Below are 144,179 nucleotides of genomic sequence, written 5' to 3' on the forward strand. Positions count from 1 at the left end.
CTACACGGAATTGAGAGAAAATAAAACCATATATTTTGGGATTCTGAGGGTTTTTTTACTTTTATTTTTATTTTTGTAGATTTGTACCAGAAGCATGACCAGTTACATAAAGGAAAGCTCTGTGATCACAGCCATCTCTTCTGCTAATGTTACTTGTCTTCACTGCTTCAACATTTAGACATAATTCTAAGCTTGGCAAATGTGAGTGCATCTCTGGGTTTTTATGATCTCTCTGTCATTGATTCTATGGAAAAAAAAGTCTGGTTAATATTGCAATTGTTTTAGTATTCTCCAAGATTACTGCAGCTACATGGACTGTTGAATTCACTCTTAAGATCCAAAATGTCCTAACACGCCTTGCATCTACACGTAAGGATGTGCCCGTGCCAGTGCAGACATGACTGTTAGTAGCAGTCCTCAAGGTGACTTATACTGCCATAGATTTGCATCCCAGTCCTGCATTTCATTGCTCAGCATCAAGGGGAGAGCTTGTTTTTCTAGTGCTAATTAACTACTTCTCCTTCCCTCCCTATTGCCATAGAAAGTTGCTTCTGCATAGTCTTAAAAAAAAAAAAGTCAAATACTGACGAATACTTGCAAAACATTTCAAATATGTTCTAAGAAAGGAAAAAAGATCTCAAAATTGTTGCAGAAAATGGGCTCCGTTGGTGTGAAATTGTGCTGTCTGCCAGCGTTTTCACTCATTTCTTGCAACAGACTCTGAGGTGGAGGGGGCAGGCAGATTAAGGAGGAGAGGGGAGTGCTGTTCACAAGTCATTTAATTCACTGCCTTTAAGAAGAGGAATGGCAGCAACTACTGCCTGACTGACTTTCATGTAATTGGGAAAGGCTCCTACTCAGAATGCAGCTCTTGGCTGTGGACATTAATATGAGCTGAAGAGGCTCCTGCCCAGGATGTAAGCCTTGATTACTTTTTATGTCCACCTGGCATGACAAAGAATACACCAGTTGGGGCCAGCTTAGCAAAGGTGTATGATGCAAAGGAATATATACTGTATATCACTGTATGATGCAAAGGAAAATATAATACATTTGAAAACTGTAACTGAGATCAGGAGTTGTGTAATACAGCCATGTAGTCACAGTCAACTTCTTTCTGATGGAAGAAGAAAAGTATTTACACTGTCTAGTTTCCAACATGTAAATTCAGATGCTTATCTCAAAATCTTTATTCCCCTAGGCCCTCTGTAATCAGTGGAGCTAAATAGACCAGATGCTGAAATATTAATTTACTACCTAACAGCACACATGGATTGCACAGAATTCTATCCAAGGTGGAGTTCGCTCCATTTTCTCTAGGTAAAATTCCCTGATTTTGAGGTTATCACACAATCTTTCCCTTTTGTGGTCCTTCCAGCTGTGTTCTCCCTCCTTCAAAGAGCATTTGCAAGTCCCTTGGAGTAAGAATGCCATGTGCATGCCCACTTGTATCATTTGTAAAGGTAGTCCTCTCTCTTCCAGTTGCTTTAAAAATGTAAAACGTGATAGGGTAGATGTAATATTTATGGGATGAAAGGAAACTTTTAAAAGAATATTTTAGTAGATGCCTGTATACTGCCAACAAAAAATAAGGAAAATTATACCACTAAAGAAAAGAAGAAATCACACCTTTCCAAGTACAGCACTGTATCAAGGAAGAATAATTCTCTTTGTCCTACCTTGGGGTTAAATGCTCACTGCTGCTTGGGAAAGCTTGTGTTTCTTTTGTGCTGTGTATGTCCGTGAATGTTTTATGAACCCAAGCAAGCTTAGGAATCAAGTTTCTTAGACAGACACAGTTTATTCAGAAGAATAAAGATACAGCAGAAAGTTATTGATTTTTGAAGAAACTACGCCTTGTGAAAAATTAACCAGACATTCCTTCCAAATCAATACGATTACCCTTGCTGTTTCAGGACTTCTTAATCAGAGCCACAGAGTGTTCCCAGTGAAAAATACATAGGTCATTCCAGAAGTAATGCTTCCTATTTATTTCCCTGGAAACGGCAACACATACAAAGAGCACAGTAACACTATTTAATAGAGCAAATTCTCAGTTACAAAACACTATTTTTCAACATAGTTACCACCATTAACTATGCATTTTCACCAGTGACAGACAGCCTGCCTGCTGCATTTGTAAAAATCTGCACCAGTGGAGGTGACCCACTGTCGTCGCCATTGCTGAAATGCACCATCTACTGCCTCACTGTACTCACATCCACTGTTTGGTCTCCATCAACATTCAGCAAGGATAGGTGAATGTCAGTGGATGCAATTATTTCTATATGGAGGTATTCAATTCCACACCTTTGCTTCATTTGCACTTCCAGGTCAGATCCATTTTGTCAGACTGTCCCTCTGCTACCATCTATCACACAGCAACAAAATGTAACAGAATATTGGCAGGAAGGTGTGAGGAAAAATACAGATCATTGCCTGAATGGGTGACCAGCCTATGAGAAAGAGCTCTTATTAGCTTGGGAATACAAGTAAACTGCCTCTGGCTTCTGCATGTAGAAGAAATTGGTTTGTGAGAAACTGTCTGTAGCTGAAACTAAGTATCCTTCTTTTCTGTGAATGACCTTGACTATCCGGATCAGTGGCGCTTTTTTGCCTCTTCTGTTATATATGGCCACAGCACTAAAAGAGGTTTGCGGACAACTTGCCAGCCTGCTGCCACCAGTATCTGAGGGGGGTAATCCCAGGGCAGACACTATATCGGCTCTCTGCCACTGGTACTGAGAACTTAGTGAAGACTGACCTGTTCTCTGCCCCCCGTAACTTACCTCTCCATTAAACTGGTGAACGTTAACTTGTCTCTGTATACTTTCTTTGTAATCAGTAAACCTTACACAGAAGTGCTGGTGTTTTTACCTTACAGAATATTCAAACTCTACTCCTGTCCCATCAACATCTATCTCTGACATCATAGGCAGCATAATATAATAGGAGGTATTACCTTTGAAGCAGTCTACATAATCTGCACCATCATTCCTTTCGTTCAAGCTGATCTTTGTTGTCCCCTTCACAGAGATCTGTATTTCCTAGTAGTGTTTCTGTACGTACATGCATGAGTGTTTATGTATAGGAGACAGGTTCTCATGAGAATCAGAGAGACAGTTCTTAACGTGTTTGACAAACTTAGATGTGTGACAAATGCAAGAACTTTTCATAATAAAGACAAAATAACTTTTTACTGGATGAATTGAAAGCACAAAATTTATACTATTTTTTGGTGATAACTAAATGTTGATTTTAGGAAATGTTACAAGGAGATAAATAGTATGTTCACTCTCCATTCCCAGGGAATGTTTCTCTCTTGAAACCATCAGTAAAGCAGAGAGGTACAGATACCAAATTTTTGTAAGACTTTTGATATCCTAAGCAGAAACATGCTGTAGTTGCCTATCAACTGAAGAAATTTCAGTTAGTAACTGATAGCTTCCAGTCACAGAATGTAGTTGCTTTATAGTCCTAGAGCAATTATTTCCCTGCTGTCCACAAGCATTGTTCTATAACTGCTCTCCTGTTTCAAAAAGACATCTTTTAAGAATCACATTTATTTGAGTTTCTCTCACAGCCATTCAATGTTAGCTCTCCTGAACTTTCAGGAAGCCGATTGGCTTTGAAATAATTTCATCATGTTGACGAGAGTAAATTTTATGTGAAAAGGCACTGTTAATATTCCTTCATGTTTAATGTCTTCTGTGACTGTGCTGCAGTACTTTTATATATATCTTCATTTCTCATTTTGCAAAACCTACTGATGCTTTCTATTTGATAATACACATAAATTGGAAGAAAATAATAGAATTAATAGCAGCTACTGCCTAAATTTGATGTAGGACTGAACAGAAAAATGCATACATTCTGTTTAATACTTATGTTTTTCTGTTTTAATTTATTAATCATTAATGGATTTGCTACTGTGTATTAGCCATTGATGTGGCCAACTTTTCTGAGACCATGGTGGGAACTGGTCTCTTTAACAGATGTTTCATAACAGAAATTTAATCTGTGTGACCAGAGTGAACCTTCTGCAGGAGCCTACAGGACTTAGCTTGGGTAAAAACAAGCACTAAGAGTATAAAATTGTATATGTCATAGTTTAGATGCAAAGAAATAAGAATAAGTAATTATAAAATTAAATTTGAGAATTCCAAAGGAGAATAAAATAGGGCATTAGCCCCCAGTATTGAAAAAGGTAGAATGGCTACTCCAGCTCTTAATGATTTACATCAAAACTGGCAAGAAGTCAAAAATGAAGAAATAGATCTAACTTAAACAACTAATATGTGAAGAAGTCTACTAACTACTACTGCTGTCTTACTCTGTTCCTCTTCAGTCATGTGGTCAACTAGAATTTTCCTGTTTGTTGTACAACAGTTTTATATTTCTCCTAATATGACTTATCAGTATGTTTATACTTTTCCCTATCCGCATCCGCATGTCCTTGATGTCATGTTTTGCATGTTGCTCAATTGCCACTTAAACTTGTGGACGCTAACCAAAATAATTCTGTGTTACTCAGGCTTGCACAAGTATTAATCTCTGTTCTTAATGTGGATATATATATTTTTATTAGACTTTGAATAAACTGCCTGAAAAATTAAGGTAAAAATATTTACCTTCATAATAAAGAAAATATCAACAAATAGAGTAAACACTCTGTTGAAGTTTTGTGCTGTGAAGAAAAATCAGTGAAAGGTAAAGTCCAAAGACTAAAACCTTGACTCATGGTTTATTCAAAACATGTTTTCTCCACTCACCCATCCACTTTCAAAGAAATAAATATAAATACATAAAAGTATCTAATTCATAAGATTTTAGATAACAAATCTCATAAATGCATTGAGATACTTAAAAATCATCCCATAATTTTATTGGATCTGGTAGTTTGTGATCTCGATTAGCAGCTAATCTCATTTCCAGTATAAGATATTATTCTTTTAATTTTTTTCTTTCTTTTCCTAGTGATCAAAATAATTCACTCAAGGGAAAGGAAAGGGAAAAGTTCTTTAGGAAAATTAAAGCCCATAAACTCATGACTCAAACATAAAAAAGGTTTCATGATATACATGCAAGAACACGTTAACGCTTTTATACAAATTATTGCTGAAGGACGATCTCCAATAACAGACATAAAAGAATACAGCCAGAAGCATATGGACTAATTTTGGGAATAAAAGATGTGTGTTAGCTTCCCATGCCCCCAGACTTCTTTGCCTTCCCTCCATTTTCTCCAAATTAAAACTTGCTATCTCCTCCTGCAGCTGTCCATCCTCCCGACCCAAGGCTGTCTGTGCTCGCTCGGACAGAGTCTCTCTGTCACCGATGCGGTGGAAACAGATCTCTTTTATTCCTCGGGACGCTCCCAGTATTATACCCATACAGCTGACAGGCGCTGGTTTCATAACTTCTGTCCAATCACAGCCTCGGTCATGCACTGTGCGCGAGGCTCCATGTCCAATCACAGCCTTGGTCACACACTGTGAATGAGGCTCCGTGTCATAGACTCATAGAATCATAGAATTGCTCAGGTTGGAAAGGACCTCCAAGATCAGCAAGTCCAACCGCAACCTAAACATACTGCTCTAACAACCCACCACTAAATCATGTCCCCAAGCACCACATCCAAACAGTTTTTAAACACATTCAGGGAAGGTGACTCAAACACCTCCCTGGGGAGCCTGTTCCAGTGCTTAACAACCCTTTCTGTAAAGAAGTTTTTCCTGATATCCAACCTAAACCTCCCCTGGCACAACTTGAGGCCATTTCCCCTTGTCCTGTCACCTGTCACCATTGAGAATAGACTAGCCCCGCTCTCACTGCAATCACCTTTCAGGTATTTGAAGAGAGCAATGAGGTCTCCCCTCAGTCTCCTCTTCCCCAGACTGAACAGCCCCAGTTCCGTTAGTTGCTCCTCGTAGGGCATATTCTCCAAGCCCTTCACCAGCCTTGTTGCCCTTCTTTGGACCTGGCTGCATGACCCTGGTAATGGGCTGCCTGCCATCCTTCTGGTTGCTTCTTCCGTCTTCTACATCCTTCTTTGACAACATCAGTACTTTCCCGACTTTTGGAGCTTCCGGGTTCATTCAGTCGTGCGTGCAGGTGCAATAGCTATTCTTGTGTAGCGGCATCGAGTACTAATGATCTGCTATTGCTTAATAAGCAGCCGTTGCGTCCCACACCTCCCCCCTTTCCTAACACCTGCAAATAAGTCTCCGCGTCAGCCTGACAGAGAGGCTCATATCCTTCACTGTTTCTGCACCAAGTTCCTGCTATCAAATTAACCTGAATGATCTGCGCTAAAGCTTTATCTAGGAGATGCTGAACTAATTCAAGGATTATGGGGATGGTGCAAGCAGCAATTAGCAAGCCCACTACTACTAATGTGGCTCCCTCTAACAGGTTTTCTAACCATGCAGGAAAGCATAGATATTTGTCAAGCCATCCAAACCAACCCCCATTCTCCCCAGTTTTCTGTGAGGCCTTGACAGTCTCCGCAATCCTCTGTCTGGTTTTCTATATTGCAGATGTTGCATTCTTACTGAAATCCAGACAAAAGAATCCCTGTTCTTGCAATTCCTCCTCTACTTCCAGACATCCTCGCCCGTGTAGAGCGAGGAGGTTAATCAATGGGAGCAAGAAGCGTTAACAAGGCTCGGCAAGGTCTTGAGAGTAGCTCAAGCCATGGAAAGCGTGCCTAGACTGCAAGGCCCGCTGCTGGGGCTCAGGGCAATAACAGGATACACCTTGTCATCCCCGCAAGTCAAGAAAACCCCCATGGCTAGCCGAAGGGGAAGCAAGTTATTGAGAGTAAATTTTACCAGACCTATGCTTACAGTGCTTCTAAGCGTTGCATTGCAGGCAGTTAAATTATGGAGGCTGACAGTGATGGGGACACAGAAAGCGATCACCTGGAGGTGGTTAAAAACATACAAGGCTCTGTTCAACAACTCTACTGGGCTTCCTCCCCCCTTCCCTTGTCTCTCCAATTGAACCTTCAATGTATGGTAAGCCCGTTCGACAGTGGCCTGGGACTGGCTATTCCCTGCGATCCCATAGGTATGCCTAATACCCCATTTCATTTCGAACATCATCAATTTGTGGGAATGGTAGGGGGTGGCGTTGTCGGTCTTAATCTTTTTGGGGACCCCGAGGACTGCAAAGGCCAACTGAAGGTGGCGAATAACTGCCGCCACAGAGGTGTTAGTCTGGGCCCATATGGCGTGGGAGCATGTATCGATGGACACATGAAGAAAGCAAAGTTGCCCAAAAGGTGCGTACTCCATGACGTCCATCTGCCACACTTGACTGGGGGTTAGTCCCCGGGGGTTAGCTCCAGGGGTAAGGGCACCCCCTGCGTGCTGTTGGCAGGATGGACAAGACGCCATGATGGCTCAAGCGTCCTGCAGTGTGATGCCAAAATGACAACGTAAGGCCAACGCTCCCTGGTGGAAAAAGTTATGGGAGGAGCATGCCTGCTGGAAGGTATCGACTAATACCACTAGCACTGAGGGCCCTCCCAGAGCCACAGCCTGATCGGCTACCCGGTTGCCTTCTGAAAGAAATCCTGGCACCTCTTGATGGCTCTGAATGTGGTCTATGAAAAGACCTGCCTAGTGAATTTCCAAAAGGGACCAGATGCCTTGCGACATTGCAGTGCCATATGACAGACCCACCGCAACATGCCACACCATGCAAACAGCATAAGCACAGTCTGAGATGATATTCAGGGGTGCATGCGGCCTTCGTAGGGTGCATATGATAGCCACGCACTCCAATTGCTGGAGGAACCTGTCATTCTCCTGGCGGTGGACTCTCCATCCCCCGTCCTCGCGCCATGCAAGGGCAAAGGAGTGGGTCTTCCCTCCGGCATCAGTGAACACAGTGGTGCCTGTTAGAGGGGTGGCGGACAGGCAGTTTCTGGGCACCAAAGAGGAAGGCAGCAGTGAAGACAACAGTGGGTGGCCTCAGGGGGGAATAATCTGACCCAAGAAACCCGCCAGAGCCATCTGCAAAGAGGGGTCAGAGTTCAGTGTGGCCTCAAAAATGTGCTTGGGGACAGGGAGAGTGATGCTCTCCAACTCCTGGCCTGTCAATTCGAGGCATCTCTTCCAAGCTCGAACAATGATATCTGCCAAGGTTGAAGGGAGCATCAGCACAGTCAAGGCAGAGACAGCGGAGGTGTACAACCACTGGAGTAAAATCACACGGTCTTGGGGGTTTGAATCTGGAAGCCATTGGTACAGTAGGCCCGTAGTGCTGCCACCATCTAAAGTCACCAAGAGTCCGACAGGGGTCCCAGTTACATACCGTTGAAGACCTTGTGACGCGATCACGCCGAAAATCTTTTCAAGGGCAGACAGTTGCTCAGTGGTCAGTGAGCGGGGGTCGGCTGGCGATTGCCCTCCTTTTAATCCCTCCAAGAGAAGTTTCATGAGGGAGGTAGGAATCCGGGCAAACAGTCGACACCACTGGATCTCACCCAACAGTTTCTGCAGGTCACTGAGAGTCTTGACTTGATGGTGAAGAACGAGCGATTGCACTTGCACCAACTGTTGATCCATCAACATCCCAAGATATCGGAGAGGTGTCATCATCTGTACTTTATCAGGCGCCACATGGAGACTCCATTGGTCCAACTGCTGGACCAACCGGGGCAAAATCCCCTTAGGCAAGGGGTTTCCTGCGACCAGGATATCATCCATCTAGTGATAGACGATAAGGCTCGGATATCGTCAGTGGAAGTCACTTAGAGCTAGGTCAACAAACCATTGACAGGTAGTCAAGTTCTTCATGCCTTGCGGCAGGACTGTCCAGTGGTACCAAGTGGCAGGGCCCTCATTATTCACCCTCAGGACCGTTAATGCAAAACATTCCCGGTCCTCAGGGTGCAGCAGGATATTGAAAAAGCAACCTTTGAGGTCAACTGTAAACACAGACCAGTCTCAAGGAATCATGGTGGGGAAGGGCATGCCTGGCTGCAACGGTCCCATGTCTTCCATGGTATTGTTCACAGCCCGGAGATCGTGGACAAATCACCACTTCCTGGACTTCTTCTGAACTACAAATACTGTACTATTCCAGGGGCTAAAGGATGGAACTAGGTGACCGCACGTCACTTTCTCTTCGATCAGTTCTCGTAGGTGGGTCAACTTGTCAGTACTCAGGGGCCACTGGGCAACCCACATGGGGGTGTCCGACCTCCACTTTAGGTGGACCAAGGGTTTACCCCCAGCAGCCCCTCCCAAAAATCTTGCATGTCGCCCGATGACCAGTGCTGATCGAATCTGTGCCAGGACATATCTTCCCAAGAGGGTAGACAGTATACCAGGCACCACATAGGGGCGTGCCTGTGCCCACTCATTCTCCCCAGTAAGGTGCACTGTAACAGGCAGGTGGCTACGCTTAGCTACCTGTACTCCGCCCACGCCCGAAAGGCCAGCCAGACAAGTTTCCAAAGGCCAGTGAGAGGGTCACACCTCTTTCGGTACGACTGTGACATCAGATCTGGTATCTACCAATGCCCGGAGGGTCATCGAGGTCCCCCCAATCTGAAGAGCGACCCTCTGGACTGGTTGCTGACCCAGATCCCATAACGCAAAGGCCACTGGTGTCCCAGACAGTAGCCTGGTCCTGGCCATAAAGGATCATACAGCAACATGGGTAGGGACACGATCTGACACTGCAGGAATGGTTGAGATTCCCCTAGCAGGCTCATCAATGCCAGACATAGCTAATACAAGCGTGGGCGTGCCTGGGTCACAGGGGCAGTGGATGGGAATCCAGTGGGTGCCTGCATCATATCTCATCCACTTCTCCCTGGTGACTAATCGTGCTCCTGATCTGAGCCTGGCCAGGGTGCCCCCCATGCCTCCGGATTCCCCATTTGTGTCATTGTGCCGGGCCTGGTGCTCCTGGCCCCGTTTCCCTGGGGTTTCCCACTGGGACATACACGTGAGGCGTGACCCCGTCCTCCACACGTGGAGCAGGTGAGATGGGTCACTTCTTGTGCCTTGCCTGGATGCCCCCCACCCGCTCTCACTTTTACAAAAGAACAGGTCTTTCTCCAATGTCCAGATCCCCCACACTGAAAGCACATGCCCATGAGTTTGGGATTTGATGACAGGGTTGGCCCTGCCTGAACTACCGCGTCAATCGTGGAGACGAGCTCACACCCTTGCTCCATCCATTCAGCTTGCATGTCAGCCTTTAGTACCTGGGACATGGGAGCTGTGGCCGGCATCAAGGCTAGCACATTTGCAAACGGATCCGGCATTTTGAGCACACCAAATCATGCAACACCGGGTCCCTCGCCTCCCTGGGAAGTGATGAGTTATTGATGGCTGTGGAAAGACACTCCATGAATTGCTTAATGACTCCCCAGGATGCTGGTTAATCGCAGTGTAACTAGGTGAGGCCTGCATTTGGGAGGCAACCGCTGCAAGGGCCGCCCTTGCGGCCCAGGTACGGAGCTGAAGAATCTCAGGGTCATACCGGGCTTGCTGCCAAGGATTGTCATGGGGGGGTTCACCCATGTATTGAGCCATCGTGACTCCAGTAAGTGGGTGTCCCTGGGGAAGTCGGCCAACTTGCACGAGTGCAGTTTGGATGTGATCCCCCCAGGCCGTCCAGAACAGAACAGCCTGCATGGACATCACAACCAATTTAACCAGTTGCTGACAATCAAACGGGGTCAGGCGTTCCCAGAACAAGGCATTCAGCAAATTGCTAGTAAGCGGGCTATTCAAACCGTTGGTCTTTACTGACTGTCGAAGCTCCCTGACTATTCGCCAATCCCGGGGAGACCACCCAGTCGCCCCCATGTGGTCTAGATATACACGAAATGCAGACGCTTCTAGCGGTGTACCGGCCGCCGCGCACTCCCTTACAATACTTCGCCTATGACCCTCAGGCGACGGGGGAGGGGATGTCCCGGGTCGTTCGTCCAAAGAAAACCGGCTCAAGCCGAATCTCAAAGCTCGATCCCGGGTAGGATCTTCACCCCCCCCCTACTGCATCGCCCACCCGTGGAGCCCCCCAGTCCCCAGGGGCCCCTGCCATCCCCCCCTTTCCAACCCCTCCTGATGGGCAGGGGAGTGGGAAAGGGGGGGCCCCAACCCCCACCTCCGGGGCGCAAGCGGAACCCCCAGAGGGGGGGCCTTGGAGGAGCCGGTCCGCATTCCTCTCCCACGAGGTCATTTCCACGCCGCCAGGGGCTGCGCCGTCGGGGAGATAGGGGAGCAATATTCCATGACAGCGCAGTCGCCAACCCTCCCCGAGGGATCCACACCCTCGTCCCCGCAAACCGCCCGGGCCACCACCCGCCACACCTCGCGCCGTTCTTGGAGTGCCCGAAGGGCTCCCCTCACCCGCTCAAAAACAGGCAGGAGATCAGATGCAGTCCCGCTACCCGAGACCGCTCCTTTCATGAGTTCCTCCCCCGCTTTCAGCAGCGAGGGGAGATCCATTGCCAGCCCCGGGGCACCAAGCCCACATCTCTGGCACAAAGAGCTAATCAGTTTCTCCACCTTGTCCCTCGATAGGAACATCCCTCCCTCCCTCGCAAGGAGAAGGAGCACCTTGGCAGCCTGTGACACCGATGCAGTGGACATGACTGCAGGTCCCAGTCCCGTCGGACTGCCCAAGCACACTCCTGTTGTCGGGATCAAACCGTGGATGAGATCACGTCGGGGTCACCAGTTGTTGCTATCTCCTGCGGCTGTCCATCCTCCCGACCCAAGGCTGTCCCTGCTCACTTGGACGGAGTCTCTCTGTCACTGATGCGGTGGAAGCAGATCTCATTTATTCCCTGAGACGCTCCTGGTATTATACCCGTACAACCGACTGCACCCACGACACGTGCTGGTTTCGTAACTTGTGTCCAATCACAGCCTTGGTCACGCACTGTGCACGAGGCACAGTGTCACGGTCTGCCCGCCCTCCTTCTGGTCTCTTCTTCCGTCTTCTACATCCTTCTTTGACCGCATCAGTACTTTCCCGACTTTCGGAGCTTCTGGGTTCATTTGGTCACGCGTGCAGGCGCAATAGCTATTCTTGCGTAGCGGCATCAAGTACTAATGAGCGACTATTGCTTAATAAGCAGCTGTTGCGACCCACAAAAAACATAATTTCAAATCTCTGATTTTTATTTTTTCAGTATAGCAAATAAATTTATCCTGTCTACATTCTAGAATTTTTTTTTTTTTTAATGGAAAATAATGTTTTCTCTACAGGGAAGGGAAAAGAGGAAGAAAAAGGGGAAGGGGAAAAGAGAAAGAGAAAGGGAAATAAAGGAGAAAAAGAGGAAAAAGGAAACAAAGGAGGAAAAATGGGAAAGGGGGGAGAAAGGGGAAAAAAGGAAAAAAGGGGGGCGGCAGGAAAAAAATTGGGGGGAAGGGAAAAAGAAAAAAGGACAGAGAAAAGGCAGTCTATATATATATATGGCATTTGTAACTTAGGTCTCTTCTTGACAACCACTTTGTTTGAGCACACAGCTCAGAGGGAGCTGCAATTCATCACCACTCTTACAGGTAGTTAGCTTGTGAAGCACTTTGATGAGCTTTATCTAAAAATAGAATATCATTACTGTTCTTATTCCACAGTACATCTTTGTTACAGAGCTGCTTACAAGTCTGCTTTAGTTGCTTTTAAAGAAAATGTCTGCGTTGCACAGAGACCAAAAGCTATTTTGTAAAGTCAGTGAAAAAAAAATATAAGAACTTAAGAAACATTATTCGCAATGCCACACTTACATGTATACACTGATAAGCACAGACTCACATATGAAGGCCAGGAATTACTGTTAAATTTAAACATAGCAATGTTAACAAAACTGTGCAGCTAAGGAAAAACAACATAGAACCAACAACAGTAAAATAAATATTAATACATGAATGATGATTTACCAGTAGATAGTATGTAACAAACTTCTAAAAGTTACTGGGCCTACTCAATGGAAAAAGCAGAAAAAAAAAAGAAAAAAAAATTGTAACGGAGTAACTTTATTATAATTACATATTTTTAAAACATATGTTTTAAAATGCAGGAATTTTAGTTATTACATAAAAAATGATTTTCAGTCTGATGTCTCCTTACTCTAGTAAACACTGCAATTAAGTGTTTAAGATAAGCAGGAAAAATTGCATTAAAACTATAGACATATGAATACATTAATAAATGGAACAGAATGTACTTGTTCAATCACAGTATTTATAATCCTTTGCTTTTCTGTAGCACTTCCATCTTGAAATATTAGGCCAAATGTATTGCACATGTATTTAGGTGCTTAGATGAAGAAAAGACAAAATAATCATCATCTCATATTAAAGATCTGGTCAAGCCTGTTATGAATGCTACTGTCTAGTTCTACTTCAGGAAAATTCTGATGATTTTGGTGGGGATTTGGGCTACAAACAAATGATAGGCACATTAATGATAATACAAGCAAAAGAGGCATACTTTTCAGGTACCCTAGGCAGCAATTAAAAGCTTGCAGTGCTGCCAAAGATGCTAAGTAGACTAATAGAAAATGAGGCTGAAATCACATAAATTTTTAAAATTCCATGTCTTCTTGGATTTAGGTATCCAATTCAGAGTTTCTCAGATGTATCACTCTTCAGAGGAATTACAATATGAAAGATTATTCTGCCTTTCATCATTTCTTCTCTCATTCTTAACAACTTTTCTATAAAAAAAAAACAAAACGGTGCTCAACATAGAAATGAGTGACTCAGATTAACTCCTCTCCAAGAAATCCCCATCTTAAATTCACATGTATCCCATCTTCCAAATTTGCACTTTATTTTTCTGCAACAAATCCAAGTAGTGCTGTATAGAGGTATTTACAGATATCCTTTTTAATAGCATCCCTTAAATGCTGCACAAATATTAAACTACATCAATCTAAAATATACACAGAAGTGTCATATTTTGCCTGTGAATGAGGGCTGGGTGACCAGATCTGTAAATCCCTCAGGTTAGATTAAGGAGAATTGGCACTCAAGAGAAAAAAAGAGCAACTTTAAAAGGAGATATTTATGAAAGGGTTATCCTATTTGGGCTGGCACTCTCAAAATTATATCTGCACAAGCTGTGCTATTTTTTGGGAAATTCAAATAAGCCTTGCACTATTAAAAATTTTAAGAGAAAAGGAAAAAATTAAAATGAGAGAGAGAGATAACCAGTCCTGCATCCAGTGCCAAGCCTGCTGACAGGGGTGCTCCAGCTGGCATAGAATGAAGAAGGGAAGCAGCAGTAACAGGAATTGGTGGCAGCAGCAGTAAAAGAGTAGGCCACCCTCCCTCCCCCAACCCCTATTTATTGTATCAAAGCAAAAAGGGAAGGGATGGTCCCCTGCCATCTCTTATTTATAATACCAAAGGGAAAAGGGAAGGAATGACCCCCCCTCCCCCCCCCCCGGTCCTATTTGGAATTGTAGGTGGCTCCATTTCTAGGATTGGTTGAAGCACTGAACGCCAGCCAATTGAAAGGAGGTGACAAGCGACCATTTGTCAGGCATTGTTCTGTACTCTTCCAGGAATCGCTGAGACATCAGTCAAACTAAGTGAAGGGACACTCAGCTCCCCCCTTAGATTAATTGTCTTGGGGCGTGGTCCGTCTTGTCTATTACAAGACAAAACAGTGATGTTGTTATCCTTCAGGTCACAGTACTTCAGTGGGAGTGAAGATTATTAACAGTCATTGGATAATATACAAAAGCAATGCAGGGGATCATCATAGTCTTTCTGAAACTATCATGTTTTGTTTTGTTTTGTTTTCCTAGAACATGCTTCATTTTTGGTATGAATGGCCTCAACTTCCCTTCAATTTAACTTCTGCATTTGCTTTTTAATTCCTTACCAAAAGCATGAAGATAGATAATGGACTGTATCATATCTCCAGGAGTAAGTATTTATCTGCTCAAAGGACCCAATGGTCCATGAGGACAGAGTTACTTCCATGGGTTGATTCACGCAACAAAAAGAGCAAAATTTATGAAATTCAGCTATCCCCAAGCGTGCACCACCTGAGCACTAAAGCAGGAGCCTTTGGGCACCAATCTGGACCTGTACAACTCAGTTCCTGATGCTTTTCCAGAATAATCCATATCCCACTTGTCAGTCAAGAAGAATGATCTCCATGTGGCTACCTGATATATACCATCAAGAGCTCATGCACACTGCAAGAATACACAGTCTTCTAAAACATCATCTGTCATTATCTGCTGCTGAAGAGAAGCTATTGCAGCTAGTTTTGTATTCTCTACAGTACCAGGAGGCCTAGCAGTTATAAAAAGGCCAGTAGCAAACTCCTGGAAGACTTGTTTATTGCTGCTTAGATACCCATTAAGAGTTTTATTTTGATAGAACTGTAAGCAAATTAAATGCATCTATTTGCATATCGTTACAAAACTGTAAACCCTTTACAGCTTTTAATAAAGATTTACTCAATACCATAAAGTTGGTACATATCCAGTACTTGTATAATTGAGAGATGCTAGACAAACTGTGCTCACAATATCAATTTCTTTCATTATTTATGATTTTGAGTAACAACATAAGTCACAAACATATGTTGTTGTAAGACACTGAATAATATTCCCCCCTCCCACACACATCTAGATATCAATGCAATTCTGCTGGGATATCACGTAATGTTTGTCAAGGCAAACACAGGGAGAAGGATACATTTGCAAGTGGCCAGTAACCAGAGGAAATGCCCTGGATTTTCTGACCTTCTTGAGGCAATTTTGTTATTTATCATGGCTGCAAAATTGATTTCTGTAGTAATTGTAATGTCAAAATTGTACTGTAGTGAATGCTTATAACTGGAGCTGCAAATGAACCATGCAAGTACAAGTATTAAAACCTAGGGGAAGTGAAGACTGATCCTCATTTTATGTTCAATTCAATTAGGACATATATATCGATCCAGGAAAACTGGAACACCAATATTCAGAAATATAAAAGCAAAACCTGATAATTACATGTCCATCGATTTTTACATCAGCAGTGAACATAGATCTTCTTTCGCAGAAGGCAAGGGGAGAAGGGAAAGTTGCCTATATCTATAAGCAATAACAGGAAAATGGGCCTGAAAAAGAGAAAAATAGGAGAGAAAAACTGTTTGCCACTAAGTTAATGGTAACGACCAATATGACCTCCTCCAAAGTGTATAAAATTATTGTAAGGGCTACTAGCTCCAACTTTAAAGTTAACTACTACCATTTGGTATTTATAGTGCAAGTGGTGCTAAGCTGTGAAAGAATCTCTCCATGGGTGTAGCTTGGATCTTAGACTTACAGCAAAGCAGGCAGACAATACCATTTTGTTTTTAGTAGTCTTTCAGCTAGTTGTAATGTTTTCAGCCCTTGCTGTGCAACAAAAGCTTTCACTTCCTTGTGCTAGGCCTTCATATCTGTAAAATGGGATAATGATAGAGTCCTTATGACTTAGTGCTATGACACTTAATTTAGAAGGAGGCACTCAGAATGATTCGTGCTATAAAGATGCCAAATAAACAAAGACTATGATTCAGACTCACAATGACAGATTTAACTTCCCAAAATAATACTATATTTTTTGTTGTTAAATAAATTTGTCACAAACACCTGTTAAGCTTTATGCTGGCGCAATTGAAAACCTGCAAGAAAATCTATGCTCATACTTTCTGGTGATATCCCTCTGTTATGTCTGGAAAAGTGCTTGTTCACCTAACTGCAGCTGTTTGTATAATAAAATGATTTAAAATGGGCCACTTGCATTTGCTGAGAGATCTAACATTGCAGATTGGGTTCTTTCATTTGTGAGCCAAAGGGAAACCTTACAAATCCAGAACTGTGGATCTAAGCTACTTAAACAAAGTGACTGTGATCAGAAACATAAAGAAAATATAATTGCTGGATACTTCTAATTTATTCATTACTGTGGCATCAAGTCTGCAGTTAGTCAATAAGAAAATATGTCTCAAAGTATCATGGTGGCATTTTCTAAATTTTCTTTGAAGCTTTCTTAGAAGTAAAAGAAAAATCAACAGTACAAAAAGAATTGAGATGTCAATTCTATTCCTTTCTAAATTAGTGTTGTTACCACCTGCTGAATTACTACTATTCACAGAGCTACCTTAACTGCCCCCAGAGTGGTTTCAGTTACTTTGTATATTACAAATACCAAGGGAAAGAAAGAAGGGCATGCATTTTTGGACAGATTACCCTACCTCTCCTTACTGATGTAATTTTTAAGTCCAGAATTTGAGAACATACAGCTGAACTTACAAAGTTCTCCGGGAAGACTGCTTATTAGCTTTCAGGTTTCCGCTGCCTTCTTGCTTTTACAGTCCTCCGTGAATGCCATGTTATCTATGCATCTAGGAGAGGTGACTTGAATTAATTTTTAACACACATGTACTTGGTGTCATCTGGATGAAGGTAATAAGGCCAGAGTTTATGTTAGCAAAAATGGCTTAAACACGTGATTGCTTTTCAGAAACTGAAGTTGCTTGATACTGTGTTTCTTCCTTGTGGAAAATGGAGTAGAAAAGGCAAAGATTCAAATATATTCAGAATGTCGTGCCATCAAAGTTAGAAGACATACAAAGAGGTTCTATTGGCCATCAGCTGACTCAAGCATTTATGGGGTGCCATGTCTGATACTTCCCTTATTCTTCTAATGATTTTTGCAATCTTTCCTTCTTTCATGAGCTAGTTTGGCACTCTTTCTTATGTTACTACATTTAAGGTAATATAAGTGAATATAAGAGACATATTGGAGTAAATCATGGAGTATATATTTCTGTCAGTCTGAAGCTAATAGTGAAGATAATTACATATAATGTGTATACATATTAAAAATATGAGTATATATTAAAAAATTGTGGTTTTTTTCCCCAGTAAAATTGCAATCAATCTACTACTTTGTGTAATTGAATTAAAAGCTCATTAAATTCTAATCCAATTTTACCTCCAACCAGCATGCACAAAAATGAAGGTGAACTATGTTTTGACTTGACAATCCACGTTCCCTTTTTGGTGGATATAGGTTTGCATTTGCAATGCTGTAGCATTTTGAACAGCTACATTCACATTTTAATTCTACAAGAAACAACTGTTTGGAGACTTGAGTAATCCAAGGTTCGGGTTCAAAATAAAAATACAATCCTCTTTCTATCACTAGTTGTAGTTTAGCTATTATACTAGGAAGAAACTGAAAGATCAAATATTTCAAAAACACTAGCACAAGATATTTTCTCCTGAAAACATAGCAAAGCAAAGCCTACAATAAAACAACTCACAACTCTAATATTATTAAATATTTTTCTAATGTCATTTACCAATTTGAGTCTGAATCCAGATGTAAAAAAGCCTGTAAAAAATGCAGTGACTGACGAGATAGGGACAAGTTGGATGGCAGCACGTCTCCTGTGTACTAATTTCAGTTACTTAGAGTGATTTTAATTTTGAGATCTTTTAACTTCTTTGCCCTTCCATTCTCCATATCATGCCTATTCTCAAATATAAAAGTCTACATTTGAAGAACCTCAGTATTTGTGTTTACCTAAGCCAGAAGTTAAGAAACATTAGATTTAATATTTTCTAGACCATTTGCAATCATGACACAGACAGTCAGCCTATTATTTCATAATTTAATTTCTTCCTCCTGTGCTACCCTCCATGGAATATATGGCTTATGATGAGATTTCTATCTCATCATTTACTTTCATGACTGTGAAAGTAGCTGTGACATATATAGCCATGGCAGTGTGATTATGTGATTACATCTATCTGTTTCATGGATTTTTTTTATTATTATTAAGAAAAACTGGGTACCGTTTCACTTAGAGCTTTCTCTCTGGTCCTTTGTCTCTGCAGCCTTTGCCAGACATCCCTTGCATCCCAACATGCAAACCACAATGTCCAAGTCTTTTCTGTCTGTCTCAGCATATCCTTATTTTCCTCCTCCTCACGTTCCCTTCTCTCCGTGTCAAGAAGCACTTGTCTCATAGCTGTCTGTTCCAGTAGTAGGTTTATTCAGTGTAGAGGAAGCAGTCTCTTCTTGCCACCTCGTAATATTGGCAGAACCAGGTAGTGAAGGAGACCAAAGCATCCTGTTCATTCGCTGCATTCTGGGGATGGAGAGTGTGAAGTCCTGCTGGAACTTTGTCCCACAGGATCTGTATGGGGACGGAGAGCACTTGGTGAGGGTAGCTCTGCAGAGAATAATTTTTCAAGACTTCAGAAGCTCGGATTTTTTAAAAGTTGTATTTTTCCCTACTCATACAGATTATACAGGAGCAAACCCACCAGAGTGGCATGACTGTCAAAGTAGTCTGCTATCAAATACCATCAGTGCTACCTGCAGGGAACAGAAGAGTTCTTCAAAAATTATGAAGGGGTTTCCATCACACCCAAATATAATTCTTAAAACCATCCTAATTTCACCCTCTAAATTCATCAACTCTAAACAAAAATGGGGTATTAGGATGAAGAAGTATAACATCATAATTGTGTTTATAACCTGTTCAACAACAAATTTATTTCTAGTTTAAGGGATAAGCCCTTGCTTATATTAAAAAATGTAATATGGTCATGCAGTATACCAATATATCAGTATATACCTATGGCGTGTTGTGCAAAATTACATTAACAAATAGCCTAAAAAGGTTGTAATGATCTCAGATATTTTTGTTAGGGTTGATTTTAATTTATCTGTACCACCACAGCAGAATTTTATCTGAAATTTTTCAAAGAACAATGCCTCTCTTGAGACTCTATTACTACTTCAAGACTTCAGCTGTATTGGCAACACTTGGGAAGCATCACTGCCCTGAAAGTTCAGCTCTCATTAAATAAGCGAGAACAGAACATGCCTATCTAAAGACAGAATTTGACCTCTGTTCTCTCACCTATTCAGCTCTCACATCAAGTGAATACTAGAGCAGAAGCAATTTGAATAAATACACATATAAATGTATAACATATCTGTAATGGCATACAGGCATCTTCTAAACAACTCCAGTTGTTAATTCCAGCTTCAATTTTTTTTTCTTAACTTGCCTGAGCTTTTTCCATTACTTTAGCTTTATTTCTACACACACCTTTGAAACTTTAAAATGGATATTATATAATCAGCTTCTCACAGCATTCTTTTTTAACTTGTTTTGTTTAGCTGAAAAGGTGCCATTTGTCAAAGGAAAGCAACATTAAACAATTGCACAATGCTGAAATGCTAACTGATTCAAAATGAACATCTCTTTTTCCTGGAAGGAAAGAGAAAATCTATGCCAAGAACCTCCCATTAAAAAAATCTCCTAGTGTCTCTCATACTCAGCAGAAATATCTCATCTTCAAAGAGGATAATTTCTGCTTTTAAATGGCTCTTTTTATTATTTTACAATGCAAATGCATTACAAGCTTAAATCTACTGTAAGGGGTGGGGTATGCAAGAGCTCCTTGGAACCATTAGGAGAAGAAGCTGCCCATGAAGGGAGAGAGGGGTGACCACATTCTCAAATCCACCCAGGTTAGATTAAGGTGAAACAACACTCAAGAGGAAAAAAAAAAAAAATCAATTTTAGTATGAGATTTCTATCAAATAGTTATCCTATATGTGTTGACCCTCCCACAATTATATCTACCTAAGTTGTGCTGTTTTATAGGAAATTCAAGTAAACTACCCAAATATTTCTATATGTGAACTCCTATATTCCTGGTTAGTGATCAAAGATAAAATATTCACTCTAACTTTGTAAAACCTGATTTTGTTTGTACACCCTTTTTTGAACAGCAGCAACAACAAACTACTTAAGTTGTTCTCCAATTCTCTCCCTTTTTTTTATTCCCTGTACTGCTAGTTCTGAGTACCTTGGACTTGTCTATGAAACAAGGATTTATGAGGAAAAAAGATTTTTACTGAGCAGCAATTGGTAAACTTGTCCATGTTCAAGAGGATTTGTCTTAGTTTTCTTTCCTCTGCACAATGAGCAATAATTGTAAAATTCTAAACGGGAAATCGTTTATTTATTAAAACAAATCATCTCAACTAAAACAATAACTTGAAGGAGACAAATAGTGACAATTAATATATCTTCACATACAGTAAGAGAAACAAGACGACAGAAAAGAAATTGCTTAGAGTAAGATGGAAAATGCCAAAGTGATTAGAAATTTTTAGGCTGTAGAATAATAGATTAGAGAATTTTTTGCTTCTAGTTTGCTTCATGATTCATTAATAGAAAATGTTAAAGTACGAGAGTCACAACTGAAACTAAAAGAATCTCACTGATATAACATAAAGGATAAGAAAGTAACACTGGGTCAAATTGCAAAGTTTGAAGCCGAGATGTTAACTATTCTAAGAGATTAAAGCTTTTCGTGCTCACATAAAAACCTGAAAGAAAATTTCATGAAATAAAGCAATAGAGATACCACTTCTTTCACACCTTATCTCAACTTTAAAATGTTATTTCTAGTGATCAAATGAGCATAATTTTTTCTTTATTCAACTTGGACACCACACCAGAGTAGTTTTATTAAGAGGTTCATATTTTTCAGGTGTAGCGATATTTTAACAAGGTGTTTTGCAGACACTCAAAGATAGCATGGAAATAGTAAAAATTTCTCTGTCAGCTTACATGATGGGGAGTGACTATCTAGAAAGCAGCTTTGCAGAAAAGGATTTGGGGGTCTTGGTGGACACCAAGTTGAGTATGAGGAAAAAATGTACCATTGCTGTAAAAAATGTTAATAGCCTCTGGGCTGCATTAATAAGAGTGATCAAGCAGATCAAGGGAGTTTATTTCTTCCTGCCTACTTAGTACTGGAGTAAAGGGGCCACAGATGGAGTGCTGTGTCCATTTCAAGACTCTCCAGTACAGGAGATCAAAATACCAGAGAAAGCGCAAATGATGAATGGACTAGAGCACACATGCCCAACCCTCTAGTTTGATGTTTGTGTTGCCCTCTTTTGTTAATGTTTTAATAAAAAAAGAAAATAAAAAAAGAAAATAAGCTTTGTGACTCACATATATTAGCTATATTATATATTTTATATGTTGCTCAAGAGAATTCTACTTCACTAAGTGAATCATAGAATTAGCTAGATTGGAAAAGACCTACAAGATCATCCAGTCCAACTATGCACCTACCACCAATAACCCTACTAAACCATGTCTCTCAACACAACATCTAAACGTTTCTTGAACACCTCCAGGGATGGTGACTCAAACCACCTCCCTGGGCAGCCCATTCCAGCACCTGACCACTCTTTCAGAAAAGCAGTATTTCCTAACGTCCAGCCTAAATCTCCCCTGGCAAAACTTGAGGCCATTCCCCCTCATCCTGTTGCTAGTTACAGGAGAGAAGAGGCTGACTCCCAGCTCACTACAACCTCCCTTCACGTAGTTATAGGGAGCAATAGGCTACCCCCGAGCCTCTTCTCCAGGCTGAACAATCCCAGCTCCCTCAGCCGCTCCTCATAAGGCCTGTGCTCCAGACCCCTCACCAGCTTCGTCGCCCTTCTCTGAACATGCTCCAGGGCCTCAATGTCTTTCTTGCAGTGAGGGGCCCAAAACTGGACACAGTACTCGAGGTGCGGCCACACCAGTGCTGAGTACAGAGGGACAATGACTTCCCTACTCCTACTGGCAACACTGTTCCTGATACAAGCCAGGATGCCATTGGCCTTCTTGGCCACCTGGGCACACTGCTGGCTAAAGAGCCAGGAGAGACCCAGGTGAGACCCAAGCAAGTCAAAAGCTTGGACACCCATAGACACGCATCTCTCCTATAAGGAAAGGCTAAGGGCCTAGGGAAGTGAAGTCTCAAAGAGGAATATGTTACTAACTTTCTAAATACCTGAACAGAAGGTGCAAAGAGGATAGAATCAAGCTCTTTTCAGTTGTGTCCAGTGACGAAACAAGAGGCAGTGACTACAAACTGGAACACAAGAGATTCCCTCTGAACATCAGGAAAGACTGAGAATGACAGAACACTGGAACAGGTTACCAGTATTTCCATCCTTGGAAATACTCAAAGGTCACCTGGACATGTACCTAGGCAACATGCTCTAGGTGGCACTGTTTGAGCAGGAGAATTGGACAAGGTGACCTCCAGAAGTACATTTCAACCTGAAATATTCTGTGAATTTTTAATTTTTGGCAATTGTGGTACAAACAAACAAACGATTTCAATTGTATGACTCATTGAATATAGTTCACAAGTAAAAGATGAAAAGTTTCATCTAGATGTATATACTGTATGATTAGTATGTATATTAAATTTAGGACCAGGTTTTCAAAGCAAAGAGGTTTTGATACTAAATTCAGTATCATCTTTAATCTCTGTTTAGTTAATGAAACTCTTGCCTTCAAGTCTACCTAGAATCAAGAGAAAAATATATAATTAAAACACTCCGGTCACCTTAGAAGTCTTCTGCTTTTGCAGACTATTGAAACTTTTAACAAGATTTCAAGACTCTTGTTAAATTATGCTCATTATAGAAAGTACTTTAGCATTGAACAATAATCAGTAGTCAAACCATTCATCATTTTAGTACTATTAGTAAATTTTACACCATACTGACAATCATTTGGGGGAAAAAAACACCAGTTAGTGACAGGAATTTGTGGAATGAACTAAGAAGAAATTATCACTTGATAAGGCTTCAGTCTGTTAACTCAATTTCTGTTACATAGTCCCTTGTTTTTCTAGCAACATTTGAGCTCCTCAACCATTAGTACTATTTATTTATTAAAGAAAATAAAGAATGTATATTTGTAAATAGGGGCCAAGAATGGCTGAAAAAGGAGTACAGTAGAATTGCTCAGATTTTTTTTCTGAATAAAATGAAATGATTACTCTATTAATCTAACCTCCATTAGAATATATTTGATGGGTTCTAGGTAATTGTGTCTCAAAAGTTCCCAGTATCATTTTACTCCTATTATCAAGATAAAAAATAATTTAGCACACTGCACTGAGATTACTAATTGAGATGAAGATTTTGTTGCCACTGCACATTGTTTTTCTTCTTGGACTGCCATGGGGCACAAAAGGAGACTAGATTCTGTTTTCCTCTGAAGTTTCCTGTTAGTATGTCCACTAATACCACTTTTTGTTCTTGATTTTGCACAAGGAATCAATATCCTTGAGCCCACTTAAGAGGAAAGAACACAGGACAGGCACCCCAAAACATAAAAGGTCAGTAATAGAATAATTGTCCAGAAAATTAAAGAAATGCTTAATTCCTATCTCTTTCTGTAGCAATAAAAATCTAGACATTCCCACTCTCACTGGCTACTAAATTGTAAACTATCTGAGTAAATTCAGGTACAAGGCAGATGTCTGTACAGCATCCAAGAAGAGCTAAAAGGATAGGAAAAGGGGAAAAAAAAGTCCATAATGCAAAAACAAAAAAAAGTAGTAATTTTGAATGTCAACATTATTCTACCCTTGAATTGGCTTGTGGTGATTGTATGAAATCTGATTAAGAACAAGTTATGTTAACTTAAAGAATCTTTCCCTTAGGTTCTTCATTAGCATGCCTATCATCTGGGATATTGAAAGAATGGACATGTGCATTGAGAATATCTCCTAGAAAATAAGGATTTGAATTTTATTTCAAATAGAATTCAGAAAGCAACTTCTCTAAGAATAAAAACAGGGTTTTAGATGTGATTTACAAGCTTAATGCCACAGGCTGCCAATGACTCCAGACATGCTTTAAAAGAAAACAAACATTTTCCTGAGTACAAAATATTCCCTCCCACTGTACTTACATTCAGATTTTCAAGACCAGATTGCTAATGCATTATTCTTAAACCTGACCATTTGATGGAAAGAAGCTGAAATGACAGACCGAGAAAAGGAACTGCTTGGAATCATTTTGGTTGATTTCTTCTTTTCCTACTTTCAAGTTGGTCAATGAGAATTAATTTGGAGAATTATAGTACCTTTTATAAAATTAAAAAAAGTAATGATTTTTGTGGTTTATTTACGCATTTATTAATTTCAGGTCTCCAAGAATAAAAGATGTCAAATCCCCTTCTTTTCTCAAAGGACACCTTTCAAAAACTCTAGGGAAAAATTATTTGTCAGTAGCTGTCTAAGTTGTTATTTTGTAAATGAATTTTTTCCAACTCTGACTGTTCAGCATTATAAGAAGTTAGATTATCTTGATGGAGCATTAGTTATCAGACTGCAAGGGTAATAGAGTCTTCCAAAAATAAAGTAATTAATGTGAGAATCTTCTCTTTCTCTTGCTTCCTGAAAGCAAGTGTATTTGTACGTCTTCCTATACTTAACATCTGAAAAAGGACTTTTTCATTTATTTGAAGGAAAAAAAAGGGGGGGAGAGGGGAAATGGTATCATTAGTTTGATTTGCTTTTTTGAGGGGTTCTAGTTTAAAGAGGATTGGAAAGATTTTTAAAGAAGTGCATAAAACTAAAGCAGAATTTCCAGTAATTAAGATTTTTTTCCTTTGTTAGATATTGCCTCTTATGAGGCTATAATTTTTTTCTGTAAATCCTAGACATGAAGGATACCTCAAGATGACTGATCTGAAGAATCCAGTAATATTCAGAGATATGCAGTGATACATATCTTCATCTGATGCTTTGTTTTCCTATCAGTATATGTATTTCACTAGAGAAATAATAAATGATATTACTTCATTTGATATCTTTATAAACTTCCTATTTATAAATTCGATTTCAAGTTAGAGTGAAAATAATTCCTTTAAAAAATAATCAATAACATCTTAAGGGTTCCTTGAATCTAGCCACTCAGAAAAGACACGTTATCTCTCAAGACATGTCTTCTAACCATTAACAATTCTCACTGGGCCAAAGCCTGAACTGAAAAAATGTATTGCATCTTTTAATCATCCTTCTTGATTTTTTTTTTTTATTTTTTTTTTGCTAAGACTCCCATGCTATCCACTGACAAGTAGATGATGAATGAGTGTACAGACTGGTGTGACAATCAGTTTCAGATAAGTTGTTCACAGACTACCTGAATCAGTCTCAGTACTATGTGTCTCTGTTGTGTCCATGCCACATTGGGTGGAATATACATTACAAATGCTGTCACCTGAAAAAGGAGTCTGGCTGTTTGTTGCTGACATTTATTAGGGAACAGGACATAAAATTTCAGGACTCATGTCAGATCTGTGGATTGCAGGATGTAAAGCTTTGGTTTTATGGAGGCCCAAAGTGGTCTCTTCAGTCTCCTGTGTATCTGCCTACTGTAACCCTTTGAAGAAGATGGAAACAAACTCTGCCTTGAGAACAAGGGATCCCAGCCTACTCACCTATTTGCATAAATTTTGTAAAGTTAATAGGATGAATCCTGACCTTCATGAGCGAATGTGTGAATATAAGAATATATATGTTTTTTTTCATATAGGAAACAGAGAACTTTAAGCCATAATAGCATTTGACTGGTGTTGTTTCATTGCACTTGAAACCAACAGAGATGCCATGTGTGATTGTCAAAGTGTCTAATGCAAGCACAAAATTACTACAAATTCTTACTGTCCTTTTCAGAAATTACTTTCACATTTGTGGTTTTTTTTTTTTAAGAGAAAAAAAGCATTTTTGGTAATTTTCAACTATCAGAAAAAAGAAGAAAAGGAAACCCCTCATTTAAAATGGAACTTCTACTACCTCAGAAACACTAAATGAAAATGACTAATTTCTGAGACAAGCGAACAGTTTGAGTTTTAGTCCCATTCTCTCTCCAGTGGACCCACTGAGATCACTATGATACATAGGTAGGTTTGAAAGTCATACCTCCTCTTTATTTCCATGGAAACTGCAATGGATACAAAGAGCATATGAACGTTACTTGATAGAGCAAATTTGCATCTGCAAAACACTATTTTTCAACATAAAAATAGTCACCACCATTAGCTATGCATTTTCAGTGGCAATTAGGAAGAATCTGCATGGTTCACTTATAGAAGTCTTCATGACAGGAGGTGACCCACTGTTTCACACCTGCTATGACAGTCTTTGCTGAAACACAACACTCACAGTCTCACTGTGTGAACATCCACTGTTTGGTCTCTATAAACTTTGAGCAAGCTTCAATGAATGTCAATGGGTGCCATTTTTTCCTGCATGGAAGAATACAGTTCCCCACCTTTGCTCATATGTACTTTCATGTGAGACCCAATTTTGTCAGACACTTGTCACTTGTCAACAAAACCTAATGGGATACTGGTAGGAAGGTTCAAACTGTACCACCACTCCAGATAAATCTGCCTCTGACATAGTGGACAAACATAATAAAATAGGAGGCATTACTTTCAGAGCAGCCCTCATCTATACCATGCAGATATAAAACTGCATACATCTTTGACCAAAAACAAATGATTAAATGGAAGAGTACATGCAGGATGAACTGAAATAACTAGAGAAAAAGGCATTTATTCCTATGCCTCAAAGGAGAAGAATTGATTTCTGCACTAATCTAAGGACAAAAATTGCTTTCAAATATGTAAAATTATGTTTATGCTGTTTGAATATTTCTGATCTTTCATATCATATGGTAAAATAGTGAATTATTGGAGAAAATATATCTGCCTTGCCAGCTGACATCACCATAGATAGGGAAGAATAGGTATGTGGCAGTGCACTAACACCTCGTTTTTAGATAAGGATTTTAGGAAATCAAGGTTAGTGCAAATGAGTTTAAACCAGAATTCTTTATGGGTTTTACTGTATCCTCTGTCTAATACAGGGTATTGTCTCTTTCTTTATGTTTACAATTTGTTTCATGCCTAGGGTTGTGTTCCTACTGTTGAAAAGCACAAACGTGATAAATGATTACCTTACCCTGCAGTTTTCATCATATATATGTTTGTCAGGCTATTCTTTGCATATTTAACTGTTAAATATTAAACGTGGAAGTAATCTTGAAGTAATGATGATCTTCATTTCAGTTTGTTTCATATGAAGTAGGCTAGGAAAAGTACTCCTTTACAGTTTCAGCAGCGCCTGAATAAAGTGGATATCCTGCAATGCAGCACCACTACATATACATACACATAGATATGTTTGCATGGGAGAAAATTGGCATGTGAAGGAGAAGAAAGAAGATATAATACTCATCTACAATGGCGCATCATCAATGTCTCTTCACATAATGCTTACAGTGGTTGCAAAGCAAACAAGGTACTAGGAAGGTTCAAATGTGTTTGACTAGGCTCTTTGTACTGGGAGTTAGAAGAGGCACTATTCTTGGTAACGCAACCAAAGCCTGAGGCCTTGCACATAGCATGAGTAAAGGGCAACTCTTCCCAAGAACAGTTTTTAGGCAGATGTACTGTATCTTACTTGACATCATTAAATCTCATGCTGCTTTTTTGTTAGTGCTGGTCAGCAAGCGCAAGGACATTCTTTTGTGGCATAACACACATTTGCTCCATGGTTAATTTGTTGTGAATCAAGCTATAAGAGCTTTTCTGTCCTCTGGGACTTACAAGAATTGATTATCTGGAATTTCACTGAGAAAGCAAGCCCCCTTAGTAGAAAGAAACACATGTTCTTTGTCAGCTCACGGGGCGTTTGTTGGCATTCCATGAGTCTTTTGATGTAAGTAGAAAAGCTAGAGGCCTTCTGTAGTTCTCGTAGGCCTGGGAGGTTTGTCTGAAATAGAGCCAATAAGTTTGAACAACTTTGATTCCTTCCTATCCTTGATAAAGTGATTGCTGCAAGGTTCCAATAACAGTTTTAACAAGCATTTGTTGCTATGCTATACATGAAAGTTGTTTCACTGCGCCCTGTATACCTCAATGCCTCAGCCTTAGATAAGAACCTACTATTTACAGCACTTTAACCTCTCCTTTAGGCCACTGAGGCAGTGTTTCCTGAGAGTCTATTAGTATTTTTCTAGCTTTGTTTTGTTTGTTTGTTTTTCTGTTCTTATGCTGTTTTTCCCATATTGTTACTCTCATTGCCACAAACCTGCAAATCCCAGCAATGTTATGCAGAGTTTGTCTACCACTTCCATGAGAATCATCTCTTTTCCCGTCTGACCTCCACTCCCTCATATAACATAAGCCAAACTATATGGTAAGAGTTAGGCACCATGAGAGGTAATTATAAAGTTTTGTGGGTTGGCATTAATTGGCCATCATGACCAACACATTGTTTTTTGAAAGAGCAATTCTCAAGCAAGATCAGACAGAGTACATAAGAGATTTTCAAAACAGGAAGCTGAGCAGGTTATCCAGTCACTAATTCCTTAGCCTCCTGTAATTTTATGAATCATTATATTGTAGCTACAGCACAAAATTGATCCAATATAGATGCTGACTGTAGAAGAATGCTCTTATCAGTCTAAAAATTCATGACCTATCTGATTAAACCAAGCTTTTTAAAAACATATACTGTCTCTCTATTTAAGGTCTAAAGCTGCTAACACTTTGGTTTAGAGAATACATAATACTATTTCTTAAAGCACTATTTTAAGAAATATTTCAGAGTTAAAGAACAAAAATGTCTTCACTTTGAGTAAGACTAACCTGAGATTGGGGGCAGACATAAATCATTACAGTGTGAGTTATGTATGCTTCCAGTAAATCTAATGGGCTTTAGAGTGAGAATCAAGTGTTAATAAACCTTACAACAGAAATAGCTGGCTATTTAATTGCATCTGTATTTTGAAGCAAGATTAATAGCTTATTAACACATATTTCATCAAGGGCAGAAAAGCTACCTGTGTGAATGCCAAATTGTCATTTAAGCAAAATAATGAAATCCTTTGAGATTGGGCACCATTTGTGAATGATTTGTTTTTATTCTAGTGTTTTCCATGATGTTTAATATAAAGTATTATTTTAAGTATAGTTGAATCATAGTTGATGTGTCTCCTTACGTTGGGTTTTGAAAAAAGATAAGCTACAATTGTGCTAGCTGATTTCCAAGACAAGAAATCTCAAATAACAAACATGTCAAGTTGTGATATATCATTATCAAACTTACAATAGGAACCATGGTCAATTTGCACAAGAATTTTCTGACATCAGCTAAGTAAAGATGTGTTAGAAGATTCCTTAAGGATTTACAGCTTTACTGTTTAGCCTAACAAATGCTGGATATGACATTTCATTTAAATTTGTCCAATTTTTTCAAAAAAAGATCACACAATTAATGCTGTTTACATTCATGGGACTTCTGAGAGAACTTATCAGCGTATATGAAAAGGGAATGTCTGAGAAATTCAAATCACTGGATGCCTCATATTCAAATTCTAAAATCCCATTGCATAGGTAATCCACTGCCATATGTAACAGTAATGTAACAGCTATGAAAATAAGTCTCAAAAACTACAGGTGAATTCAAAGACACCAGAAGTTAGCTGGGAAATCAGTAGATGACTATGAACACATAAGAATTCCTAAACCTATTTATTCCCTAGAAAACATTTTAATAGAATGGAATAAATATTCAAATAAAATGAATTTATAAAGACTTAAATCACAATCTCTGCTAAAGAAAAATATCACCCAACTCCAACTTCATTAGCATCCAATTTTATATCTACCGGTCATGGACTCTCTCCAGGGTCCTAGCTGTGACTGTAAAGTTTCTGTATTATGGTAGTGTTTTTTTTTCCTCGGTAGTTTTTGAACTTTTGCAGACCCCTTTTCTTATTAAGAAGTAGTTCAAAACGTTATGCTCTGACCACTTGACAGCAACCTTTGAAGATAAGGCTTACGTATTCCTAATAGCTCAGTGTAATGACTGGGGAATTTGGATACAACTGAGTTGGAACATGGTGGAAAAAGTATTTTCCATGAGAAAGTTTCCATTCCAACACAGATTTCAGGTTGCTTTAGATGTAAAGATGTCAAGGTAGCTGTTAATCAGAGCATGTCATTAACTCCAGAGAAGGATTTATCTGTGAGCACTGAATCTGAGACTTCTGGATACAAAAAGACTCTGTAAGAACCATTGATATTTCACAGACTCACCACTGAAGAGAGATGAAGAAGATAAAGAAACATAACATCCTATCACAAATAAGTCTATTTGGTGTATGCAACTAAGTCAACACTTAAAAACTGATATAAATCCATCTATCCACAGTGACTTAGCATAAAGTGTTCTTGGGATTTTTCTTGTTGTAGTTGTAAATAACTTTAGTGTAAACTGTCTGGCATAGATTCTTGATCTTTAATACCTAACCTTTCCAATGCTCTCAAGTACTATTAAAGTCAACAATGCTCTCTAACTCAGTAACAGTTCTACGTTGAAGTATACACAATGAGATCTCAAAAAACAAATTAACAAATTTGAAAACAAACAATTTATGCAAACTGACCTCACATCATGTTCTATCATTTTGATTGTTTTGTAGAGGATTCTGCAATTAACTTCTGGCAACCAGTAGAGAATTCTAACCCCACTATTTGAATTTAACAGTATTGCTCAAAATCTTAAGCTTCCAATCTATGCAACATTATATTAAAAACAAACATAGAATCCTACTGGATTCATTTACTAAATTGAAGGCAACCCTGACAGGGTCATATTTTCAAGAAAACAGCCACTTGCAAGATTGAAAACTTTTCTATTGCACAGAAGTTTTTGGAGTATCTCACAGACTCTCATTCAACTGAGAAAGCATAAGCAGTGATTTTTCATCATAGAAGAAAGAGCTGAAGCAATTGAAATTCAAGGTAAGTTCACTTCATTCATTCTGAGTATTACCAGATTTCATTCTCAAATCACTTCTTGTTCAGGAATATCTTTGAGCTCTCTTCCTTTATTTTGCTAAGACTCTATTTCCTCCATGTAATCTTATAGATGGCTGCACTCAGCTGTGACAGGACTAGATAAGGACTGCAAGCCAAATTTATCAATTGGCAGAGTGTGAAAACTCAGAAGTAAATCATAACGTATCTAAATGTATGTGTACCAGTAATTAATTCTTCACTAGCTGAAGGAAACTTGGAGACTTAATATAGCTAGAACTTCTTGTATTGGAGTTAAGACTTGCAAAAATTTTTGAAGAAAATCACTTCTCAAAAAAACTCCTAACACTGCAAGGACTCTCAGGCTCTTCTCTGCAAAGCTGCTCTCCAGATGATCAGCCCCTCTATATGTACTCGTTTGAGGTCTTTATCCTTCTCAGGTGTGAAGCTTCACACTTCCCTTTGCTGAGCTTCAGGATGCTCCACTTGGCCCGTTTCTCAAATCTGTCCAGGTCCTTTTTGGCAGCACACCTCTCAGGAGTGTCAGCCATTCCTCATGGTTTTGTGTCATCAGAAAGTCTACTTTCTCTATGAAGTACTTCCAAAAAATACTTTTAGAGAGAATTACCGCGCCTACGGATACTAGTATTGGAGAGTTATTTGGAAGTATCTCTTACATCTATTGATCATATTGAAAGCCAAACGATCAACTACCAGATGTTGACTGTAAACTCAGAATGATATACATAGTTTGCTTTGAAAGTAATATCTCTTATTTATTTCCATGGAAACTACAATAGATATAAAGAGCACAGGAACGTTATGCAATAGAGCAAATTCTCAGCTAGAAAAACTATTTTTCAACATAGGCACCACCTTTCCTAGCTATGTATTTTTGCCAGCAGTGAACAAGATCCCGCATAACATGCTCAGAAAAATCTGCACCAGCGGAGGTGACTCACTTGCTGCTGACACTGCACCACACACAGCCTCACTGTGCTCACATCCACCGGTCTCTATAAATGTTCAGTGTCAATGAACTGATATTCATCGGTACCATTTTTTTTTTCCCACAGGGAAGAATTCAATTGCACAACTTTGCTTCAGATTATTTCAGATGACATGTTATCAGACTGACCTTCTGCTGCCATCTGTCGCATAACAACAAAGTGTTGTGGAATATTGGTGGGGAGGTTCAGCCTCTACTGCCATACCACCAACTTCCTCCTCTGACATTGTGGGCCAAAATAACAAAGAGGATACATAATTGTTGGAGCAGCCCTTATATTTAAGTTTGGTGATTAACTTTCCTGTGTCTTACCAATGGATCCAGTCACTTTTTCTACAAAAGTTGTCTCTTCTGTAAGCCTTGAGTTATTGGGAGTCTTTGCAAGGCCTGCATAACTGAAAGCAAAGCTAAGAGCTATGAGTTCTGAGTCATTACCTTTTTTTTAAGCTGTCTCCAAATTTCACCCGAGGACTTTAGAGTTTTATACTTATTCACATCCCTTTTCAACTAAGAACAATTCACATTTCTTTAATACTATTTACCTTGACCTTGTGTCATCAACATAATAGAAGAAAAACCTACATAATTTTCACTATAGTCTTTCATAGAAAAAATTGATCTTTTTCTGTTTCTTTTTTTTCCTCCTCATGGGGGAAATGAAGCTTATGTATTATTTTTAAGTCTTGTGTGCCTTATTCTATCTATGTATGTATTTCATAGCTTTGAATCATTTGCTCAATTCTATCATGACTGTCTCTAGTATTGTTTAAGTTTTAAGCCACTAACTTTTATAAAATCTATTTGATTAACATCTATATTTGTACAATATTTCACTTTGCTGCACACGTTCTTCCTTTCTCTTTTTAATTATTACTGTTTAAAAACCTTTAACTGTGGACAGAAAATACCATGCCATGTCCACTTCATTTCATATAATGAAACGGCTCTGAAGGAAAATTATTGAGAGTATTATCTGCTCACCTCAGAAGGAGGTGTCAAGCTCTGAAATGCTACCTAGCATAAATTCAAATATCCTATCTGTATTATTATGAGATAATTTCTGTATATGGAAGAATGCTACCAACTTTCTTCAAAAACCATTTCACACAAGCACCAAATTTAATGCCAGAAAGAGCAAGTAAGACCACGAAGGTTTGCTGTCTGCATAAGCGTTTTGGTTTAACCCGATAGGCAGCTAAGCACCATACAGTTTTTCGCTTTCTCTCCCTGAAGGGGGATGAGGGAGAAAACTGGAAGCAAAACAGAACACATGGTTTGAGGTAAAAGCAGAAAAGGATAATAAATATAATTATCAATTTTTTTTTCATCTCCACAGTTCAATTACTTGCCACTTGACACCCAGCTAACCACACAACTGCCAGCTAACTGAAACCCCACTAGCAAGGCAATGTCTTTCCATCAGTCCTGACCATGCTCCCATCACTCAGCAACAGCCAAAACATCAGTGTGCTATTAACACTGTCTCAACTGAAATGAGCACAACAGTATACTACTTTGAGTGTCACAAATTTGTGATACAAACTATAAAAAATATTTGTGATTAACCTGTGCACTCTATAGCTAAAGGGAAATAGAGCTTTAACACCTCCCTTTTTGTTTACTTGGTAGTTACTACTAAGATGAACTTTGTTATACCCTTAAAATATGGTAAATTCTCATCACAGGAGAAGCTAGGGGTTAATAATTGTATTAAGAAGGAAAAAAAATATTTAACTTACTACTGACCTAGGAAGTATGAAATGCTAAGAAAGACTTGAGAAGCTGGAGAATTGTAAAGAATAAATGGTAATGACTTGAGCCTCCTAATAGTTTAATAATAGGCTGCTTCACACTAATGCAGTTTAATTTAACATTTTCATTTTGATTATGTCAAGTACTTCCAGGTTATGTAAGTTCCAACAGTCTCCTTACAGTGGTGCCACATCATTTTGTACCCAAAGATTATGTAAAGCCTGTTAGATGAAAACAGCAGGTAAAAGCAGCTGTGCCCTTAATACCTCTCAGAGCATTTCTAAGGCATATATCACATTCAGATTTTCCTTACAAACCACACCAGAGTTTATTTATCATTAGATGGAAAATATTTATAAATGGACCTAAACCAAATATTCTCACAAAACCCTAATTATTATGGGTGGTTAATTTCCTATTCTAGACTCCATTAGGTACCTTCACAGATATTCTTTCAACAGGCCCGGGTCTCTAATTTATTTCCCCTTTTCCCTTCATTTCCAAACAGTGCTGGGTCATGCTGGGATATTCATTAGTTTTATGCTAGCAGTTCTTACAGGCAGCCTCAGAGGCATCAGCTTCACCTCAGAAATCATTAAAGTAACTGGTGCTGCAATCTAAAACTGACAAGCATAGAATAATCATTTAGGAGCTGAAACACATTCTTCTATAAACAAACATCTTCGAAAAAAAAAAAAAAAAGTGTTCCAGTCATCCTCTGGAGACAAAATGAGATCTTAATAAATCAAATCCAAAACCACTTTTGTGTATACATCTTCGCCATGTCTGAGAAACAGCATCAAGATTTTCCAGACGTGTGATTTATTTTTTTGCTGATAAAGTCCAGAAGCACTGAATCGCACATGACGGCAACAGTGTTGGATCAGATTCATAATCTGACATCAGATTCACTGAACCTGATTGCTCCATTTGTGTACTTTTCACAATAATTTTCACTTAAGATGTCTGCTGCCTCCCTTACCTGGACTATTTATGAGGAAATTTTTCCACACGAACAGGAAGAATTTACATGGTCATATATATGAAGATACTGTCATAAACATTCTTCCGACAGAACAAGTGCAGTTCTGAGGCACTTTGAATCATTAAGTACTGATGCTGATTGGATCTGTGTGTCATTTGAGTTAAGCTCCAGATAGACAAGAGTATTTGGGAACAAAAAGGAAATATATCTTACATGGCTTTGTGACTTGGTTCTTCAGCTTCCTTATTCTCTTTATGACTTACAGAGGCATCTACTATTTTCCCTTGATCACTTGCTAGAGCCACACATACCCTTTTGTAACACCTGTCTGTTTCTTACTACTTTTCCTCATAGCTCCAACTCCTTAACACTGATTTAGAATCATTCTTCATTGTCTCAGTTTGGCTGAGGGAAGTAAGAATGCAGCTACCACTCATCCATACTATCTCTTCACTAAAACATGACTATATATCTATCAGCAATGATATAAACAAAAAGGAAGGGTTCTTTGAGACCATGGAAGGGCAACACTCTGATTAACTATCATATCCAATGCTGGATTCACTGATAGCCTAACTACAATAGTCAGGTTCGATCTTGATCTTTTATTGAAAAGGAGATAGTATACCAAGAGCTTTTCAGTTAAAAAATGCCAAAGAAAACAGCACTGAATTCTGCTGATTTCAGCAGGATATTTACATATCATGAAGAACCTTGAAAACAATAAAGTGAATAAATGACTGAGTGCAAACCAGACAAAAGAAGATGAGTAGTCAGGGACTTCACTATCTGTGTCTCTATCGTGGCCCAAGCATCCAATTTAGTCAGTGAAAACCAAGTCAGGGAATTCAGCAGGACTCATACAGTAGTTTATCTCATCCTAAGGTAGATTTGTAGACTTATATATGGGTAAGTATGAATGGCATTCTAAAATTCACTAATTATACCAATTAGATATCAATGAGAGCTATGATACCTTGATCAGTTAGACACTAGCTGGGATTGTTTAGTCTGGAGAAGAGGAGGCTCAGGGAAGTTCTTATTACCCTCAACAGCTACTTGAAAGGACATTGTGGTGAGGTGGAAGTCAGCCTCTTCTCCCAGGTAACTAGCAATAGGACAAGAGAGAATGGTTTCAAGTTGCACAAGGGGAAGCTCAGATTGGGTATTAGGAAGAATTCTTTCTCAGAAGGAGTGGTTAGACATTGGAACGTGCTGGCCTGGTAAGTGGTGGAGTCACTGTCCCTGGAGATGTTTAAGGAAGGGGTAAATGTAGTTTAGTGGGCAATATTGGCGGTAGGTGGACAGCTGGATTAGATAAGGCTGGCAAAAATTTTAAGATTAATGATTCTACAACTAAGTGGTGAGCTATTGCATTAAAAGGTTAATATCCACTTTGGTGCTATGGATCCAGTCACATTCAAATGCTCTTGTACAATCAACCTTAGGCAACCTAGCCATGCCCAATGAGAACTTTTACAACAAGCTTATGGAATAGTGCTCTTTACTGGAGCAACAGATCACAGATTCTTTTGAACTGCCAGTGATAAACACATTATCTGCAGAGCACATGCGAATACCAATAATGTGAATAATGCAGTCAACCACAAACACATTCAACTATGAAATCACTCAATAAAAATCCTTAAACTTCCCAGGGAAAGGACTCAGTATAACCATGTGTATGAATCTCACCCAATAGGCATCCCTGGAAGAGGAAAGAGAAGCCCAGCACCTTGACTGGTATTAATGCAACCTGGGCACAATAACACATTACAAATAGGACTGATGACAGATTTCAAACAGCTGTGTTGTTTGTCCAAACTCTAAGCTTCCTGTGTTAAAAACTACAAGAAATTTTCTCTTTTCAAGCTTCAGATTGTCTCTCTCATTGCTTTTAATGGCACTACTTGCAGAGTAAAAAACTTCAAAGCATTAAATGTTACAGAATTTAGTCTAATAAGAAAAGAGACTCATTATGAAAGCTGATCTTTTGCTCAGGGTGGATGTCAAAGATTTATGTAAAATGTGAGAACCCTACTCAAAAATCCAACTTCCCCCCAAAAAACAATCTCCTACAGCCCAGTTCCTCTGTTTCCTTGACACACATGTACTGCTGCTGAATCACAAGCTGATGATATCATGGTTGAGGTAAACTTTAAAAACACATTATGTATTTTGTGAGGATGATTTTTGTAACCCCATAAAAATACCATGAGATAATTATTCTGTTTGGCTACAGTTTGAGAAGATGGTCATTTTATCTGTGATGCAGAAGAAAGCAGCTGGGTACATTCTGTCAAGGCAGATAAAAGGAATGTTCTTAGACAAAGAGTGACTAAGGTTTATCTGGTTCAAGCTGCCTTGTCCAGCAATACTTTTCATCCACAGATGAGTAATCTTTGATCAGAAGTGAATTAATTGTCAAGACAAATTTCTGAAAAGCAAAATACTTTTTGAATGAAAGAAAAGAGAAATTAATTTTATTTTTTTTAATGTCCAATTATTCCATTCAGGTCTATAATAGTTATAATTTATAATTCCTTAAACATAGGCCAGGTAGGTCAGGCAGTTTCTGATACAGTAAAATTCATCTGATTAGATATCTGTGTAGTAACTTCTTTCATAAGTACTATAGCTCTTTAGCTCTGCTGTTTCTCTGTTGCATGATCCTGAGTGGGAAAAATAAGTATTTCAGGTGGCTGAAGGCAGCAAAGTCTTCTTGATAATAACTCACACAGAATTGTAAGGGTTGGAAAAGACTTCTGGAGATCATCTGTCCAACCCTCTGCTAAAGCAGGCTCTCTAGAGAAGGTTGCAGAGGAAAGCATCCAGGTGGATTTTGAATATCTTCAAAGAAGGAGACTCTGCAGCCTTTCTGGGCAGCTTGTCCCAGTGCTGTCATCCTCACAGTAAAGATTTTTTTTTTCTCATGTTTGTATGAAACTTTCTATGTTCTAGTTTTTGCCCATTGCCCCTTTTTCTATTTCTGCACATCACTGAAAAGATGATAAGATCTCAGTTTTCTCTTCTCCAGGCTGAACATGCCCAGGTCTCTCAGCCTTTCCTGGCTTATTCCACCGCTGGCTGCAATGGTGTGAGCATGGCCATTCTAGAACCTGCCTCACAAATCCTTCAGTTTAAAGCCTGCCTCGCTAGGCTGGCCAGGCTACTGCCAAAGATTGTCTTGCCTTTTCTACACAGGTGGATCCCATCTGTCCCTAAAAGTCTCTAATCTTCATAAATAGTCAAATTGTCATAACAAACAAAATCCTCAGCCATCATCTCATTCCAGTCCAAAAGCATCTGCAAAGTAGTAGCTTGTCTTAACATTCTACTTACCATCATATTAAATTTAATCAACTTATTATATGACAAATATCTCAATTACTGTGTTATGCATTGTATTCATGAATTATCACAGAGAATTCACAGAATTCATTCTGAGAAAGATTAATGAAAGCAATTTGTATTCATATGAAATCCTATAGTGAACATGCAATTGTTCTCATGCTCTATTCAAGCTTTTCTGTCAATTTTGCAACTTATTCTAAGAGCACCCCATTTGTTCAGTAATTTATAGCTAAAATTAACTTTTTTAGTGTTATGCATTCAGGAATTTTGCAACAAAATACATTTTCTCAAAAAGTTGTGATACATTAAATATTCATTCTCAAATCTTTTAGCTTCTGGAAAAAAAATTCTCTAGTCTACAGAACTGTTCCAGCAGGAAAGTTGACAGGTGATCACTTCCTACCCTTGGTAAAGTACTTTTTACTTAGATACCTTGCTTGTATCTGAGCAGCACTTATCACAGAAATTAAAATGTAAGAACTAGATGTCTGAGCCATGTGAGAAGAAATAATTTCTCTAACCCCAGTTGAGTGTCTTAATCATTTCTCTAGAGCAGTTTTCTCATCTTCTTCCAGATGAAAATGATCTGAAAAATATTAGTTTTGTCCCAGATTGTAATAAAAATTCTGTTTAAAGCTCGGTTTATTTCTGTGGAACAGGAAAACCTTTAGAATACTGAATTTGTCAAGGCTCTCTTTCTGAGTATTTTTAAGGCAAAATTGATTTCAACAGTGTATTTGTCTGGGTAACACAAACTGTAAAGCTTTATAATATGAGGCAGTAATAATATCAAAAACACTTGCAGATCAGTCACAAATTCAGGCAGGTACCACAACTCCCAGTCTTTCATTTTACCACATGCGGGCCTTTTTCTAAGAAAAAGCAAGTGCTAATTTTGGAAATGAAGAGAATCCAAGTTTTGAGTTTCCCTGTAACATACAGGCACAATTACATAGTAAGATTTAATTCCTCTCCAATCCCTCACACATACATATAAGTGAAACTTAATGCTTCCCTTCAATTTCAGTAAAGGAATATGTGAACTTTACTGTGAGTTTACATTATAAAACATTGATATGTTTATTCGTATCTCACTGAGAAGAAGCAAGCACAAAACCTGAGATTTCACTGCAGTCTGTCTGAAGTGTACTCCTAGTGTCCAGACAGACTGCGTGGAGCATTTGAGGAAAGAAGACAAATGAAAAAATCCCCTAATGCAAAAATCACCTATGAGAACAGCTCTGCCATGGAATGTCCAGAGAAAGAGGTTTGATGATTTTGTTGTCCACAGGCTATAAATATGAGCAGCATCTCTTAGCCAAAGATGAGAAGACCAGTGAAGATACAGAAACAGCAGCTGAACAAGGGAATGTGTACACTTTCAAACCTGTGAGGAAAAAAAGAAAAGAAAAAAGAAAGAAAAGAAAAAAGAAAAAAAAAAGGAAAAAGAAAGAAAAAGAAAACCACTTAAGAGTAAAGACTGGTTTCCCTTTAAGAAGAAGAAAAGCTTTCCATTTACGGCACAAGTGGGCTTGCAGAGAGAACCAGCTGGCTTGAGAAAGTCTCTCTTCATCTCTGGTGAGGTTGCTGTGTGGAAAAGACTGCCCAGGTGGTAGGAGAATGAGGCTCAGATTCCTCTTTCAAAGTCTCTGTTATTGTAACTCTCTTTAGTTATGTGTGATTGTATCGAAAAGTAAAAGGTAGCCCTGCCAGAGATTTAGGGCTGGGTTGCTACTCCTCATAATTAGCAGAAACATATTGCCCTATGCATTCACTTTTGAGGAAGGCAGAAAATGTTTTACACTAACAATGCAACAGCATGTGCTTGAGTCAGTAGGAGACAGTGCAGAGTATAGTTTCTTCTCTGACGTAACCCAGGCATTTACCACAGTGCTGACTCCAATTGTAAGATATTTGAAAGATCTGTGCTTTGTGAGGGGACAATGAACACAAGAAGTATCTGTGTAAAATCTGTATCCACAGCAAAGTACACAGATTTGGAAAAGAGCTGGTATGACAGAAGTATGTGTGTAAATAAACACTATTTAAGTGTCAGAGCTATCCCCATGATGAATTGCTTTATGCCTTTCTGAGCATTGCACACCAATTCTGATAACTAATTTCTTCCTTCAATACTTCCTTTTACATTCCAAACCTCTGAGCATCATGAAGGCGAGATTTTCATTGAAAAATTGACTTGCCATAGAAATACTTCTTTTCTTCCAAAAATCTAGAGAAGAATCCAGTTATCTTGGGATTAGAATTTGCAAGGAGAGCTTCCAGTTTTCCATGGGATCATTAGTAGCAAATTATTATTCTCTTAAACAATAATTTATTTCAATTAAACTATCTCAAGATTTTTACAAAGATTTTAATGTAGTGGTTACTTCTTCATCGACACATAGGCATAACCACATTAATCAAAGTGGGTGCCTCTTGTATAGAGACTATAGTCTCCGAACAGATGTTATTTCCCAGTTAAGATGAGGCCACATAATGTCCAAAAACTTCTATACATACCCCTTACGGGCTTATCATGCAGCATTCATGGGTTCGGAAGCAATTCAAGGAGCTTATCCTTTTGCACATTGCTTTTTATTTTTCATTTATTTTTGGTGCTTCTCTAGAGGTTCTTTGTGAAAGCCCACCTCATAGCAGTATGAGAACATGGTAGGTGATCATGAGCATTTAAATCAAGAAATATAATGTACAGTTTTACATGAGAAACCTGTGTATAGCCAAAGCACCTTGCTCTTACTGGGTCAAAGATTTGCCTTTCATTACTGAGCTTTGAGAGTCCAGGTCACAGTACTGAGGGGCTTGTTCTCCCAGCAGAGGTAAAGTAAGGTGAGGACAGTAGGAAAGAGGACAAAAAGTTTTTCATTCATGCTGCCCTAGGGCCAAAACATTTCCAGTGTATGACAGAGGGTAGGAGTTCTGGATTAATACCAGGTGGTAAGAGAATTTGGCTCAGAAGAACAAAAAAAACCACAACACTTATTCCTTCAATTTGACATTGTGTACACCACACACAAGAGCAGCAGAGAGGGGTTTAACTCAGGCTGAGGATCTGATCCCTATGATCTGAAAAAATGAATAGCATATTCAAACAAAGAGAAAATAATTCTTTAGCTGTTTTCCTACAGTCATAAAGGCATATTGTTTTTTCACTACTTTCTCAGAAAGGCTTCATCTGTTTTCACTTAAAAAAATTGGGACTGCTGATGAGAACCAGAATAGTATGTGACATGAAAAAAAAACACCCTGGTTTTCTGATTTACATGAAAAGACTAATTTAACAAAGATATGATGAATATGTTAACAAGAAGCAGAAAGTAAAGTGGAAACTGGAGATATTTTGGAAAGGGTGAATACAAAACACAAATCATGATAACCAGTGTCAGATATGTCTGATATAGCTGTAGATAATTATTTAATGTCAAGTTAATGTGATTTACAGTATGTAATATGAATATACACACCACTAAACAGGCATATTGCCATAGATCCCATCTCAGATCAACAGAGGATAAAGCATTTACATGTCTAAAATTTTGCTAATAATTTCACAGGAAATAAATGTATGCAAAATAAATAAAAAAAAAGAAGGTAAACATCTCTGACTTGAAGTTTTCGATCAGTGGAAAAATATTAGAAGCATACTTTGCCTACAAGAGGAAACTCAAATACAGCTCTGAGGTTTGGACCATTTATTTTGCCACAAGCTTCCAATTCTTATATTGCCTTTTCCTTTCATCTGGTATTTATTTGAAAATCCCATCTGTTCAGATCCAGAAACAATTATAAAACATATTAACTGTTACAACTATTTAAATAATATGAACATAATTTCTGGGGTAACTTTGCTAAAATGATGTTTAAAGGTCTTTCCTTAGTATACCACGAGTTTCATCTATCATACCTGCTAAAGTTAATAATGTTGAGATTAGATGAAAAGCAGAACACTAATCAAAACAGTTAAGAAATAAGAAGGAATAATTCAATTTCTACTTTCTTCTATACTTAAATACTGATATTCCCTAAAATGTACGTATTAAGCAAATCAAGAAAAGCTTCATATATCTCCATCATCCGAAGTACCGATCAAGCCCTATTTTGCAAATACACAAAATGTTGATAGAAAGAGGAAGCTCTTTTATCAGTTAAACAAAAAAAAAGTCATTTTATTGTTTAGCATCATTTTAGACATCAATCCAAGTGAAAAAAAAGAATCTGTAATTAGCTGCAGATCAGTCATGCAGTCAATTCAGGGAGAATTAGCATCCTGTAGAAGCTATAGAATGAGTTGACTTGGTTGTTACCACCTTCAAAAAAGCTCTAGTAACCATAGTTCCACAGCGTCTACCAAAATCACATATTCATTCCCAAACACTGTTTAAGAGTTAAAAAACACACCCAAAATAGTTGAGTAGAAGAGATGAAAACCTAAAGAAACAATAAAGAGAAGAAGAGATGGACAACAAATCAACAGAAGTTTTGGGAGTTTGTGTCCACCTTTCTGGTCACAATTTAGCTAAGCTATTTTGGTGGGACATATATTCAATGGCTTGTAACTTAGAGCTGCTTGAACACTCCCAATTAATTAATTTATTAGGTGCCATAATGTGTTCCTGAGACCGTCATGAAGAATATTTGTAATTTGCTATTTGCATTATGGTATGTAAAATTACACGTTACTTTTTTAAGGCTCTGATGGGTTGACTAAAGTTGTAATGAGTGTTTAAAGAACAAATGAAGTCTTTGATTCTTTTGGGGAGAGGATTTAGCAGACAATAAGTTTATACAATTTAGGGTGTTTAAAATCTTTTCCTATTATCCTTGAACCGGCTGTAGAATTCTGTTTATTTGGCTCCACACACGGACCCTAGATTTAAAAATAACCATATTCCTTCCTGAGTGAGGCAGTCAGAAAGATAAAAGCCAGATGTACTGGCTGTCTCAGAGACTTAACATTCATTTTTTTCCTTGACACGTTCACACCAAATAATGAAAGTGTGCTGTCCTACTTGTGAAATCTGTGGTTAGAGCCTGGTTTTGGCCAGGAGGCTGAGAGATTTCTATTTCCATATTCCACAAGAAGCAGAACAACATGTTTTTTCACATACCTGGCAAGGACATGCATTGAGCTGATTTTCATGTAGTGCTATCAACAGCTACTTGTCACAGAATCACTTGTACATAGGAAGTGCTGTTGACAAAGAAAGGGACTGATTTGGGGGTCACTGGACTTTGCTTATTCATCACTTTAAGGGAGTTTCACATAGAATAAGTCATCTTCAGTTAAGTTCTTGAAATTTGACTGATTATTTGCCAGCTCACCTGCATGGCTTTTTGGCAGCTGGTCTACCAGACTAATATCCCCCTGGAAATGACAACTTCTGAGGAGCTTAGCAGTGGTCTATTCAGTTATGGAGGAAATCCAAAATGTTCAGTTTTTCATCCAGATGAATCTGAAACGAAAAGTAAGAATATAAACAAATGTTCCTGTTATGGTTTTATGATTTCCATGAGGAACCATGACAGTTCCTCATGAATAAATTAATTTGTATTGTCCCACTTTAATCCTAATCCAATGCCTACTCATTTTTTATCTGTCCACCTTACTAGTTCAGAACATTGGTCTCTGTTTCGTTTTATGAAATTATTGGACAAGTGGGAAAGAAGACATAGTACTTCACAGTGCTATTTTAAGACTTTGCATAGAAATAAGATTTTAAAATGCAAGTCCCAAAAATAAATAATATTATTTAGTTCTTAGAGGGGTCTATAATTCAGGGACCTAATGCCTGTCACAGTCATCTGGAGTTTAAAAACCTTTACAGAGATCTGGAAGCCATAGATTCAGATGCTTGTTTCAACTTAGGAAGACTACGGATAGAAAAAGCTACAATAGGTGTGTGCTTTCATCATTGACTCTCTGAGCATAATCAAGTTATCCTCCACTCCAGTCAAAGGTGTGTGACAGTGAAAAACTTAAACTGAGATCTTAGGGCTGAAAATACAAAACAGTATGAACTTGTGAGACATCCTGTTTTTCCACCTTGATGGGATACTTGCTTGGAAGTGGAGACCTGTGTTTCTCCCACAGCTCAAGACATTTATATATTTTGCCAAATGATTTTTGTTTTAAAGAAAATTTATTAACAATCCTCAGCACAGAAAACACAATCTCAGTTACCCCTCTTTTTAATGTATGCCCTAATAACAAAGTAGTGACATTTTATTCTCTTTATTTCTGGTGTCGAGTTTTGCCAGGGAATAGGGGCATGGTGTCATTAGGTAGCTTCAAAGGAACAATAATGAGTATCCTCGTGCCAAAGTAAGATAGCTAATTGTTGTTATTGTTTTCACAGAAGAGTTTCAGTCTTCTAAATCTTGATGGGACAACTGAACACAGAGCTTATATAAATTTTTGGAACCATTTCTCATGCAGATGTGAAGGGCAGTGCCAGTACCATTTGAAAAGGAAGTTAATAACTCCAGTTTTAGAAGGCTAATCTTTCAGAGTGCTTTTGACATAAGAAATGTTTCCCAAAAGTACCTGTGAGATCAAATTCCTAGGAAAGCAAATGGCTGTCTACTTCCTGTTTGAAAATATGAACTTTAAAGTGTGATTTACTGTTGTCACAATAAATCATGAAATAAAGGGTGTTTCAGAATATGGAAGTAAAAAGATGTCTTTTTTATACCTCCTGTGGTCATGGGGAACTTTGGCTCTTCAAGCATTACAGATTAAGTATGCAGAGGACCCTGGTTCACTCTCATGATATTCACCTATCCAGCTTTTGGTTGACCTTGACTTTGGAAACTTTTGAAAAATTTTTACCTACTGTGTTCAGATATTGCCACGTTATGTTCAAACACTGTTTAATTCAATACAACAAGAGTTCTTTCTGGAAAATCTGTGTTCCCCAAAATGCAAATTAATTCTTTTTATTATGGTTATTAGTACTATTAGCATTAGCATTACTGCTATGAATACTTACTATCATTTTTACTACATTCCTTCTTCCTTTAAAATCATCACACATTTGACTTTATTTTGCAACTCCTTTGAGCTGTTCTGTTTGTAAATCTCACAGGTTTATCTTAAAGAAGTGCTGTTTTTTGCCAAAGTTAGACAGCTATGTAAGTTACTGAGAGATAAGTCAACACAGTGTTTGTGGGCAGTGACAGTTTCAATATTGAAATGATCAAATCTTTTTTATCCACTCTTATATTTGATTTTACAGTCCAAATTCATCACAAATTTATTGTACATATTCACACTTTTTACTGCAAATTTTTATATACATTCTCTTTCTTCATATATATATTCTATACATCAAATAAGTGATACAATACATAGACCATACAAGAGGGAAATAAAACACACAAGTAAATGCGGTGACAAATGTACTGCATGACACTACAATGTTTGTTGTACTGAAGAATCCAGCAGTCTGGATTACAATAATAGCAAAATGCTGCAGTGCATTGTACAGTGTCAAGCAACATCATCATATTCCACTGGCACTTTATTTAGGGGTTTCCATGGTTAAAATCTTGACCCCACAGAATTCAAGAGGTTAACTCCATACAAAGCTACGATACTGCCTAGTACTAAAGGATGTGGGTTCCAGTGCTGTGACTGTTAGTTCATCTAGTCATCACCTCAGTTCCATTCATGTGGTTCTTCACATACTAATTGGAAGAGCTTCTGAAGAAGAAGTCTTTAAACCAACAGGGCTGACAAAAATTCTCATTTACATATACAGCAGTAATCCCAGTAATGGTGACAGCAAGCTATCGTACATTATGTGAAATCATAAAACAGACATGATATTGTGAAGTAGGGTATAGTAGACAAGAAAACAAGCCTGTAACAGCCAGTAAAAGGAATATTTTTTTTCATAATGTTTTCCAACTTTGGTTTTTCAGTCACTGTGCTTCTGTGCTGACTTTGCAGTAGAATTCACATCTCTGATTCCTTTCCTAGTTCTCCTTCCCAAGAGAAACACTAACTAGAACTGAAACACTTTGATCTGTTCTTAAAATAGGATCTGATTTTAACAGGAAGCAGATATGCAAAAAGTAATGGTTTAATCCAAAGTTGACATTGTTTTATGCATATATCATCAGTTCATTAAAACCTGCCTTGAGATTTTAAGATGCAGAACACTAAAATGTGAATTTTATAGATTTTTGCAAAGATAGAAAGGAAAGAACCCTGAATGCTGTAAGCATATAAGGAAGCTTGGAAGTCATGTTCCATCTCATATGGTATTTTGGCTAACTTCCACTCGCCCAGCTTAACTACATACTACATACACCATGTGCATTGCATTTGCAGTCACTTTGGAATATTCATCTTACTTTATTTAAGGTGTTAGTTGTGTAGTAACCTGAAACTTTGTGGTGTGCTGTTATCTATTTGAAATGTACACTGAAATCCAGACACTGGACAAGTCTAGCTTCTTGTTGCTGTTTGATTCTATGGTAGACAAAATAGAAAATGTTTCAATTCCGAAGTAAGAAAACAATCCTCAGTGAAAACTGGCTTTTAGCTGTTCAGGGTTTACTCCCTGCTCCTCAGGGTGCTCCTCAGATATGTATTTTCTGAGTTATAGATACAATCCTTCCAGACATGTTTATATCAAATTGCCCAAGTAATGATCAAGATGAATATCTTTTCCAATTACTTTCATAAGACACATGTATTATGAATTTTATCACATTGTGATTTTCACCTCTACATTGAAAACACAAACAAGAAAGAATCCAAATGAGATTTGAGGAAGTAAAATCTTAACAAGATCATCAGCTTCAGGAATTTTAAGCACACTTTTACATAGTAAAGTGTTTACTTAGCAGTGTAGTAGGAATATTTTATTTCTTCAGACCCAGCACTTATTTTTAAGTGCTGTTTCTGTTGCTTTTAAGACAGAGTAGCAAAGTCCGTAAGTATTCCTTCTGCTGAGCTGTGTGAGCTGTTGGCATTCTCCTGCAGTCAGTTGTGGTCTGTTATTGGACATCATTTTGGTAAACCTTAAGACGCAAAAAAAGCCCACAGTGTTCCTGCGGTTTTGGATATAAGTTCTTTTGGACATGCAATTACTTCAAATAGTTGTTGTCTACAACTAAGAAGCATTCCTTATCCGTTTTAGAATGGCTTGATAGATTGCACTACAGTACTACTGCACTACAGTACTACAAGGACTATTTCAATCACTGCAAAGATACATACTCTTACTGTTAAACCAACTCCTCATGTGCTGCTCAATCTCTTTAGCAAATCTTGGTTACCAGAAACAGTTTCTTATTAAAACTGTCATTTGACACTTTCTGAAGTATTTTTTCAGGCAGATCTTCAAACAATTCAGCTCAGTAGCAACTAAGTATTTATCACCCCAAACTCCCCAAGCAAGTACCCTTGCTCACTGATGAGCAGACTCTTGATTGTGGGCCTGCAGCAGCAGCTGTTATATAATTAATATAAGGTTCAGTTGACTTTATAATTAATAATTAAGGTCGTGTTCAGCAGTTTATTTAAAAAGTATTCAACCATTTAGCTTTGTACAAGGAATGTGGTTTCTTATTACATCTTACTTTTTATGCTTATTCTGTGAATAAATATAAAATCATGTATTTTCAACTCCCCTTACTGTTTAATTTAGGGGTAATTTAGGGGCTAGGAATGATCAAACGCATAGCTTTTAAAAAGAACTTATTCCTACATATCATTTCTCTTTAGATCCCTAATAACGAAGTCAGTTTTCTATCATTTAAGATTCCAAAACAGTTGTTATTCATCAAAACCTCATATGAAAATTCTATTTCATTCCTTTGAAGAACTATGCTTATTTTGCTAACAATATATATATGATGGTTGATGTTTGTTGTTGCTGTTCTTATGATTTTCCTTAATTCGCCCTTGAGACAGTTTATAGTGTCTCAATATGCTTGTTACTGTCAAGTGGATTGATGCTCTTTGGAATCATGAGCCTCCATTAAAGCCCAGAAGACAAGAGGAAGATAGTCTTTAGTAAAGGTAGTGGTTAGAAAAGTGAAGCATTTGATTAATGTACTTTTTTTGTTCCTAAATCAGAAGTTCTAAATTCCTTTTTTTAAAATTATTATTATTTTTCTTCATAGAGAAAGAAAGAAAGCAGTGTATTCCCTGGAGACTTTTGAAGTGAAGGCCTGAGCAACTTGATCTAGATGTGGATGCTCCTGTTCATTGCAGGGGAGTTGGACTAGATGATCTTTAAAGGTCCCTTCCAACTCTACAAATTCTATGATTATTCAATAAAGAATAGGAAACAAACTATAATAAGTATAAATTCTCACTGTTAAGACACCTGCTTGAAGTTAGATTCGTCATATAGCATATTTATTTAAAACTAAAGATGGCCAGTCCACAGAATCCCAGGTCACATTATTTTGACCTGTAAGAATAGTCCTTTATCAGTTATGCAAGGACTTTTTGCATATATTTGTCTAATCAACAACATCTGCTTGAACAAATTAATCCATGTATCTCACCTCATTTTTAAACAGGTGAGGTGGGGGTGGGAAATCTGATCTACTTTATCTGAATTCTATGTGATTTCTGACCTGTTGCTGAGGTGCCAGTATATCCCTCAAATGAGCAAATATTGGAAATCTGATCTAAACCTAAATTTTACTAGGCTGTTGTTTGTTATTAACATATTTATTTGTGTCATTCATTTCACTCAGTTTCCTGAAATCAATAGAAAAATTGCTGTTGGAGAGATCTGTATAAGGTACATACTTCCTACTGGCTCATAAACGGATATGTTGTCATTAGTCACTCATTCTTGGCAGTGTTTGTGGAGTCTGTGGTATTCTTCATTCAGTCAGTGGTACAAGCAGTCCCCTAGAGAAACATACTTTCCATTTTCACATATAAGAATGTTCCTTAAAGAGCATCCACAGAAAACTTTTATGGGGAAAGGCTATTTTCTCACTCAATATTGGTGTCAAGAATGATCTTAAGAGATGCATGCTATATTAACATACTTTTATATAAAGCAGAGCATATGTATACAGCAGTAAAAAACAGATTCAATTCAATGCAAATGACTGGATATTTATGTTATTCTATATTTTTACATCAAAAAGCTTTAAAAAAATATATCAAAATATTTTTAAAATAAAGACTCCCCAGTGTGCCAAAAAATAAAGATGTCCATCTGTACAATTTCTAGATTTTGTACTAAATCATTCTGAGTTTGCATTATGAAAGCATTACAAGCCATGGATCCCATGTTATACCTAATTATAGCGTGGATGTAGGCTGAGAAATGTCCTAGCATTATGCACATAGAATGGCTTTCTCACAGTTCCTTCTGAAATATTTGCTTTGTTTCTTACTCTGATTATTTTATGCCATCTGCTTTGAGTTCTCTCCAATCTTATTTGATAAAGGATAAGGATACAAGCAGTTCAGAAAGCAGGAAATCCTTAAAAAACAAAGACAAAAATAACAACAACAAAAAAAGACTTCTGTTAAGAAAAGAACCAAAAAAAACACACTGCGAAAACCTGATAATAATCATGGCAAGCAATCACAGTAAGGAGATTAAATAGAGCATTTTTCTTTTCTTTTCCTTTATTTATTTATTTATTTATTTTTGAATGGCTTAGTTTGTGTACATGAAAGTATGTTTCTATGCATATATATATTTATTTTTAATACCACAACAATATTGCCTGTGTTGTCTTTTGGGATTTTTTTCCAAAGTATTTGGAAGTTCCGTACTAACAGACTTCTGCTTGTGCCCACAATACATTATTTTTGTTTTCCACTATAGGTTTAAACTATATATTAGTTTAAATGTATAAACATTAGACAGTTTTATATGGAGTGTATACCATATATATTTTATAGGTGAGAAGGAAAATATCTGCTTGAATACTTAGCATTTATTACACCAATATGGATAAGGGGTGTCAAGTGTTATCATTCAGAACCTTGAAAAATCTGGTCTTAATATTGTATATTGCTGAGAATCATAGAACTTATTGTCTAAAATTTAAATTAAAATTACTGGGAAGTTAGTATTTTAGGGTTTTTTTTAGGTACTTTACAAAAATCATTGCATGTTTCTCAATTAATGATTAACACCATTCACATCATGGAAACAAGCTAGTAGTTAGAATGAAAAAAAAATGATATGCAGGCACTCCCTAGCAGTAGATCAAGAAATCTAGAAAAAAAATCAAGAGCTATTAAATGTAATTTTAACCTTAAAAAGATTTTTCTGCACTATATTCATTATGTGACTTCCTGAGAATGGTTTTTACAGGCCATAAAACACTGAATTCTAATTTTGAAATGTAATATGACTACAGTGTTCAAACATGCTCCTGATCCAGGAATGAAATGAGGATAAGTATAATATAGCTTACCCTCCATGAATGAAGAAGCATCTCCCCATCAGCCTCTATCAAGTCTACAAAGTTGGTTAAAGCTGGAAGATTCAGAGGTAGCCTCGTTTCAGACTGACTGTTGGAAAAAGTGAAGATTAAATAGTAAATGTGTGCTGATAAGCTAGTATTATGTTTGTTTGTTTGTTTATGTCATAAATCACTGTTGCTGCTGTATGTAGCAGCAACGTCTCCCTCACCCCCTTATTTTTAAGGTATTTGAATCCCAGAGTCATGTTTAATTCACATATTGCAATCTTGTTATCTCAGATGTGCCATAGGGCAGAAGTTGAATATAGCTATCAGGGAGATTTTTTACCACACATCAGCTATTCCATTAGATTGACTGTTCTTAGTGAATGCAGCATAACTCAATCTCCATTATTCTTATAATATTATTCTCCATAGAAGCAAAACGTATTTAATTGTCATTAATAAGGTAAATCTAAAAAACATTTAAACATTTAGAAAAGGCATAGATGACCTAAAACTCAGGTTTGTCTTTTACCCAGCTGAATATGTCTGTATTTGCACATTATACAACCTCAGATTATTTAAAAGATCGTTGTTTCCTGACATAATACCATTGCTGAATACTGAATGCTGTGAGATATTGCAGCCTTTTCTAAGTAAATGAAAGGTCACAAAAATTTACTGCATTATATAAATGGAATGATCTCTCCATATGCAGCTTCTCTGCAGGAAAATAAAGAATAGTGTTATATGAATTTTCTCCATTCTAGTCTTACTTTCTCTACACTGAAAATTATTGCCAATGCCAAGAGAAGCTAGTAAAGGGCTTAGGGAATATCTTAGCTTTTATTAAAAAAAAAGAAAAAAAAAACAGAAAAAAGTAAAAAGAAAAAGGGAAAAGAATAAGAAAGTAGAGCATTAATTAGTTTGTGTTATTGACATAATATTTAATGTTGATATTTAAATATCAACATCCTACAATGTAACGTGACAGAATACTGCTAGTAAAAATTTTCAGTACAGTTTGTATTTTGGTTTTGGATTTACACAAAGCATACAGAGCAATAACCTTAGTTAGTACAGACAAAACAACTTCATTTCATTTCGTTAGAAACGGAATTGTTTTCTGTTCTTTTTCTTCCTTAACTGCCCCAGTTCACATTTAGATACAGACAACATTTGTTATCTGTGGTGGGTTCAGCATCCACACAGGCAGTTGGACTCAATGATCCTTGTGGATCCCTTCCAACTCAGGATATTCCATTTCTATCCATTCCATTTTGTTCTAATTAATATAAAATTTCAAAACCCCTTTGTTTCTACAGTCAATTTTACTCATCCCCAAAGGAGTTTAACATGAATACAAGGAGGAAGCCCAGCAGATCTCAGCCAGAAGCACTGATGCACATTTAAATGTCCTTGGAAGTACAGCTTGATTCTGTGCTCAGGAATGGAAACTGCACAGATAGGAAATCCTGATACCTCATCTAAATTACCTGTAGCAATTGTTTTTCTTCAGCATATTTCCTTCTTGCTTCTATCTTTCCCTTTCTCAGTCAGATTTATTTTTTAAGCAAAAGAGAAACAAAATTTTCTGAGTGTTTGGCAGTTAATTTCAGTGCAGACATATGTTCTGCAAAGTTCTGCTATCTTCAGATTTATTCACATTTCCCAGGATATGGCACTGCTGAGCTTGGGCGTCTGTAGCAGCCTCCGTGTCTTCATGTTTGTCACTGTGCAGTGAGCAGGGCGTGGCGACACGTAGTAATTCTGCCCACTCCCGTAAGCTGGGTGCTATCCTGCTGCCAATTTATTTGGAATCATTCCCTGTGTAGGATGACAGCATTCCTGTTGCTTCACCAGGAAGTCCTCAAGGTCAATGTGGGTTGAGGACAGACTGGCCATTTTAAAACAACATGACATAACAAACCGAAGTGTCCCATTTCAGCAAGTTGGCATGAAGTTTATTCCTGCCATTGGTGTCACCAAATTAAATCTGCTCATGAAAGTCAAAGCTATCAAAGTCTTCCTTGCTGATTATTCAGGAATTATAGAGCCACCTACTGGTGCTTTTTCCACCAATAGGTATGATACTAACGTATTTGGAAAAAAATATATAAACAAGCCTTGAAACTATAAGAGACATTCATCCATGTCAAAGTGGTAAATTTTGCCCCTGTGATTGAAACGTTAAGGAGAAAAACAAGGAGGAGAAGTGGCAACCACAGTTCACCTCTTAAAATTCATAAAAATGATAAGCAAACTAAACAAAGTTTTTCTCTGTTAGGCTTAACTGTAACCATGCATCAAGGTGGCAATGTCTGTTTGGGGATAGAACTACTTAGATTTTTCAAGTTTAACATTCATGGTGACTAGCTGAAGACACATTGTGTGCTGATGTCCTCTGAACACTATGAGTAAAGCTAATGACTCCATGGCATTTCCTCATCTGGAGTATCTTTGGCATATCACTCACCCTAGGTGTGTCTGAACAGAAGATGCAGCTGGGAAAGTCAGATGTGTTTGCAAAGCCAATTCCTGGTTCTCCTTACTATAAATGCACATTAATTTGTAAAGCAGGCTGAGAAACATTTTTGTTTAAGACACAGACTGGCTCACAGCCACAGTGCTCTTTCTAAACCAAGCATTATGTGGAGCTTGGCCCTGGGCCCTCTCTGAGCCCCAAATAGAACTGCTGTAGCCCAAAGGCATTGTAAAATGTAAATATATAACAGGTCAGATGAAAATATCTGATGTATGGGCTGTACTGTAACCCATCTGAGCAAGAGTGATGTTTTTATAGCAAAATACTTGAGTATGTGATGGGTACCTGGATCTGTGTCATAAGAGCATCTGGTGGTCTCTGAGGGATCAACAATATATATATAGTATTGAACAACAGCACAGGATAAAAGAACCAAATTGTCCTGGCATTGTTCTTGCTGCTCATAGAGAATGTCCTCGGCATATGCTATGCACTAAGTAGGGCCTGTGCACTGCCTGGAAAAGTGCCAATGGGCATCATCTCAATGAGCATGAGAGCTTGGTGTTTATTAATCAGAGCCGAAGATCACAGATGAGTTTTATGCCATGCCATGGTCTTTTTCTTTCTCTACTATGGGCAGAGAGAATTGCTGGAGTAAATGTAGCATAGACATTTAGTAGCAAGGAAATAAATATTATGTAGAGAGAATGAATATTTTGGCACAGATTCAGATAAAATTTGCTATGATAGGGAAGGAAAAGGAATAAGTAGCTTTCAAATTCAAGGCAGGAAAGGAAAGAGTGAGTCAAGGGCTCAAGTGGATAGGAATGAGGAAGCCGAAGAATGACACTAAATAAGACAAGAACAGACAGAGGTAACAGAAGACTAAATTTAGGGTCTCACTGAACTCAGCGCACAGAGGTCACCACCAGTCAAGTGTGCAATCTGCAGGCATTTTCCTAATCTACTCTAATTCTTACTAGAACAGATATTTGTTTCATCTATTAGCAGAACTAAGAAGCCTTCTTCTACCTTTGGGATGCAGACTGAAATATTCTTAGAAGCAAATCACAGCACATTAACCATGTAGAAAGAAAAGGCTATGTCTTGGCTTTCTACAAAGTGCTCTTCCAGCAAAGCCCTTCGTCATTCCAATTTAGGTAATCTATCCGAATTTGGCAAAATATTTAAGTAGTCATTTAATATTTGATGCTGACTTAAAAGTTCCATGTGTTAATGGATTTCAACTTTGCTGATTTAAAGCCTGTACTTAAGTGTCTTCCTTGAACTGAGCCTTTCAGTGTGTATCTGACCAACTATAACTTAATCCCTGTACCACTGAATCCACATTATGTAACCACATTATATAACCACAGACTGTTTCACGAATCTGTCACAGCAGTACTTTGGCTAATTCTGGAAGTTACAGCCTACTTCACTCAGCTTCTACTAAAATGTGAGGGGATTGTGCCATCACCTTTTCAGAAACCATCTGTATTCAGCCAAAACTCTCAGCAAAATTGTGCTGCAAGAACTTGCAAGCAAGAGCTAAGGAGGACGTGAGATTGCTCTGGAGATATAACAGTCTTTTTTGAATAGTTTCTTTCAGCTACACTGCATTCTGTAACATTGGAAGAAACATCTACAGAGATGTGGGAGTCTTTCCCACTCAGCCTCCATTACCATGTTACCCACTACCTGACCTTTCCTAGGGAAAATATGAAGATACAGTTTCCACTTGAGTACAGTTGGTTTCAGAGGGTTCACCACTGATTTCATCTTATCTATAAATTTAGAATCTTAAATAAACTCATTGAAATATATTTAAAATAATAATTGAAAAACTGAAAAAAAAAAGAAAATAATCTTCAGGTTTTCACTCATTTATACCTCCCCAACTCTAGCCCATAACTTGGTGGATTTCAGTTGATGAATCAGTCTATAAAATTCAAGGACCAATCTGCCTGAGATTGCGAGAGATCTGCTATTGTGTGCTACTGAAGAAATTAGGAGGTTTATCTTCACTCTTTTATACATTTTAAATGTTCTGAGTATGAGTAGTTAAGTGTTATTGGATTTGCTAAATATACCTACACGTTGCTATCTGCAGCACAGCAAAAACTTGCCTGTGTACTACATTACTTTTGTCAGAGCATAATATATAATTAAAAGCTAAATAAAAGCCAGAAATGGAATAAAGCTTCATCTTAAAGTCCTTTCACAGTGAAGCAATTAGGTCTTTGTAGATGCATTTAAACAGGAGGTATTTAGTTGTCCTTATAATCTAATTCAAGTCTGTAAAACAATTGCCTTGGGTGAGATTTCAGGAATCTCTTAATACAATATTAGTTCTTACTTAGTTGTGCTACAGAAGCACTGGGAAGTATCAGCTGGGAAAAGCTTTTTGCACACTGTGAATGCACATTAAGAGACAATTCCTCCACTCCAGAATAGAGTTGGCCTTCTGCGCTGTAAGCTCATCTTGCTTTCTTTCATCAACTGACAACCCCAAATCCTTCTTGTCAGAGCTGCTTTCAAGCCATTCTCTGCCCAGCCAGTATCTGTGCTTGGGATTGCCCCGACCCAGGTGCAGGGCCTTGCACTTGCACCAAGTATCTTTTCTGCTTGTTCTGCATAATTATCACAATTGTATCAGACTTCTGCCATTATACTTCCTTTGTTCTTATCTTGAAGATATTACTATTTGCACAAATTGCTATGCTTGAGCAAATATATTACAGATCTCCATTTGCCTCTTTGCAGTTACATATCACTTTCATGCTTAGCTGAGTTACAAAATGTGTATTACTGGTCTCACTGTTGTTAATGTTATGGTATTAAAAAAATTGTATTTTTGCTTATTTTAATGCTCTTACATCTCAGTTTAAGGCAAGGAAATATTAATCATACCTTGCTTAGCCTACTTCTACTTTGTCTGTGAAAAAGTTATGGCTACATCAGACCTGTCAAGAGGAACATTTTTAGCTATGCAAGCATACTTAACAAGCAAGAGAGAAAAACTCAGAAATCTAGGTCCCTTAGAGATTTCTAGACTGAGATGGTACATAAACATGAAACTTCAGAAATGGTATTTCAGATCTGAGCACTTATGTGTTTTCAAAGTCATCTTTTACATGGATCAGGCTCTTAATGATAAGATCACCCTCTGTTAAGTAAGGGATATAATCATGTAATCTACCAATGGAGAGATAAAGGTATAAACAAGGAGATGATAATTTTTCTCATTGTGGGTTGTTTTTTTTTTTTTGTCACATATATATCCAAATGTCTAGTCTTACATGATTCTTTTATCTGCAGATATGTTACTGCTTTAACTGACTGGGTAATATAAAGCCTTTCAAATGAGGATTGCAGAGGTTTTGCTAAACAATAATGAATCACTAAAATGTAGAAGAGCACATTTTGTTATCTGGGTTTCAAAAATAATGTTTCAAAAATAATTCTAATGTTGCACTCCTAACACTCCATTTGTCCACAAATCTAGCAGTTTTTGAAGCAGGTTCAAGAGGGCAGACAAGCAGACAGCTACAAGACAATACATCTGTTAGTGGGAACTTCTTTATTGACCAAATTCCTATGAATAAACTGCTTATTACCACTGACAGAAATGGTAAATCTATAGACCAAAATGTGAGCAGCAGCAGAGAGAAAAGTAGTTTTGATTTCTTATTATTCCAAGATCAGGTGCAGTTCATACTCAACAAAGTTTGCTCAGACAACCAGATTTCATATACACGACTAATTTTCCAGTATCTAATTCTTAACATGAAGAGAAAGAGGATTGGCTGGAAATACGGGAGACAAATCACTAAGTAGGGTAACATAAAAGAGAGAACTGTGTCCAGCAGGAACTGGGGATACGTGTAACTTTCTGTGTTTATGTGGTCTATAACTGTTTTCTTAGAAATAAGCCTAAACATATTATAAAGCAGAAATGTAAAAATAGATGGCAAGAACAACTGAATTTACCTTTTCTCAAGATGAGTTTTTCAAATGACTAATTACATAAAACTTAAAGTATATAATATTATATCATTAATAATATAGAGTATATACAATGTTATAAAATACTATATACAGCATATAATAAATATCAAATTAAAAGCCTATTCTGTCACTATTCAAAATATCAATTGCTTGTTTCTTTTTTTTTCCTCCACGTGGCTAGAGGGTTGGGGCTGGTTTGATGTTAAATTTCCTTAATATCTCTTGTACGAAAGAGGTTTTGGAAACTATTTTGCCAAGAAATAGAAATGTAAAGTCTTCATGCGTTGCATTGTAAGTGAAGAAGTAGAAATGTACTAAGCACAATGTTGGGAAACAGTGCATGCCTGGTAGCGCGTAGCTGACTTTTCTCAAAGATTTACGGTATGACCTTAGATAAGAAGTAAGCTGTGTATGTGTGGAATTTACTGCTTGTAGTGCTTTAATTAACAGCTGGTGCTGTGGTCCAAAATAGCCTGAGAAATGATATCGTTTTGAGACACTTTCTTGTGAGACACTTTTGATGTTTGTGGAACACCTATCTTGTTTTGATATGTGTGGGGCACCTGGCTTGTAAACAAGTGTGCTATATAAGAGAGGGCTGCTGCCCTAATAAAATGGAGCTGTTTGAACTCATACTGAGTTGCTGCTTCCCACGCGGGCGGGCGGGGGTTTGTCTTTTCCCTTTGCCGACTGCCAGGGTGACCCTGTGTCCAAGTGTTTTCCTACAGCACAATGCATTCATTCTGCCTAGGCACCATATCTTGGAAGCAGCATAACTGCTGCTGATTGAGTACCTGCTATTGCAGCCAAAGTGATACCAAAATTTATAATACAAAAATATGTATTATAAAAAGGACTGAAAATCTGAATGTCTTCTCATTGGATGCAAGGGAACATCAAAGCAATTCATACAAGGTTTATAAAGTTATAATGGAGATTACATCAAATCCAAGAACAGCCCTAACAGATAAAGATGAAGAAACAGGCATTAATTATCTCCAAATTTAAGAAATTAGAGAAAAAATATATATGGTTTATAGATATTAAAATTCTTAGGTCACAAAGAGTAATAAAACTGTGAAATATTTTTATAGAAAGACATATTACTGTAACTCTATCAATGATGGTAGCTGTAAAAAAAAGTATTATTAAAGACAGAAGAGTTAGAAGAAAAATCCCATGCTCCTAAAATTAGAGAAACTGCCTTTTGGCTAAGATCAAGTGTAGTGTAGTGTTTCTATGCTTGTTCAAATAACTAGATTTAATGAACTTTTTGATATAGTAGGCTTCACTGTGAATTTGCTCCCAACCAGTCCCAGCCCAATCAGTAGAGGTGGCACCTGTATAAAGCAGGATTAGCACAGAACAGTTGTTGGCTTCTTGCTTCTTTTCTCTCTCTCCCTTCTTTATTAACATCACTGACAAACAAGGTCAGAACTTGTAAACAAATCTTATTAGAAACTAACAAAGCACTTCAAAATATTCTTCATTTTAACTATGTCTGTGATTCTTTATGCTTTTATCACCATCTTAATTATCCATACTGTAAATATTTAATCGTTGATCAGATTATTCAAATGAGTTATAGCCTTCGACATTTCAGAACAGCCTTTTAATTTGGGGGTATTCTTTCATGACGTATAATCTTTTACTAAAGTCATATAGTAATGCTTTTTGAGCCTGATGGATATGTTTGAACAGGTACGTAACAACAGATAACTAGTGAAAGCACAGAATATATTACTGGTATGGACCTTTCAATGACCACGTACATACTGTGGGACTTGCACTCATTTTCATGAATAAAGTAACTTGTCAGAATACAGTTAAATAATATACAATAAGATACACAGAATAACAGCATAGCATATCAGTATATATTCACAGAAATATTCATGAGGGATTTTTTGTTAGCTAACCAGCTCAGATAAGGAATGAAAAACAGCAATTAAGATGAAAATTATCAGGGCAGTCAGATACTCCATGCGTAAAATTGCCTTTAATATCTTTTTAAAAAATAAAAACAAAGTAAAACCAAAACAAACAAACAAAACATCTTCATCAATGACCTGGAAGAATGGATACAATGTACCCTGTGCAAATTTGCTGATGATAAAAGCTGGAAAGAGTGCCTGACACTTCAGAATGCTGAGAGATCTGGGACTGTTCAGCCTGGAAAAAAGAAGCCTGAAGGAGGAACTAATCAATGCTTTTAAGTATCTAATAAGTGGGAATCAAGTGGATGGGGTCAGGCTCTTCTCAGCATTGCCCAGCAACAGAACAAGGGGCAAAGGGCACAAACTGGAACATAGGAAGCTCCACAGGAACATGAGGAAAATCTTTACTGTGAGAGTGACAGAGCACTGGAGCAGGCTGCCCAGAAGTTCCTGTGTGGCCTACTCTAGGGAACCTGCTTTATCAGGGTTGTTGGACGCCAGCAGATGGGCATTATATACGGGTATGAACTGTTCACATTATGACTTGTTCGATAGACATCGTAGAAGAGCAGAGACACGTACATGTTAGTGGTGTGAAATTTGCATTTGCACAAGACTGCAGTAGTTTTACATAGCAAAGGATGCCACCAGTTGTTTTTCTTCATCTCTCATTGGACATAAGAGTGTCACTTCTTTACTCCATGACAGAATGAAATCTCTAATGATTTTTGTTTTATCTTATTCAGCCTGTATTATCACGAGCAGCAATGCAGAAGAATAACTTTTATCACATCACAGATCCTCTAGAAACTGCTTTCATCACACTGAACTAAGTGATCTATGTCCCACATCACCACATTTGTTTAGGAAGTTTCTACAAATCTTCACCTAGTTCCAAAGGAATATTCCTCACTGTCAAACAAGCATTTAGCAAAACATCACTTTTAAATTATTATATCATCTCAAATTATGGGAGATTCTTTATACTCTCACCTTTAATACATACCTCTACTAAATTACGTAGACAGACTAGGTAGAAATTTGTTCTTAACAGCCACTAGCTGAGTAGCAGAGACTAAGATATATAACTTAAGGAATTCTGTATCTATTGGCAAATAAGGTAAATAGCCACAGGAAAGCTGAGATTTGAGATCTGAGTTTGAATCCTCCTAGGTTTGTCTACCATGTGCTAGCACTAGCATTACCAATATTCTATTTGGTAACGTGAAGAATATACTTCCAAAAGGTTTAGTTACTAACGTTCATAGTAAAATGATGTTATTTAAAGCTGTGACATGTACTAATTTCATTTGCTTTGAACTTCCCTATATACACAGGAACTCATTCATACTAAAGATGAGTTTAGCCACCAAAACTGTTAATTTGATGTTGAATTTAATCTCTAGTATTTAAGTGAGTGCACAGACACATGTGTGTTCATACATTTTCTTTTTACTAAGTTAATTTAATAGAAATTTCCAAAATACCTTATGAAAACAGAAATAAATTACCTGAGAACTTGGTTATGATTTAGAAATTATTTCTCTGTAATATAAAACTCTGGGAGATAATAACTGGGAGTCCCTACAGACTACTAACAAAGGCCAGATGTGCTTAGCCACCCATGGAGATGCAAACATCTCCAAACCTCAAAAATGTGGACAGTCCAGGAATTACATAGTTCCTATTTTGATATTTTCTGCCAAACATCTTACTTGGATCGTGATCTCTTATGTTAGATGTTACTAAAAAGAAATCTTTTCCTTATACTGTGTATTAAAACTGAAGCAGGGAATGTAAGAATGATTACCTTACAATTGTATAATCTTCTCCTTCAAATATCTTGCTCCAAAAAACAACAACAAAAAACCACCTAGCAAATCATATCATATGTACTAAATATTATATTTAAAGAAGAAAAAGAAAGAAAGAAAGAAAGAAAGAAAGAAAGAAAAAGAAAAAACAACCAAAAAAAAGAAAAACACGAGGCAAAACAGACAGTTTTTATCCAACTTTTCTTGGAAAGAAACACTTTTTTGAAAACTACCTTGCTCTTCTGAACAGAGGAAAGCATTAATTTCACTACGATCTCCACAACTGGCTAGCTAAATTCCTCAACTTTATGATGTAATTTTCCCTAGGATTTTTTGGAGCATAAAGTTTTTATAGTTTCTTGGAATTCCATCAGTTTACATCTAAAAAGTCTAAATAAAACTTATTTTCAATTGCTGTTCAATATTTAAATATTGATTTTAATATTATATTTTTTGTTTATTATTATCAAACATTACGTATTTATGATGTATTTTAATATGTTCAAATCGCAACAGCTATAAGCACTTTGTTTAATGTATTTTTTGAAGTCATAAAGTCAGATATAAACATTAGCTAGTGGAATTACTCATTCACTTGCAAATGAGCAGGGAAGTGCATTTAGTATTTTATACTTCCCTCATATTATTAGAAGCTAAGACCACAGAGACTTGCTGTAGGTAAGTTAGCTTAACCAGTGACAAATCTGCTGCAATAAAATATGGGTATTTTCAGGAAATTTTAAGAGGAGATGATTTTACAGTCTGTGACTAGAAAACCTATGAGAGAAGACAAAAAATCAAATATTTTCCTGAAAGACTGCAAGTTTGACTTCTTCACATGTTTTGACACGTGATTTCCACACATTCCCTGCATTGTACTGGGAGAAACTGAATAACTTCTGGCTTTTTATTTGTTGCTGCTGAATGAGCACCCTCATCTACACCATAAATGGAGCTTCTTGTAATAGTATAAAGCTCTTGAGCTATCTTAGCCCAACTTCCAAGTGTAAGACAGCTTCAGCATCAGAGTAGGCTTCAGGAGCTTGTTCAGCTTGTAAGCTTGGCATCCTTCTCTGTTTGACAGGTACTCTGTCAGCTATAGAGAGAAAGCCAATAGATTTTTTTCACACAGTGAGGCAATAAAAACACAGCAGGGGGCATACAATTAACAGTTTACAGATTCAACCACACAAAGTGACCTATAACATCATCTGAACACTCTGCAAATCCATTGCACAAATAAATAATAATAAATGCACTTTGTATTCAAGGGAAGTAAATTAAAGGTAAGGTCTACTAGTAAATTTTGAAGGAACTGAAAATGAAACCATTTGCCCATATTTTATTGCAAGTTCATAGATAACTTTGTGTGGCAGAAAGCTCAGAGATCACTACATTATCAACATATAGGCAATGTCTGCTAATTCTAAAGTACCAGCAATCCACGTGTTTCTGAACTGTGTGTGATTGCAGACTAAGCTGAAGAATGCCAACAATTCTGAAGGCAAAATATCCCATCATGCTGTCAATTTTAAGTACATAAGTGACAATGTGAAAAGCATTAAAATGGCACCACATTTTCTTTCCTTTTAGAACAGAAGAGCAGATATCATTTTTTTCAAGTTGAAATGAAACTAAATAATAATAAATTACAAGCCTTTTTCATTGGACAAAATGAAGCTTACTTACCTGTAGAGGGGAAGGATGGTCTAAGTGCATTCTCTTCCAGCTACCAGACAAATATTCTCTCACTAGATTAAAAATATTTAGGCTGAAACATTTATGAGCACTGATGTTGCTTAATCTAGAAGCCATTAGATTTGACAACTCCCCATTTGCAGTGACCCAAATCTAAATATGTCTTGTAGGAACTCATTAGGAAAAAATGCCTCCTGGTAATAGCAGTACTTCCTGGTGCAGATGGGAGAAAGGTGACCAAAGACCATGACTTCACAAACCTGATTGTAATAGAATGATCTTCTGAAAGTTAAATAAGCATTCTTCTCTTCAGTTTAATCTTCATTTTATCTGCATTAAAGAGAAGTAAAGGCCTCTGAGATCAGCCGAAGAAACTCATTGCCTAGGGATATTTAAAAATGTTTACTTTTCTAAATGGTTTCCTACTTTGCATTGGCAATCCACACTGAAAAGGACTGACTGCAAAAATGAGATGTCATTCTCAATAATTTCCTATTTATCGTTTTCTCTTTTGGAGCTCTTCTATATTGCAGTAACTCCTTTTCACCATATTCTCTGATAGCATCTTTAACTTACAACCCTGTTCCCTTACATTAAAAAGAAAAAAGAAATCTTATACTGACACTGGTTTTGCTAATGCATATGAAGTAAAATAACTTTCTTTCAAATCATGTGGGTTTTTTCTCCACTCTTTTTTATTCTCTAAGTAGTTATTCCAAAAAAAAAAAACCATTACTTTTAGACAGATTTTTAGATGAGTGCATTCATTTAACACACCAAATAATGAAGGAATTTTCTATAAGCTGAGAGAATATTAAAAGCTTTTAGTATATCTTCCAAGAGGCTTCAAACCCTTTGGGTATACTGTTACGATCACTGCTCACTCAGCAGTCACTGTGTCTTTAGCTCATGAATAAAGTAATGCCTTGAACTACTCTCAAGAGCCTAATTGCATTTCTGGCCGTGAAGTCTACAGTACTTATATTGATGCCTCTCATATCTCATCTTTTAAGGATCATTATAAATGTCTTAGAGAATCAGGATGAGCTGGACTGTTTACTAAGGAAAGAAACATAAAAAGGGACAAAATGTAATAGCTGATATGATAGATATCAATTTCTTGATATGTTAAATGTGTTTGCATTAATAGTTCAAGGAGTTGAAGTCATGAAGTATGAAAGGCAAGCATGCTTCACTTTAGATATCAGAGACTAGTAAAGAAATATTCGTCTGGTAGTGAACTGACTGTCACAGCAAAGTGTGACACAACTTTGTCATAGGCATTTGCTAACAAAAAGAAGAAACAAACAAAAAAACCTCAAGACAAAAACACAAACAAATCAAATCTGTTAGCATATTTAAATGCTTGAAAATTAACTTGTAGCAGGATGGAAGTTCTTCATCCTCACAATGAATCCTTGAACCTAAAGCAAATTTCTAAAAAAACAAGTCTAACCTCCTGCAAAGGATATAGTGCGCAAATTCAGAACTCATTTTCATCTTTACTAATGAAACAAGATTTGTACCTATCAAGGGCAATTTAATCCCCGTAGGATCTGAAACACAATACAGAAACACATATTCCTCTCTACTGAATACAGAGGGTACCTAGATGGATGGGGAATGTCAGGTAAATGTTGCATACAGTCTGTCTGGACCTGGAAATTCGTATGTATATATGAAGGAATTTATGTCTACTCACTGCTACTCTGAACTGGATTTTATGTATAAACCCTAAAATTGAGTAAAAAAAAAAAAATAACTGGCAGAAAATACCACAGTGTACCTCTTATATCCTTCCGTCCTTCAAGCTGAAAAAAGTAACCTGTGCTTTAGGGAAAACTATTGCATTGGCACAGTACATAAGAGCAGCTGGTAGAAGCAATGTAAATTTTTCATGGATGAGGAGGTAAGAGGCAGCTCAGATCTTGTCCCACAGTGGAAGATTGATCAGCAAAAGAATAATGACACCCAATGATGAAAACTATTTTTCAATTCACATTTTTCATTCTCTCTGGATAAATTATAAAATGTTACTGTATTTTTTTTGTAAAAAAAAAAAAAAAAAACATAAAATCAGCCCACATATTTTAGAATCGTGGAATTATTTAAATTGGAAAAGACCCATAAGATCACCAAGTCCACAACACCAAGTCTACCACATCCTCAAGTGCCACATCCACATTTCTTAAATAGTTCCAGGGATGAGGAATCCCCCACTTTCCTGGGAAGTCCATTCCAGTCTAGCTACTCCATGTGAATAAATTCTTCCTGACACCTACAATGACATCTGATCCAGGTATAGCTTAAGGCTGTTTCCTCACAGCCCAGATTCATTGGAAACCTATATTCTTTGTCACACGTTGAGCAGGGGACAGTGAAATCCTACTATTATTACTCAACAGTTGAAAGCAATTTTAGAGGATATTTTCAAACAAAGCTATAATGAATGGTGTAAAAAAATAAAACACGTATTAATATCTCAATAAAACTGTGGGGTTTTTTTTACATTTTTAATGTTGATCTACTATTCTCATATCTTTTTTCCTTTTATTTATAGAGTCATATCATAGAATAACTTAAGTGGGAAAGGACCTTAAAGATATGTGTTTCAGGGTATGTTTGGATCTGAGAGACAGGATGTCTCAGGAGCAGAGGCAAGCAAACTATGCATTCAGAGCAGCACGGAGGATTGCGGGTTTTATTCAACATACACACACTCATACACACACAGGCATCCATTTTAGATAATCCCCACAAGTGGGAAGCAGAAACTCCCTAAGCAAGTGCACTATTACTTATCGACCCTTGAGAGACAGCAAACTGCTGAAAAGGAGAGAGAAGAAACATGCTGGCGATAGATTCGATAGAATCATAGAATCATAGAATGGCCTGGGTTTAAAAGGACAAGAGATCATCCAGTTTCAACCTCCCTAACGTGTGCAGGGTTGTCAACCACTAGACAGGCTGCCCAGATCCACATCCAGCCTGGCCTTGAATGCCTCCAGGGATGGGACATCCACAACCTCCTTGGGCAACCTGTTCCAGTGTGTCACTACACTCTGAGTGAAAAATTTCCTCCTAATATCTAACCTAAATCTTCTCTGTCTCAGTAGTAGGTAGGTAGTGCCAGCAGGGCATCCCCTGCTTGAAAGTGCACTTTTCCTCTCACACCACAGCCTCTCTCTCCTGCTTTTATTCTTCCCAGGGTCTGCAGGGTTTTTTCCACTTGCACACTGTACCCGTGTGGCCAATGTGTGATACAGAGCCCAAGTGGAACACCTGCTTGCAAAACAAGTCTTCGCAAAAACAAGGTAAACTACCAGGGTCAGCTCTCTCTATAAAACAAGATAATTATGGCTACAGCCACAAATATTGGTTCCTTTAAAACTGTCAGGATACTTTGTTCCATCCCACGATCATTCTTTAGTCAGGGGCCTTTAGGTCCCTGACACATTATGATCATCTAGTCCCAACCTGCTTGCCATGGGCAGGGTTACCAGCCACTAAATCAGGCTGCCCAGTATCCCATCCAACTTGGCCTCAAATGCCTCCAGAGACGGGGCAACTGCAGACTCTCTGGGCAACATGTCTGAGTGCTTCACCATCCTCTGAGTAAAAAATTTTTTCCTAACATCTAACCTAAATCTATCCTCTTTTAATTTAAAACCATTCCCCTGTCTCACTCCAATTTACAGGAGGGAGAAGGGGTTCTTTTAATATATGTATACCCGATGGCGAGATTAAGACACAACGGGTCAAATGTTTGCCCGACCAGTTCATTACAAATCCTAGTAGCTTAGGGAGATGGGGAAGGGAAGGTGGGCGATAGAAAAGAGATTTAAAAAAGCAAGGAGTCTTTGTAGAAAGCAAGAGAGATAGTCACTACCAGGGGTCCAGCGTTGTTTGTAGCGCAGACATTGATCTACTTCAGGATGGGTCATCGGGGCTTGTTGTTCGGTTGCCAACCGCTTTGGTTGACGACTGCATCCAACAGCAGTACGAACTTATAAATAAGTCCAAATTGGTCTAGTCATCTCTCTTTGGAGTGACAGTTCAAATCCAAAGTGGTTGAGTCAGCTCTCTCTGGAGTGGCAGCTTCTGGCTTTGGTATCTCAGCAGAAAACTTCTTTGTTCCCATCTTCCAGGCCTTGCCAGCAGATAAGAGGGAGCAGGGAGGTGCCCACCTGCATCCTGTTTTTCACAGGATACTATGGTATCATTCCGCAGTCTCCCATACCAAGCTGGTGCTACTTGGTCACAGGCCAGATCTTCTGCCAGTAAACACTCCTGAGCACTCTCTTCCTGGGGCACACAGCTCTGAAGGAAATGCTTTCAAATGTTCTTATGGTGATGTTGATTGCCACACGGCGACACCCACCATTTGCCTCCACGGTAAGTCAGTTAGAGTCTTATCACAAAAGTTACCTCAGAAAGCAAGCTTTGAGCCAAAAAAAAGAAGGGTTCAGACATCCCCCTTGTCCTATCACTATCAGGCCATGTAAAAATCAGTCCTCCTCCTGCTTGTAAGCTCCCTTCAAGTACTGAAAGCCTGCAATGAGGTTTTCCTGGAGCCTTCTCTTCTCGAAGTGTCACAGAGTTATCTGTGGATCCGTGTCCATGACAGGGGGACACGTGTATGTTGCATGTGTAGAGATAGGATCAGGAAAGCCAAGGCACAGATTGAGCTGAACTTGGCTAGGGATGTGAAAAATAACAACAAGGGGTTCCTCAGGTACATAGGGAGGAGGAGACAGGTCAAGGAGAGTGTTCCCCCTCTGATAAATGAGGATGGAGAAGTGGCTTCCTCAGACATGGAAAAAGCTGAGGTGCTCAATAAGTGCTTTGCCTCAGTCTTCACTGGTGGTCAGGCTCCCCATGTCTGCCAGGACCCTGAATCTCAAGGTGTGGGTGAGAGGAGTGGATTCCATCCCACTGTAACAGTGGAACAAGTCCGAGATCTCCTCATGAAATTGAATGTATGGAATTCCATGGGGCCAGATGATATCCATCCTAGGGTTCTGAGAGAGATAGCTGATGTGGTAGCCGAGCCGCTCTCCATCATATTTGAAAAATCATGGTTGTCTGGTGAAGTCCCTGGTGTCTGGAGAAACAGAAACATTACTCCCATTTTTAAGAAAGGGAGAAAGGGTGACCCAGAGAACTACAGGCCGATGAACCTCACCTCTGTGCCTGGGAAGATCATGGAGCAGATCCTCCTAGAAGACATGTCAAGGCACATACGTGACAAGGAGGTGATCCAAGACAGCCAGCATGGCTTCACCAAGGGCAGATCTTGCCTGACCAATCTGGCAGCCTTCTATGATGGAGTGACAGCAACGGGGTATGGGATAAGGGCAAGGGATGTCATCTACCTGGACTTCTCCAAAGCCTTTGAAAGGGTCCCTCACCACATCCTTCTCTCCAAATTGTAGAGGTATGTATTTGAAGGATGGACTGTTTGGTGGATTAAGAACTGGTTGGCTGGTCACAGCCAAAGGGTTGTGATTAATGCTCCTCGAGAGCAGCCCTGTGGAGAGGGACTTAGGGGTCCTGGTGGATGAGAAGCTGGGCATGAGCCAGCAGTGTGTGCTGGAAGCCCGGGAGGCCAACTATGTTCTGGGCTGCATTAAAAGAGGAGTGGCCAGCAGGGAGAGGGAGTTGGTGGTCCCCCTCTACTCGGCTCTTGTGAGGCCCCATCTGGAGTACTGCGTCCAGGCCTGGGGGCCCCAGCACAAGAAAGACGTGGAGCTCTTGGAATGAGTTCAGAGGAGGGTGACCAAGATGATGGAGCACCTCTGCTATGAGGAAAGTTTGAGGGAACTGGGCTTGTTTAGTTTGGAGAAGAGAAAGCTCCGGGGACACCCCATTGTGGCCTTCCAATACTTGAAGGGAGTGTATAAACAGGAGGGGGAACGATTGTTCACAAGGGTGGATAGCAATAGGACAAGGGGGAATGGTTTTAAACTGAGACAGGGGAAGTTTAGGTTAGATATTAGGAGGAAGTTTTTCACACAGAGGGTGGTGACGCACTGGAACAGGTTGCCCAGGGGGGTTGTGGATGCCCTGTCCCTGGAGGTGTTCAAGGCCAGGCTGGACGTGGCTCTGGGCAGCCTGGTCTAGTGGTTGGTGACCCTGCACTCAGCAGGGGGGTTGAAACTCGATAACCTTTGAGGCCCTTTTCAACCCAGGCTATTCTATGATTCTATGACAGCAGGCCAACAGGCCCACCGGCTCGGAAAAAGGGGAAAAAGGGGAAAAAAAAAAAAAGTGTCAGCAGCTTACAGGCTGGCCCAGACCGGTCCGGTGGCTAATGTGACAAGGGACCCACAGACACACGCCCTAGGAAAAAAAAAACGGAAAAGGGGGAAGGGTAGGGGAATCCTAGACGAGTCTAAAACAAAACAGTGGCAACAGTCTGAAGAGGAACATTAATTTACTAAATATTATATCGGAATTGAGGTCAACAAATCAAACAACAGTGAGAGAGAGAGTCCAAAAGCCCAAGTCTTACTCTGTAAGCTGCAGGGGGACCACGTGCTTCTCTGCGGCATACGAAGAGAGGGAACTCCCCAGTCTGCCAGGTGGTTTCACCAACACCCTCCAGGCACAAAAACCCCTGGGGAATGCAGCTCTTCTCCTCCCCCTCCAAAAACCAAGCACCTAGAAACAGCAGTCCACAGAACCAGAACATTAACTCTTCAATTGTCAGTACTTTACATGATGTTATGATGTGGAATACTGACAACAAAAGAACACAAAACCATGACACCAAGCTAAACAAGCCCAGCTCCTAAACCTTTCTTCATCTTTGTGGCCCTCCTCTGAACCCACTCCAGCAGCTCCGCATCATGTCATACAATGGCAAAAGGCTTCCACTGGAACAATAAATTCAAAAAAACACTTCAGAGATTAAGATATATTAATACGATTTTTTTTATTAAATTACCTGCCCCAGTTAGCTTTATAGTCATATCATATTTATACTCACTACAGCAAAAATTGTTCCACCTGTACTTCTGCAAATTCATGAACGTTTATGCATCAAGAAGTTTTTAGAAAATCAGATCACAGTAATAGGTAAGGCACAGTTCCTTGGTTTTGCAAGTTATGGTCTAGTTTCCCTATCAAATGTTCATAATGACCTAATTCCCTTCAGAAGAGAATATCACAGTCATTTCATCTTCCTTAATGTACGTTTTTCTCCGAGATATACTATGTTTGCCTTTCACATAAAACACATGCTTCCTAAATTACTACAATTAATGAAAATATATTTCCCATCTTAAAATAATTGAATGTAGCAAGAACTAAACTAGTGACATTGTATAAAAATAATGCATTCATATACCCATCACTATTTTCAGCTGTAATCTATATGTAAATATCTCCTTGTTTACAATGACTGCATGAGAATTACAAGCTCCTGTATTATATTTTGCTGCTATATTTGAAGCTTTATGAATAGCCTTACAATCACTATGAAATTGTCGATAGTAGAAGGACGTTTAAGTCTCATTATAAATTGGTTTACATATTACTAACTATATTTCAGTTTTATTATTAAAGTGATACTATCTATATTTAAAAAAATATGCATCAGGTTGTTATCTGAACTTCTCCAGAACACAGAATGTTATGAATGGCTCCAAAGAGAACTGGGATTGATTGAGTTTTGAGGAGGATGAGTTCATTTCAGCTAGTATAATGCATGAAATATTATCAGTTGGCACATTTTATCATCTCGTGTGTGTTTACGCTGTAGACTTAATAGCACTTCATGCTATTCTTTACAGCCTGATGTTTGTCTACTTGTTGGCCATATGACACTATTTTCATGGTTTTCTATCAGTCAAGCCCAGAAGAGGATATATACCACAAAACAACAGCAACACAGTTGCCAATTGTAAGACATTAGGCAAGTGTTTATACACCGAAGAAAAGCAGGAAAAACAACAACAAAAACCAGCTATGCTTACTTTGAATCAATTTTTCAGGAACATTGTTAGTGAGATAAAAAAAATCCATTGATTCTTTAGATATGAGGCATACATACCATCAATTAGCACCTTTGAAAAGGCATTCTGTTCCTATTTGACATAGTTTAAAACGGTACACATTTTCTTGACTACTTCCGACTTTAATTACTGTTCTGTGAAGTGCTTTGGCACATATTTTTGTGTAGCTGACATACCCAAAGAACTTCTCAGCAGGCAATATGAGTCTAAGCCGATGGTAATGGTGTGTGGAAAAGGCCAGTGGTAGAGAGACAGCTCATTACACATAGAACTACTCCAGAAATCACACCTTCACAAACGGTATGTAGAATAGATCATTTCTTATGACATTTGAGGTACAGAAAACAATTCCAGTCCCATTAATGCAACTTCAAAATCTTTAAAAGTTTGTTTAGCTATTTGGTTCAACATTAGAGGAAGTAATCCAAGTGTTTTGGTCCTCCTTAAGGCAACGAATAGGCATTCCTACATATGAGTAAAAGATATGGTACTTTTGACGTCTTTACTTCTTCAGCAGTATTTGAATCACAAAAATAGTAATCAAATAAATCCATAAAACCTTGAATCCTTTCTGTTCTTTCTCTTCATTCCATGAAAAAGATAGAGTACTGGATGAAGATAATGGGAGGCAAGTTTCAAAGGAAATCGTTCTACATTTAATAGGTTACTGAATTGCCTAGATCCTTGCTGGAAAAGGTGGTGGGTGTTAAAGATTTATTTTGATATAAGTGAAGTCTAGACAAACTTGAAAATTCTGTTAAAACAGCCTGACAGCTTGCAAGTTCATCAAGGGTTTATGGACATGATAGTCATGCCAGAGCTCAGAAATGCTCTGAATTGAAAACAGAGAATATTAAAAGGACGTAACACTCATAACTGCTGTGCTTTTATACTCTTCTATAGACATCTATTTTTATTCATTCTCAGGGGAAAGAGAGAAGGTTTTTTTTGCTTCTTTGTCTTTGCCTGGTCAAGTCTATACAGATATCGTTACAGTTGTTTTATGTTATCACCTCATTTTTTCCATGATGTGGGGGAGGGTGTGACCCATTAGCGTTTGGGCCTTTCTCTTCTGTAAAATGGCATGTAATTTAGAGCTAGTCCCATACCTAGTTATTTATGACTCAGTTTAGAGAGCTCTAAAGGAGTTTCCAAGGGAAAAACAGAAACACTGCATCTTCAGTCAACAAGTCTCTTAAAGAAGTATGCTGGACATTTTACAGAGATTCAGGAGCTAGAATTTCTCTATTTATTGGAGGTGAAAACAAGTACTTAACATTCTAGCTATTTGTTTTAGTGGTATGATTAATGATTTTGAGTAGCAGTGAGATAGAGAATTCATATCTACTGTTTAAAAATCAGTCCACTAAAATAGGCCACTGTAGATATACCTAGCAACAGAAGGGTATTTCTTTAATGAAATAAACATGTGAATTATTTTCCTCCATAATCTTAACATTTCTTTGGCCTTGCTCCTTGCAGGTCAAGGCTCTGACGCAGGACATAGCAGGATCAGGGCTTCACATGTAACATAAATAGAACTTGGAGCTTTTTTTGTTTGTTCGCTTGTACAATTATTAATATTATTAAAAGGAGAATAAACTAAGAGAAGTTTCATTGTAAAATACATTTAAGGAGAGGTAACCAAGCAGTTTGCTGATATAGCTGAACTTGTAAGAGATTCAGATCTTGTGCAGGACATCCATCCTTCAGAGTTTACCAATTATTACAATCTCTGACATGATGAAAACAAGCAGAAAACGTGAGGCAATTGGCCTGCTTCAAATTCCAATAGTCTATGTAACTCATTTCAAGTGTCAAAACTATTTAAATATCTTTTTAAAAAATGTTAAATATTCCAGTAATGACTAGAATAAACTCTCTGTAAGACTTTAATTTCTATTCAATAATTTGGAGTGATTCTGAACATATTGTTTTTAATTCTATATTTAGATAAATTTTTCCTTTAATGTGTTTTCAAAAAACTCAGAAAAGCATTCTGGTGGGAATGCTACTGGAGATAACAAATTAGAATATTGGTGTTTAGCACCAAAAAAAAAGTGGCTTTATAAACTACTTAAGATTTCATTGTTAGATAAAATCTAGGTGAAATCTAATAACTGAGGTTTACATTTAACTTATGTCTCAAAAATAGTTTCTGATTTTAATAGGCTCAATGGATTATAAAACATATTGCTTTGCTCTTATCAACCTAATCCTGAACCTCTAAGGCAAGGCTTACTTTCAGTGATTTCTCTGGTGCTGTTCACACAATTTACTTCAGCCTGCTTGCAGCCTGGTCCCCAATTTTCTGCATTGCTTAAGATAAGAAGAATGTGCTCATAAAATTCTGTGCATGCAACAGAAGTACATAGCTGGCCATAGGACTGCATATTTTTCCTCAGCTTTTTTGCGCTTTACATCATAGCCATTGCAATTACTTTAGCACATTATCTTTAAGAAAAGTGAGCATTTACAATTACACTGCATTCTGTCTTCACATTTATATTTCATCAGTGTGATGTGAAATACAAAAAGAACTCTATGTTAAATTGTGGAGCAACACTCAGACCAATACGTTAACAGCTGGTGGGAAATCCTTGTTAGACAAGAGAGGCTGTCGTTAAAACAGGGCCTGTAATCCCTGAATCCCCTATACAAGCTGATCTTTGTGATCTGAATTTGAAAAGTAACTCCTCTGTTTCACTGGAAGCTCTTTTTACCCTGTATTTTGGAGAAACAATTACAGGTAACACGGAAAATTAGTGCCTTATTTCATATATTCATCTTCTTTCATGCTACCATTTCTATGTTTCTTATGATTTATATACTTTACCCTTCACCTCATGTAGAAACAATCCAAATCCTTGTGGAAGTCTAAAGAAAAACAATTTTTTGCATAACTAAATTAAGTTCTTGTAGTTCTTCTTGTCCCAAGACTCCAGCTTATCTTACTACAGTTGTTCTTTTCTCCCAAATGGCACTGAAAACGGAAAAAAGCATGACAGAAGAAGAAACAGGGAATCAGCCTTTCTTTTTATCCCCTGTACATACTAAAAGCATCCTTATCTCTGGCCCTGGAAGTATGCTTTGGTCTTTGGAGAAGATGATTTACCAAAAAGCTACCAAATTTACTAATGAAATGAGAAAATGTTGCCAAAGAATCTTTATCAAAAACAAAAGTGTTAGCAAAATATTGCATATTCTCAAACTTTTAAAATATTTTACCTTATCTTCTACTAGTTATTTTGCAGTTGGAAAACTAACTTTTCCAAAGTGAAATGTCTTGTTTATGTACTACTGTGGATTTCACAGAGATGACTTTGAAATGTATTGTTTTTTAACTTGTTAAATCATTACTGTCTTTAAAGTACTTCTCCACTTTACTACTTTAAAAACAAAGGCACTACAAAAAAAAATTCTTTCTATACAGTGCACAAATAGAATGAATGGCATATATTTTATCAAGCAAGACATTCATCTGACAAGATACCACTAACAAGCAGCTATATTACTATACATTCGTATGGTTTCTTATCTGTTACAATTCTCATGTGTTTTTTTCCCCTTCTGACTGATTTTTTTCAACTGTTTCTTTTAATACATCTATTATCATCTAGTAGGAGAGTAGCAGAGTGATCACCTGGGTCCATCAGATTTGGCAAGAAGCTGTTGTCTGCCTTGAGGATGACAGGTGTTGTTTTTCAGCCTAATTGTAACACAGCAGTGAAAGAAAGCTGTATCTGCTTATGGACTCCTGAAGTCCTCTCTGTATTAGAAGAGGAACACTAATGCTTAAGCCAGATGTTGTTTCAGTAAACAGAATTTGAAGACATTAAAATCTCCCAGTAATGCAATATCTCCTGTCTATTCCTCCTCAGAGCTTCTTGTAAGAAAACTTCTGTGAGCTCAATCTGACAGACTTTGTTTAAATCATTGGTGGTCGATTTTAACTTATTATTTTAATTAACTATCTGAGCTGGCACTCAGTTGGCAAAAAGTGAGAAACTTCTGGAGGCATCTTCACATTCTGTATCCATATAATCTATGAATACAGTACAGATCTTCGATATCTACTGGTATAATGCAATAGCTTTAACTAGATCACTCCTACTAGAGCCAGGGATTTCTGAACATCTTTTGGAGAAGACAACTGGGAATCTCATATGGTAGTTAAGAGACTCTTTTAGAAGTGAGAAAAGTAAGCTGAATTTTCTTAGTTTTAGTAGGAAATTGCACTTGATTTTCCCTATCTCTTATGGCCTTCTTGGCTCTCAGACAACAGAGAAGTACCCCTCTGCTTCTCAGGTTCTTTAACAAAGCAAACTCATACAACAGACTGGCAGTTCTACAGAATACCTTGGGGCAGCTAACTTCTGACTGATTAGTATCGTTGTACCTACCTTTTAATTCCTATTTTCCTCTTCTAGAGTTCATGGATATTCTCAGAAAGTAATGAAATGCAGAGAAAGTATTAGGAAGGAAAGGATGCAATATATATGCACAAATAAATAAAGAGATAGCTTCTTTAGATGAAGTTGGATCCTACTGGCCATAAAAGGCATTTTCTAGTCTTAACTGATAACTCAGAACCATCTCAAATCATGACAAGCATTTATGCCTGTGCCATAAAGAGAGAGGTTTTTTAAATATTGAACAACTAAAACTCCCTTAAGCTCCATTATCACCTCGTCAGTGAAGATTTATTCACTGATTTTCTCCAGGGACTCTCGTCAGTGAACCTCCTATCCACTATCTGGGTAAAGTACAAGTTATCACTGGACTCATTCTCCTGGACAAATCTTAATTCAATTTTTCTTCGAAAACAGACATAAAATGAAATAAAGTGCAACATCTAAGAAGCTTAATCTCTGCAGACCATGATATTTTTTCAGCTTCTCAAAGGAAATGTTTTCTTCACTGAAGTATTTGAAAAGTGTCTATGTCCTGTTACTATAGTCCAAATGGCAAAAATTTCATAAAAATCTTAAAAAAAAAAAAAGCTATTAGAAAAAGATTTATTTTTGCAAGTTTAAGATATAACAATACGAAAAGACAGCTGAGGGTAAACAGATGAGACAAGAGCCCATGTAAGCTTGTACAAGTGTTATGACATCCAAGGGAAAAATCTGTTCAAAAAGGAGCAAAAATTCCTATACCTATGTCTGGCTTTACCGGCAGTTGCTTAGACCTTGCAGTCTCACTTTGTTAAAGTACAATATATATAATAGAGGATATAAAATCCCATAGGGCATATAAATATGAAGGGAATGTAAAATCATATAGATTGCTAAGATTCCTAAAATAAAAATTTCAATCTAATAACACAAATTTTCAGTCAGAGAAAACAGAAGAACTTATTTAACCTTGCAAATGTAAAGTCAAATAACCCCAGGTTCACAAACATAAAAAGATTTAAGCTTCTAGAAAGGGAATTTAGTTTCCTAAATCCAGGGTCCTGACTATCAGTTCTCACCTGCATGTGAACATGCTTTGTTTCGTGACAATAAAGGTTCCCAGAAACTTCATGCTTGGTTTCTGGCATGTGTAAGAGATGCCTCAGTTATAATATGAATGGATAGTTCTCACCTAAGCACTCTTGCCTTGTTCCCTTTTCTCTGGCCTCAGATAACTTCCTGCTGAACAGACCTGATCCATCTGAACAAGCAGAATTGCAGATGATAGAGCAAGTCAACAGCATTTACTGAACTTAACATCATCAAATTTGTTCCTACCAGCAAACTAGGCTTTCAGAGCATGTATCGTGAAGAAAAGAGAATAGATAAGAATCGAAAGAACCAAAATTTTGAATAGTGAATCTTATTTTGGCAGAGTGATATGAGCTTAAATTATTTTGACAATACAAATTAGATTGATTCTTTCCATGACATTTTCCCTGTGTGCACACATACCCAATTAAAACTGAGTATTTCCAATTCTTTATTCTCAATTCTCTGCTAATACATCAACTGAGATGGAAAAGGCAAACATTTTATCCATATGCTGTTCTTGTCTCAGATAATGTTATGGTCTATCGATTATTTTCACCCTGCAGAACATCTGATACTAGTATTGGCTGCTGGATAGTCTAAAAATCTCAAGGTACATATTTCTTCTCTCATACAGGTTTCTGAAAACAATGACTAAAGCATATTAAAACTCTTTTTGGCTCATATATGTTCACTGATAAACCAGATGTCCTCAGGGCCTAATATGCAAATGTTGATGGTGCTGATAATCACTGGACCTTGGTTTCTATAATTGTTTTTACCTTCATTATCTTCTATTATGTCTCATATGAATCAGTTTTCCGATATGAAATCTGATGCACGCAGTGCAGCACATATCAAGGGTTTAATGGCCTGCCTTTCAATAAATTGAATTTAATCTCTTTTATGATTCTTAGGAAGGACCAGATGATAATAAGACCATTGCAACAGAACCTTCAATGATCATTCTCAGCCACTGAAACCTAATATAGAGGCTAATTGGTCCCTTGAAGCCTGTCCACTTACTCTATGATGTATGCACAAGGTATCCCATCATAAATATTCTCATAGTGGTTTCGTAGCTGCAGGATTAAGAAAAGATTTGCCTTAAACATGTTGTGACAAAAAGAAGAATAGATAATATTGACAGCGAAGTTCTGTTATAACTCTGTGGAGTCCAGCTGCAAAGTGACGGTATTCAAACGCACAGGTTAATTCCCAAATGAGAAATTTGTAATAGGAAGAAAGTAAAGTATTATCATCTGCAAAGTAAATTTCTAGTGCTGTCAGAACATTCTCCCTCCTTTCAAATACTTTTGCTTCATGGTCCCTTTCTTATTTTTTCTCAGCTGCTAAAATTATGGCCTAATCCACCCATGTGTCTGCACACCCTTTTTTTTCCTGCATACTGCTCTTACAAAGATGAAATGATTAGGCACAAGCAATTGTAAAGAACTGACAGGTTCAGTTTTGGCCTCATAGTGTAGGTCTGCTGCCACCTATAGATAAATTGCAATATTTGCAAGCAGTTGTATGATTTAAAAAAAGATTGCAAGGAGAGCAGTGCCACATACTATAGTAACCTTCTTCTGAAGAAAAAGATTAGTGGCAACAGAGTATGGTATTATCAGCTACTGCATTATCAGTTCTCAAGTTGATAAATTAATCTGCCTACTATCCACAAGCTCATGTCAATGGTAAGTGCAGCTAAGCAATACTAGTGATGCTGTGTAGTATACAAAGGGTAAATAAAAACAGAGAGAAGGGAGAGGAAGTGTTATGGTTTTGTGATTTTTTGTTGTCGGTATTCCACATCATTACATCATGTAAGGTACGGGCAGTTAAAGAGTTAATTCCCCGGTTACTGTAAACTGCCTTTTTTGGTGTGGCCCTCTGAGGGGGAGGGGAGGAGGTGCACTCCCCAGGGGTCTTTGTGGGAGAGGGGGTGGTGAAGTCACGTGGGAGACGCGGGGTCTGTTCTTCCCAGCCTGGCGGAGAAAGCACGTGGTCCTCCTGCATTTTACTGTGTAAGATTTTCAGCCTGTAAACCCTCTATCATAATTCTACTAGCCTCATTTTGATATATTTAGTAAAATTAGTTGTTCCTCCTCAGATCGGTGCCGCTGTTTTTTTGTGTTAGATCCGTCTACGGGTCCCCTCTTCCCAGGTTGCGGCTCCGCGGCTTCTCTGCCGCTTTAGCCGCCGGACCGCCCGGGGGCTGGTTCTTGTCGCCGGCGATTTTTTTTTCTTTCCTTCCTCTTTTCTCGTTTTTTTTCTTTTGTGCCTGTCCCCCCTTGTCACGGACGCAGACCCTTAGACAATACCGTGACAGGAAGTCATATTTTAGGGACGTGATTTTTGTTTGTTCTATCTAACAAGCAAGTTTCCATTAAGGGTATTCACCTTACAGATATTATTAACAAGAAAGAGCTTTGGAGGACTAGGCAGAATAACAATCATGATCATAAAGGTTGTGTGCCAATCCTTGTTCATCTTCCTCTAGCCAATACTTATATTTACATCACCTTTTACCCTAGGGCCTCAAATGCATCATGGGAGTTCCATTATGAAAGATTTCTGTTTGTTTTCTTGTTATTCATTGTGCCTACTCTAGATACATTCAGAAAAAGGATGACAACTTTTTTAAAATAAACTCAACATACGTTGTTCTCAGTATTCCAGTGAGATACTCTCATCCTACTTTTAATCATCTACATCACATTTTAAGGTTATTTTAAGACTGGTAAATCATCAATGATTTAATCAAGGATCATGTGAAAAAAAAAAATGAAAACATCTAAGTTATGTTTATAATTATTGTTTTGGAAAAAAAAAAACATAGAATCAGGACAGTAAGAGCCATTATTCAGATCATAAATCCCATGCCAAGCTAAATATATGTGGATTCAGTGTGGGAGCCTGTGCCAAAATTGGTGATTGCAAATGGATTAGAACATATCAGGTACTGGGAAAAAGAAAATGTAGGCCAACAGTTCCTAGAGAAAAATTTCCTCTGATAATACATGACAATTTTTAACAAATGTTAGCTGTAAAACAATTTGGATTTAAAAAAAATGTTTCCCAGACTTGAACTGCTGATATTTTAAGAACTTTATAAGTAGATTCCTTGGAAATAGTTACTATTGCTTCAAGTGAATGCCTCTGTGCAAATTCTCTTAAAATGTCCACTGAAGCCCTCATTCTTTTCAGTCAAATGGGGTAACCTCACTAGCTAGACTAAATAGTGGCTGATACAGAAAAATAATAATGGGATATTAACACTGTGAACCCTTGTTATGGATTTTGAGACCTGGTATGTAGTAAAATAAGCTCTAAGAATTGGATGAAATTCAGTAATTCAGTAAGACAAAAATTTAAGTGAGATCATGGTTGCTGTAAGATGTTTTATTTCATTCCGTATCTACTATTCTCAGTTCTCTTTGAGCTTCTATAGTATTGAGAGCTGAGAAAAGCAGAGCACTAACCCAAATGTAAATCATTTTAGTGCTAGAGAAGATTCAGCATCCTTAATTCATTTTTATTGCATGCAAATGACTTGAAATTAACACAGTGTCTTGTCCTTTTTTGTGACAACCAATTTTCCTTTTTCAAGTCAATTATTTCCCTTGAATAATAAATATGGACTAGGGGTTAATAGCTGTATTGGAATGAAGCACCTGAGACAATTGGTTCCCATGACAACCAATCTGACTTATTAATAATTTTAAGCAATTTTTCCCCCCTCTGTTCCAAATGAATTTATTAGATATAAGAGACGCCTAAATACCTCACATGCAATTCTTGCAGCCAAGAATTTCAGATGGGACATCACGGACTTCAGATATATAATCAGCAATTACCATCATCTGAAAATTAATTTAGAGAACTGACAAACAAGGGCTAGCCACTGGTTATGGAGCCTGTTTAGGGATTGCACTTTGATACCACACTTTGGATTCTGAAGGTGTTCACAAAACAGATAAGCAAAACCTCACAAATTTTGAAAAAAATACTGAATTTTTAAGTAATCACAATGTTCTTGTGATTTTGTCTGAAAAGATAACGTGAGACAGCACACAGAACACACATCTGAGTGTCATATTTGGAGCAGCATCCTGGGAGGCACAAAATAGGTTGCTGATGTAACTGGCCTTCTTATGGTCTTTGAAAATTCATGTAATTTCTAAACTGTGATAATTAAGTAGTCACCCCAGTAGACACAGACATCTTAAAATTTTAAGGCACTGAGATCACATGGCCTGTTGCAGAATTTGTGATTCCAGTACAACAAACTAGTTAGTATAGTCTGTGATGAGTGTTTCTAGAAAAAGTACTTGACAAATCTTTGTGTGAAACCATGCCTTTTACCTTGGTTTTCTGTGTGTGCATTTCTTCGTTCTCATTCATATAAAATAAATGAGCCCAGTATCCCAGCAGTTTCAGCAAATACCAGTTTCAGCAGTATACATTCTATGTACTATGCTACTCCTGTCCTGATGTATAAACTAATACTTTAAATGGCAATGTCTTACGTTTAAACTAAGTGGTTTCTATGTAAATACACACAACAAAAAGATATGAATGACAATTTCTCTTGCCCCCTCTTGCAATAAATCCTTGTAAGAAATAAGACTATGTGTCCTGTTTTCTTTTAAAATGAAAAATTTCCTCCCATGGATGTATTTTCATTAAGTAGCAGTACATTTATTCTGTTAAAGTCATCCCAAACCTCATCTCATTAAAAATAAAAACACCATAACCACAAAAACCTTGTGGAATTTCCTACAGAGACTTCCTGAGGATTAGGAAACAAGTGCCATGTCAGGGTTTGTCCATTTATTCACCAAGTCCTTTCTGAAGTTCCTGAGTTCTACATTAACTTTCTTGAAATTCTCCATACACATACTTTTTCATCTGCCTCTTACTTTGAGACTACAACCAGGCACCAGATGTGCAAATCTTCAAGATGCCTGGGAGAAATTCTGCAAATGGTGGAGTTGTTTAGACTTGTACCAGAGCATACCAACAGTTGTTCTGTCTCCTCCTTGTCTCCTCTTTCTCCAGGCAGGGCTAACAAGTGTTCAAGCTCCAATCTTTTTTGTTTTAGGGAACAAATTTTTCTGGTATGGAAATCTCAGATTAGTGGCAGAGACACAACTGTTTGTGCTTCTAGATTCTGTAATAATTTCAGAGTTTTGGAAAGAATGTTCCCAACATCTACTATGTGATATTTATACTACCCAACCAGAAATAACAAGAAGTCATAGTTATAGGGGAAGAACAACTTTATGTAATAATATATGAAGAAATCAATAGCATAAGGACACTCTGTTCTGCACCTACTTTTCTTTCCTCTCACTGGAAGGCAGAAAAGATCCATCCCACTCTCTTCCTTAACTTATTTGTCTCACATGCACATATAGAGCAGTGTTGGGCCTGGAAAGCAAAGAGCTACCTGATCTCCTTGAATTTCCACTATCTGAACACAGTGCTCCATTCTGAAAGCACGTACACATCTACTCCTGGCATCTGCTGCTAGGGGAAGGAGAAATAAGACGGAGCCTACAAATCTCTCCCACACACCTCCTTTGCTCCCTCCCAACTCCCTGTAGTCAGAGCTAGAATTTCACTGCTCTTAGCACTGAATTAGACTGGATAGCAAGAATTCAAACCAATCCCTGCTGTGATGCATGCACTATATGTAAACTTTGCCAAAGTACTGAGAAAGTCAGAGTCCCTTGGGCTCTTGTCAGAGGTGGATCAAATCCATTCAGATATTAGTCTTGCCTATGCTGGTGCAGCTGGTTGTAACTTTTGCCTTTGCAGCTGTGTCTGCCTCACTCCCCAGTCTGCCACACACACTGGGAGGTTGATGGGGAAGAACATGTCTCCACAGAAGCCAGCATATGGAAACTTGACTTTAGGTATTTTTCAGCAGTGCAATAAAATACTATGGTGAGAACAAATGCATCAATCCTCAAAGAGTGGGGTGTAGGCGTGAGTGGAGCAGCAACAGTTCTGCAGGGCTCTTGCTTGGTTGGGTTTCATTGTGTATTGTTGCCTTAAGCAGTACAAACATTAAAAACATTAAAAAAGAGGAAATGCACCTGATTTTTGCCTCCAAGGGGCAGGCAAAGAAGAATGACATAATTGTTGAGTGGTGCTATTGGAAGCTGTATCTGATATTGGTTAACCTGCTTAGACTGTGTCACAAGAGACCTTAAGTTCATTGTTATAGAGTTATGACTGCAGTGATTCATTCTGCTGAAAGAAAATCACAAGAAATGCTTGCTTTCAGAACTGAATAGGTGAGATGTAGACAACTTAGACGACGCCGTTTAGTGGAGTGTTGTAGCCTTGCCAAACAAGAAACTTTCTAGTATAACAAAAGCCAGAGCAACAACACAGAAGATTACCAACTGTACCAAATGTTACTTCATGAACGACACTATGCATCTGGCAAAGTTTAGTAAAAAATATATAAATATCTGCTCGCAGCTAGCCTCAAGTGCATCCTTCCCTGTGCTGCATAACAAACATTCTCTGCTCCAACATCTGAATCATGCTCATAAACTCTCTAGTGTTTTCATGAAACATAACTCAAATACTCTTTTTTCTGTGTTTTAAATAACAAGCCTGGATGCAACAGCAAAGGTGCTGTTGCTGATACACTGATACTGTTAATTGCAGTGAAAAGATTTGCCAGGATTTCTGTATGACAAATGAGCATAACCGATTCTTCTATTTTCTGCCTTCTGCATCCTTGTATTTATACCACCTGCTCTCACCAGCAGCTCATTCTGGCCTCGATCCTGGGAGGAAAGTTCCCCAAGCTAACTCTCTTGCTTAAATAGATGTTTGTATAAATGTAGAAATCTACATATGCTGAGTTTCTTACAGGACTGGAGATATTATTTTTCCCACAAAATCTGATTTTAACCTATCTGCTTCATCTCCCTGCTTTGTTATTTCTGTGCGTGCCCTCTGAATGTTCCCTCTGAATAAAAGTACATACAGCTAATGAACACTAACTGGACATGTTTTGTGACCCTGACCTGCTTTTGTTCAGACATCAACAGCACATCAGTCTATCATAGCTTGTCCTAGATACCCATCATCACTGCCTGAAAGCTGGCCTTGCGGTGTTAGCTGTAATCTTCTCAGCTAAGGATTTCCTCAAACACAGCTCCACAGGAATAATTCTGATGTGAACTGCCTCGAGCCATCTTTATAATGCAAATTAATATGTGGGGGAAATGAATGATATTCAATGGCTGAGTGGAAATCATGCTGTAACTCTTGGTAATAAGGGCTTTTGGAGACAAAAATAGTGATATATATTTTATTCTGAAGAGAGTGCTTTATAGGATTCAAATTGTAGTGTGTCCAGTCACTTAGTTTCATCTCCATAGAGGGCTGGTTTTAAGACTCTTAGATTTTCTGAATTTTTGCTTCTTTCTAGTTTGCTAATATTTTATAACAGTTTAATACAAGTTTAGATTTTGGCTTTTAGACATGTAGGAAATCTAAAAAATAATCTACCACATAAAGGAGAATATAATGGTATAGAAAACATTATTAAGTATTTGGAAAGACTTCATAGATAAACATGAAGAAAGGAAGCTCAAAAGTATGCAGGAGAAAAATTTGCCATGCCAGATGTTTACCAGCCCTGTAAGTTATATCTTGTGACTTAAACAGAACAGGGGTAGGCCTGCACTGCAGTTGGACATGGTATTAGAAAAAAACAACAAAAAATCTGGGGAGGAAGAGTAGCAAAAAATGATGTTGATAACTCATAGAGCCACGATAATTTACAGTCAGCGTAGTACTGAACAAGCAAACTGTCTTTTGGAAGATGCAATAAAGCTCACACCTAGAATTCTAGATTGTGTGAGCATTTTGCTCCCTATTCTTCTATACAAAGTCTACATTTCTGAAATTGTTTTTTGTCCTCTTTTACATGCTACACTATTTTTCTAAATCATTTGCTAGTACATTTTCAGCTGGAGACACAAGCACAGGCCATCACTATCTCCAAGACATCTAGTGTAAGTCAAAATCTTGAGAAAAACGACATCATTATAATTTTCGCCCTTAGCAAAACAAAAATATGTGTGCTTTTTCCTCCCCGAAAGCTAAATAGTTTTAGATAACATTCTTTACTGTTCAATTCTCTATTAGATAATTGGAAAGACCCTGTTTATTTAGTCAGAACTGAGGTAATATTCTGATTGTAGAGTACAACTGTATTCAGTCGCTTGGAGAGATGATGATCACAGTCAAACTAGCCCCAGATCCCCTGGAGCATTGTCTATTCCTGTGGGATTCATCATTGCTATCCATTCAGATTCCAGCCAGGCTAGTTCTACTCTGACTGCTGCAATGGTCACTGAAAAGTACAGATACCAGTGAAGTAATATGTTCTTTATATAATTTTGAAAAGGAAATTTGAAAAATCTGATGTCTTAATCAATTTGTCATTTTTTCAGCCTGCTTCCATTTAAGTAAGAAAAGTATTTAAGGCCAGAGAGTACTTTATAGCAGAAAGTTGCTCAGGGAAGATAGCAAGAAACTCTACAAAAAAACAAAGCCAACACTGGAATGGGTTACTTATCATGCAGAAGAACACAGCACCTAGAAAAATGCTGGGTGAGTGAAGAAACAGAAATAATCTTATTAGATATCCTCAAATTTGTAAAAGCATCTGGAGGAAAGAAAATGAGCTAAGGACTGATGTGTATTAACAAAACTGGTGAAAGACAAATCTGACTTTAAAATACAGTATCAGTGCCTTCAGAGATGCTAAAGAATTATTTTGTAGAATGATAGTAAACTTGTATGGTACCTGTCCTCTGCTGAGTGATCTCACAGCTATGAGCCTCATGCAGTTTTAGAGGCAAAAACAAACATAAGAAATCCAAAAGCAAATTTAAAAAACCACCAAAAGTGAAGGAAAACAAAACAAATTATGTATTATTTATTTGCCTAAAATATCATCTCTGATAGAAAGTAAGATCTTAATAGAGTAATAGTTTGTATTTGGTAAGATTTCCCTCCCAGCATGCTGATTTTCCAATATGCAACCAAATATCTTATATGCTAATATAGAGAAAAGGAAGTTGAGTTATTTCCGAATATATTTCTTTTCCTATCTCAATTGGCTCATAAAATAGAAAGCAGGGAGCAGTATTTTTTCTAACTATCCTTAGTCCCTGAAACAATAACCCATTAGCCGTGTAGCTTACCATAAAGGGATTGCAAAACTGTCTGTCTCATGAATTATAGCAGTCTTCCAAGTAGTCAGAAGTAAAGTTGCAGCAATTTTCCATGTCTTTAATTTTACTGTCAAAAGATAAGTAAGAGCTCTGTCCTGGAACTGATAGATTTCAAGCAGAAAAACTGAATATCTTGTATTAACAGGTAAAAAGAGGGGCTTTGCTACTATAATTTTAAACTAATTATTAGCTCAATAAAAAGGTTTTGTGAATTCAAATAAATATATATTGCACAATTCTGTTAATGGTCTACATATTTTCTAGATTGTAGTATAGATAGAATCATGTTTCTTGGAGAAAATGGATTTAAATTTTTAAAATAAGAAAAAGCACAGTGAGAGAATAACGTCTATTTTTAAGCATAGCAAGATTTTAGATTCTATGCCAGGGGACAATTTAATTCAGCTTTTTCATCTTTGTTTGCTACTGTTGTTACAATGAATGAGTGAACTTAATTAGCGCTGCAAGGAAGGGGCTATGTTCCCAAAGCTCTCTAAATGGGAAAAATATTTAAAGAACATGGAGGAGAAAAGTACTAAAAATACTTTGGAATTAACAAAAGAACTGTACAACCTTTATACACAGTTGCAAATAATATCTCTGAAGTACAGTTTCAGAAGTGTCTTTGAAATTTTCCTAAAGCAAATTAGACAGCTGTTTTCTGCATGCACAATACACATAAAAAATGCGTTTAAGGAAATGAATAAAATGATTACTCCATCCTTACTCCAGAAAGTAAACTCTAAACATGCTGACACAACCACATGATTTCTATTTGGACCCGTTTATCCTGTTCATTGAAACTCGCCTGTAAGCGGGAATACAATATGGGCTCCTGATTGCTCAAGACAGCTTGCAAAGAAAGCAGGAATTCTGAGGTCTTTCATTGGATGTACTTTCAATATGAGCAACGTGTTCTGAAGATACCAGAGTTCTTTCCAATGGCTGTAACTGTGAGTTACATCAGACAAGTCAAGTCTCACATCTCCATTTGTAGACTAGAGATATCTTCACACTTATCCTCTGAAATTTGCCTGTTCTTTAGATTTAAATATGTGCATTTGTTCATGTGTCATTTGTGCTCATATTGTTGTGATTCTGGGCCATGCAAGGCAAAACCACACAATCCCAGATACTTCCTTAAATATCAAGCTTATCACGCTCCAAGAACTTCTGTTCTAGTTGCTTAGAGTCTAAGGACTGTAAGTTATACAGTAACTCCTTCTCATAAAACTACTTCTCATACTTCCTCTTCCTGGAAGCATTCATGGCCAGGCCGTATGGGGCTTTGAGCAACCTGCTCTAGAGGGAGGTGTCCCTGCCTATAGCAGGGGGTTGGAACTAGATGATCTTAAAGGTCCCTTCTAACCCAAACCATTCTATGATTCTAAAATGGGGCCTCAATCCAACTTGTGAGCAGAGTGCTAAAGCAGTATAATTATAAGGAAACAAAGGATTTTGGAGCAACAGTATTCAAAACGTTCTCAAGGGGAATAAATACAAAATTGACAAGAAGAGAGGCTAGGAAGTCTTCACCAACCTTGTAAATGTGAAAGATTCTGCTGATATATATACATATTTTGACAATCTGCTAACTGATACTCTGTGTTAAAATAAATGAAATATTTACTGACAGTAGCATAACATAACAAATCCCTCCATGAATTCCAGTGGAATCCTTCCAGAATCACGTAGCGGATATTTTATTGTGGTTTTGTTTTAATATTCTCTTCATGTCACATCATCTCCTGGAGATAAATTTTCTGGGTTGTCTTAGAATAAGTGACTTTCTTTTCATGTATTTTTTTGTACAGAGAACGGAGCTCATTTTCCACACCTTAACATGGATTTTCCTGATACAACTGATTTGAAGTCCTAATAATGCTGGTGGTATAAACAGGAAGCAAATACTAATTGTAAAATTCTGCTATGACTAGACAAAACCATAGGGTGGGAACAACGTAATATCCATAAAGAACCTTTATAGGCTGGACAGAGAATGGCTTGAGAGCAGCCCCAAGTAGAAGGATTTAGGGATGTCAGTTGATGAAAGACTCAACATGAGCGAGCAATGCACTCTCGCAGCACAGAAGGCCAGCTGTATCTTGGATTACGTCATGTGACTAGCAAGTAGCATCAGCAGAAATATGACCATCTACACTGCTCTTATGAGACCTTCCGCAACGCAAGAAGGACATCAGGCTATTGGAGTGGGTCCAGAGGATGGCCATGAAGATGGTAAGAGGACTGGAGCACTTCCTCTATGACGACAAGCTGAGAGAGTTGAGATTTGATTTCATCCCGCAGAAGAGAAGGGTCTGGGGGACCTTATAGCGGCCTTACAGTACCTGAAGAGGGCCTACAGGAAAGCTGGAGAAAGACTTCTTATAAGGGCATGTAGTGACAGGACAAGGGAAATGGCTTTAAACTGGAAGAGAGTAGATTTAGACTAGATATTAGATAAGACGCTGTAACAGGCTGCCCAGCGAGGTTGTGAATGCCTCGCCCTGGAGGAATTCAATGCCGGGCTGGATGGGGCTCTGAGCAACTTGGTCTAGTGGGAGGTGTCCCTGCCTATAGCAGGGGGTTGGAATGAGGTGATCTGAAAGGTCTCTTCTGACCCAAACAATTTATGATTCTATGATTTAATGTGGAAGATAAATGTCACAAATGGACATGTGCATGACTTATGTCTATACAAAGAGAGGCTGACCAGGACTAAATTACGTGATATTAGTATAATCACGCTGATAGTTATAGTTAGGGAAGTTATTAGCAGCAAAGTGAAGTTTGAGAAAACAAACGCAATCTAACTTCCTTGTACATTCTGTAATCTCCCCTAAATAGTATTATAACGCCATGTCCAATTCATCTCTCTCTCCTCACACATTTAAACAAAGCAGATAGTGACACATTGTTCTCTTTACAAATAAAACAGTTCAGTGACATGTCCTAATTTGCATTCAAAAGTAAATGCCTGATTCTTTGTGAAAAGGTTATTCTCAGTCACCAACATGTTTCCTTCTTGGGAAAGGAGCTCAACCAAACTCTTCCTGCATGCTCTCTGTTTGTACCTCTTCTGATACTGAAGTAATTTTTGTTGTTATAATGCAAGTACATGGTAATATTAGGTATTCAATATTTGCCAAACTATTCCATCCCACTTTCTTCATTCCTCTCTTCCTCATGAAGGCATTTATGTTTTAATGACTTCTACACCAGTAGTGACTATGATGCTTTGTTAGACATCTAGTAAATCCAACACAGTATATCATAGCTGAACATTTTACAGATTCCTAGGCTCTTAAAGTCAGCCGTTAAATATTTTTAGTAGTGTTCAGTAATTTCTTTTTCAAGAACTTCAGGACATTCTTGTACTGTGGATAACTGTGGGTAAAGTCATCAAAATCAAATACTGATTTGAAAGATGAAATATATTCAGGTGAATAACTAATTAAAAGTATGCATAGGTTGCTACCCTCTGATCCTATAATGAAGTGCTGAAGTATTAATTTCCTGACTGTCTTGTAATTTGATTTCTCATAAACTATAATGCCAGTGCCATTAATAGCTACACAAAGACATGACAGGTGGTCAGGAGAATTTATACAGGGATGCTTTAATGGTCATGCATTATTCCCTGAAAGCTGTGTGATTAGCACATCTGTTGCAGATGTAGGAACAGCTAGCCACTAATGGACAGTCTGTTAACTTTGTCACTGCTCTATAAATCCTACAGAAGGTAGTTTTTTACAGCTTAACCAAATATTCATATTTTGAAACTCAGGAGTGTAAAAGGCTAATTCCTGCCCTCAGCATTTAAGGCTAAATACTCCTCAGCTGTTGTAGATGGGAAATCTAGGAGACAGTGCACTCCCCTACAGCCATGCTGGGCCTATGACAGAGCAGGAGCACAGGGGTTCCCAGGGATAATGGTGGCTCCTCTCTGACTTCCCTTGCAGCTGGGGAGAATGTGCCATGGTCTGTTACAGCAAAGGCACAAAACCAACATCCCATCATGTGCAGTGGTGATGACATACCCATGTCAGGGCTCCCACAGCAGCGTACTTAACCGTAGGAAAAAAATGCCTCACACATTGTTCTATATCATCTCAGATATATTTAGGAGTAAGTATGATTCTTAATCAAAATGTTAGGCTTCAGTATAGCAAGCCCTCAATAATAAAAGCAACTCTGTCAATGCAAATGGAAGTGCTGACAGGAGAAGACATAGTCAATGATTTGCAAGACTCAGTCACGTGCCTTAGGTACCTCAAGAGGGAGGCTATTCATTTGGAATATTTAATATATATTAAAACTTCTAATGAATTTTAAATCAAGATGTATTTTAAAGTCATATATAAAAATGATAGTTGTCAGCCACGTGGTTTATATTTCTAATTTAAAAAATTAGATTCTTACTATACCTTGTAAGAGTCTATTAGAGTGTCTGTTACTGTAGTAGGTCTGTCAATATCATACTCTAAGGAGTAAAGTTCACATTTTGAAGGACTGAACTTTCTGTGCAGAATCCATGCAAACAGTACATAATCCCTTAATGAAACAGGTCATAACCTATTAATGCTCCAAGTAATAGGAAAGAGAAAATAAAAATAAATCACTGTCAATTAAAAAGTTTAATTTCCCTTTTACAGAGACAATGAACTCACTTGACGGGGAAAAAAAAAGCCTTTTTAGTACAATACAGAGAGAAATTATTTATTCTGAATAAGAAGTGTGTAAAAAAAGCCTCTTTATTACTGTTAGTAAGGGTTGTAGCTGCCTCATTACTCTATTCTAGTTTAGACATGTGACCTCTTATTAAAGTATGTTAAAATAGCGGGAAAGTCTCTGAAATCAGCCCAGAAGAGTCTTTGTTCCACTTGTCGAAGTGATTTAGTAATAATAAATCAGCTTTGTGCGCAGAGATCATCATTTTGATACAAACGTAAAAAATACACAGCAAAATTTGCAGAGATTATGCTTGTTGAGACACAAGCTCTGTGTGTATGTGTACGTGTATGCGTAAGTATATGTCTATGTGTTTCTATATGTCTGGTTATGTTCCTGGTGGATAGAAACAGTAAGCTGCTTGCCAACAATTACGTTTTCCATAGAGGCCTCAGTGTTCTTCTTGTATTTATAAACTATTCAAAATGCATGATAAAATGGGAAGGGGGAGTAGAATAGCAAAGCAATAACTTGAAAATGAGAAGAATGGCTGTGGTGCTTCATATTGATTTCTAGCAGGCAGGAACACTTCAGATAGTATTTAAACCATCCACTGAAAACATTTGGATTATCCCTATCATCACATTATCTCCCAGGTAGCATTTCCTCCAATAAAAATTCTGTGTTTAAAGATAAAAGTCAGATTAATTATTAACTTATTCAAAGGATCCATTTATGGACACTCGCTTTCGTGGTGCTTCAATGTTTGTTTATCCTTCCCTTTTGTTAATCTCAGCTGTTATTTCCTTGCTGAAGTATTTTGTTTTAGGATGATTATGGTCTCTTATGCTTACAATAGCTTCTGATGCAGATAATTTGCCATTCATCTGGGTGACAACAAATGGATTTACTTTTCCCCCCCATTTTGTCAGTAATAAATGAAGATAACATACAGAATCTCACTGTTCTCAATATACAGACTTTTTTCTAAAATCTGTATCTGCATAAATCTCTAAGACTAAGGGAGTCACAGTGGAAAAAGAGATCATCTTTCATCTTCGGCCTCCATCCAAGGAGGATGGACGTTCATCCATATCCTTGTGCTTATGGCATGAGAGGGCTGGAGCGCTTGTGCCAGCAGTAGTGCCATAAAACAAAACTCAATGAGCTGGGCACATGACTAAGCTCTACTATTTAATGTTGAAACACTTATTACTGCTAACATTTTTGAGTCCTTTACAAGGACAGTACTTCATGCATCTGCTTTATACGCAAGACCTACAGTCAGTGGGTAGCCAGGATGGGTCATTTCATATTACATACATTTCTATGGCAATGTAGTAATCAAATATGAAACCCATGATCAAAATTAGAGAAAAACAATAAAAATAACAGTGGATCCACAGAAGATTTTAATTGATTAAGAATTCTTAGTCTTTTTTTTTTTTTTTTAAACTTAAGAACTTTAACTCTGGACTTGCACTATTACTGTTATTAGGCCTGGAATATTTTATGAAAATTCCCCTCCTTCCCCAAAATAGTCTTGTAACAAGATCATATCTGTGATATTGTACTGTGATATTGTGATAAAGTAGTGTTGTGATATCTGGATCTTACAAGATGAAAAACATACTATACTACTAGTGAAGTGTACATTAACTACACAACATTCTGTATGCTGGGAGGCATTTTGTATTTCGTAAAACTGGATCAGATCACCACTGTATTGAGAGAATGATGATTAATAAGATCATGCTGCAGAAAATACTGTTCACTAGTGGAGGGAATTCATAATTTTCTCCTATGGCATTTTTGACAAATGAAATTGCCTATAGTATATAAACTAACTTTTCCCCAGCTCTTTATCCAGTGATTCCCTTCTCTGAAGAGGTATGCACATTTCATTTCCAAACTTCACTTATTAATCAGTTCTGCTCACTAAAAATTCTATTGTGCTTTCCTTCAAGACTTAGTTTTAACCCAGTATCCTGGCCAAAGTCAACCTTAGAAATTCTACATAGACAGTAATTTTGTTTCTTTTTTGAGTTTGGATAAATTTGTTCTCACTTTTTATTCATTAAGTATTTAATTATATATGTCCATAAAGTGTATCTGTGTTCCTCTTTAGACATGAATGTTCCTCAGTAAACAAGTCTATTCGTTCTGATGCATTCTTCATCTATTTCAGCAAAAGATATGAAAAGATCAATTTATTAAAAGCTAATTAATCCATTTATTAAAATCGGTAGGATCATCCTGACTACTGATGGACCAAAATGATGAAATGACATCAATAATTCCATGTCTTAATTCAGATGAAACTTACTATACTGTGTAACTTGGGAGAATAAACTTCACATACACAAAGTTGACAATCTAGATACACAATGTGACAAGAAAGATTTTTTATCATATTGTTCTTACTATTACTCTCTTTTTACATCTCTTCAAACCAGCATGTAATGCTCCTCCTCTCTAAATATCCAGAGAGCATCAAGAGCAAGAGTGGGATCTGAAAAAGATGTGCAACCTAAAATAACCATCTAAATAAATAACCTTAAAATCTATAGGGTGAATCATTCATACTGCAAGTGTCTACTGATATCTAATATTTAACATAAAGATTTGAAACAAAGAGCCAGTCTAACTTTTGATGGCTTGTATAGAATCATAGAATAGAATCATGGAATCAGCAAGGTTGGAAAAGACCTCTAAGATCACCCAAGTCCAATTGTCCACTTATCACCAATAGTTCCCACTAAACCATGTCCATGTACAACATGGACATGTACAACATCTAAACCTTTCTTGAACAGCTCCAGGGATGGTGACCCCACCACCTCCTTGAGCAGCCCATTCCAGCACCTGAAAGCTCTTTCAGAAAAGAAATTTTTCCTAACGTCCAGCCTGAATCTCCCCTGGCACAACTTGAGGCCATTCCCTGTAACCCTATTGCTAGTTACATGGGAGAAGAGGCCGACCCCCACTGCACCACAACCTCCCTTCATTAGTTGTAGAGAGCAACGAAGTAACCCCTGATCCTCCTCTTCTCCAGGCCAAACAATCCCAGTTCTCTCAGCCACTCTTCATAAAACTCGTGCTACAGTCTCCTCTCCAGCTTCATTGTCCTTCACTGGACATACTTAAGGGCAATGTATTAAATGAGGTAACGCATTAAGTGACTTGTTGAAGGTCAAAGAGGAAGACTATAAAAATACACACAAAGGCATGAGGAGTATCTGAATGCTGCAGCTACAAGGCCAATTTATGTGGCCCTTAAAAATATAGGCAAGAGGGACTTCAGTTTATTTCAATGAATGACAGAGAACGTGTATTCCCTGAGGAAGATAAAATGAAAGAAAGCAGTCACCAGTGTTCATTTTTCACTTGGTCTTTTCATTTTAATAACAAGCCAAACAAATATATATCGGCTACTTTAATCCCTGTAATCCTTGAGAAAAAAAAAAAAAAAACCACTAGTATCTGCCTGTTCCTGTATACATTTACAACACCTTATACAACGTGTTCTCAGGATCCTTTTATGTGGGGGAATGTCTCCCCTTTTTTATACATGCTGAATTAATTCTTTAAAATATACATATATAAATACACACTGCAACAGACTCTCATCAGAGTTTGAGATTTCTGAGTCACGCTTTTTTATATATGTTAATCCACACAGAGCTGCCCCTGGCTTTATCCACTTCTTTTAGCAATGCTCCCGTAGTGTGGGATTCTGGTATTATATGATACTTGTTATACATAACTGCTAACTGCGTTATGCCTGCCCGGAGGGAACTCATCAGCTACAATCCATCTGCTTATTCACAGCTCCCTCATTGATTATTCATGAAGCAGCTGCCTTAGAAAGCAGGTATTGGTCATATTAGTGATGATAACCTGCATGCTTCAAAAAGTTAAGTGTTATCATCTCTGTTTTTGCCATCTGTGACCTTGAGAGCAGCTGGGCTCTGTGGAAGAGCTTTGGGGTCAATATGCATACTTGGGAGCTGGTTTGCTGGAAAGCATCAGTAACTTTACTGTTTAGTATGAGTTCCTGTACATATGGAGTATGTTCAAACTGCTCTCACTCAACAAGAAAAAAATTATTCTTCCATTGCTTGGTTAAGAAAATGTTAAAAAAAAAATCCATTAACCTCAGATCCATTCAAAGAATGATTTAAAAGAAGTAGTAGTGGAGAAATATATAAAATAAAGCAAACAAATCCCTCTCACTTCTAGCTACAGATATTTGCTCAAAGCTATAACTCTGGTGAATTAACTCGTGGACTTTCCCCCCATATATTTCCCATATATTTGGGTCTCTTCATCCCAGCTGTTCCCAGTATATCATTTCTCCCTCAGATATCTCCAGCCCACGTACAGTTTCATGTACATGTATATGCTCTTCCTTCTTACTACAGAACACATTTTCTTCCCTAGAAAAAAAACCTATGCCATCAACCTCATTCTGATTTCCTACACAGTAATCATAGCATAATTTTGCCGCTAATAAAATCGCTAAATAGGCCTTTACACTGTTTTTTTCAATACCAAGATGCTAAATCCCTTTCAAACTATCAGCATGCAAAATAAATATTTCTGTTACTCACGGGTTTAAAGGAAAATGCTTTTCATTAAAGAAAAAAGATTTTGCTTATATTTCATTTGGCAATCTTTAGTTTCTCTTTTACGCAGGAAAAAGCTGCTCCATGAAACTCCATTTTACATTCTTATTCTAGAAAATGACTTTACTAACAGATAAAAGGATGAATATTATCCAGGATGGAGAATACAGTTAACTTTTTTAGCACAGATTATTCTTTCACATGTCATCACAGGGAGACGGTTTATTGGAGAAATACTGGTGATATGTGAATGGTTGGACTGGATGAACTTGGAGATCTTTTCCAACCTTGGTGATTCTGTATTCATTATTGGAGAACAATGAATCATCTTCTGCTCATTCCCATTTTATAAAACTTTTCATTTTCCTATCACCTATGATTTATCCATCTCCTTTTTAAAAATTGCGTTATTAGGACAACAATAAATGAAAGCCTACAGTCTGGAACCAAAATCTATACTTTAAGAAAATAGAAGCTTCTACTCCCATGACATCTTCTTCCCTGTTATCTCTGACTCTTTCTAAAAAGAGTTTCCGATTAGATTAGATATAGATTACTTTTAGTAAATAATCCATCAATTAAGTATAGCAATCACTGTTGATGACTGTTGAGAAGCTAGAAAGACTTCTTTTAATTGGTTAGCATGTAAAAATGTTATTAATAAGTTGTAGAAATCATTTTTTTCCAAATAAAGTAGGAAGCTGCATTAATGGTAATAAGCAGTACAATTCTAACACTCCTGAAAAATGACAGAGAGCTACAAAATACAGAAGTTGTAACTGTAAAAGTTTCCTCATTTTGCCCTCCAAATACAACTCAGTCTTGCTCTGGAGGGACATCATTAGAAATTTTTCTTATTTTTCTTGCCTGAGTCCTTGAACTCTCTCTTTTGAAACTACCCTGTGTTGTGAAGCATGAAAATGCTAGAGGATGTTCTTGTGTTTCTGCTGGCATCTGGGCTGAGGTCATCCCACAGCCATCAGTTGGTAAGACAGTTCACCTTATCAAAAAAGTTCAGATTTGAGCACAGAGTGGTGAAAGTCTATGTTTTATTCTCATATCCTGAGTATAGGGAGTATTAGTCTTTTTGCCACTAGTCTAGTAAGATAAATTCTACATTTATATTATCTAGTCTCCAGACATGTAAATCAGACTTCTTAAAATATTAGAATGTGTTTTTGTTACTTTCTACATGAACAACAATTACAACTATGTAAATACTGTGGGCTCTGTTTGCTCTGAGGTCCTGGTACACAGATGTGCCTCTTGGCCATGACCTAACAGCAAACTGGGAAGACACAGAGATGTTCCCAGTTCCCCCTTTTGCACTGATTTTCCATAAAAAGAAACTCAGCGTGTGTCAATGGTTTACAGGCATTAGGCCCGATTCCGTGACAAAGGGGACAGGGGACCCAAGGGCCCATGTCCCGGGAAAAGGGAAAAGGGGAAAACGGTAGGGAGATGGCCCTGAGAGCAAAGAACAGCGGCAACAATCTGAGGAGAAACAAACTAATTTACTAAATAAGATATCAGAATGCAAAACAACACACTATAATACAATATAATTACAATTTAAGCTGATAAATCCAATACAGAGAGAGAGAATGTCCCAAAATCAAGGGAGGCCTTACTCTACTACCGACGATAAGGCGGCTGGAGAGCGAGGTGCTGCCAAGACGAGAGAAGGCGGAAAAAAGGGACCAGGTCTCGTGATCTGCAAGTTTTTATATTGTGAGCTTTTATCTTTTCCCTCCGGCTGGAAAATGGTATCAGAGGAGCAAAGTACCGTGGGGACTATAGTAGTCCTTCTCTTCTGAGAACCAGGTATATCCACTACATGATGTTATGATGTGGAATACCAATAACCGAAAATCACAAAACCATGACAGCGTGTCAAAGGAGGGAGCTATGCTAAGCTCCAGCAATGAGTAAATAGGAATATGGGACGTTGCCTGGATGCAGCTGCCCCATAACACAGCAACAATCTTTGAGGGTGCACTACAAAGAGATCAACTGACAGACACTGAATTGTTGAGGAAACACCATCAAGGATTCATTTACAAGCTGGTGGCCTTTGCACTTGAGAGAGGTGTTGCTTATGTGTTGTTTTATAATGAATTAATACTTTTTCCTCAAAGCCAGCCTCATATCCTTTTCCTTAAGCATTTTTTAGTAAAAATGTAAAGATTTGGCATTATTTTTCTATTTCTTCTGAATTATTTTCCTAATATATTTTGTCTGCCTGTTCATCATGGTTTCTGTTATCACAAACAGAAATCCAGCTTCTTCTAACAATGAATATTTAAATGCAATGAATTTTTTATACTTTATAAGATTGGATCTCAACTTGCTATAAGCATTTGTAGATTATGCTCAAATTTACTAACTAAACATAATCGCAGCTACACGACATTAAAAAAGAACAGCGTGAACCCAAATTCTTCTGCAGAAACACAGTGCAATAAATGAATCCACAGACAAGCTGTAACATCCAGTTTGGTTATCTGGAAGTTTTTGTTCAGTTTTGTTAGGAGATGGCACTTCATGGTTTAAACTTTGCTGTCTAGAGTCCTGACCCTGATACTTCTACTCCACAGAGTAACTGAGATGAGCTGTTTCATTTGTGGCATTAATCTGAATGAAGACTGCATAGTTTAGGCATTGGGCTTGATCCAGAAGGAGAGATTGCTGTTGATGAGGAAAGAGTTTCAATCAAGTTTTTATGGAGAGGAAAAAGTTTAACATGTATGCTGCTCTTCGAGCCAAACAGCCTCCAGAGTAGCTCACCTGCTGAAGAACTGTCACATCAGAAGTATGTAAAGGTAATGAAGAGAAAGACCACATTCAGCACAGCAAGAACCTTCATCATGGCAGGTTTAATGTAATAAAACAATGATGAAACATTCACAAAGGGAAAGTACTCTTTACAAATCTAATTTCCTTTCATTAGATTACTCATCTATTTGACCATGGGAAGCCAGTTGATATAACCTTTCTGGATTTCAGAAAAACTTCTGATACTGTTTCTCACAGCATCCTTCCAGACAAAAATCCCAGAATACAATTGAACATAAACATAATGCAGTGGGTGAGCAATTGGTGGATGGATCAGGCTCAATTAGTGTCAGATTCTGCATCTGGGATGGGATAAACCTGCAGCCACTGATACACATACAGACTGGGGGATAAGATGCTGGAGAGCAGCCAATGGAAAGGGATCAGGGAGTTCTGGTTGATGGTAAGTGGAATGTGACTCAGGAGTGCGCCTACGCAGCCATAAGAGTGCCTGAGATGTATAAACCACAGCATTGCTACCTGGTTGAGGAAATGGATGGTCCATCTCTGCTCTGGCACAACCTCATCTTGAGAACTGTGAGCAGTTTTGGGCACTGCAATGTAAGAAAGACAAAGGAAGGCTACAAAGATGGTTAAGGGTCTAGAGGGCAAAATCTACAGTTGAAGTCCCTTAATTTGTGTAACCTAGAAGAGACTGAGGGGAAGCCTCAAGGGAGGGTCAGGTTGGTTATTAGGGAAAAGATCTTCACTGGTTGTCAAGGGCTTCCCAAGGCAGTGATCACGGCATCTAGCCTGCAAGAGTTCAATAAACATTTGAACAATGCTCTCAGACACAGGGACTTAAATTTGGGGTTGTCTTGTGGAGTCATTAGCTGGACTCGATGATTCTTGTGGGTCCAATCCAACTCAGCATATCTATGATTTTTTAACCTGCACAACTTGATCATTAGGATTATGAACCTAGAAAGGGAGTAAACCCCTTAATATTGCCAAAATTATTCACAGAATCACAGAATTGTAGGGGTTGGAAGGGATCTCTAGAGATCATCAAGTCCAACCACCTGATAAAGCAAGCTCCCTACAGTAGGTCACACAGGTAAGTGTCCAGATGTTTCCTGAAGATCTCCAAAGAAGGACACTCCAGAACCTCTTTGAGCAGCCTGTTCCAGTGCTCCATCCTGTCTACCATTTCTCAGCACTGCTGACTCAGGATGTCAGGAATTGGAATATTGTAATTATAGAATTCTTCTGGGTTGGAAGGGACCTTTAAGTTTCAACTCCCTACTATAGGCAGGGACACCTCCCTCTAGACCAGGTTACTCAAAGCCCCATCCAACCTGGTCTTGAATGCTTCCAGGGAGGGAGCATTCACAACCTCTCTGGGCCACCTGGTCCAGTGTCTCCTCACCCTTATAGTAGAGAATTTCTTCCTAATATCTAGTCTAAATCTACCCTCTTACCATAGAATCACCAAGATTGGAAAAGACCTACAAGATCATCCAGTCCAACTATGCACCTACCACCAACAGTTCTCACTAAACCACATCTCTCAACATCTAAACATTCCTTGAACACCTCCAGGGACAGTGATTCCACCACCTCCCTGGGCAGCCCATTCCAGTGCCTGACCACTCTTTCAGAACAGTAGTATTTCCTAACGTCCAGCCTAAATCTCCCCTGGCAAAACTTGAGGCCATTCCCCCTCATCCTGTCACTAGTTACAAGAGAGAAGAGGCCGACCCCCAGCTCACTACAACCTCCCTTCATGTAGTTATAGAGAGCGATAAGGCCTCCCCCGAGCCTCCTCTTCTCCTGACTGAACAATCCCAGCTCCCTCAGCCGCTCCTCACAAGGCCTGTGCTCCAGACCCCTCACCAGCTTCGTTGCCCTTCTCTGGACATGCTCCAGGGCCTCAATGTCTTTCTTGCAGTGAGGGGCCCAAACTGGACACAGTACTTGAGATGCGGCCACACCAGTGCTGAGTACAGAGGGACAATGACTTCCCTACTCCTACTGGCAACACTGTTCCTGATACAAGCCAGGATGCCATTGGCCTTCTTGGCCACCTGGGCACACTGCTGGCTCATGTTCAGCCCAGCATCAACCAACACCCCTAGGTCCCTTTCCTCTACACAGTCTTCCAGCCACTCCACCCCAAGCCTGTACCGCTGCCTGGGGTTGTTGTGTCCAAAGTGTAGGACCCGGCACTTGGTCTTGTTGAATCCCATCCCATTGGCTTCAGCCCAGAGATCCAGCCTGTCCAGATCTCTCTGTAGGGCCTTGCTACCCCCAAGCAGATCGACACTTCCTGCCAATTTGGTGTCATCTGCAAACTTACTGAGGGTGCTCTCAATGCCCTCGTCCAGGTCATCAATAAAGATATTGAAAGATATTGAAGAGGACAGCATCCAGCACTGACTCTTTGGGAACACCAGTCGTGACCAGTAGCCAGCTGGATTTAACTCCATTCACCACCACTCTCTGGGCCAACCCTCCAGCCAGCTCCTTACCCAGTGAAGAGTGTACCTGTCCCAGCCACAGGCTGCTAGCTTCTCCAGGAGAATACTATGGGAGACAGTGTCGAAGGCTTTACTGAAGTCAAGGTAGACCAAATTAATAACCTTTCCCTCATCCACCAGGAGGGTCACCAGATTATAGAAGGAGATCAGGTCAGTCAAGCAGGACCTACCCTTCACAAACCCATGCTAGATAGGCCTGATCCTCTGGTTGTCCCACACATGTCATGTGATCTCTCTCAGGATCATCTGCTCCATAACCTTCCCTGGTCAGAGTGGAGGGAGAGTGTCTCTCCCTTTATCTCTCTCTTCCCTGGTTTCATTACAGAACCATTTCCCCTCATCCTGTTGCTACCTGCCCTGCCAAAAAGTCCATCCCCAGCTTTCCCGCAGGCCCACTTCAAATAGTGAAAGGCTGATGTAAGGCCTCCTCAGAGCCTTCTCTTCTCCGAACTGAAGAGCCCCAGCTCTCTCAGTCCGTCCCACAAATTGCCTGCTCATGTTGAATCTCTCATCAACTAACACTCCCAAATCCTTCTCCTCAGGGTTACTCTCAAGCCACTCTCCACCCAACCTGTATCTCTGCTTGATATTGCCCCCACCAAGGTGCAGGACTCTGCACTTGGCCTTGTTGAACTTTGTGAGTTGGGCATAGGTCCACCTCTCAAGCCTGTCCATGACCCTCTGGATAGCATCCCTTCCCTCTAGCATGTCAGCTGCACCACTCGGCTTGGTATCACCTGCAAATTTGCTGAGAGTGCTCTCAATCCCACTGTCCATGATGCCCACAAAGATGTTAGATAACACCAGTGCCAACATCGAACTCTGAAGAACACCACTCATCACTGGTCTCCACTTGAACACTGAGCTGCTGACCTGAAGTCTCTAATTGTGACCATACAGCTAATCCCCTGAGTGGTCCATCCATCAAATTGATTTTTTTCTGATTTGGTGACCAGGATGTCATGAGGAACAGCGTCAACACTTTGCACAAGTCCAGGTATTATGTCGAAGTCATGAGAGTCACCATGCTATAGATAGCACCAGTTGGTACACCTGGCTAAAGACTAATCTCAATTACCTTTCATGAATATATTTATTCTTTGGAAATTCACTACCTTGTAACCTTCCTGTCTCTCTCCCTTAAGAGTCCAGGTAGCTTATTTCAGGCAATGGAAGCTTATCTACAAGAGTCCATCTGCTGTTCTTTATTTTTGATGAATAATGTGTCAAGAACTTCCACATTCTGGATCTGCTTTATGTCTACATTTCTATTAATAATAGCAATTATTACAACCAAATCCATAGGGGAAATAAGATAGACACAGAGATGACTTCAGGATTTAGGTGTTTTTTGCTGTTCCTGATTTGTTTTCATATAAAATCCACAAATTTGTACATCTGTTCTCTTGCATATTCAGGAAACAAAGAATTAGTGCACTCACACTCAGGGAACGAGTCTAAGTCACATACACATACATTCATCAGCATAATCATGCATGCCCATTCCAGTGAAGGAACACAAGCCGTATAGAACAGCTTAGTTAACTGAAGAGCACTGTGCAAATCGTGAATCCAGCAGAGCTATGTTCGTGAAATTTAACATCTTCTTGCAACAGAAGAGTCCAGTTCTGAGACAGCGGCTGCATTTGACAAAGCCAGTTTCTTTTTGCATATGCCCAGGGTGGAAAAAGAAGCTAAATTCCGGATATTGCTATGAATTGCTGCACACTGTAGAACAAAATTTATATCCCCAGAAGCTATGGAATTCTTCACATTTTCACAACTACAGAAAGAGAATGTAGAAGTTTCCTCTAAGCATTAGACTGTTTTACTCTGCTTCCTTGAATCCTCTTTATTTTACCAAAGAACTGTTGTTTCAAGACAAATGAACCAAAATGGCTTTCTGTAAAGATGCATGATTTTTCACGGACAAACAATACTTCACAACAGGACAATAAAGAGGCTACATAAAGGCACAACATATTTTATGTTAAAAATTTTGCACTGCATTTTACCACACACTCTTCAGATTTAGATAATATTTAGAAAAATACACTTTTCAGCTTGGCTGCCAAAAGGTAAGTTGTTCATAAAAAAATAAATACTGCTATTTTAAATAAATGGACTGAAATTAATATTGCTAATACATCAATTTTTAGAAAAAAACATTTTTTAAACAAAGAAAATTGCAATAATGCTCTTAAAATCAAAATATATCTCTTTCTATTTTTTTAATAACTGTTTACTCATCTGCTTTAAAATACGCTAACATTCTAGGATTTACATCTTTTAAATATAAGGCCAAAAAGAAAAAATGCTAGGATTAATTATGGTACACAGGTTACTGTGGTTTTCAGAAAAGGTCCTAACTTATGGGAGTTCTGATAGTATAAACATACTTAACCTTTACAAAACTCAGAAACCAGTTGTGTTTGCAAATCAAATGACATATGACCAACATAATTCTAATCACTGGAAGAGATTAAGAACATTAAATATGAAAAAATAATTATTCCCATAGACTAAACAGTGAGTAGTTACTGTCCTTTATACTTGTTTTCCATCTTTTTATTCTGACTCATACATTTAACCTATTAGTTTTGCTAATCATGACTTCTATCCTTTTTCACTTTTCATTAAAATAATTTTTAAAATCCTGTATGAAAATTCACTGATTATATTATAAGCTTTTATTTAAAGAAGATTAAGAGTAGAAAGTCAAGGTTCTAGGTAACGGAAGTGTGGAAATATGGAATTGGACCCAGGTTGCTGGCAAGATAAAGTACCCACATTTCAATTCTAGTATTAGAGTCCACATGAATTACGTCACACATGTAATCTGAGGTTTAATCATATGTGCATAAATCATAACAAATAAGTTTAAGCCATATTGTGTTTACTCAGACTTAAGATTCTCTTAGAATGGTTTCATATATTATCTACATTTTAGTGCCTTGAGTTTAGCACTTAGATTCAGAATGCTAAAACTGTACAAAATATGCAGATCAATGGACAAGAGGTTACTCACGATTATACTCAGAACTAAGTCTGCTAAGAGTTTACTTCAGCTATATTTAACACCAATAAGTTAATAGTTTTCCCTTCCCTACCAGCATCTGTTGTTTCTTCCACTAGCTGAATCATTTATCTGCAATATTTCATCTGTGGACTTAGAGACTTCCAATTTAGGGGTTAAATTCACTGTTCACTAAGTACTTAAGGCATATGCTAACCAAATTTACTTGAAAAAGTACTTCTTTAATGTTATTCTTGTTTCCCACCTCCACCCTGAGCCAGTAAGCTTAATAAGTTCACTCTGTCTTCAGAAGACAGCTAATTTTTCATCTATTCATTCATCCACCACAATTTGTAACCTATAATAGAAACATTTGGTAGCTGCATTGTGATGCCCCCCCGTCAAAGAACCGCTCCTAGCAACAGAACTAACATTAATTTAGGAGAATTAACTTTCCTCCAGTACATCGATTCCAGTGTCATCAGGGAAATAGAAAATATCATCAAGTGCACAGTGTGTTGTGTCACTAGAGTTTGATTCTCCCACTTTGATTTTTTTTAAATGATATCTTTTCACAAAAGTAAAATCTCCAGGCCAGCCTGACGAATAAGGAAGCAATGGCACATTTATTTCCTCTACACAGCACAAAATTCTCATGAAAGGGAAAATTAACCTCATAACACAGAAGAAAGCAAGGAACTAAAGAAAAATCATGATAGAAATGTAGTCTCAGCTTTGATCTCCCACTTTTTTTTTTTTTGACAATGCCATGATATTGTCACCTTATCTGACACTTGAACTATTTTCTTTTTAAATATCATCATTACAGGTGTCCTTCGTGCTCCAGTGGTGCAAGCTCAACACTTAATATTTATAACAGGAAAAATGGATGAGCCTAGCTATCTTTTTTTTTTCCTTTCACTTCAGCACACCTGACTGTGCTGTGAAAGACTGCTTCAAAAGGATCCAAAGGGCAAGCCACAGGACAAAAGCAAATAAGAGAAAAGAATAAAACCTTTTTCAAAAACTGTTCACTTTAAACACTGATATTTCTGATGCACGCAGAAATAGAAGAAACATCACCCACAGATACATGGCATGACATCAAAAGCAATATATTTTTTTTTCCTTAAGGATGTTTTAATCCGTATTTATTGTATTTTTTCCTTAAAGAAAATAAGGTAGTGAATTGGTGATCAGAAAACAGTTTTTTAAGTGTAGGGCATTTTTCTGAAACCACCAACACTGATGGCATCACTTGAAGAGAGACTATTTACACTACAGGAATTCATTAGATTTTTTCCATACTTCAAAAGGGATTTGTCTGCAAGCATAAATTTAGAAAGTATCTGTAAAATACATTGACGAGAACGGATTTCAAGAAGCAGAAATGCTTCAGTCTCACAGCAAAGTGACAACTTACTGGATTAGGTTTCATAGGCAAGAGGCCTTAGAAATAGCTCCTGGACACAAACTTTTCTAATCTTCTCTTTCTCTCGTTCACCCATATTTCCTTGTTACCTATTGCTGTCTTCTTTATTCTTTCCTAGAAACTGGCAGCATATTTGATAATATGTAAAGATTTATAGGAAGTCTATCCCCATATTTAATTTCCAAATAATTTATTAGACATCTTCATTGCCTCAAACAAGTGGCATACTTCACCTAACTTTAATACAGAAGGCATGAATCCTGTTGCAGAAAAAAAGTAGATCTGTGTTCAGCCATCTCAGATTCCGGAAGCATTCTTACTAGAGAGGAGTGGAAATCCTTCCAAGTTAACTTTTCCTGTTGATGTATCTACAGCAGCTCAGATACACACAATGAGAGAATATTTTTCTGTGAATTTTGAACTCCATAGAGAGTACTTACCCATAAACAACATAGTGAGAGTATTTCTCCATATAAAGTTTGTGATAACCATCACCAACAACGTGGTTGCATCTGTCTGGAACGTCTATGTATATTACTTTTATCTCCAGTGAAAAATGAAAATATTCCATGGCCATTTCAGATAGATCCAAGAGATGATACTACTCTTAATTGTGGCTAGAATATTATTTTTCTTACCCTCCTAATTTCATGTATAATCCTAGATACACTTTTTCCCTGAGATCTAATGGATATTCTCATTTAATTCTCAGAATTTACATACAGAATGTATTTTCTAGTACTTACAAATCTATACTATCAAGCATTACAGTTTACGTATGTTTTAAGTTATTATCAGCCATTTATTCATTACTTTCACTATGTGGTTGTAACGCTATGATAAGTACAACAATGACAGCAGAGCAACAAGACCCCAAGGTACAGCAAGTGAGAATTAGCTCAAACCAAATAGCAGCAAGCACAGAAACAAGGAAAAGAAACTGCTTACTTTCAGAAGACCTCAGGTACACAGGAATCTCCAAGAAGAGATACCCTCACCTCCACTGCCAACCCTTAAATGAGGTCTGGGAAAGGGTGGATCCTGACTTCACCCCTTTCGGTCACTCAGGTTCATTGCATCCACCTGAGCTCCCCTGGGATGGTCCTGCCTTTGTACCTGGTGCTCAATCACTGTTTCAAGCTGTGACATAGCATTACCACTATAATGGTTGATCCTCAGTTCACTTGCATAACATCCACTGCATTAGTTCCAATAGAATTAGACACTGAGGCAGAGCTATGAAACTCTAAGAGCTACAACAAAAAGCTACTATCCATGCCTAATAAAAGCATTAAATAAAATCAGTGCACCGAGTCCAAGCATAACAAAATAAAAAGGAAAACAGAAGCTCTAACCCACAGTTTTGAAGAGAAAAATAATTCATATACTCAGTGTAAAGCAAACAAAGGCGATGACAGAGCCTTTATTTGAGATACAGGCGCTATAGAACAAGATATCAAGGAAAGAGGAATTAACTCACCCCTCCCAGCAACAGTTTGGAAAAAAGGGTTGAGCTGAGGAATGCAGCCTTCTCCAGTTCAAACTCCGGCATGCCGGAAAAGGAGGGGGAGCAAACCACGCAGGCTCTGAGTGCATACATTCTCCCAGAAGCATGGCTGGAAGGGGGAGAGAGGAAGGGTGGATCAGGGCTCCCCCGCTCCGGGCACTCAGGTGTTCACATACTGTGTGACCTGGCAACTCCACTGAGCTCAGGAATACAAAAACCAGGGAAATAAAACTCATCCTGCATTTTGAAACCTGAATTCTTTACAGAAAATGCAGGAATCCTGTAACTGCCATACAGCATGGGAAGATGAACTACCTTCCAAGCCACTCTCCTCAGAAAGTAACCATATGATACAGTTTGTTTTATATTTTCTCTCTTCTTTCTTTTCCCCTTCCATTTTCCCAAATGCTTTAAATCAGTACTTTGTCCCCAGCTTCAAACATTTAAATGAGGAAATGTTGGCAGGTGTCTTGAATTATCCTCAACCTGTATCAGTGTCATCTGAAACACTGATGTTTTTCAGGGATAGTTTAAAAAGCTTTCAAAGTTGTCAAATATTGAAATTTTGGAGTTCCCTAGCATGAACCAATTTATTTATGAATTCACTCATATTAATTACATTTGTGTTGCGTATGCAAAGATGTTCTAAACAAAAAGTATACAATGAAAATTATTTTACTAAGAAAAACACTTTCGTTTTACTAGGAATTAAAAACAAAACTAGTTTAAATCTTTTTATGCTTAAAAGTATCTTCATCTACCTACTACACAAGACTATAGTTTTTATTTAATTATACAATATTCAAATAATTTAGTAAAAAAAATCAGCCTTTACTGTCCATATAATCCTCATAATCTGCTAGGCAATTAACATGTATTAATCAATTTCAGGTCTCAGAACTCATATGAGGTAACAGAAAGGATATTTTACTAATTATCTCATACAAATTAATGGAGACTATCAGCAACAGCTTCAGCAATTCACTGATACCAAGACAAGCTTCCTACATCCAAACCCACAAGTAAGCATCTGTGTTACTACTATTACAGGCCAGAAACAGCGGATATTTGCTTTAGGGTGGGTAGCCACTCATGGCTTACCCTACCCAGCAGCAGAACACTCCTGAAGTAGTTCAGTTTACAAAACACTCCTAATTTAGGATTGTATCTACCATTAAACTGTGGCCTCATTTCTGATGAAGTTTTTCAGACTTTGAGAGCCTAGGTATGCTTCTTCACATAAAATACAAGCTTAAAACACTAGTCACAGCAGTCTAGAACAATATCCCCCAGTCGATGAAATTCCAGGGGTAAAATTCGCTCCTTGACTTCAACAAAGACAGATTCGATACAGGTTAACTTTTTTTAGTCCACAGTTTTGGTGCAAAATCCTGCATTAGTACAGACCCTACCAGGTTCCAAAACAGACAAAGATTACGATCATAGCATAATTCAGTTTAGGAAGAATCTCAGGAGGCCTCGAGTCCAATTTCTTGCTCCAAGCAGGGTCAGCTGTGAGATCAGACAAGGTTGCTCATGGCTTTACTTATTCTGTTTTTGAAAACTTCCAAGATTGGAGATTGCATTACTTCCCTGGGCAACCTCCACTATTTCTTGACAGTACTCATGGTGAAAAATTTTTCCATGTATGAAGCTGTCTTGTTTAACTTATTCCTGTTGTTTCTTTTCCTCCCACCACAAATAACAGCCTGTCTTCCTCGCCATAATAAACCCCTCCTACACACTGAGGGACTACTAGGTCCCGTTAAAGTTGTTACTTCCAGCTGAACAAACCCTCCTTCCTCATTGTCTCTTCACAGCCAACTTTGTGACCCCCTAGTCAATGTGACCTAGTTTTTCATGTATGTCTTGTTTTGGGAGGCGAAAAATAGCATACATTGTCTGCGTGCAGTTTAATGATTGCTGAGAAGAGAGAAGTAACAATCTCTTCTCTCAATCTACTGCTACGATCCTGTTAATATATCTCAGGAAGCTCCTGGCCTTCCTTGCTGCTCACATTCAGGTTACTATAAACCATGAGCTCAAGGGCCTTCTCAGGAAAGCAGACCTACAGCTCATACGGCTACAAAGATTTCTTCCTTGTCATATGCACAAGTTTGCATTTTGCTGTTGTTGAATTTCATAATATTCCTGTTGGCCCCATTCATCTAGTCCACTTAAGTCTCTTCTGGCCCCAAAATAACCCTTTGTTACTGGTACTCCATCCACCCGTCACATGTTTAGATACTAAATCTGTAAGAATTATTCTTATACTATATATAATAAAATATAACATATATTCTACAAGAACAATCATTTGAACACTTTTATGTTCATCTGTTATGGTCATCTTAATTTGAATGCAAGAATATTTAGGGTGATATCATCTAAAGCCTTTCAAAAGTCAAGGTAAATGACACCTGCTACTCTCAGCTCATCCACCAGTCCAAACTCTTATATTATAGGAGGTGATGAAGTTTGTTAGGCATCCTTTAGCATTTGTAAATACATGCCATTTCTAATGACTTCCTTCCATGTGCCCAAAAAAATCATTCCATAAAGACTTTGACTTTCTCAAAGACTAGAAGGATTTCTGCATCTTAGATATGCATGCAGGGTAACATATGATATCTTTGAATATCAAAGCATTACTTTCTGATGTATTTCTCTATCATACAATGTTAACATCCTTGTTAAAGAAAAAGTGCCTTTTCTAAATAGTTCATGTGGTTATTTGATAGATATTTTACATATGTTTAATAAGTCTCGGTGTATCCTTCTTTTCCTTTATATTTCCTTTCATTCCAATAGAATTTCATTAACAAATGTGCGAATATTTTACTGAAGTTAGAGCAAAAATAAAGAGTCAGATCTATGGATATTCACATTTAATTATGGCTACATGTAATTAAGTGTGGCAATCTGGTGATAAAACCTTTAAGTAATGACTCATGAAGAGATAAAAATGGAGCATGTGTTTAGTCAGTTTGCAGCCTTCCACAGAAGCTGGCATAGCTCAGGTGCTAATGAGACATCTGTTGCTTAGGACACCAGAGAAAGCACTCAATTAATTTACGGTTTAAAAAAAATAGGTGCATGTTATGAAAGACAGAAATATTGACTAAGAATTCTAGCCATATTCTTAAACTTTGATAAGTTTATTTAACAAATCATGTATTTTCTCTCACAACAGTAGTTCCTTTTAGTGGCAGGCAAACCAATGCTAGTTTTGCCAATTAACATGAATAACAGTGCTAACCTGCTCAACAATACTTAACTTCTGACAGCTGAGGATCCTCTGGCTCTGTTAATGAAAATCTAGCTGTCTTTTGAGTACTCTTAGGTTGATTAGTTCCACAGAATAAATCAGAAAATCTTGAATAGGATAAGGGGAACTTGTTTTTTATCTGCAAGTTGTGATAATGAGCAATATTAATGAGGAACAATTAAGGAAGTTTAGAGAAATTTATTTTGGTTGTAGATTTCCAAATGGAATATAACAGGCAAAAGACAAGAAAATAAAACAAACTAAAATCTCAAAATTTTATTTCTGTCTTTGATGCAGTACACTGGTCTGAAATATTTCCTCAGGAACCAGGGAATTGCCTCACCTCAAGTAGAGATTTCGTACACTTTCACAGGTCAAGTTTAATATAAACTCTCCAATAGAAAATACTGGAAAAACTTCTATTAAAATGAAAGGGAATATAACTTTCTATAAAGTTTCCAAACAACACTGATAATGGATTGATATACCTCTTTCCAGCTTTTATGGGGAACATGGAACTTAGTATGCCACTTGATCTCAGAGTTGCCTCATTCCTTCTATTGTTCCTATCCATGTGGTCCTAAGGAAAGCCTACAAAGAGAAAATGCAAGCTTTTGAGAGTAACTGGAGAAAGATAATTAAGAGAGAAAAAAGGAATCTTGGACTTGCAGAGAATTACCCGCTTTCTGGTAGGCTTCAGGTTGAACATTTTTTTCTACTTTGTGTTTTATTAATGGATTATTAATGAAAAACGTTGTTTAGCAATGTCATTCTAATATTATTAAGTTACACTTCTTCCAGAATTCTGCTTCACAACTTTTAAGTACCTAATCAATGAGTGTTTTAACTCCTTTAACTGGAACTGTAGGGTGAAAATTTGATTTGTAATTTAAAATGGCATCTGAATGAGTATCCTTTCTCTGAACTGTGAAAGACAATCATCTTTCTTAATAATCATTACACCAAGAAATGGTAACATGCCATCCTTACACATCTCCCTAGTGAGTTTTTTAGATTTATTCCTGTCTTCCTTTAGCAATAGTAGTGTGTCATTTACATATTCATAAAAAACTGTTGGTTTACATTTTGCTAATTTTAAAGCTTTTTCTTGCATATCTTCCATAATCATTAAATTTAAGAATGAATTGCTCTCTTTTATTTATAAATTGAAGAGACTGATCGTTCACTAGTTCTGTGAAGTTTCAGAGTCTGCTAATGGGAGTCTATTTTGAGGCTTATGTAAAGAGACAGTTAATGTCATAACTTCACATGATATTTATATTTAAGGTGATTGGTTAGTTTTTAAAATCTGTTGCAACTTTACAACAGTGTAAAACATTTAGGAGGAAACATTTAGGATTAATAAAGGCTTGTTTTTATTCTCACTGTTGCCACTCTAATTGTTGTCCACCAGGAAACTTGGATCCTTCTCTGTATAGCAAGATGACCTCCAGCGGTTCCTTCCAACCTCAAAGATTCTGTGATTTTGTTAAGTGTGGTGGCTGTTTGGTTTTGTCATTCTCATCCTCTTTTGGTTTCACTAAGCTGGAAGAGAGAAATAAGAAACAGAGTATTCGGAACGTCCCTATTGTAGAGAAAGCATTAAATAGAAGTCACAAGTGTTCTTACAAATCAAAACTCTAACGCTAAGAGAGATTGAGCACCAGCTGAGGTTAGTTTTCATCTCACTTCTGTTGCTTTTGTAATATGAGGGCTGCTCCAAAAGTAATGCCTTCTATTTTATTATGTTGGCCAACAACATCAGAAGCTTTATTCCTGTTGATTACCACTGACAAGCAGATTACCACTGACAAAGCAGGAAAAGGAATTTTCCTTTGTAGAAATAGATATGCGGGGAGTGACTTGCTGACACTAATGTATGAATGTCAGCACAGCAGAGGGTTTTTAACGTCTTCTGACCCTTTTTTCTCTGCATCCATTTCAAGTCATACAAAAAAGAGTGTCACCATAATCTCTGCCTTCTCTTCTGAACAAAAGGAGCACTGGCTTGCCATTTTACTACAAGCTAATTTATTCTGATGAATGGAACCACAGGAGAATCAAACAAACCAAGCATCAGGGAGAATGCACTTGCTCTTTTAGAAAGTGTAGAAACACCAGCTGTTCCATGGTGTCAGGATTCATCCGAAAGGGGAACACATTCTCTCAAAAGGTAGGAGCAACCTTGATCATGATTTGCAAGTAAAATCAGGAACACAGAGCACATTTTAGTAATCAAGCATACATGGACAAAAGCAGTGCTGTAACCAGGTACCCTATGCAAGGCAGAGGAAGGGAAGAATGCAGAGTATATTGTGTATGAGTAGTTGCAAAAGGCCGTTGAATAAATATTACCATATGGTTAGTTTGTTCCAACTAGTAGGCAGGAAAGATCCATTCAGTCTATTCAGAGGGAGATCTAAGCAGTGTGGACACAGCCCAGGTGCTCCAGCTTTCAAGTTTAGAATCATGGAATGGCTTGGGTTGGAAGAGACCTTAAAGATCACCCAGTTCCAGCCCCTCATCTAGTACCCACCCCCAGTTTCATTCTGTGGATCAGAGATGCTAGGAAAAAAATAGCTACATAGTTTTGTTTTAAATTATAACGATGGAAAAAGATTTTATAAACCTTCACAAGAATTTGTTGATATGATTTCTGTAGTCAGGCTTACCATTCCCTTTCAAAAAAATTTACATTTGAAGAAAAATAGTGCAGAGAAAATAGAAAAGTATTTGATGTATATGTAGTTATAAGCCTCTTCAACAGAAAAGTATCTGACCACCAAGGGATTGAACTTTGAAAAAATTGTGACTGAATGTTTAAGTATTTGCAAATTATCTGAATATTTGTCCACAAGATAACTAAGCAAATTAGTTGTTCACTCTGCTTTCCTTCTGGTAATATATTCCTATGAGGAATAGACCCTGAGATGCGTCTGTATGTGTATGAGTTTGTATCAACAGATTTTTACAAGGTACAGTGAATAAAAATATCCAAGAATTTGATGCAAAGAGAAAGATTGTGGTGGAAGGAGAAAAAAAAATGGAAAAAAAAGAAATCCACAATCAAAAATTGGTTCATATTTCTGTCCTGTTTCAGATTAAAAAAAATAAAAATAAAAAGCAACATGTTTCTGTTGTTCTTAGGTGCTGTTGAAATTCAATTAGTGAACCTTGATTTTGCTGACTGGAGGAAGGTAATAAAATTAAGGAGCCAACCATATTATTATTAACAAGCGGACAAATAACTTTATCTTGTCTTAAATATGATGTGCAAATTATAGAAAATTATATATAGTGAAAGGAAACTGTATGAAATGATTTTTTTTTTAGAGGAAAACAACAAGTAGAAACCAAATATTATTCACAGGGCAATATAAGTTTTGACAGTTCTTTCATCATGAAAGTGAATCAAATTCAGAATGGAATTACTGTCCAGCTTCAGAGAGAAAAGCCTTCTCGTCTGCACTACTCTAGGAGAATTAAAGGATATTTAGGACATCACTGTGGGAAATCAGGTCAGACTTCCTATTCTGAATTTGCAAAAGTATTTTTCCCTAACTCAAATCACACGTTTGGTCTTCAGATGGACTCACTTTCATCTCAACACAGGAAACTTTTTCAAAAAAAACAAATGCTTAAGCAAGACAAGAAAGTCCTGAGCACTGAAATATTTTGTGGATCTAATTAAACATCAGGTAGTATCTCAAAGAAAAACTGGTGAGATCGCAAAGGATAACAGGTGGGGATGGGCAAAGTATCAGTAACAGAACCACAGATTTGCAGGGGTTGGAAAGGACCTCAGGAGACCATCAAGTCCAACTTTCCTGCTAAAGTAAGTTCCCTACAAGAGGTCACACAGGTCCAGGTGGGTCTTGAGTATCTCCAGAGAAGGAGACTCCACAACCTCTCTGGGCAGCCTTTTCCAGTGCCCTGTCACTCCGATAGTGAAAAAGATTTTCCTTGTGTTAGTATGGAACTTTCAGTGTTCCAGACAGTCCCTGAAATTTTGGTAACAGATCATCCATCTGGTAGTTTTGATTAAAAACTCCTAGTTTCTGAGTGACAGTTTCTGCTTTTCTTACAGAGCATATTCAAATACTTTGATCAAAACTTTTGTCTTAATACTTTGATTTGGGGTAGTTTTCTAAACAAGAGACAATTCCTTTATATATATGAAAGTTTTATTTTCAAATTGTGTTGGCAGAAAAGTTTCAAAGATATCGGAATAGGAATAAATGAATTCTTTTTATCTGGAAAGATTTATCTTAGTTTTTAAGCTCTGTTAATACCTTTCTCAGAAGAGAACTACAAATCCCGGAAGACTTCAGTGTTACATTTCTGTTTTCCATTTGGAGGGAAAGATAAAACTGCTCTGGAGTCAGAAGACTGCCCTTTCTTTTACCACTCGTCTCTGCGGTCTGTGCTCTCTAGCTGTCTCATCTCCAGCATTAGAGTAAGGCCATCAGTTTTGGACACTCTCTCTCATTTTATTTGAGTTATTAGCTTCAATTCCAATTACATTGTATTATATTGTGTTATCTCACATTCCGCTATCAAATTTAGTAAATTAGTTTTCTCCCTTGTGTTGTTGATGATATTTTGTTTTTAGACCCATCTCCCTACCTTTTCTCTACCCCCCTGCCTCCTATCTCAGAGCGTGGGTCTGTGGGTCCCCCCACCCCATTTAGTCACGAAACCAGGCTGAAATGGGCAACAACCGTGACACATGCAAAAGATATTTTCTCATAACAAACTGAATTGCATGAAGTGACTTAAAGGTGGCCTATTTAATCTAAATTTTCCCCACACAAGTAGTGACTGATAGTCTTGTATAAACATCTCATTTAAAGTAAAACTTTCCACTTGTTTCCTTATGTGTATGTATAAGTTCAATTGAACACTGATTTTTTTTCCATCTTTTCCTTCATTTTATTTTCTATAAGTTCTGTAATATGAAACCTACAGGAACGGAAGAATTAAACTTCCCCTTTGTGTTTATTATCCTCATGAAGTTAAGATGTCAGCCTGCTGACAGTTTGACAGTATACCTAGAGCAGCAATGCCATAATTTGTCACTGATTAATAAGATAACTTCACAAGCTGATAGAGTTGAACTACCTGGGGCTATTATAGTCTGGTAAGCCTTTTTGAGCTGTTTCTACTTCTACAGCTTTTATGCTTTTGCTGCTAATATAAAACTGAATTCTTAGGGTTTGGGCTATTCCTTGAAAATCCTTTGGCCCTGTATTTGAAACCAAAAATCAATGCCAGTACAGACAAATTGTTCACAAGTCCTGTCAGTAAGGCATTTTCGGTAGTTATATCAGTTATATCTAGTGCAAAACAGGCAGAAGGATGTTATAAATTAGACCGCATCAAATCAGATAATAGAAAAGTATTTATTAATTCGAGTAAGCAAAAACACAAGCAAACGTAGCGCTGGGCGGCCGGGAAGTCACAGCTTCCACAAATGGCGCGCAATCTGAGCGAGGTTTGAGTCCCGTCTTATACAGTCCTTAGTTCCTGTATACGTGACCTTCCAGTGTATGCAGTCCGTTGCTAGGGGGTCGGCGTCTGGGATGAAGGTTCGTAGTTATCTTCACCCCCTCCAGCGGTTCCCGTTGTTGCAATATTGTTTATGTTTCCTGATGTCCTGACAAGGGGGCTTTTTACAAAGCAGTCCTCGATTTGCCTAACAACCATCACCCCGAGGGGGGGGTTACAAAACAATCCTTAAGTTTCGATTTGATTAACAAACCTCACCCTTTTACTTATTACAATTCCCCCTTTTCTATTTTATCCTGATTTTGTTCATCAAATTGCTTTATTGCTTCCCTGTTGTTAGGTGTCATCACAGTCTTCCTTGTCCTTGGTTTGCTCAATCTAGGGTGGGGGAGGCGAAGTGACGAAACAGGATGTTCATGTTCTTACAAGTGTAGTCACCAGATCAGGATGTTTGCCCGCAGCCTGTACCCCAATCGCCAGGTCGTTAGCACTTCCCTTTACAATAAACAAACAGTCATAAAGAAGGCTCCCAATCTTTCCATCCCTAGCTGTGAGTCTGTTCTTATACAAATAACACCTCATACAATGAACAAACAACTTTACCTCTTATCACAAAGGATATTCATACAATCCACTCACAGCTGATAATTTTCTGATGATAGATATAACCTCTTCAGATAATGGGACAAAAAATAATATGATGTTTCTACAACTACTATCCAGGCAGAAATAGATTATTATAACTCCTAGATAGATCACATTAATCTAACCTAGAAATTTACCAATTTCATGGTGTCTTGAGATCCACTGGAAACACAAGGTCTCTCCATTGCAATCATGCCTCCTAAAAACTAAGACAAACTAAGTCAAAAAAAAGCCCTGTAATGATTACTCCAGAAGATACATCTCCTTCTGAATAGTACAGTAGAGATGAGGATCATTTAACAACTTTATTCAATTACTGTTCTTTCTGTTCACATGGGGAAAAAAAGGAACATTTTAGGAATTCTGAATTCTCTTCCTTTTCCTGCATAGTAGCACATTCTTTTTCTGCTACAGCCAAATTCAACTGATCACTGATGAACATTCTGGTTTGGTGGTTTTTTTTCTGTCAGGAAATAGTAAAGTTCAAGGAAATGTTCTCTTTTTTTTATGAGTGCTCATGCTACACAGTGCAAGATGACAGAGGAGACTCCTGAAGCAGCTAGGATCCAGGACACTATACCACTGTCCGCAACTGCCTTTTCTGGAAGTCTAACAATCTTCAAGTTGCTATCTCTGAGTACCTGAAATATCTGGCCCTTGCACTCCTGTCATGCCTTGAGACTAGAAAATCATGGCTGGAAAGTTGTAAAGCAAGGAGAAGTCATATGCAGCTGACAGTCAACAAATTGTTTTGTGGGATGCCGTACATTTGCAAATGAAATTTGTACAGTTCTTGTCCTGCAATACATCACAGCTGCACACATTCAGCATCTCAATTCCTGAACACTTGCCTCATGAGAGTAATTGGTTACTTGAAAATCAGGCCCATTTATTTTTTCCCTTCACAAATCATCTTTCTCAAGGCTAGTTATAGCACTATATACCCTAGCCAATCTTATGGTTTTGGGTGAACAGAAAAGAGGAGATGGGAAAGCAAGAAAAGAAAAGCAGCTTTAGTATGATCTCTAAAAGAAAGATCACACTGAGAGGCAACATGAGGAAACAGTGAAGAGAATCAGAGGTAGACGCAGATTCCTGGAGAAGAGCATGAGTATCTCTCCACCATAGGCATGCATCACCGGAACCAATCACAGCCACTTCACAAGGGAACCAGCACTGCCTTTCCACCAGCTGCTGCATGTCCAGCTGCTGTTCTCTGCCACCTGCTCTTATCCCTATCAAGCAATGCAAAGGAAATACAAGGACTGCTTCTTGGTTCTTCCTTGCCCTGCTCCCTGTGTGGTGTAAGCTTACACATCCAAACCTTTGGTGTGGCAGAAGTTGTTCATTTTGTTTCCACATATATGAAAGGAGAGGGGAAAGAGGAAGAAGGTCTTCTTCTTGGCCTCCTATTACCAAATTATGTATGAAATAACTGTTAAGAGGGCACTTGTGTTTACATGGACTAAGAGGCAAAACAATAAATCCCTGTTTCTTCCTAGGTATCACACTGATGACTTGCGTACTTCAAGGTTAATGAAATTAAACTGAGGAAGATCTTCTTACTACTGCTAGCTTTGAACCACAAAATCCTGCGAGGTAGGACTTTTGTACTCCTCTCTCAGATCTGTCAGATGCTTTCAGACAATCTCCTCTTTGGTTACTTTTAAATGTCTTTAAAAATGGCATCAGTATCACTGATCAAAGCAGACTGACATATGATGAGACTGAAGTACACAGGAACTTATCTTAGAGAAAAAGCATTCGTTAAACTAATTATCATCTGCCCCCTAATATGTGCTTTGGCAAATACTTCAATCTTTGTACACATCCCATCAATAAAATTCAGGATACTTAAGAGTTCTTTCAGTTTCCCTTGCTCTGTTCTGTTTATTTAGATTGCAAGCTCCTGAAAACAGTCATTACATCTTAAACTAAATGCCCAAGAAGACAACGTACTGGTCTTTGTTTTAAATCAGACTACATTTACACTGAAAGTAGAACAGAAGCAATTAGGGTCTTTGTTTTAAATCAGACTACATTCACACGGGAAGTAGAACAGAAGCAATTAGTCCCAAAACTGAATGTTTGCAGAATTTCTTGGGATGACTTCACCAATTGTTATGACATCAATTTGGGAGGAAGTGTTGATCTGCCTGAGAGTAGGAAGGCCCTACAGAGGGATCGGGACAGGGATGAAATTGGGCCTGTCCTTTTCAATATCTTTATTGACGACCTGGACGAGGGCATTGAGAGCACCCTCAGTAAGTTTGGAGATGACACCAAGTTGGCAGGAAGTGTCGATCTGCTTGGGGGTAGCAAGGCCCTACAGAGAGATCTGGACAGGCTGGATCTCTGGGCTGAAGCCAATGGGATGGGATTCAACAAGACCAAGTGCCGGGTCCTACACTTTGGACACAACAACCCCAGGCAGCGGTACAGGCTTGGGGTGGAGTGGCTGGAAGACTGTGTAGAGGAAAGGGACCTAGGGGTGTTGGTTGATGCTGGGCTGAACATGAGCCAGCAGTGTGCCCAGGTGGCCAAGAAGGCCAATGGCATCCTGGCTTGTATCAGGAACAGTGTTGCCAGTAGGAGTAGGGAAGTCATTGTCCCTCTGTACTCAGCACTGGTGTGGCCGCATCTCAAGTACTGTGTCCAGTTTGGGCCCCTCACTGCAAGAAAGACATTGAGGCCCTGGAGCGTGTCCAGAGAAGGGCAACGAAGCTGGTGAGGGGTCTGGAGCACAGGCCTTGTGAGGAGCGGCTGAGGGAGCTGGGATTGTTCAGTCAGGAGAAGAGGAGGCTCGGGGGAGGCCTTATCGCTCTCTATAACTACGTGAAGGGAGGTTGTAGTGAGCTGGGGGTCGGCCTCTTCTCTCTTGTAACTAGTGACAGGATGAGGGGGAATGGCCTCAAGTTTTGCCAGGGGAGATTTAGGCTGGACGTTAGGAAATACTACTGTTCTGAAAGAGTGGTCAGGCACTGGAATGGGCTGCCCAGGGAGGTGGTGGAATCACTGTCCCTGGAGGTATTCAAGAAACGTGTAGATGTGGCATTGAGAGACATGGTTTAGTAGGGTTATTGGTGGTAGGTGGATGGTTCGACTGGATGATCTTGTAGGTCTTTTCCAACCTAGCTAATTCTATGATTCTGTGATTCTAAGTTCAAAAAGACCAAGTACCAGGTCCTACACTTTGGCCATAACAATCACGGGCAATGCCATAGGACTGGGGTAGAATGGCTGGAATACTGTGTGGAAGAAATGCACCTGGGGCATCCTGGCTTGTATCAGAAATAGCGTTGGTGGCAGGAACAGGGAAGTAATTGTTCCTCTGTAATCAGCTCTGGTGAAGCCGCACCCTGAGTACTGTGTTCAGTTTTGGGCCCCTCTCTACAAGAAAGGCATCAAGGCTCTGGAGCATATCCAGAGAAGGGCAACAAAGCTGGTGAGGGTTCTAGAGCACAAGTATTATGAGGAGCAGCTGAGGGAACTGGGATTGTTTAGTCTGAAGAAGAGGATACTCAGGGAAGACCTTATTGCTCTCTACAACTCCCTGAAAGGAGATTGTAGCAAGGTGGGGGTTAGCTTCTTCTCCCATGTAACTAGTGATAGGACAAGAGGGAATGGCCTCTAGTTGCACCAAGGGAGATTCAGGTTGGATGTTAGGAAATACTTCTTCTCCAAAATAGTGTTCACACACTGGAACAGGCTGCCCAGGAAGGTGATGGAGTCACCGTCCCTGGAGGGGTTCAAGAAACATTTAGATGTTGTGCTAAGGGACATGATTTAGTGGCGAAACATTGGCAGCATGTCGATGGCTGGACTGGAGGTCTTTTGCAACTTTGGTGATTCTATGATTGCATGAGTAAGTGATTTTAAAAGAGTACTATGTTATGAATAGATCTAGTTCTTCTCTCAGACATTAAATCAACCTAATTTTGTACCTCCAAATGGAATCCTGGGTGTGGGTATCCTGCTGCTCAACAGACTCTAGAGAGAGCTCTCTTGATTAGTACTGATTCGCCCACAGTCTCCATGACAAAATAGAATTGAAAGTTCCAGATCCAGAAAACTTTCAGGCTCAACCATGACCTCATAGCTCCATTCATTTAGTCCAAATTTCCACCAAGAAGTAGGTGTGTGAGGATACATTCTGCAGTCCTCGGTACTCAGTGAAGAACCCCAGCCCTCCTGATGCTGTTTCCTTTGGATGGAAACCCAGCTTCTTTGGCAGGAAGGAAAAAATGAAGCAGTACTACATGACCTCTGCCATCGGGAAAGCAGGTCTTGAGGTATTACACTTAGCTTAACTCCTTCTTAGCAAGGCAGCCATAGACAAATTTTAGGCTTATGGGCTAAAATAATACAGAGAACTTTAAACATTAATGCACAGATTCATTTATTTATTAACGTCTCAGGTGGGGAATTTCTCATATAACAGGCATTCCTGGTAACTGTCAAGGGCAAGCCATAGTAGAACGTGCTAATAGCCTCCTTAAGGAAAAGATACGTGTCCTTGGGGAGGGGGAAGGATATATGGGGAATATACCTGTCAGCAGACAAGCCGAGATACTAGCAAAGGCTCTTTATGCGCTAAATCACTTTGAACGTGGTGACAACAGGAGAACGCCTGTGCAAAAGCATTGGCAGCCTAAGGTCTTAAGTGAAGGACCTTCGGTTAAAGTAAAGAAGGACAATGGCGCATGGGAGCCAGGCTGGATGATCTTGGTTTGGGGCAGAGGATATGCAGCAGTTAAACATAAAGACTCTGGGAAAATTATTTGGGTACCATCGCGAAAGGTAAAGCCGGATGTCAGTGAGACATCTGATGGCAAATATGTAGAAAATGAAGGGATTAATCAGGATTTGAGTGTTTTGTTTGCAGGAATTGTTCTCGGAGAAGCTGAGGCCATAATTTGAGAAGCCTGGACCAAAACAGTTAAAGGAGAAGTGAGACACAGAAGTCGTTTCTGTAAACACGCCATGTGATGTTTGTATCATCTCAACTCTTGGTGTTGTTTTGATTGGTCTGCAGGTCAGCCAATCGGATCAATGTCAGGATGTTGAGTTGATGTAATGTTAGAAGGTCTGAATAGTGTGTGATATGTGTTTTTGTAGAATAGAGTATCTATAGATCTCTATTGGCATTAGGCCATGGAGGTCAGGACTTGAGCCTTTCATTTGCAGGATCTGCTGATGGGAAGACTTAAGCCCAGTAAGTTCTAGCTGGGAGAAGATCTCGACTAGGATTTCTTCAGGAATCATCCTTCGAAGTGACCATCTGTGCCACCTGGAGCAGCATTTTGTGTGGCATGGAAAATGAGCAAGGTGGTTCGACTACTCGGAGCATCTTGTCATCTACATGGAGTCCATTTGCTGGAAATGGCTCAACAGTCAGGTGTTCATGAGTTGGTGATGATTCCATTGAGGGCTGGCATCATCATCTTGAAGAACGCTATTCCATAAGCTTTATCATGGAAGGCTCTTTACATACAATCTATTGATTTGGGATTGTAGGTTTAGTGCGTTTTCGCTGCATAACTCTGCTTTGTCTTAGTTTAGAGGTCTAAGACCATGGTTTACATGGAAGCTTAGAGAATTAGGTATAGCATCCTTAGTGTTATGCGTACCTTGCTTTGTAGATTATAGCGTGATAACCGCTACACTACAGCTACAGAAATTATGTTTATAGCGTGTGAAGGCATGGAATTTAATTAGCCTAGAACGCAGCCATAGGCTGTGTAAGTTTTAGGATAATTAGTAGTAGGCATTCATATTATATGTGTACGCGTGTGTCATAGAGTTTAATAGTAGATAGCTTAGGTAAGGGATAAGTTTAGGGATAAGATCCTTGCGGTCGTGTTTGCGGTCGCGCTGTTACGGGATGAAATCTTATTGTTTATGGGGAGGGGGAGATGTTGTAGTAGGTGTGTCACGGATCTCGGTCTGTAACGCGGAAAGGCCCTTCCCCATATGCTTGCTATTGGTTCACCTAAATACTTGAACCTGTGTCGTGGACACAGGGGGTTGTGCTTCTTAGTTTTCATAACAAGAGGCACAACAACTCCGTGTATGGCCTTTCGGAAGTGACAGGTCAGAAGTGGGAGATTCAATATGATTGGCCAGGAGCACCGCGTGAGCTTCTGGAACAGTCTAGTAAAAAGATAGGATATACTATATATTTCTTTAGCTTTTACCAATAAACGCCATTTTGCTGCTCATCATATTGATGCTGTGTGTGGTATTTGGCCAGGACCGGGTTTAGGTTCCTTTCGTGCAAGAACAATACTAAAAGGGTCGCTGGAGTTCGGTAACAGATTAGTATTTAAAATAAATGGCTACTTGCATAACATTTATGATCAAATACTTATTTTGAATCCTCAAATATTATTCCTGTTATTTTACTAGCATTGAGATTGCTAGAATCAGGCTCTTTGGCATTCATTTATTTCGAAATTTTTTTATCATACATATTTTTGCTTTGAGGCATTAGTTTGTTGTAAATAGTACAGTGTTCAATAATATAAAAGGTTATAATATTGTTGATGGATATTCTTGAAATATCTGTGATTAAAAGTAGATTTTAAGATTTTTGTTTTGTTCTACTTTGTTTTAAATACCATCCAGTAAATTCCAGAAAAAAAAATATAAAAAAAATTTAAGCAGGTGCCTTAATCTCAAAATATAAATTTTTAAAAGAAAGTAGCTATTAACTTGAGATCAGAAAAAATAAAATATAAATATTTTTTTTAAGAAAGGTGTATCAAGTCCAGAAATGTTGTGACATTTGTGGAAAAGCGAACACCCTGGCATTTTGGACCACTGACAAAATAAGCCATTACAACTAGTTGAGAGTTTTGCCTTTGATACATCATGCTTATAAACATGGAGACTGCTTATATTGCAAGATGTAGATGGAGACAGAGGGATCGAAGCTTTTCAAAAACTGATCACTATCTCCAGGTTTTTTTCCCTTTCTTGTTCTGTTTTCTTAACTTGTGTGTTATTAGCATTTCCTTTCTTAGTTTGTTGTTTTCTTATTCTGAATCAAAAGCTGTTTGACACTAATGAAAATTTATTTGGATTTGTCATTAAAATGTTTTTTTCCTTTTACTTTCCCTAGTGTCATGGTTTTATGATTCTCAGTTATTGGTACTCCATATCATAACATCATGTAGTGAATGTACCTGGTCCTCAGAAGAGAAGGACTACTACATTCCCCACGGTACTTTGCTCCTCTGATACCATTTTTCAGCCGGAGGGAAAAGATAAAAGCTCGCAGTATAAAAACTTGCAGATCATGAGACCTCGTCCCTTTTTCTGCCGTCTCTCGTCTTGGCAGCACCTCGTTCTCCAGCCGCCTTATCGTCGGTAGTAGAGTAAGGCCTCCCTTGATTTTGGGACATTCTCTCTATCTGTATTGGATTTATCAGCTTAAATTGTAATTATATTGTATTATAGTGTGTTGTTTTGCATTCTGATATCTTATTTAGTAAATTAGTTTGTTTCTCCTCAGATTGTTGCCGCTGTTCTTTGCTCTCAGGGCCATCTCCTTACCCTTTTCCCCTTTTCCCTTTTCCCGGGGCGTGGGCCCGTGGGTCCCCCCTCCCCTTTGTCATGGAACCGGGCTGAATGCCCGTAAACCGCTGACACCTAGGCAAATTTCAAGCCTGAGACTGAAGATGAAAATGGTTGTGCCTATTGTACATAGGCAGACCTAATGTTAAAAAGTTAAAGGAAGGACCCAAGAAAAGCTGTAGACTTCTGTACTTCAGCTGTGGATAATACAACTATATTAAGTAAACTCTCAGAGGAAAAAAGAAAAAGAAAAAAAAGACGTCCAATAATCGGGGAAAAGAAAGATGTGAGAAAGAGGCAGTTAATGAAAAGCAAGAAGAGGGAAACAGTGAAAAGCAGGAGATTCCAAGTGAGGAGATAACACAGGGAAACAGAACTGCAACTTTCATGCAGAAATATTTCCTGCCACCGATCATTTTCCTCAGCAGTCCCTAGACTCCTGCAATTTCTTTTGCCAGGTTCAATACAACACAAGCACAGCAGAGAGTGCCAATGAAAAGTCATTAATGGATTGAAGGCATGTACTATACTCACCTGCATGTTAATAGCTATAACATGTAAGCCAGAAAAATACACGTGTTCTGCAAATGAACTTCATATTCAAAGTTGGGGATAGAAGCCATTATTGTTATTATTGTATTGATAGTTGTCATTACTAAGTGCATCGTATCATGCAGATTCTAATCAAGTTAACTTCTGTCAGTTGTTTAAACCAATTACATAAAATATCACTCATATGGACTTGAAAAGCAGAGCTAAAAAGTCAGCGTAGGCTCTCATGAAGAGGGATTACAGAATTCAGTGACTGTATTAATGAAAGAAAGTCTCCCCGTATAATAATTTACTACAGTTTCAGTATCCTGTCATGGTATTGACTGTTGTCTAGATCTATGCCTTAAGAAGATTACAAGTATTTTGTAACACTCCAGACAACTCATTCTGCAGCAAGGATCAAATTTGCAAAATATATTTCTACCCAACATTCTGAGAAGGATGGCGTAGCGTAAGAAGGTAACAAAGAGGCTGGAATTACTACCTACAATCCAGTACCCTTGTGTTTTTGCTACATATACACATTATTAGAATGAATATCCCACTACCAAAAAGTTAGAGCTATTGAAGGTGGTAAACAAACAATATTTAAATTTATCTTTCAGTACTTTGATTTTAGGTATTGGTTCTCCTTTTGGCCAAAACCACTGAGCAAAACATTCCTTTCTCATCCATCATTTGATAATATATTGCTTTTTAAGTAATAATGTATTTTTGTCCAGTTTCTGTAATGTTTCACTGAAGAAAAAAAAAAAACCCACATGATTTTATACAAAGACTATTTTCCATAATAAAAAGATATGTCTTACATTAAGTAGAAGATGCTAGGAAATTCATTCTGTGATTGATACGCAAAGGACTGCCAGTGTCCTTATACACAGAATGTGTTTTGCAGACAGGAGCCATATAATATTGGTCGTGTAAATCTTTGTGTTTTGTACTTGTACTAACTGATTTTGTATCTTGTTACCATATACAGCATGCTCTGGCAAATTGCACAAACAATATAACTTATAGTCCCAGAGAAATTGCTCAAGCAGGCTCACAAACAGTGTCAGACACTAGGAACAAATACCATTATTCAGCATTCTGGCCCCAAATGGCGCTCATGGATCTTGAAGTGGCAGGTTTTTGCCATATAAGTTAAGAATCATATGACAGGGGAAGGCTAAGCATCAGGAGCATAGAACACTAATTGCTAACTCTGTGCATTTGTAAATGAATCACAGCAAGCAATACTCCCACTAAAAATCCCTGTGGCTTGTACTGACAGGTTTGGCAAGTTCTTTTTGCAATTATGTGTAGTAATCTTACATATATTTACTTTATGTTAAAGGTACTTCAATGTAGAAAATAGATGCTTCCAAATATATTTATTGTTCATACTGTTAATACCTGACACCCTGGAGGGAGGATATTTCTTTTCCAAACATTAAGCTGGGTTGAAAGGACTTACCACTTCATCTCTGCCAACAGGTTTGTTTTATTTTTAAATGGGTTTAAGGAGATGGGCTATGAGCTCCCTACTCTAAGCTAGAAAAAAATTAACCCTGATAGCTGAGCAGGTATTCTGGATCTGAGCACTTCTGATTAATGTATAAAATGTCTCCTGATTAAAGAAAAAGAACTTCTGCTAAGATAATTACCACATCTTCCGGGCAGCCAGCTCACATAAGCAAAAGATGGGCATTTGGCAGCCCCTGTATTGCATGACAAATGAGTTATGCTGCATGCCTGAATGTTGACAGTACTGACTGTTAAATGTGATCACATCTTCAAGTCAAATATCAGCATCTGTATTTGGCCACAGTGGAAGTGTCTATAGCCAAATATCCACTTCTTGCAAGACAATGCCATAGCTAACAATTAAGCTGGAAGCTTAATTAGACATCAGGGAAGTAAAATTCAGATTTAGAAGTCAAGTAGAGATTAGTACACTGAAATGTCTGGAAAATATTATGGTGGCATTTGCCTTTTACTGACTGTCCCTAGACTGCTTACACTTAAAATTAACCAAGCAGACCCTGAGATGCAGTTCACATGAGTCACATCACAGCCTGCCACCAGACTATAGACTAGATTAAGATATGAATATCTGACTTGAAGTTCTCAAATACAATTTCTTTAAACATACCATCATATTCTAAGAACTCTAAGCCTTCATTGCTGATTGCATAAGTACAATGACACCCAAGGTGGCAGGTGATGAGAGAATACATATTCTTAAAAAGGCATCCAAAGCATTATCATTCTGCTACTGATAAATAAGTGCACTTCCCACATATTCAACAAGAAGAAAAACTTTGAGCCTCATTAAAACCTTCACTGACCTTCTCTTTCTTAATATTTTAATCCACTCTCTCATGAATAGTACTGCTTATCTTTCTGAAACATGCCAATTCTTTTATCTAACAGAACTGACCTTCACTACCTTCAAACCATATATACTGTAAAACGTGCCAAGTCAACTTTGGATGAAAATGAATTTTAAGTGAATGGAAATCTATTTTAATGCTTTGCATCTTATGCTAGTAAAAGCACACAATATCTCAAGAGGCTGGGACACCAACTCTTAGAATCTGAATGTATACTGAATCCTTACATAAATACAAGAAACTTGTGCAAATTTCAACTCGAGACCTTAAAGCATTGCCCCTGCAATCTTGATCTTTACAGACAAGGAGTTCGTAATGTCATTTTCACAATGGTTTCACAGTAGTCTTCTTCATCAAGAGAAAAGAAGAAGGGTGAAAAGAGCTAAAGTCAGTCTGTCCCTTAAGCTATATCAGATACATGTGTCAGCTTGCAAGAAGAGTCATCGGACTAATTCTTGTATGTGGGTGCCTAAGGTATGGGATAAAACCTTTATTCCACATGTGAATACTAAAAATCCCTATAAAGTAGTATTGATCTAGGTCTACTAACATTAAGAAACAAAGGTTATTTTACCACAGCAAGAGATCAAGACTCTTTTAAGATCCATAAGGATAAAAATGTATTGTAGAAAAGTTACAAAATATAAGTTCACAACTTACACGTCCTTAAAACTCACACAGTTTGGTATCATATCTGCACCCTATCAGTTAGAGAACAATTGAGAGTATTACAGAGTGGTGTGATGACCTTGATTCACATGTGTATGTGTAGTTTTCCAGTGAATACAAAATTCATTTACCAAAGTGTGGATCTAGGGGGGAGGATTTGCATTTCATGTAAACCAATCATCAATCAGTGCACTGCTGCAGGATGACAAAGCATTTCAAATGAAGGTCATGTTACTAGGCTGATTATAATCTCAGTCAAATTCTCCAAATAAATGTGATTGAAATGTTTCTGGCATTTATTTTAAGAGTAACTCTTATTGTATTAACACTGTAACACCCTATAAGCCATCAGCTATCTGCACCAAATTCCATCAGATATGATTAAAAGACTCTCATCTGGGCTGGATGGGAAATTTGGCCAAGGTATGTTTTGCACTCCAGGGCATATAGGCTCACTGTAGAACCTTATTCTAGCCTAACAAATACTTTATTGATACATAGAACATTTGGGGCAATAAGAATATATCTTGCTTATCACTGCTTTCACAGCATGCATAGATATGACACTGGGGCATTCAACCATAGCAACATTAGACAACCATTTATTTCAGCCTTAGCTACTGGAAATAGTGCAGGACTCAGCTGATAACCTTTAGACAGACACAGAAGATTGCATTTAAAGTAAGGTCTTGTATGGTCTGATTATTTTTAATAGGTAGGAAGGGAGGCCACTTATTGTTTTGGTTCCGTGTTTTTTTTGTTTTGTTTTGTTTTGTTTTTTGCATAACTTGATTTTGATTGAAATATGTTCCTGATAAATGTGGAGCTTAGCATTATTTATTACTGAGGCTGCCTGCTACTTCCTCTTCATAAGCACCAGTTTTTTAGCTACTTGCATTTTTCTAGCCTGTGAGCTTTTGGACTAAAAATTTCATGTTGAGTACCTAAGATTGAAATTAATGTTCTCTTTTCTTGTTTGTTTATCTGGTTTGTAATTTCAAACACAGCACATTAGACCATTTTTAATAAGTCTTAATAAAAAAATACACTAATTTCACCATGTCCCAAATGCACAATTACTCATGAGACATACTCTGAAAGACTTCACTACCTTTGTTTCTAGTAACCTGATCTTAGGATATTTGAATTTGACTTGTGGCTACCAAACATGACAAGGATGTACTGTTCTTATTAAAAGTCCATATAATAATCTAAGGTTGGTAGAGCCTCTGAAGGGCATGCACTTCAACACTTTCCTCAAAGCAGGGTGATCTTAGAGCAGATTCTCACTGCCTTGTCCAGTTCAGTTTTGAATATTTCCAGAGGATATGTTTCCACAGCCTCCCTGGGCAACTTTTCCACTGCTTAATTAGCATTCCCTGAAATTTTCTGGGCCAGACTGGATAGGGCTTTGGGCAATCTGATGTATTTGGGCAACATAGAAGGTATTACTGTACATGGCATAGAGGGTTAAAGTAGATGATCTTTAATGTCACTTACAACCCAAATCATTGTGTGGTTCTATGGTTCAAGGTAGAAATCTTCTCCCAGTATCTAAGCAGAAATTCCCCTGCAGTTGCTGTTTCTTGCCCTTATCCTTCTCTTCCTTTAGTTGAGCTAATCAGTTTTTCTAAACCTTTCCTAATACTTCACATTCTACAGACCGCAGGCTATCTTGAAGTTTTCCACTGGACTCAATCTATTATGTCAATAACATTCTTGTACCAGGGAGCTTCAACCTACTGGCTACACTCTCATTAGTTACTACAACCTAGTACACAGTTTTCTTTCATCTCTACAAGGGCTTGTTGCTGATCTACATTCCGTTTCTCATTCACTGTCTGCCCAGGTCCTTTTCTGCAAAGCTGCTTTATACCCAGAGCACGGCCAATACAGTTGTAGAGGATTATTCTTCCTAGGTGTGGCACCTCTCATTTGCCTCTGCTTAACTTCATCAGGTTGCTATCAGCAAATCTTTCTGGCTTCTTAAGATCCCTCTGAACAGTAGCCTTATCCTCCAGTATATCAAACACTGCCCACAAATTTGTAAACACATAAAACTGTTGCTTTGTCTTATCATCCGTTAACTGTGATTTAGCAACACCAACCCCAGTATCAATATCAGATGAATACCACAACTCACTGGATGACAGCTGGATTCTGCACTGCTGGTCATAATCCCTTGAAAACAGCAGATCTGTCAGTTTTCTATCCAGCTTAAATTCCACCTATCCAAAATCCCCCCATACCCTACCTGTTTGGAGATAAGGGAAACTATGGTAGACCTTTACCTAAATTATTTTACTAAAGTAATCATCATCAACAGCTCTCCCCTCATCCACGGATGAGATGCGATGCCTCATCATAGAAACCTAGCTAGTTGGTCAGGAACAAACTGAAATCCATTTCCGCAGTTCAAGAGGTTGTGAAGTGCACTGAGTTATTATGGAAAAAGCTCTAGTTGTCTTGATTGTTTTTCCCCTAACTGGTGATCATTTATAGTCATCAGACACATATCCTTCCTAACTTTTATCAGATACTGTAAAGATGATCAAGAATATGACTAAATGGATACTCTCAGCTATCATTCATCTTGCACATTTTTTGTGAAAAATATGAAAGCAACTGAAATGGAAAGTTTCCCAACCTGTAACAGTTGTTCTGCTGCCACGTTCATAGCCATGTGGGACAGTTACTTTGTATGATAGATTGGGAAGAACATAGATAAAGTATGAATCATTTATCATAGATAAAGTATGAATCATTTGTGACAACGCAAGAAACAGGAACTTTAAATTGCACCAAAAAAAAGAAAAAGAAAAAGAAAAAGAAAAAGAAAAAGAAGAAGAAAAAGAAAAAGAAAAAGAAAAAGAAAAAGAAAAAGAAAAAGAAAAAGAAAGGACTAACATTAAAGACTCAAACACTGGAAAAATCTGCCTAGGGGATGTTTCAGAATATGTTTCAGCTATGGCATTGTCTTGCAAGAAGAGGATGTTATGAACAGGTTAGACAAATAGCTATCAGTAATAGTGATGAATGAAGTTCAATATCCTTTCAAGATATTTTCCAACACTACTTTCTTTAACGTAATCAAGTTAAGACTGTTCTATACTGTCTAGAATTTGGTAGTACTGAGGACCATATTTCAAATATTCTTTCAATTTCTTTTTTCTGTTCTCATGGACATCATTAGGGGTTCTCAGAAATGAAGTAAGTTATAGGCTGGTCAAGTTACATCTTTTAAAAAATTCAGGAAGACTAGAGACCTAATTCAGCTCAAATTACATTTATATTAGTTTCAAGTGAGGAAAATCATTTAACTGGAAAGGGTTTATCAGTAGTATAGATGGCAGTTAGGAGAGAAAAACTGCAATTCTTAGAGTCATTCGAAAACCTCTTTAAAGGTTTGGCTCTCTTGAATTAGAGGATGAGAGAGACAATAAGATCTGTAATATCTATCAGCCAAGACCATTGCCTCAAGGCAAAACAGGTAGGCCTTATTTTCATCAGAGAAAATGATGTTGTAGCTGTCCATTTCATTAGGCAGGTTTGTGGCTAGACAGCTATGACACTAGTTAAAATAACAAGAGATATTTTCCAGCACAGAAAAAAGGAGAACTTGTTTGTTCTGCAATATGTTTCCTCTTAAAAATTGCAGTACCTGTTTGCTACATAATGACCTGCCTTACTGCAGTACTTTTTAATAACTTAGGGAAGGCATATTGATTTTTATGCTTTCTGTTCTAAGGGGAGTTGCTGTAAAGCAGTAGGTCAGCTGCTCAGCACACTGGAATCATTTACCTGTTCAGGATGAATTGCTGGAAGACTGTAAAGAATTGCATGCCTTCTCTCTCACACACTTTGTCTCCTTCCTTCTCAGTCTCTCTGTCTTCCATATTTTTCCCATTTGAAGCAATTGCTTAAGCAGAGTTCTACATATGTTTGTGAAACCCTTGTTACGTGAGCAATAATAATATCCATAATAATAAAGAAACTTACTTTCCACTTAGATGCTATAATAAGAGGACTGTATTGCCTCAAGATTGTTTTCTGTGATCTGGCTTTTCCTGTTACCAAGAATTCACATAGCTGGAAAGACCAGAACCACACTGTGATGAGTAAGCAGTAGATGGTCTAAAATGTTTCCTTCACAGAACATGAATGCATGTACCACAAAATAGCAAATCAAAACTGAAGGACACAAGACAGAATACCTCACGAAAGCAGGTACAGAAGTGAAAAATCACCATAGCAGGAAGTCACGACAGTCTGTAGGTCACCTGTGGTAAGTTTTTGTGTGGATAGGTGATCTCAGTGATCATGTTTTGTTTTAAACCAGTAGGCAGCTAACCATCACACAAACACATGTTCACCTTCTACCCTCACTTGACGGGGCGAAGCGAATCAGAAAGGTCAAGGCAGGAAAACTCATGGGTTGAGACAAAGACAGTTTAATAAGCTTCTTCTCCAGCCTCTTCTCTGGCTGAACAGCTTGAGAAATTGAAAAGTCCTTGACTGTGTAAGCACTGCTCTTTTGTAACTAAAATACTACTGTTATGTCAACACTATTTTTACTATAAATCCAAAACATGCATCTTATGAGATACTATGAAGAAAATTAACTATCCCAGGCAAACCAGGACAAGCAATATCCTATCACCATTTTAGCTCCTGAGCCTAATACAACCAACTCAGAAACCGCAAAGTGAAGAATGTAGCATCAAGACCTAAAAAGAATAAACAAATTCAACTGATAGAAGCAAAATTTGTAATAACTTTTGAAATAAAACTTTCTTTGTTCAGTTTAGAGATCACATGGCTGGTCACTACTCTGTAACTTCCTTTATTCTTAGCCTTACAAACCAAAGCTGACACAGATCCTAGCCCTTAACCAGAAGTTAACCACCTGGAATAAACTACCAGTGCTGTATGCACTTTAAACATTTCTGTGAGATTGAATTTCAGCTGCAATTACTGTTGTCTACTTTAAATGCTACACCAAATAGGTTTGGTATTTATAGGAGTAAACCACTACCTAGAATTGCTGTTTCTTAAGATACAGTTTTTCTAGACAGCTGTTGTGTTGATGTAGTGCATCTGGCTGATACAGAGTTAACATATTTCATAACAGATTGTATGGAGCTGTATTTTGGATCCGTGACTAGAAGTCCTGATAAAATATCGGTGTTTTATTTTTTTGCTGAATAGTGCATGCACAGCATCAATCCCTTCTATGACAGTTTCTTACTCTGTTCCTGCAGTGAGTAGATGGGATGTGGGCAAGAGTTTGTGTGGGGGCATAGCTGACCTGAATTGACCAGAAGGATATTCCAAGCTATCATCATGCTCACCAATTTAAAACAGGGGTATCGTTTTTCCACAGTAGTCACTGCTCAGAGACTGGTTGGGCATCAGTGAGTCTTGCTTGTAGAAACTGGTAAATTATCACCTTTGCATCTCTTCCTTTTTTCTCTATCTTATTAAACTGTCTTTATCTTGACCCACAAAGTATTTCTCCTCCATTCTGCTGAGACATCAAGTAAATGAGCAGTGGGATAGGTGATTAGTTGCTGGCTAGATTCAACCCAACACAGGTGAGACACATGGAAGCTCAGTAGGTTCAGCATGACATAAGTAGCTTCTGTAATATAGAGATCAGGATATGAGATTATTTGTTTCTCTTTTACCCAAATCTAACCATTGGCAAGAGTAGGTAAGTTTTAGCTAGTAGACTTCTTTGGAGAAAATTAGTTTTCTTGTTTATACAGAACTGCACACAATCCTATTTGAAGTTACAGCTAGACAATTAAATAATATAAATAATCAGTACTGAACAAACTAAGCTCAAGCAGGCTTCTCGCCTCATCAGCTATAAATCTGTGTTTTGTCCTCCATGGCACTGGATATCTTCACATGGCTCTCAAAGATATTGCTTCCTGCTAAAGCACAGTTACCAAATTTCTTACTTCCAGAAACAAATTGAAAATAATATGGTTAAAAATCTTCTGACTAGTGTGTAAGAGAGTGAGACAATGTAATCCATTGCAATGCATAAAACATCCTTCCTATCACAACTCAGGTCTATACAAAATGATCCACAATACATCCAAAAGCACTGCTATGAAAGATTTTACCTGAAAGATTTTAGAATATGAGAATGATAATTTGAATGTTGATGTGAACAAAATACAAACAGCTACAAAATGATGGTAAAGAAATGTGAACAGATCCTACTATTCAAAACTCTAGGAGCACATTTACAGGAAACAAGATCGCTTTTTAAAACCGTCAATTTTAGCAGGATGGAAAGTAATGTTTGTTCTAGTTCATTTCAGAGTTTTTCATAACTAATAAATGTCTTGGCCATTAAAATAAGTATTGAAACCTAACAGCTAACAGCCTGAATATTGAACAATAAAGCTACTCAAAAAGTTATTTATCTACATAAATGATTTTGCATAACTGACACATTTTTATGCAGAAAATGATGAAGTAATATGCCATTGCTTTTTATAATGTAATACCCTGTAACTAATGATATTTTTGAAAAATCATTTCACATTTCTAACAATTTTATGAGGGAGCTAATGATTTTATATGACAAATGGTTATGCAAAAAAAAATTATTTTGTGCAGTTAATGGCTTCATACAACTAATGAGTGAATATCACTCCTACAATTTTAGTGCACATTACTTTCAGAGTGATCATTCATCCTAAAGATATTTTATGCCTTTTGTAAAATTTATTGTGTTCTAGTCCTTTGTAAGAAGTATTTCCATATGGTTCCTATGGTTTTCTGCATACTAATGAATTTCCAATATGGTTATCACAGATTAAAAGGTATACTATAAAAGGCATTATAAAACCAATTTCTTTTTATGTTGATTTGATATTGATAGCCTTTCTCATTCCCCTTACTGAATTATTTTTATTTAATTTAAGGTTCAGATCAGGAATAGTCCTCTGTATGTAATCTCCTGAGTTTGTCATTATTAGTTCATTTGGAATATAAACCATAAAATATCTTTCTCTAGCTTCAAAGATTGCTAATAGAATGCTTCATGGCATCCATATAGCATTCCATGGTAGAATCATACTTCTATAACCTGTGAGTTTAGCTGAATATTCCTTCACTGTTTGGAAAATCACTACTAAACGTGCTCTGAAATCTCGTGACCAGTGACTAGAAGAGCCTCAGTAAGATAACTGCTAGTTAAACATATGAGAAACAAATGTGCAAAGAGACATCTCTTTATTCTACCACTACAGCAAGAGTCTACCACTACAAGAAAGAGATGCGTGAATCCACCCACAATTGTCTTGTAGGCTCTTGTTTAATGAGACAGACAGTAGGAGATGTAATAACATTATTATTTTCATATCTTGTGGCCAGGAATGAGCTGAAAGGATTTAGTTTCTTTATGACAGCTGTCATCAAATTTATTCTGAGTGATCTCACAATCCACTGTAATATCAGTGGCCTTTTATCATCGTCATAGCAATGGTCTGAGCAGACAAGACAAAGGACTTAAATGACCTCACTGCCAGCTCGGTCTTTGCCTAATTCCTCAATTCCTCCAAGCAAATAACGCTTGAGATTTTCTCGCTCCCTCCAGGTTTCTGACTGTCTTTCTTTTCCTTCTTGTCTTCATCTTTACTTTTCCCTGGGCTTTTATAATAGCTTAATAGAATGGACCAGTACTATATCTTTGGCAGTTTTGCTCCAAGCCTGTCAGAAAAAAAAAAAAAAGTCAAATGAAGACAACAACTTAATTAGTTCTTTTCTAAGCATAAGTTTGCCACATTTCAGACAAGGAAAAGGATACAGTTTTTACCTGTGATAACTTAGCAGTAAGATTAAGAAATGTCACTGTGAAAGATTGAATTTGCTTTTTCTATCTTTAGCGTACTCTTTAAACCTCTTTTTACATTTGCCATCTTTCTTCCAGGAAACAGAGACCTGTTGAAGTCAGTCAGCTTTAAAACTAACAGTCCTCTGTGTTCAAACCCTCCATAAGTCTTTCATGCTGAGTAGTGACAAATGTATATTATTCATTTCCACTGAGTCATTAGTTTTTATCACAGGTATGTTACAATGATTGCCATGGTGTCTTCATAACATGACACTAGCTATACTTTTGATGAAGACAGCCTCCATCTACCCTTGAAATATCTGCAGTACTTTCCTATCCTTCTTTTCATACAATGTAAATGTATTCCAGTCAAGGCTTGGGAAATGTTTATACATCTGGCATTTTGCAGTTTGAATCCAATTTCACCAAACATTGAGCTAGCTAAAAGGCTTCCAACATTAGTTTAACGAGACACCCACAAGCTTAGGCATCATTCATTACGCTGCAGTGTTAAGAATAGAGATAGCCTTCCTCACAAAGCTCTGGTCAATAGCGTAACTATAAACTATAGAAGTAGACACTGTTTTTCTGCAAACCCATTTCCTAATATAATGACTCAGCTCTTATTTTGTAATGAAAACCTGAAAGTCAAAAAAAACTGAAATATTTCAGTGAAGCTGCTTATTCAGCTGCTGCATTTCTCCCTTGTGCACTTGAGTTTAGTTGCCCTTGGATCACTGAACCCAACTATTCACCTACGATCATCTTAACTCCTCGTAGCTATGGAAGATGGCTTAAGGAGGAGATTAGAACAGCTTCCACATTTGAACAGCGTGATGCTTCACCTCCCTCCTAAATGGAAATACTTAACACTGAAGAAACTCAATATCAGAATTGAAAATAAAACAAAACCAGCCAAAGTCCACCAAGAGAAAAACACTGTATTTGAACTTTATTTATTACTCGCTATACCTGAACTTGGGATGGTATGAACTGCATTTCATCACTAGTTAAATATTCATCCTCAAGCCTTTGCAACTGAGAACGTTTTTCTTCTGATAAGTAACAGAAGCAGCGGTGTCCTACTATGCAGTTACCAATGAGTAAGAACACTGTTAAAAGGACTCATGATTCTTTTAAGGTCCTTTGCTTTGTTTCTGATTATGTCTGAGTGATGCTGGTTGAAAAGAGGCTTACCAGAACCAGACAACAGTACACTGATATGGAGACCATCTTACAGTTAGTTGCACTAACAAATTAACAAACTAAATAAGTAACTCAGTCTGCTGCTCACAATGCTTTTGACTTTGGCAGACCCAAAAGAAAGTCACTGCTAGCACTCCAATGACTGCTAAATATCTCTGTGATGAATAGCTAAATATTCCTGAAAGCTATGGAGTAAGCATAAAGACAAGTTTCCAGGTGTAGACTTTGATAGACGCTAATATTTTTATACATCTAACAGTGTTCCATTCAACAATGTAGGTGGCTGAAAATCATTCAGTGCTGAATAACAAGTCTCTTTGGAACAATATTCCCCCCTGAAGGTCTCATTTGGTACAATTCCGCAAGATGTGCCCATGTAAGATTTGCATATACAGCCAGCCCACAGAAGATGTGCAGAGTACAGTATAATCAAGGAAGGAGGCAATAACTTACTCATGTTACATCACTTTGCACATTTATGTACTCTGAAGTAAACCTGCAGATGTACAAATACAAATCAGTGATCTACTCTCCTGAAAATTCTCATCAAAACATTTTAATAATCATTATTTACTTATGACTCCGTCTTGTATCTGTGGAAATTGGAGGAAAATACTGATGTTTCTGGCCAAATTTGTCAATCATATTTTAATTTCAAATACCTTTAGCTGCTAAAGTATTCTTTTAAGCAATTTCCACATTTCATAGCAGTAGAGGCCATAATTTTTGTGAATAAAGGATTAGCCTATTAGATTTGGAAAAGTTCAGGCACTATCTACCATTCTACAGACCACGTCCCAAGTTAACAAGTGGCTGAGAATAGGCCTTACAGTGCTGCCTGACTGTTCCAGTTTGATGCTCCTAGCTTTAGGAAATCAAGTCACTGTTTTAGAGATGAGTTATTCAGTTATGTTCATCAACTAGGTCATTTTTTATTTTTTCTCTGGATCTAACAAATATGTCAGGTGCAAGAAATATGGATAAACTTGTATGTTTAATTCAAGTATGTTTTGTCGGCAACAAGTGTGATCTTTTGGTGAAGAGCCAACATTAAGTTGTCCATACAGGTTAGAGATATGCTAAACAATGAAACAGACTTTTGAGATTTACTGAAGCAGAAGATAGACGTTGCTTTATTGCATGAAATTATGGCATTGCCATACTTATCAGTGCTTGAAAAATCACAAAGTCATAGATCTACCTATAAATATTAACTGCCATTTAATTTCAGCTGATAACATTATAATGAATCAAGGCCTGGCGCTTGTGGAAATTTGGCTCACTGTGGAGGAGAGAAAATTAGTAATGAGATGAAGTAATATTCAAAACATCTCCTCTTTCACTGTAACTGTCAGGATAGAGCTAACTTCAATTTTAAAAAATGCTTTGAGTGGGATCGCAAATAAGTACTTTCAAGAAGAAATTCATGACAGAAAGGAAATGGTGAAATCAGAAAATATGTTTTTCACACAGAAGATACCGCAAACATGTTTCAAATCAAATAAAGCCATTCAACTGTATCTTTCCCACTGCTAGGGAAATGCATACTATTGCATTTACTGGAACCTGATTTGCAGCTAAGAGTTTCACAAACAGTAGGACATCTATGATTCCTCATATATGGCTGGAGGAAACAGACAGAAACCAAAACAGAAAGACTAAGGATACATACATCGTAATTCTAGACCAAATTTATAATATCTTCTTCTAGAAAATAAAGATTTTAAGGAAGAACCTCAGAGAACAAAATATGTCTCCTCTTTCAGAGCTGTGTACATTTTAGTGAAATTATAAATGTTCTACAAATTTTGCTTTGTTCAGCTGGATCATGCATTGCCATACATATATCAGGCACAGTCCTTCTTTCTTATCTGTTTGATTTGTCGGTTAAATCCCTGTTTTGGCTGATGTGCTGCTTTTAGCCCAAATTATCATTTACAAGATAATATAAAGCTATTCCATCATCACTGTTTAATTTGCAAATCTTACCTGAAAATTTCTACATTCTTGTCTGGGCACCATGTACCATGCTACTAATTTTCACATTTTGATTAGAAATATTTATGCACCTTAATTCTCAATCATAAATTTTCATGCCATATATTTAAAGCCGCTGCTGCCTCATCTTGAATAAAATGCCTTAAACATCCAGTAAATCTGTGGTTTACAAGAAGATAAATGCAACAACTTATGATACTTCTAATTTGAATCTTGTATGCAAATTCATTTGCATATGATGTGCATATATTTATCACACATAGATTTATGCATTGCAATTTTCTTGGCCTTTAAAATTTTGGTAGCCTTACCATTACAGCAGAGTGAAATCAATATACTTATTAGAAAAATACACCAGAGACATCAGTCTCCAGTGATTAATACTTGAGAGTTATCCTCAAGAATTTATTATCAACAGAGTTATCTGTTGAGACCCACAACCCAGTTCCTGCAAAGGCAAACCTACAGATGCCATTAGTAAGAAAATTAAAGGACAAATCAAGCACAGTGATCCACGGAAGTGCAGGGATTGAAGATGCCCTTTTATTCTAGTGCATGAGTTAATTCCTGGCAAGTAGCTTAAACACTGAGGAAGTGCTGCAATGCACAGAAGCAACAAATGCTGAGTGCTACCATCACAGGACTTATTGACCTTGAATGCAGTCAAAATGAGTACGTGCATGTCAAATACTCATCTTGAAAGTGTCTTTAATGCTTTTAAAGCTTGTAATTGCATTAGTGTATGCTGTTTACCAGATAGGACATTAACGCGCCTAATAATACATTTCCTGCCAATTTTAAAAATCCCACCTTAACTACAGCAGGACAAAAGAACTGCTGAATTCTTTGCTTTTCTTAGACTTTAACATCATAAATACAGATAAGCCTGACTCAACGTGTCAGGTAAATATAATTCTGAACTGTTGAAATGGCTCTGAATGCCAGGACTAAGGGCCAGCAGTAGATCAGTAGCTCTGATTGCTCTGCTGCTTTCTTGGTTTGTTTTCCTTAGAACTCATTTTCTAAACTGAATTCTCCACTCCACCTTCACTCCATTCACTTTGAGCCAGAAGATCAAATACTATAAATACCATCATAATGTGGAAAAGAGAAAGGCATCTGATGTGCTGAAGGAAAGTATATGTTAGTATTATTGAAGCCCTCTTCCATTAATCCCATTGCTGTAAATCAGCCAGTGATAAACCAGCTTACAGGCAGCTCCTCAAACTGCCACCAAAGAACTGCATTTTCCAAAGTCCAATTCTATGCAAATATTGCTGTCAGAGCTGCTGGAGATAAAAGATATTCAGTGAGCTCTTTTGTAAGCTTTATTTTTATTCTTTCCAGAAGTTTTCATTAGCCTATAAATCCTTTATTACTGTCAGAATATAAGGAAAAACAGCAATTGAAATGGATAATGTTATACAAAATTGTCAAATATTTCCTAGAAAAAGCACCATATAAAAGTTTACTTATGAATGAAGGTACACCAAATTTCATTCTTGCTTTCACAAGCGCATCTTCCTTTATAAATCAGGCTAAATTAACCGAAACCCAATATTAAGGTCTATATTTCATCCAGTCCTTTATTATCAGTGAGTACCCTACTTTCTGTGTGCCCCTCATTCCACATATCTTTTACACTGTTAGCTGACACTTTTTTTATGTTCTTTGTTTTTAAAACAATTATTTTATTATTTTTTTCAGGTAGTTTCAAGGTTCTTTAAATCTTGCCTATTTATTTTGCTTATTTACTCAAAAATCCCATAGTTTCTTCTCAATTATACACCCTGAATAAATGCTAGTCAGTTTTCCCCGATTATTATACTCCCCTATGACCTTATGTACTCACTTGTTTTTTAGGCAGAACCCACTTCATATGTCTATATCAATTCAGTAACTGTAATAACCTCCTACAAGCTTCTGACATATTTGCTTGACCTCAGGACATCCCTGCTCGTCATTCTGGAGGAGTATTCTTGGTCCATTGCCAGAAGATCAAAGTTCCATATCCATTCTGTTTGTAAATATTGAATACCGACTGCACAACTCTGATAATTTTCCTTTGAAGTGTAATAGTCCTGCAGTAGTTTTCTCAAAACATAAAAATCAGCCATTCTCCACTTTTATGCCTGAACATTTTACAAGTCTCTTGAATCTATCTCTATTCCCATGAGTACAGATGTTTTGAGGAGTGGGCATATATTTTCCCATTTGTGAGTTTGTTAGGTTTACAGAGATGTGCTCCTGCTCTGAATGCTACGGGCATAAAGGGACTCCAAGCATCAGTGGAACATCACTGCTCAAAAGCAGAGGAGGCAGGAAAGTAATGAGGCACCACACAAGAAAAGCTTATTCCCTGCACTGCTTTTTATTTCCTGAGTAAGAAAACAACAGTATGTACAGGGAGGTGACTGCTTCCCCCATCATTCCTGAGTGCAAACTGAGCTCTCTCCCCACAATAGCACAGACTGCACACTGGTCCACAGCTGACTGCAGAGCTGGCTCTGGGGTCTGTCAGTGCCCCATGACCTGCTGCCACTCACACCAAGGTCTGCCAGCCCATGGGGTGCATGCAGGCCATTTGCTAGCCAGGATTCAAAAGAGTTCTCCAAGATCTTAATACATCCTTAGTTAAAAGGTCAGCATTCTTCTTTCCAGTCCTTTTGGCAAATTGGTTCTAATGGTCATTAATGTTATTAGAATAGCAATGCCTCCCACTGATTTCATAATGCACATTTGCAGTTATGCTCTCCTCTGGTTATAGACTGCTACTTTTCTAGATTCGTTACTTTGTTTCTGGGTTGAAACAGAATAGCAGAGGTAAATAAGTTGTTATCTTTACAACAGTAAAAGATTCACAGAATCACAGGGGTTGGAAGGGACCACAAGAGACTGTCAAGCCCAGAAGCACAATAGAGGAGGCAAATTCAAAACACTCTGCTTTTAACCATAAATGGAATTAAAATCCCTATCAGACATATTTTGCCAAAGAAGCTAATACATTGATTTCTCTAATTGATTATTTCCTGCAAGTTCAAAACCTGTTATCAGAAATGACACAGCAGCAGGATATATGGAGATTTCATCAGGTCTTGAGCAATATGACAAACACGAAATAAACTGTGTAGTTGTTGAAACTTACAAGTACTGTTCATAAAATGTACCCAAAATCTGTCAAGTAGGAACTTTTCAAAGTTGAATACTTACTGGAAGGATAAGGAGTCATACTTATAGGTGGACTATACATGCTGTATTTATATTTAGATTGGTTTATGAGTGTGGGAAAAAAAAGATATATATTGTTAGAATATTCCCTTGCAACAGTAACTCTTCTAGATCAATGGCTGTGAACATATAAGTGAAAGGTAGGATATAAAGCTAACTGTAGTAAATTTCACCAGAGCTGACAGCTACTTTACATAATGGAGACCTTAAAAATGAATGTCTAATAATCTAGAAATAAACTATATTTTCGTAGTGGTAACAATTTAATGCTACTTAGGATCTCCTCTAGCACAACTAATAGAACTGTAATCCCAGCTCCTCACTTTCCTTTTTACTTTTTCCCTCAGTTTTCGTTCTCTTAATCTATAACAGACATTTTTATAGAATCAAAGTACTACACCCTCCATATTGTAGTTGGAAACAGACACACGAAAAAATATACAGGACTGCTTAAAGAAAATGTGGTATTCATTGGAAAACACGGTTCAACATTTTACAAGGGTTTCCTGAAATTCAATTTTAATAATTTGCCTTTTGGTATACAGTCTCAAGGTGATTATCAAGGCTTTACCTGACACCTCCAAAGAAAAAATGGTTTTATTTTTCAAGTTAATATATTTTTTCATTGTTATTTTTATTTTTAGTAAACTCTGTAAACTTCTCTCAACAGGAACACTATTCTGTCCAGGAGTGATTTTCCTTTAATTAATAAATGTCAACATTTCATCATAATTTAGCATAGGAGTACTTTACAAAAAAAAAAATTGTTTTCATTGTCTGATTAAAAAAATCATTTCTATCTCAACGGGAAATCAGTAAAGACCATTTTTTTTCAGATTACTCCATTTGCCTGCTCTGAGCACCTCCCACAGGAGCTATGCTAAGGAAGGCTTTCTTTTCAGAGAAAGCCTTAAAGATTTTGCAACTCATCTGTTAAAGCAGAAAAAGATTTGGGTCAGAAAGGATACACCAAAATAAAGAAAGGAGGAATAAACACCCCAAATTAGATTCAAATGGATGAAATTTTATTTGGCAATGCCCAACATTACATTTGTAAAGAGAGTTGAGATTTTTAAATTTATGGAACGTAGGCGTTCTGTGTATTTTAGGTGTAACTGTAAGAAACCAGACAACTCCTAATCAAGAATTTATAAACCTCACAGAATACTCCCTCTTACCACAGCAGATCTCTCACAAAAGCATTGATAGGCATACCTCAAACCTGTATGTAATTAACTCCCTTAAGTAAGAAGAACTAACTGCCTCTCTCAATTGCTTGGACTCAAAGTGCTTTTTTGCATTACAAGGTATGAATATACCTCCCAAAGTAAATATGAAAATGGTATCAGGAGAAAAGAGCAAATGAAAGAATTCTGAATTCAGCAGAAAGTTGGCTTACTATCTTGCACATAATAATTTGCCTACTTCTAGCTACCTCTTTTATAACACGAGTAATTTGAGGGAAGTAGTGAGAAGTAAGCTGTGGTCAGAATGAAGGACAACATGGTATGGAAATAACAAAAGAAAGTAAGAAAATAACACAGATGATGGCTTAAACATCACTGAGAAAGAAATACATAAAAGAGTTGAAGTTGGCTACATGTCTAAATCAGCAGTTGCTTATGTAGGTTGGCCATGAAGACAGTAATTACACAGCACTGTCAAAATAGTGAAAAATTAGCCCTGAGAGCGCGTAGGTCAGGCTTGACTCCTCAGCCTGTCAGAGTGATCTGGGAATTGAGGACTAGGAAACCCTGCTAAGGAAAATGAGCACAGCAGGAAAATGAATCATATTCCAAGTGGTAGAATCCATGTGTTTGTATAAAACAGTTCTGCTCTCTGCATGTTAACTAAAACAGTTAAAAACCTACTCTTTGTTCTGAAGCATTATTTTCTGATCTAAATTACAGTACAGAAATACAGTGAATCCAACCAGAAGTTAGAGTAAAATACTAATCTGCTGGTGGAAAAACTTCAATATGTACTGAAACTAAGTCCACCATTTGACAAAGAAAATACCTGAAGAAAATTTTTGTAAAGTGTTTCTGAAAATAGTTCTAAAGGAGCAGAATTAGAGGTGATGAACACATTTGGGCTGATTTACACATTGAGCAAGTACACCAAATGTGCTAAATCTCAACCTTTATGAATTGGTACATTTACCCAGGAAATTCTGAATATTCTTCCTCTTTAGTTCACACACTGCTTCCCTGATCTCTCAGAGCTGCTAAATGACTCGGTGACTATTGGAATTCTTTATATTAATATATTTATTATATATATAATATGTACCTAGTATAGTAAGTATCTATAGTATAGATGCTGTCCACTTACATTTTTCTAAAACAACACACAAAAGCAGCAAGACTTCTCCTTTTAGTACCTTTTCCTTAAAAATATACAAGGTGTGTGTGTATTTACATATTGACATGCAAGAGAGGTAGGACTCTAAATAACTCCGTTAACATCTGCTTTAGGCTGTGGCTCAGCTTCTGTGTTTGGTGGGCAAATGCAGGAAGTATTGAGTGAAACTCATGGGCTATGTTATGCAGCAATTTGGATTATCATAGCTGTCCATTATGGCATTAAGACGTATGAACCTTCAGTTCTTTCCAGGACAGCTATTGTCATTGCAAGAAACACAGAATGTTTTGAACTAAAGTCTCACAGTACTTTCACCAGACATACTTACACAGTCATTTTGTGTCCAAAACATAGGTGAATTGCTATGGGTTGAAAATAACTCTGGGACCCAATTCCCAGGC

At 37.9% G+C, this 144,179-nt stretch overlaps 1 long non-coding RNA gene across 1 annotated transcript; it reads right to left on the reverse strand.

Moving 5' to 3' along the window:
• Window positions 17,891-63,508, reverse strand: LOC110402025. The gene is made up of 4 exons (XR_002440829.1): window positions 63,439-63,508; window positions 51,246-51,342; window positions 44,151-44,281; window positions 17,891-19,179 (listed from the first exon to the last, which is right to left on the reverse strand). It is a non-coding gene; the product is annotated as an uncharacterized LOC110402025 (long non-coding RNA).

The sequence above is a fragment of the Numida meleagris genome, chromosome 6 (genome assembly GCF_002078875.1).
Source record: "Numida meleagris isolate 19003 breed g44 Domestic line chromosome 6, NumMel1.0, whole genome shotgun sequence".
Lineage (NCBI taxonomy): Eukaryota > Metazoa > Chordata > Aves > Galliformes > Numididae > Numida > Numida meleagris.